At 45.2% G+C, this 119,497-nt stretch overlaps 3 protein-coding genes across 7 annotated transcripts; all 3 read left to right on the top strand.

Moving 5' to 3' along the window:
• The first annotated feature begins 8,506 nt into the window (after nt 1-8,506).
• LOC128343978 (kyphoscoliosis peptidase-like) lies at nt 8,507-44,338 on the top strand. Its single transcript, XM_053293415.1, has 14 exons — nt 8,507-8,592; nt 19,713-19,867; nt 23,041-23,094; nt 25,834-25,896; nt 28,288-28,350; nt 29,294-29,371; nt 29,641-29,682; nt 30,352-30,414; nt 31,514-31,596; nt 33,683-33,791; nt 36,392-36,509; nt 38,286-38,474; nt 39,496-39,686; nt 41,104-44,338. The coding sequence occupies exons 1-14, from the start codon at nt 8,507-8,509 to the stop codon at nt 42,006-42,008; spliced, it is 2,199 nt and encodes a 732-aa protein (XP_053149390.1). The 3' UTR covers nt 42,009-44,338.
• A 1,454-nt stretch (nt 44,339-45,792) lies between these two features.
• Nucleotides 45,793-70,881, top strand: LOC128347910 (kyphoscoliosis peptidase-like; the record flags this gene model as incomplete). The annotated part of the gene is made up of 7 exons (XM_053303231.1): nt 45,793-45,859; nt 55,032-55,114; nt 55,972-56,080; nt 60,912-61,029; nt 63,621-63,806; nt 64,590-64,780; nt 69,842-70,881. Coding segments are annotated over 7 exons (1,668 nt in total), but the record flags the coding sequence as incomplete, so codon positions are not given.
• Nucleotides 70,882-73,623: 2,742 nt separating this feature from the next.
• LOC128347903 (kyphoscoliosis peptidase-like) lies at nt 73,624-107,691 on the top strand. Of its 5 annotated transcripts, XM_053303210.1 has the most exons (10): nt 79,583-81,681; nt 81,814-81,921; nt 82,413-82,492; nt 88,436-88,489; nt 88,851-88,933; nt 93,370-93,478; nt 94,723-94,822; nt 100,522-100,707; nt 103,103-103,293; nt 106,473-107,691. In XM_053303210.1, the coding sequence occupies exons 3-10, from the start codon at nt 82,429-82,431 to the stop codon at nt 107,378-107,380; spliced, it is 1,695 nt and encodes a 564-aa protein (XP_053159185.1). In that variant the 5' UTR covers nt 79,583-81,681; nt 81,814-81,921; nt 82,413-82,428; the 3' UTR covers nt 107,381-107,691. The 5 variants fall into 5 exon arrangements, with proteins under 5 accessions (XP_053159186.1, XP_053159185.1, XP_053159182.1 ...); XM_053303211.1 differs by lacking the exons at nt 79,583-81,681; nt 81,814-81,921 and adding an exon at nt 73,624-74,341; XM_053303207.1 differs by having other exon boundaries at nt 79,583-81,921; nt 82,413-82,499.
• Nucleotides 107,692-119,497: the final 11,806 nt, after the last annotated feature.

Here is a 119,497-nt window from a genome sequence, read left to right as displayed (position 1 = left end):
CGCTGGGAGCGGGAGGACTCCCCCCCATCCCCACTCCCGTTTCCCAGGGTGCCCTACGGCACTAGCAAGGCTGCTCCTTCCCTGGTGGGGGCTATTTCATCTGGTGGTGATGGTGATGCCCAGAGAACGGCCAGCCGGGGTTAAGCAAACAGCTTGAAAGTGGAGCTTGGCGCGGGTGCAGCGCCAGCACCTGGGAGCGACCTGGCTGTCGGCGCTTCCCACCCGCAGCCTAACCCAGGCTGCTCTGCCCTCCGTTTGAAGCTGAGTCTGCAAAGAAAGCATCAAGCATGGATACCAATACCATTGACCCAGTACATGTCCACATTACAACTTCTGTGCCAATAAATCTGTGACCAGTAGTGGCCGCGGGTGGGGCAGAGCGGAAGGTACACCTTTAACAATAGAGAAGCGCTTCCCCGCCCTGCAGCTTGGGAAGGGGGATCCCAGAGAATGTTGCCGAGGAAGCTGAACTTCCCTATTTAGAAGATGCTTGAGGGCGGGGGAGATGTTTGGAGTGACAAATCAAGCTGGCCATTAGCAATTGATTATGTCGATGGTTTGAATCTGTTGCTTTCCATTCAGCGTGCTGGTGGAAAGGAACATACATTCCTTTATTATCCGTGCTCAGCTGCTGTTCTCCACACTTGCTAGTATTCTGTGTGGTGAGTGCTCAAAGAGATTCTATAAGAGAGAGAAAGGGTTTTTTGCTTCTCTCTTCCTTTTGTTTATGCTTAGTAGTTAAGAGTCTGTAATGTTTTGCCATTAAGCAATTATGCTGCTTTTCAAAACTTTTAAAAAAACACACACACACACACAGTACTAATCTTCAGACTTCACACACATGGCTATTCATTCATTCATTCATTCGATTTCTATACCGCCCTTCCAAAAATGGCTCAGTAAACGGCTCACTAAAATGGCTGTGTAAACCAAAAATGGTTTACACAGAGTAATAATAAATAAATATTGCCATGTGCTACCATGGTGATACTGTGTGGAAATGTTGTAATATATCCAGCTAACAGGTGGCACTACCATTTGCTAGTAGTGATCCTAATTGGAGGCTTCCTACTCCCTTCTTACTTCCTGCCTGTACTTCTTGTTGAACTTGTCTCTTCTTGTAACACAGTAAAGAAGTCTTACCTTCTAATGGCTGCCTTCCTCTGAACTCCCATGACAGATGCCAGCACAATATCCCTCCAGGGTTCTTGGTAAAAGCCGGAACAGGAGGGGCAGTGGCTATTGCTGGTGTCTACCTTTTTAGACTGTGAGTTCTTTGGGGACTGAGAACCATTTTCTTAGGAACATAGGAAGCTGGACTATTGATCCATCTAGCTAAGTATTGTCTCCCTAGCTTGGCAGTGGCTTCTCCGAAGTTACAGGCAGGAGTCTTTCTCAGCCCTATCTGGAGATGGACAGATATCTCCCTATCTGCAAGGATTCTCGGTCTCTATTCCTCCGCCCCGCAAGATCTTCCCGGGAGGGAGGAGGAGGGAGAGTGATGGGATAGCCGAACCACCTGTCCACTCAGAACCGCATTCTGAGTTTAGGGTAAAATGCCGATGATGTTACATTACTGTTATTGAATGAAAATGAAATCTCTGTAATACTAGACCTCTTCTGGGAATATGGCAAGATCTTGGGCTCAGAATTAAATGCTGACAAAAGTGTATTTGTTAAAATGGACCCCGGACGCCAGCAACTCTTGTGCCTACCCATCTCTGAATGTAAAAGCGAAGGGGCCCCAGAGTCCAAACTGAAGTGGGTAGATACAGTAAATATTTTGGGGATTAAATATGGGATTAAGGAAAAAGTCTGGGGGGGGGGGAAATTGGACAGATTGGGAAGAAAAAGTAATGCTTAAAATCACCATGTGGAAAAAATGGAGCCTTGCCATGTACCAGAAAGCGGTTTACATCCGGACTTACCTGATACCCCTGGTGCATAACCTGGCGGTAGTCTATCCTCCCCCGCTCGATCTCCTTCGGAGAGTTGAAAGCCAGATCTTCCGTCTAGTATGGCACACAGTGTCCTTCCCTTTGGCCTGTGCAGTAGCATTTAAGGAGGTTGAGCAGGGAGGCCTAGCCCTAAGTGCCCTGCAACCCTATTTTGTAACTGAATTCATGTCCTACAGTTTTGGAAACTGGATTTTCCTGAATGTCCATAATATGTCCAACCTCCTGCAAAAAACCTGGATCTCGCTTTTCACTCTGCGTTGGCGCAAGTCAGCATGGGGCATAGCATGGTGGGGGAAAGGATCTTTCAATGGTAATATCACACAAGTATTAAAAAGCTGATCACCCTATCGCTCTCTTTAAGGAGAAAAAAGTCCCTTTCCATTTATGGGAAACAAGGTGGTGCTTATACCACCAAGTACTACCACTTAATGCGGCTAAGCCATGGCTCCCAGAGGACCAGCAAGAGTGTCCTAAAATCACTTGCAAACAGAAAGCTAGTGAGCTAGGCAAAACATTCAGGGAAACCTACTCACATTTCTTAAAAGAGTGTATCGTAGCCAAAAGAGCGTGGCAGGGAGTAAGCAAGCTGTTAAGAGTGGCCTGATTTGGAAAAACAGACTTGGGAAGAACTAACCTCGGGTTTGAGCGATAGAACCTCTTCGAGGTCCCAGAAAGAAACCTTCAAGGAAACGGGATGGAATGGGTGCCCTCATACTAGGGAACTGGAACGTTCCCCTTCTCGTAATCAGGTTAGTAAACCTATATGTCATTTATGCAATGCTCCTGCATAGGACTAGGGAGGGAAGATGCGACCAAGAGGTTCACACAGATGAGACAGTAAATCTCTTCTGGAAAAGTTTGTATGGTTATGTGCAAAAAGACAAGAGTATCTCTTCTAAACAGCAATGGGACAAATTGTGGAAATGGACGTCGGATGTAACCCCCCGATTACCTGATGTGCCTTGTAATCCCCCATCCCCGAGTTACAGTACTACCTGCATATACTTCATAACCTTGTGGGTTTCCAAATCCTTGTGTGTAAATCTTTGTAGATATATGATGTACAAACAACCACTTTGTATATAATTGTGCTTTGGCAATGTACTGTATGCTTTGGTAGTTTGTTGGTTCAATAAAAAAATCTTGTCCTATTAAAAAAAAAATAAAATCTTGTCCTATCTGGAGATGCTAGGGAGGGAACTTGGAGCCGGCTTCTGCATGCATGTAAACATGCAGTTGCTCTTCTCAGAGCAGCCCCATCCCCTAAGGGGAATATCTTACAGTGCTCACACATTAAGTCTCTCATTCATATGCAACCAGGGTGGACCCTGCTTAGCACAGGAGACAATTCATGCTTGCAACTACAAGACCAGCTCTTCTCTTACTATTTTTTCTCTGTAAACTACTTTGGGAACTTTTTGTTGTTGTTGAAAAGCAGTATACAGATAGTGATGATAATAATACAATAATACCACCATGAAAACTTTCTGCTTATTCATTCCAGAACTATAACATAGGGCACTAAGGAGGAGGGGGGTTCATATGAAGGAAGGGGCAATTTCTCCCAAACTGAGTGTATGTAACAGAGTGGAGTCTTACATTCCTACATGCTGACTTGAAATGCTGTTTAACTACAGTGGTTTGACTGAGATTGCCTGGAAATTCCAGGTTCTCACATCATGCTCTGTGATCATGATTAACTCGTTCGTTTAACACATTCCCCATCATCATGACAACATGGCCTTAGCCAATATATATCTAAAGACTGCAAAAATTATTTCCCCTGCCTTCCACAGCTTCCTGCACCACCCAAAAATATGTCCCAGAGGGACATATTTTCAGATATAACAGGCAGCTGTGGAAGGAAAGGGAGATATTTTTTCCTTAATCTGGAATGCAACACGGTTGCACCAGTGCTTTGTTAGGATGTCAGCCAGTATTTCCTCGAAACTGCACTACAAGTTCCTATGCACTCTTCCTGATGATGCTGGCAGGGCTAGGCCATGCATTAAGGCAAACTAGGTGTTTTCCTGGGGCATCAAATTTTAGGGTGTTACCCCTAAAATTCAATGCTGAGACTATCCTGTCTGGTGGCATGTGAGCACTGCTACAGCATTCTCCATTCCACACCTCTAACCTGGGCTCACATGAGCTCTTATAATTCATTGATTGGTTTCACGTATTCTTCTCACAACTCACATGCTGCTGCTGTTGGAAGAACCCATCTCTGCTCCTGGAGGAGCAGGAAGCAGTAGATAAGCCCAGTGGCTGCCTGCTGGGGTGTGTGTAGAGACATGTCTGCTGCGGAAGGAGTAATCTTTATCATCAGGAGCAGCAGCTGCTGGTACTTGTGTCTCTGCTGGAAATGGACCCAAAGAGAGAGATCGAGATCGATCTTTGCCCCAGAACCAGCAGCTAAACATGGTAGTCGCAAACTAGGTGGCCAGATTTGGCTTTTAAAAAAGCCAAATTCTGGCTTACGGCCCATTTTACCCACAAGTATACCCCTTAGGTTCTGGCAACCAAAACAAGGTTGGTACTACCAGGAAAAAAAAATGCAGCCTGTTCCGATGAGAGATTTTATCAACATTTAGGTGCAATGTGTATGTACAGAACAACATTCCCCATGGTTTTGGTGGTGGAGTTAATCCCATGACAAAGTAACTTTAGGTGGATCTGAAACTGTAATGTAAGTTGAACACTTAGAGAAGAAATTATGATGCCAGTGTGTCAATGAATGCTCAGTTCAGTTAGTAACTAAAATTATAGAAAACAAGGATACAAGTACTATATTACAATTCCTGTGCCTTCAGAAATTATTCCCCTTTCCTTTCCCCATTATTTTGTTAAATATTTCCCAGGAACCTACAGATAGAACAATAAATAATAAGGTTTGCTCCCCTAGCCTCTAGTGATTTCTGTACTCTTGCATCTTTTACTTTCAACAGCATTTCAGCAACTAGCTACTGCAGAAGTGGTTAGAAAGTTGGACCAGTACTGGGGAGACCAAAGTTGAAATCCTCACTCAGCCATGAAACCCACTGGGTGATTCTAAGCCAGTCAGTTATCTATCATGCTCGCCTACCTCAGAGGGTTGTGAAGAAAAACACAACCATGTACACCACTCTGGACTGCATAAAATTCTATTCATACACCAGGTACAGAGAAGTTCACAGACCATCCATAGTTGCTTTGATTATGAAGATCTGTCCCCAGTACTATACCAAACCTGGGTTGCATCAAAGCCTCTGTCATTCAAAGGTTTGTACCTCACTTCTGGGTCTTTGCTTTCCTATTTGTAAGCTTTAATTTCAGTTTGACTTAGATAGTAACAAGCAAGGTTTAGCTTAAGTTCAGCTTTAAAACAAATAAAACACCAGAATGTAAGTGTAGGCAAAAGGCACATTGCAATAGGCTGTGGCACGGATAGGCAACCTATGGCACAGGTGCCAAAAGTGGCATGTTAAATTGAGTGGCACTCACATTTGACTCCTGGGGAGGAGGCTGCACCACTGAATTTAGCAGGAGGCAGTTCTTTTGTGCTAGATCATTTCCCCTCTCATGTCCAGAATTCCAGACACAGAATTTCTCCACAGCTATATCCAAGGATGGACATCATTAGTGGGAGCATCTCAGAAGTTCTACTTGTCCAGGAACAAAGCTTAGACTGGGCATTACTTTTATTTCATTTTAAAATTATAAACTTCCACTAGATACAAGACAGAGACACAATTGAAACATACCAGTGAATTATACTGGTTCACACTAAGCTGGTAAGATTTGCATTTTAAATTAAGTTTATTAAGCATTTTAAAGACATTCTTTACTCTATATGCAACAATAGAACAATTGTCACCATCCCATTATCTACTTACTGATAAACCTCTCCATTCCTGTTTAAGGTGAAATTGAGCTACATTCCCCTTTAAAATCCTCACTCAACTTGTAAACAAGCCCCATCTGATCCTAATTGGCTACTCCAGGAGTTGAGAGAAGGCAGCCAGAGCTATATAAACAGGGTTGCTATGCTCACAATCACCTGGGATTTCCAGCTGATGAAACATTTCTGCTGTAGTGACAAAATGTCAGTTAATAAGACCTGTGAATTAATTAAGCATCTGTGTGTGTTTAGCAGCAGGGCAGTCTGAATTTCTAACTAACTTAGCTCTACAGCTAAAAGAAACCCTACAAAAGTAAACAGTTTACTTAAAATAAAAATGATTATGCAGATAGATGAGGGTCACAAGTATGGCTGTTGGTCTGGTACTGGACTGATGTTACGGGTGTGTGCTTGTTGCAAGGGTTTCCTGGTTCTCAGGGAGTGAGTTTGTTTGTTTCCTCCAACATAGTTGACCTGAAGAGGTTAGGAGAAGCAGAGGGGTTTGTTGATAAGGCTTTTAGGGATGTAGTAGAGGAATCCCACTTTAATTAATTAATTAACATATTTTTATATCGCCCAAAACTTACGTCTCTGGGTGGTTTACAATAAAAACAAAAAGTTTGAGGGTGATGGCCTCTCTGTCATGGCAAATGAGGGACTTGGGGAAAGAGGGTTCCTTCACTCTGAAGAAGAGATAAATCATTCTCTAAAAGAGACCCATTCCTTGGTGGGTGTGCTGGTAGCCTCTTTTATTGAGATGATGCCTCTAGGGCAGGCCTGCTCAACTTTGGCCCCTACAACTGTTTTTGGACTACAGCTCCCGTAATCCCCAGCCATAGTGGCCAATAGCCAGGGATTATGTGAGTTGTAGGCCAACATCAGCAGGATGGCAAAAGTTGAGTAGCCCTGCTAAATTAGGCCTGCTCAACCTTGCCCCACCAGCTGTGTTTGGACTACAGCTCCCATAATCCCAGCCACAGTGGCTGATAGCCAGGGATGATGGGAGTTGTAGGCCAACATCTGCAGGAGGGCCCAAGTTGAACAGCCATGTGCTAGAGGCAGAGAGCACTGGTGGAATGGAGAGAACCAGTGGAACACAGTTATTCCTGAATACAAGCTTTGATTGAAAGGCAGGAAAAGGCATATTGTGGGTGCTGCTGCTCTGTATATTAAAGGGGGCAAACTAGAAATCTCAAATGGGATATTCTTATTAAGCATGTTTTTTAACTTGTTACCTGAGGTGCATTATGAGGCTTGTTACCTGAGGTGCATTATGACACACCTTTTCACTTGTGCTTGAAGTACAATAAAGCACTGTGAATCACTTGCATTTGCTCATTCTTGTGTTGCATATTTTGCACCTGCATGTGACCTTCAGTTCTTCTTTGCAGCACATAAATGGCTGCAAAACACTGTTCACTTCTTCCTAGCTGTAAACCAGTGAATTCAGCATAGTGTAGTCATGACCCAAGAGTGAGAATGACTCTCTAGAAAAGACTGCCCTCTGGATGTGTCCTATGATGGAGCTGGAGGTGGGTGGCAGATCAGCAAAAGATGTGCCCAAGTGGCTGTGAGTGTAGCAACGCGCAGCTCATCAAAGACGTTCACTTTTGCTGATACTGTCTGCGCACTGACCAGATACCTTTTAGCCGTGTCTTTTTTATGACATGACATCTGTCTGTCTCTATTGGACCCAGAGGCGTAACTAGCGGAAACAGCGCCCAGGGCAAGCACTGAAATTGTGCCCCCCGCCCCCCACCCTGCAGTAGGAGGCAGCCGCCTGCTGCCATGTGTCCTCGGAGGTGAGGGGATGGCCGTGGGCGGGGGGGGGATTCTTCTGCCATTCCTTCCCTCTCTTGATCTCTCCCTTCTCCAAACCTCTCCCTGTGACAGAGCAGTGGAGGTTTGTTTGGGTCTGGCATGCAGGGGGGATGGATCCCGTGACCACTGCAGCCACCACCAGCCAAGCCGCCCCCCCCCCCACGCAGCAACACAGGACACACACACCCCATTCCCATACTGGCAGGAGCCAAGCAAAGTGCCGCCCAGCTGGCAGCGTGCACACCTGTGCCCTGCGGAACAATAAAGTCATTGTTGTCTTCCAGATAAAAAGGTTTGGGGCAGATCTCGGGGGAAAGGGAGGCTTCGTGATGCGCTGCTTGCCTTTCCCATCAGGCATGCCCCACCTCCCGAGAGCAGCTCCCGGAATCACCTTCCAGCTTAGCCCTTAGGAGGTTGGGGCGAGCACGAAGAGGGATCTCTTGGATGGCCACATGGCAGGCAGGGGGATGGAAGCAAGATGGGGGAACGGGGAGCAGCTCTGCGAAGAAACCTTTACCTGGAGCCGCCTCCGGCGGATGATCCCGGGGTCGTCCATCACTTCCCAGCACCGAGAACTCGCCCCATCGACTCGCTAGCCTCCTGCGAGCGAAGCCCAAGCCCAGTGTGGCTGCTGCCTCCCGCGGCGTCCGCAAGGCCCTGGCTGGCTGCTGGGCCGGCCGCAGAGGCAGGAGTGCAGGGTGGATGGGTCGCCGCCGCCTCGCCTCCTGTGCTCCTGCTGCTGAAGCTCGTGGAGGGGGGGCGCTGTGTCAGCACGGCAATTTGGCGGGGGGTGAGCAAGCAATGTCCTTCACTTGCTTCACCCCGGCAGTGGACGACAGCGCGGCGGATGTGTAACACGGAGCGACGCCGAGGCCTGCCGTTTGGCCTGGCGTCACTTCTCAACTGCGAGGCGCGCCTGCACAGTTTCAAGCTGTGCGGGCGTGCCTCGCAGTTGAGAAGCGACGCCGGGCCGAACGGCAGGCCTCAGCGTCGCTCCGTGTTACACATCCGCCGGGCTGTCACCCACTGGGTGAAGCTCGCGGGGGGGGCACCATGTCAGTGCGGCAATTTGGCGGGGGGCGAGCAAGCAACGTCCTTCACTTGCTTCACCCCGGCAGTGGATGACAGCGGATGTGTAACACGGAGCGACGCCGAGGCCTGCTGTTCGGCCCGGCGTTGCTTCTCAACTGCGAGGCGCGCCTGCGCAGTTTCAAGCTGCGCAGGCGTGCCTCACAGTTGAGAAGCAACACCAGGCCGAACGGCAGGCCTCGGCGTCGCTCCGTGTTACACATCTGCTGTCACCCACTGCTGGGGTGAAGCTCGTGGAGGGGGCGCCGTGTCAGCGCGGCAATTTGGCGGGGGCGGGGGGGTCATGGCAGCGCTTTGGCACCCCTCCCAAGTGGCGCCCAGGGCATGTGCCCTGCCTGCCCCCACACAGTTACGCCCCTGATTGGACCTGTAAGTTTCTGGCTGTACAATCAGTTCTGTGCATTTGGTTCCAATCTTGCTCATGGCATCATTTCCAGTTAAAATGATAATGTTTACCAAAACACAGCGCAATTAAAGTCCAAGCTTAATCCGAAGGTGAAGCAGAGGGACAAAGCAGCATTTTATCCCAATTCCAAACTTAATGCACATCTCTGTTAGGTCCTTGATGTTCACAATAAGGAGCATGTGCTCTATAGGAACAATGGATGCCACAACCATGCTGTATCAGCATCCAAACCACTCTCGTTGAGGTGCCTCCAAGGACTGTTGTCCTGTGGTCCCTCTGCAATTGGTCTCACACGGACGAAGGACTCCACTGTGTGAGCTGTGTGCTTCTCCTTGGCTCTCTGCCCTAATATGCCCTAGCAGTCCAAGAGACCACACACAAATACTGATGTAATAAGTTATATTTGGCTATCTAGATATCTTACAAAAGTTGTGGCATCTCCCAAACTGCCATCTTATGAGCAACTGCTGGGGCATTTTGGGGTGGTGGGGTGTTGTTGCTTCCCCAAACTCCATTCTGCAACCATATGTCATAAGGAGGATGAAACAAGCAGTATATGCTGCAGAAAAATGTACAGAGCTTCAGACTGTCTAATCTGACCAATTACACTGGGGCTTTCCATCAATCTGACCCCTCTGAAAAGGGGTCATAATTATGTCATAAGGTCAATTTCTGAAACAGGTACCAGTTGGTAGAGAGCTCCTTCTTGCATCTTACAATATTAAGGCTTACGCTATACATGGGACCACTCCAAAAGCAGGCCATTCAATATGGCCAGAGTCATAATTTTTTTAAAAAATCTTTTATAAAGTCATTGAAAACAGTGGTGTAGCTATAACTGAACAAGGGGACAGAATTGAACACATGTTCCTGGCTCATGAGGGTGGGGTAGAGTGGCACTGGCTGGGAAGCAGCCTGCTCTTTGCTCTCCCCTCCTGCCTGACTCGGTGGCAACCTGCTGGCTCCAGAACCAACTGAGTATCTGTGCCACTAGACTTGTTCACATGATCGTTATTTGGGTAGAACAAGTATCTCATCTAAGTTTGAGAGCTGTGCGTGCTTCTGTTATGTGATTGTGTACAAGTAAATAAGATAGGAGGCGTGGGAAGTGATCATCTGCAAGGCTTCTGCTGGGTAGGAGGAGGGCTCTGTCCTACCCAGCAGTTGTACGCTGCTGTTTAATGAGGTAGGAGGTAAGCCCTTCTACCCAGTGGGAGCCTTGAAGACTATCACTTCTTGAACCTTCTACCTTGTTTTTTACTATCACAAAATGGGAGTGCGTACAGCTCCTGAGCTTGGGTAGGATGCTTGTCCTACCTTATCACTGATTGTGAGAACCAGCCTATTATTTGCATAGTGAGGCAAAGAAAATGCTGAGAATTTGTTCATATAATTATTCCTCAGCAAAGCCATGGGGGTGGGAGAGAAGGCAGTGCCAGAGGGTTCATCTTGACTTCTTGTTCCAGGCCAGGGCCCACTGTAACCTTTCCATGTCCTTGAAAGCAGTTAACATACAATCCCCAGAAAAACGCCAACACAAACTTCCAATTGGTACTTCTGCTCTTTTCCTTGCTCTTTCTAGACTGTATGTGGAATTTGTTCTAATAGAAGCAAAGGACAACAAGAGGGTTCTTCCTTCAGTCTTTAAAAAACAGGAGAGGATGCTATCATAGCCTGCTAATAGCTCCCTAAATCCTTTTTATACAGGAGTTTATTTATAATTCATTATTTAAAATATACATATTCCAACTTATTTATAATTTATTTATAACTTAAATTATGTATAATTTACGTATTCCAACTTTCTGTCTTGAAATTCAAGACAGAAAAGTGGACTTACAAAACATCAATCTAAAATAATAGGAATTAAAACAGTAAGAAGCACACACCACCAGACAAAACAACAACAAACTGCTTCCAAATGACACATGGAAATGCCTGGCAGAACTCACAAGTCTTTGGCAGCTGCTGAAATGCCTCCAGAGAGGAAGCCAGACAGATTTCTTGGGGACAGAATGGGGACAGCCATGAAGCAAGCTTCCATAGGAGACAGAACATACCAAAACCCCTCTCTAATTATTCCCACAGGATGTGGGAAATTCATGTGAGAAAGCAGTCCTTCAAATAACTTGGCCCCAAACTTTTTAGGACATCACAAACAGTTTGATCAAACTAGCCAAGTGCACAAAATTATAAAGCAACTCCATCTAGGTATGCCATGGTGACACACCTGGCTATATCAACACCTTTTCCCTCTGCAGCCTCTGTAAATGCTACCACTGGTTATGTATGCAATGACATAGAGACAAAGTTCAGACTAGGCACATAGATGCAGTAACTATTTCCCCAACAAGGAAGTAAAGTACTTGTCTGTTCCAAGTGCCTCAAGAAAGAAATACTCTCTCTAGCACTCCTTTTTTCTTCGAGGGAAATAATCAACCAAGCTCCTGAGCAAAAAGGGTAACCAGAGGAAAAGGTAAACTAAGTTGTTTACTAGTTTCTTCAAACAGCATCTGCTAAATGAAGGAAGTGATTGGGCTCATGAAGTATCCAATTAGTGGCTGATGAGCTCGGCAGAAGGGAAAGCCCAGAGAGTTGGCAGGCAGATGCTTTCTTGAAGCTAAGGGGGAACTGTTCAGGAGGTCAGTGTGATAGTCTTGCTTCCTGTTGAGAACAGGTGCTTTGAGAGCAAGAAACCACTTTGGGGAGAGATTTTTTCGAAGGGAAAAACAGTGCCAGGTTAAGCCTTAAGTCCCCTTCCCATGTATTGCAATCCCAATACAGGTTGCATCTCACTCCCACCCACCCCGCTCTGTGTGTGGTTTTTTTTTAAAAAGAGAGAGACAGAGAGAGACTCTTCCACTCACTCACAGTTTTAAGCCTGTGTCTTAAAGATGGGCTTAATGTCAAATGTTCTCTGGCCCTGGAACTAAGCTTAAGTTTATGAAACTGAACTGAATGCATATTCTTCCCCGTTTACTGTCCCCTCAACCTCCCTTTCTTCCCTCTGTTGCCAACTTTGGGTAGAATTTTAGATTGAAATCATTTGGGGGGCAAAGAATATAACTTCAATTGGTTATTCCATAACATACCACAAATACTGATGGTGTAAACACACATACAATTTTAAAATGTGTGCAATATCAGGATGCAAACTGTTGTTGATTACTGTTACTCCTTTCAGCCAAACATCCAGGGCAGGAATGGCCTTTCACGACAGTTTGTCTCGCACTCAGCAGATCCTGCTGGTGATCTTCTGCTTCCCGCTGGTGCCCTTTTACCTCTGCTACTTATGTGAGTTGCAAGTGTACCTGTTCACAAATAACCTGCATTCATAGCACATACTTTAGCACAAACTGACTTGGGTCTATGTAATTAGTGGTTGGCATCTTCAGTTTTGCTTATGCTGCAGACTGTCCTCATACATAGGAACTTATGATGCTGTCTGCTATTGAGTCAGATACTCAGTCCATCTAGGAGGTCAATATTGTCCACAATGACTAGCAACAGTTCTCTGGGGATCTTTCCCAGTCCTGCATGGAGATGTTAGGGATTGAACCTGGGACCTACTGCATCGAAAGCATGTGCTGTGCCACTGATTTATGCTCCCTTCCTAAATGCTGAATGACAAATCTGTATAGGGCATATCAATGCTACAGAACTAAACAGATTTAATATTCTCTTTTCTCAGGGAACTTTGGGAACTGTACTTCTGTGATGAGGGGTAGGGTTGTTGACTAGGTAATTCTAATCACATAAAGTACAATTCTCAAGATCCTTTGGGGAGAAAGGATCATAGTTACATTGTTATAAGTTTATAGCAAATCCCTAAAACTCACATCTGGGAGACTGCAAGGTTTGTGTTTATATGTACACACATACACCTTTGATCGAACCCTACTTTTAATGTAAAACCTCCATTGGCTGGGATTCACAGCTGATTTTTCTTTTGAAACTTCTCCCACATTCTTATGTGACACAGAAAGGAATATAGAGGCTCATATGCACTTCTGAGTGTCATGTATGAAAACACTAGTTAGGAGTCTGTGAACTGGGAGGGGGTGGGTGATGAAAGATCTTTCTTTTAGGAGTGATCCTGAACCAGCAGTTGGGCATTTCTTCTGGCCACTGGTTCTATGGGGATCATTAAACAGATAGTTCTCAGCCACATCCCCCCTGCTACCTAACACCCCCCCGCCCCCATACACACACTGTTGCTCCTGACCATTTCTGTAGGGGTATAATGTAGGGAGGGGAAAATGGATAAAGTGGTAGACAGAGGCAGTACATTGACTGGCAGTGGCTCTCTGAGTTTACAGGCAGGAGTCTCACTCTCTCTCTAAGAACATAAGAACAGCCCTGCTGGATCAGGCCCAAGGCCCATCTAGTCCAGCACCCTGTTTCACACAGTGGCCCACCAGATGCCACTGGAAGCCACAGGCAGGAGTTGAGGGCATGCCCTCTCTCCTGCTGTTACTCCCCTGCAACTGGTACTCAGAGGCATCCTGCCTTTGAGGCTGGAGGTGGCTCACAGCCCTCCAACTGGTAGCCATTGATAGACCTCTCCTCCATGAAGTCATCCAACCCCTTTTAAAGCCATCCAGGTTGTTGGCTGTCACCACATCTTGGGACAGCCTTACCTCTGCCCTATCTCTCTCAGCCCTACCTTGAGATGTTGCCAGGGATTGAAGCTGGGAGCTTCTGCATACAAACCTGCATCCCTCCTTCCACTGAGCTGTGGCATCATTTGGCATCACCATAAGGGATGATGCCATCACTTTGTTCTTTTAGATGCCAGGTAGAGACCTTTTTGTTTACTCAGGCCTCTTAAATTTTTTAATTTTTAATTTAATTTTTTAATTATTTTGATCTGATTGTAACTGACTTAAAAAAAATGTTTTTAAAATATGTTTTTGTATTGTATTTTGTATTTTCCCCCAGCCCCCTTTCTTTGGTCTGTTGTGATTTAATGTGTGTTTTTATCTCATGTTTTAATGTTGTGTTGTAAGCCACCCAGAGAACAATTTGTTATGGGGCGGCTAACAAATAAAGTTTGTGTATTATTATTATTATTATTATTAATAATAATAATGATAATTGTTATTATTGGGAATATCTTACATTGCTCACATGGAGTCTCCCATCCAAGACCTTGCTTAGCAAAAGGCACAAATTCATGCTTGCTACCACGAGACCAGCTCTCCTCCCCATAAATCAATTAACAACATTAATTTCCTTACCTCTATAAGGATGTAATGTATACCAAAATCCTTAATGTATAGCAAAATTAAACATTAATTTCCTCATCCCTACAACAATTTAATGTATAGCAAACGCCTTCCTTTCCTAAGAGCATTCTTTGTCCTTTGCTCCCCCAAACTAGTTGTTCTAGAGTTATCCTTGTCTGCAATGAACACAGATGATGATGGAACTAGCTTTCTCCTGTTTCCCCCCAAAGTGCTCCCACAGCTTCCATTTCCTTCCAAGAACCTTGCAGGGTAACTCTCTTCCTGAAGTCCACAGCTGGCACTGTGCTGTGGAGGAAAAAATTACCTTTTGGGGGAGATTTACTTGCTGGACCCTTTCCTCAGGAACACACGTGTCTTGAATTCACAGCCAATGGATTTATAGGCACGTACTCTGTCCCACTACGATATCCAAGCAGTGCCATGAAATACTTTGGAACTAATTATTCAGGTGACCAAATCAGATCAGGGAGGTGAATGCCCTCCCTGACATCACAAACATCTCCTCCATGTTCCTGTGCTGACTCCCCCAACAGGACCATACTGCTACTATGCCTCCACTCAACCCTACGCCCCTCACCACCATGGAAGGGAAGCCAAGCCAAGCTGCTAGTTTAGGGCTTCATTTCAATGGATTGTCATCCCTCCCTGCCCTTCCTCCAAGGAGCTGAGTGGCATCCCTCCCGTTCCCACTCTCATGCTCCTTTCATCTTCACAACAACCCTGTTGTATTGTGAGAATGAGGCATAGGGACTTCTCAAGTGTACCCGGTCAGTTTCATGCCTGAATGGCGATTTGTTGTATTCCATCCAGTAATCTTTTGCCATTTGTTTGTTGGGACATTTGTCCCAGTGGGGATCCTGTAGAGAGCGTGGGAGAGAAGCCAGAAAGGAAAAGGGAAGCTAGGAAAGGAGAAAGAGAAAATGGAGTTGTTGCTGAATAAACATTTAGTTAAATCTACATAAGATTTCCTTGTGGGTATAAGAGAAGCAGCTATAAAACAGGATTCAGAGCCATTTAAGCCTTCCCACAGCCCTGTAGGGGTGTGCACAAAACTGGTTTTCCCAGCCCGGTTTGAATCCGAACTGGATTTGGACCAGACTGGTTTGGGCCCCCTCCGAGCCAGCCCGTGGTTCAGATCGAATTCAAACCAGTTGGAAATGGCTTGAAGCCATAACAGCAAAGGGGAATCTGGTGAGGATTCCCTTTACTGGTAAAGGGCTGGGGTGGGGGTTTCCCTAACTGCCGAGGGGACTCAGGGGAGTAAACAGAAGTACTTACAAGTCATGGCGGTGGCTGCGGCAGTTGTGTGGGGGCGGGGGGAGCTGTGGCTCTTCTGACCCCCGCCAGCCTCCTCCCAAGTCTCCTAGTGGCCCATTTTGGGCCTGTTTTAGGTCTTCTCTGGCCTGTTGCAGGACTCTGTGCAGGCGTGAAGGCCATTTTTTGGACCTCTGCGCATGCGTGCATGCCACTTGCGTGATTTTGAGCTGGTTCGCACATCCCCACAGCCTTGTGGGTCAGGTGAGGCTGAAAGAAAGAGGCTGTCTTCAAGACAGTGGAGGCCCCTCAGTTAGGGCAGGGTGGGCAACCCCATGCCTGCCAATTCTTGCCAGCGCTCAGTTCTTATAGAGCAAGGCTGCTCAACTTTGGCCCTCCTCCAGATATTGGCCTACAACTCCCATAATCCCTGGCCACTGTAGCTGGGGATGATGGGAATTGTAGTCCAAAAGTCAGTGGGGGGGGCAAAGTTGAGTAGGCCTGTTACAGAGGGAGTTTCCTCCAGCTTCTTGCTTTTAAAAGCTCCTTGCCCTAAGTATTTCCCTCTCAGGCAGAGCGCTGGACTCCAGTGCCCAAGTCATTTGCATCATTTGTCAGCACCCACAATGCTTATTTAGCCCCTCAGCATCAATCCAAATGTGCCTCTCTCCTTTTATTTGTTTTCCTGTTGGGGGCTCTGACACAGAACGCTCTGTGAGGCAATCAGAAATTAGAATAGCTTGAGGGGCAGCTAGTCTGCCAGTCACCACCCAACTGGGCTGAGAGACCCAGTCATCTGATCTCCCAGGAGCCCTCAGTGGCTGGAGCTGCAGGATCCATCAGGACAGGAGTGGAGGTCTGCAGCCATTCCTGACATTACCGAGCAGCGAGCCCGGAGAATGGCATGGGCTGTTTTGCTTACATTTCTAGTGGGAGGCAGCAGTTTTCTAAAAAGGATCTCGGAGCAAAACGTGACGGTGCAATTGCCAGCTGGGAGAAGAGAGCACTCACAAAGAGCAGTTGCTGAAGAATAGCAAGGTGTGAGATAGATAACCTGCAGCGGGCTTTGTGTTGTTGTCTGGGGTCTTTGTTCCCCTGCAGTCTACACCATCTGCCTTCATGGCCTTCTTAAGGACAAGATGACTAGGGAAGGCTGAGGGAGCGGGGAAGCGGGGAAGAGAAAGCAGCCCCCTGCTGGGTTGACTTGGGAGGGGGGGTAATGGGGTTGCTATTTTTTTGCGCGGGGGGGGGGACAGGACAAGATATTGGCGGGCACCTCCTCTCACATGTGCAAGAGAATATTTTGCTCTCACTCCAGCGCACTTGCTCTCCCCAGCAGGACCCCGCCACAACCCCTGGCCGGCTGCTCCTCTGCAAATACGGTCTTTGCCTTTTAATGTAATACTTCTTCCCTTTCGCCAGCGTGCATCATTCGGCTGGGGTTTAAAATTGGTGTCAGCAGCAGCAGCCGCAGCAGCAAGCTAATGTAGTCTGCCGCCAGCCAGGGCAGTTGCAGAGGGAGGAGGGGGATGCAGTGGCTGTAAAGTTGAATGTGACTAGGAACGTATGATTTCCGCGGAGGAAAGATCAGCACAGCTCTTCCTCCAATTGAACTGGGTTTGGGGATTAGGATGAACCAAATATTCAAACAGGAGGAGCCTCCAGCAGGACTCTGTCCACTCCTGGGCAAAGAGAAAGTGCTCCATTCCTTCTCCCTGTTCCCTCCTCCCTTCTATTCCTGGAAGCTAGTAAAGGTGAGAGCGCTTCCTGCTAATTAAAGTTGTCCAGACCTTATCACTGGCCTGGCCAATGTGCTGCTGCTCTGGTCGGAGTTGAGGAACTGCGGGAGAGGAGGGTTGCTGCTGTGTTTTTCTGATCGTTGCTGGGCAAGCCCACGAGCAGAGTTAAGCTGTTTTGACAGTATTTGAAGCTGGGCGGGGAGAGACACCCCCCCCAACTCTTGCATTAATATAACCTAGTAGCAGTTTTTATTCATTCTGTACTGGCATCAGTGCAATTCCTTAGCTTGTCTTCTTGCCACACCAAGCTTATTGCTGTGTCCCTGAGCAAAGGAATCTTTGTGGTTTGCATCTGGGCTGCTGCATGCATGCACCTTGGGATGCTTAGGCAAACACTTCTCACACAAATTTGTTTAAGAATAGGATCCTGTCTTGCACCAAACACAGGAGTTGCGGAGGCAATTCTTCCAATTCTTGATAAAGTTGCATTTTTGTAATGCCTGAAATTTGTGATATTTGTGATAAGGCCAAGAAAATGTCTGGTCTACTGGGAGCAAGGGTGTAGCTATAATTGAGCAGATAGGTTCAAAGAACCCGGCCCCCAATCTCCTGAGGCCCCCCCCAGCTCCACCCTCCCTGTTTTATTCATTATCTCCCTCACTCCATGGGGCGTCCAGAGAGAGGGGTGAACATGGCCCCCTCTCCCCTAGCTATGCACCTCCTGGGGAGAGAAACTGTATCCTAATCTTCAGGGCTGCTTTGGAAAATTTGCAGCACATTTGCTCAACAGTGCATATCCCTTCTTAAGCATCTGAGAAGTCCCCTCCCCACCAAGCCTATTGACCCACATCTCTCCCCAAAGGTGCCTTTCCTCCTCCCTCAAAAACACTTAGGTAAGGAGTTGCTCTCTCTCTGTCTGCACCTCTGCATTTGCCCCATCTGCCAAAAACCTAAAGCAAGAGTAAATTGAAAATAAATGTGCTTGTTAACAATGTTTGCATAAATCCAAACTGCTCTGCCATCCTCATTTCATTCACAGTCCTAGGACGAGGGCAAACTGGACTGAGAGGGGCAGAAACTTTTGTAGACCAGTGCACTCTCCATCAGATGTAAGGTGTGTTATTAAATGATGTGACATCAGCTGGGGACAATATTTGGGGGAAGAGCTTTTGTCTTCAGTTGATTGACTATTATGGGGTGTTTTTGACAACTTGTGTGGTATAGGGGATAGCGTGAGAGACCTGAGTTCAAGTTTCTATGCACTTGTAGTGGCTGGCCCAAGGTCACCATCTCTCAGCCAGACCTACTTCACAGGGTTGTTGCAAGAATAGCGTTCAATATTTGTCTCGTATGGTGCACTGCCTTGAACTGTTTGGAACAAAGGTGGGACATAAATGTGATAAATATGTTTTAAAACATAAATGGCAGCCTCTAGTCACCAAGGGGCAGAGTTAGCACTAAATAGCCAGATGCCAAGAACATGGAGATTCTGGCTGGGACAAGTAAACAACTTTATAGTGGCCAAATTTAGAAATATTATGGATGAGATTTTATTGTAGTACATTTTTATGATGCTGTAATGTTTAATTGTGTTGCTCTCAGACTGCAAATAGATTCAATTCAATTCAGCTTTATAGATTAGGAAAACCACAGACTGGTGATTCTCTCCCCACCCCCACTTCGTTTAAAATTATCTCAAGGTTGGACCTGTGTACTGATAACTCAGCCTGTTGTTACCCTTGGCTCTACTGCCCCCCACCCCCAGCTACAACAGTCACCAGCCTCCACTGGGCAATAATGTGGATTCGACTGGAGGAACAGAAGGTGAGAGTGGTGAGAGAGGGCAGGTTTCTCTGATATTATGGAGCATACTGACTGCAGCACATAGAAGCCTCATTTTTTGGTGTGGCTAATGTCATCCCAAAGCCACCTAATGGCACAGTGGGGAAATGACTTGACTCGCAAGCCAGAGGTTGTCGGTTCGAATCCCCACTAGTATGTTTCCCAGACTATGGGAGACACCTATATCGGGCAGCAGCGATATAGGAAGATACTGAAAAGCATCATCTCATACTGCACGGGAGATGGCAATGGTAAACCTCTCCTGTATTCTACCAAAGACAACCACAGGGCTCTGTGGTCGCCAGGAATCGACACTGACTCGACGGCACATTTTTATGTTTGCTTTAATGCTATCCCATCACAGGAAGCTTCTGCACATCTTCAGCATAAACCAATTTGAAGGAGCCTTCTGAACTTGAAGCAGGATCTGTCAGATAGATTCTTATACAGATGAGTTGTAACAAGGCTGTAAAGCAGCTTGGAGGGAAGGGCAAGGAGGGAGGTGGAGACTTGGGGAGGGGTCTTGTTCAGAGTCAGACCCCTTCTATACCTGTTGGTTTGTAACAGCTGTGATGTCTCTGTAGGTTTTGCAAACAGTGAGGAAGATGAAGAGAAGCCTGACACCCAAGGTAAGTAAACTCTGAAAGTATGTATGTTTCCACTTCTACCATACATTGATCACTACAAGCAACAGTGCTGGAGGAATAACTTTCCCAGTCCTATCCATGGATTCTTTTGACCATTGGTAGGGAGATTTTTGTTGGTGCCACCTATAGAGCATTGGAGCTTTCTGTACATGTCCAGTAGTTCTCAGAGGAAAGCTGTGTTCTTCAACCCTAAGTGCAGCCCTCTGACTGTTTATTGGGCCTGTGTGAAGCTTTGACTGAAGGTCCCCCTGGCACCATGAAATTTTTCACACTCGTCTTTTAGCCTGTATCTCCTCAGGAATGGAGGGTGTGTGTTCACATATTGGCCAAATTTACTCCAAAGTCCCTGCGAGCTTTCGGGGAGCACTTCACACTATTCTAGTTTTTCAGTGTGCATTAGAATATAGCCTGATTTATATCTGGGATAAAAAAAAAATCCACTTTTTGTGTTGGTTTTTTGGGGCAACTTCAAACTCGCAGTAAACCTGTGGTAAAGCCTGCTGTCTGGGAAAGCTCCATGTGAAGATGACTATTCTCTAGGGATGTGCACGAACCAGTGCTTGGCCAGTTTGGCGGCCGGGGTGTGTGTTACCTTTTAAGGAGCAGGGAGGTGGCTCAGCCTCCCCTCCGCCCCCCACTGTGTTTCCCCTGCCAGCACTGTCTCCAAAACCGTTGGTGCAGGGTGGCCTGAATCCCACAAAAGTGGTTGATTGAACACATTCCTACTAACTTAAGCTGAGATGTGGGATATAATACAATACATGTTGTGCTTTGACCAATTTTTAACCCCCCAAATGTATATCATTTCCCTTTCCCTCTGTAGATGATACTATCTGGTGAAAGTCATCTTTTGCATCTCACTTTGAGTGTATGTCCTTTGTATTCCTTGTAGAATATTAAGATACCTAATTGGATTACATTATTGAGATGCAGAAATGGCAATCTATCTCTCCTGTTTATTCTGTATTGATAAGATAAACTAGAGAGGAAGATGTGAATCACTTAGCTAAAGACTATGGCAGAGGGAAACACATCTAAGAATCTTTTTGGGATGTATTTGCCTTGCCTACAGCATTTAGGGTCAAGCTCCATGTTATTTTTATTTATTTATTTATTTTATTCGATTTCTATACCGCCCTTCCAAAAATGGCTTGGGGCAGTTTACACAGAGAAATAATAAATAAAACTAGCTGACCCCGCACAGAGCATCTGTGCAGTTGTGTACTGAGCCTGTGACATCCCCCCGCCGCTTGCCCGCCCTCCCCCCGCCACTCGCCCGCCTGCCCTCCCCCCACCGCTCGCCCGCCTGCCCTCCCCCCACTGCTCGCTCGCCCTCCCCCCCGCCGCCCGCCCTCCCCCCCGCCGCCCGCCCCCCCTCACCCTGCAGCTCTCCCCATTGGGCCGGCCAGGGCCAGGCCATCCCACCACCGACTCCCACCTTCCCCTCCCGGCTGGTAGGGCTTTGCCCGCCGTCTGCCCACCTCCTCACCACCACCATCATTTCTCCAAACTACCGCCTCCTCTTCCTGGCCGGCGGGGCTTCGCCCGCCATCCACCCACCTCTTTTGGCAGGAGGGGCTTCGCCTGCCAGCCCTCCACCTCTGCATCCTGACCGCAGCCATTCTTTCTCTCTGCTTCAATGCTGGAACTCTTGCACACTCTAGAGCATCTGCGTGTTAGTACTTGATTGCTCCCTTCACCTCAGAGATCTCCCCACCCTCACCTGGTCTGAACTCCTGCTCCTCCTCCATCCCGTTGCTTCCATCCTCCTCACCCTTCTTGGTCATGGCTGCAGCATTGCTGCTGCCTATTGGCCAAGTTGCAGCCCCCTATCCCGAGACCACCCCACCCTCACCTGCTCCCCGCTCCTGCTCCTCCCTTAAGGAGCAGCAGCAGTGGTTGACCGGGTAGTTCCTCGCTGCTGCCACCACCATGGCCGCTTGTTCCCCTCAGGCCGCTGACAGGCCCAGGCCAATCCCTTGCCTGACTGCCTCCCTCTTACAATGGCCTCAGTAGCCCTAAACAGCAGCAGTGGTTGCCTGGACCCTTCCTTGCTGCCAGTGCCGCCATGGCCACTCATTCCCCTTAAGCTGCTGACAGGCTCAGGCCTGTCCCTTGCCCTTCCTTCTGTCTCTCTTCCCCCTCCCTTCTCTCTCTCCTCCACTCACTCTTCTCCACTCTTTCTTCCCCCGCCCTTCATGTTTTTTCTCCCTCCCTCCCTGAGTTAAAAGATTTTGTTCCTTTACACAGCGGCATCCTCCTTCTCCTGAAGGGGCTCTTTCCTCCCTCACGACCTGTCTTTTTGCAGACCCCTGCCTGCTATCCTTTTATATCCAGAACATCTTCTGACCAGTAACAGCTGCATTCCAACTGACCTTAACCATCACAGGCCCCTCCTCCTTATCTGCATAGGGAATCCCCACTGCCCAATCACCATGGTGTTTCTGCTTTCACATACGCCTTCTCCCTATCTGTATATGGAATCCCCACTGCCCAATCAGGTGCTTCTGCTTGCAAACTCTGCATATGGAATCCCCACTGCACGCATGTGCATGTCCCGTCTTGCTCCTTCTCCCTATCTGCATATGGAATCCCCACTGCCCAATCAGGTGCATATGGAATCCCCACTGCCCAGTCAGGTGCTTCTGCTTGCAAACTCAGCCAATCGCCTCCTTTCTACCACGTCGCCAGGCATGGCCCATCTTGGAGAAATAATAATATAGATAAGATGGTCCCCAAAGGGCTCACAATCTAAAAAGAAACATAAGACAGACACCAGCAATAGTCACTGGAGGTACTGTGTGTGCTGGGGGTGAATAGGGCCAGTTACTCTCCCCCTGCCTAATTAAAGAGAATCACCATGTTAAAAGGTGCCTCTTTGCCAAGTTAGCAGGGGTTACACAGGAGATTGGTGATAGGCTTGCTCATTTTTTATTTATTTTTTAGATGTAAAAGCAGTCATGCTATTGGCAGGCCCCACAACTGAACTGGGGCTGTGGTGCTGGGAAGACAAAGTTAACTGTCTCCCTGGTGTTTCTTCAATTTAAACTGCTCTTTTCTTGAATCTGCTGTTGTCTGCAAGGGGGCAAAAAGACATACACTAAAGATGGGTCAGAACAAGTCAAAGTAGTAATGGTAGATCATGTTTCCAACAGCTCAAGCAGAAGAAGGAAAAGTGGAAGTAATAAACAGACAGCCCAGATTCACAGGTGAGAAATTTGTTTCCTGAACTGTAAAGCCTCCCACAGCAATATAATTATTTATTTTGGTCAATTGTTCACACTGATGCAGTATTTGAAAGCTTAATCCAATCTGTTTGTAAATCAGACTACTCATTTCATTTGCACAGTACTTTATAAACAAGTTTGTGTTTTCCTTCACAGCAACTTTATCAAGTAGGCTCACTTTACAAATGAACTATAGGGGAATAGAGATTTGCCTGTCCACACACCGAGGCTGTTGGAGTGGTGTTAGTTTTCTACCTGGTCTGACCAAGAGTGGGAGCCCACAAAGGAGCACAGGTGGCAAAGAGAGGCGGGTAGGCTAGGCAGATAGGCAGGAAGGGCTAGAGCTGCAGGACTTTGGGAAGCTCCAGGCTGACAATACTGTGACAGTAGCCCTGTTCAGGCATTACTGAATTTGGGGATGCTGTGCTCGCATACAGTGTCCCTGAAGGTGCACTTGGATGCCACACTCCTGCACTGATGTTCTGAAACTCTGTCCCCGCTCTCCATGCTTACAGCATTTGTCTGCTTTATGCAAGAACAATAACATCAGTTGGATTCCTGGCTGCTTCCTGAGGCCTGGTCATGACACAACCCAGATTTCCCAAATCTAGCTCTCTGTTGACCTCTGGGCCTTCAGATGTGCTGGATGTTTTATTCTGTCTCAGAGAGTACAGTGAGGTTGCAAGGCGCTATAAACAGGGAGCAGGCTAATGCACATGACTTTGTTCTGTCCAATAGGTGGGACCCAAAGGATGGAATTTTCTAGTGGTGGTGGGGAGACAGTTCAACATGTTTTGCTTCTGAAGGCTTAGACTCTGTGTGTGTGTGTGTGTGTGTGTGTAAATTATTTGTTTTGGGGAGCATTTGTGAGAGTTTGGAGAGGCATGCTCCAAAATGTTAACCCCCGCGTCCGGGGTGGATCCCAATCCTCCTTCTTAGAACCGAAACCCAGCCCTGAAGAAGAAGTGAGCACGTATGCTTTGTTGCCATGGAATACTGTCAATCAATGGGGTGCAGCCAATAACATCTGAAATTTGTGGGGAAGAAGCTGAGAGAAGGAATTGGGACAAGGGGGTGAGGGAGAGAGTGCGCAAAGAAATTTCAAATCTGACATGACAGCAAATCTGAATAAGATTTCAAATCTGATGTGAAATGTTTTGTCATGGGTTCCACTTGTCTATTAATATATTGTATTGCTGACTGTTAATAGAGCATGTGGATAGGCACAGTGCTTCTGCAAGCACCGTTAAAGATGGGGATGTGTTTTGGGGGTGCTGGGAGGAACCACAAGGCATACTCAAGAATGTTAATTTTGGAGAGAATGCCTGTACTGCTCACCATGAACAAAACAACATCTCCAAAGAAATATACTTACACTTTGCAGCCACAGAACGCTCAAATGAAAGGTTCTGAAATGAAGCTGCTCTCCTCCAGCACTGATACCACCATGCCCCCTCATTGGCTCCATTCCTGCTTAAGTGGCCCCATTCCCAGTCTAGAAGCCAGTATTGATGACACCCCACTTCCCCCTTGCTAGCCTCACTTTTTGTCCTTTGGCCTCAATTCAAACCTTATGCTGTATGAGTTTACAGGTCTGTACACTTATACAGTACATGTGTTTGTATGAATGACGTTCTGTACCTGCATTCAGCATGACACGTGGATGACTGTAGACTGTGTGCTCATCGTATGAATGTTGAACATAACATGTGAATGGGCCTATAGTAGATGTTGCAAGGTTTTAGCCCAGGTCTTTGAAATCCAGTTTTCTACCTAATTGGCCGCATCAGCTTGAGTTCTGTCTGAGATCAGAGGAATTGATGAGATAGTTGGCCCATTGACTGCTTTCTGACTCATGCTTTTTTTAAAAATCCAACTGCTTTCAAGTTTCTGATATGTTTCCTTCTTTGCTCAAACAAGTCAGAGAGTTGAGACACACCGTGATGAGTGGTATGTATGTATTTATCATACCGCCTGATACGTACATCTCTAGGATACCAATATCTGGTATCCAGATATTGCCATCGAGCCTGATCAAAGTTTATTGGTATCTATATATCTAATTCTCTTAGCCAGCATGCGTGCCCAGGATCTGGCGGCGGAACTCTAGCAACACGCTACGAGAGTTCAGGACTGAGGGAAACATCGGTTGGGGGTTGGAGGAGCCCAGAGGGGGAGGACGAGGGGGTGCCGCTCTGGCGTCTGGGGGCAGCTAGCGAGGGTGGCGAGAGAGGAGAGGAGGCAGCGGGAAGCTGAGCTGTGCCTCTGAGAGGAGCCTGGCTGGGTGGGTGGCAGCGGCGGTGGCAGTGGGCTCCCAAAAATGGCAGGGGGGAGGCTGGTGCAGCAACTGGGCCTGTTGTGGCGGGCATGGGAACTGGGAGGGGGGAGAGTGGTTCAGGAGGAGGCGGGCGGTGGGTGAGGAGGAGGTAGCGGGCCCTGGCAGAGGAGGTGGCCATTGGGTGAAAATGACGGGGAGTTGACTGGGGTGGAAGGGAGGGGGGAAGCGGTGAGGAGAGACTAGTGGCGCAGTTCAGCTAGTTGGTATTATTACAACAAAGCCATAGTGGAGGCTGTATGGTTTTAGCCCAGGCCACACCAGCTTGGGTTCTGTCTGAGGACAGAAGGTTTGATGAGATAGCCCACTGGCTCCTTTTTGACCATACACTTTTTGATCCATTTGTTTTCCATCCTCTGACATGCTTTTTTTCTTTGCTGAAACAGGCCGGACAACTGAGCCACACAATGATGGATGTCACCCAGATGTTACCTTTAAGCCTGATCAAGGTTATTATTATTATTTCTTGTTTACACAGTCAGACAGGTGTTATTGACTGGTTTGTTTTTATTTAATAATAATAATAATAATAATAATAATAATAATAATAATAATAATAATAAACAACAACAACAACAACAACAACAACACATTCAACAAAGCCACAGTGGAAGTGTCATGGACGGCCTGGAGTCCAGCTGGCCTCACTGTGCCCCCAGGGTCTGTTTTAACTCTATCAGTAGTGAGAGAAATTCTTCCCTGTTCAGCCCAAAACGAGTGAATTCAAAATTATATCCAAAATGTCTGAAAACCACTTAAAGTAGTGTGTGACTTAGCAGGCATGGGGAAGGATGAACTGAGTAATTCCAGTGCAGACAAGGTAAGATTTTAAAGCAAATAAATATCTAGTTTATTTTAGTAAATATAAAAGGAACAATTTACAGGCAGTTAAAAACTGTAAAAGCAGATGCTCTCATATATATATATATATATATATATATATATATATATATATATATATATATATGCATATTACCTTTCTTCCTGACTTGTGCTCTTGTTAAGTCAGGAGGCTAAGAGTCTTGGTTACAAAAAATACATCTTTAAAAATTAGAAGCTATCTGCATGATGATCTGCCTTTGTCCCATGGGGAACAAAGAACTCTTCACAGTTGCAGGAACTCTGGAGTCTGAGAGCTGGACTCCCTCCTTCTCAAGAGTCCCTACCCAGGAACAACAACAGCAACAACCATAGACAAAAAATCCTGCTTAGCTTTTATACAGAAGGGTTTTGTGCTTTTCCAGGTCTGGTAAGTAGAACTCAGAAGGGTATGTGTTGACCCATCTGGCTTGGGGAAATGGCTCAGGTCTTTGAAAGTCTCAGACTCTGCCATTATACATTGACAGGCAAGCTGGCCCAAACTATAGAAAGCTATTTACTTGATGACTTACAGGTCCTGTCGAGCAATGGGGAGCCATTTTATATAATGTTGTAGTGACCAGTCTCCCCACGCTCTTGTTAACAGGAAGTGAACCCTTGTCTTGACTGACAGGTTGGTGAACTCCAGGGCTCAACCAATCAGTCCACCAGGTGGGTGGGACCTGAAAGTTGCAGAGGGAATTCTGGGAAGGAGCAAAGAAGTCTGTGCTGGCAGGAGCATGGAGGAGGCCATGTGGCAAGGGAGTTTCACTGCAGAAGGATGACTATAGATCCTTGTAAGACAGGATTGCAGGAGGCTTGATTCTCATCAGGAGTTTGGTGAATTCAAGGACAAGAAGCCAGGACTTCGCATCAGGAATTTATATTTCTTTGTGTGTGTGTTTTGCATTTTCCTAAATATTTGTTCTTTGCAACTGAGTAACTAAGATTTCAAAGTGTGCCGCCTCAGAATAATCTGGACACTTTTGAAGTATTCCTGTAACCAATTAAGTATTTTTAAGTGTATCTAAAAAGCTAAAAAGCTTCAGATGGAACCAGTTTGTTGTAATTGAATAAAAGTTTTCCCCCTCTGTTCTTTTTACAAGCCTCAGAGGGTTGGTTATTAACCCAGCAGGAGGAGGGGGATTTTCTCTGGTGTGCATCTCAAAGTGTCTCAAAGAGAGCTTGGCCAAATTAACAATTAACTCCATGGGCAGGCAGATGCCTGGGAGAGCAATTGGTTTTATTCTTGCTATTAGCAAGGGGGAGCATTTTTTATTTGTATTTGCCCAGTGCCTAGTTACAGAGAGACTCTGGACTAAAGCGCTCTAGTCTAACAGTCGGATTCTCTGAAAGCCTTAGAGTGCTTGGTGGCAGTAGTAATCTACCAGAACTTCTAGGTTTACCAGAACCTTTCCCCTAGCTTTCTGGGTTTTGAAAGTTAAGGATTTGTAATGGTTCATAGGCAGCTTCTCTGAGCTGGCTGTGGAAATGACTCATCGCTGATAGGAGTCATTTCTGAGCTAATTGACTGAGAAGGCTGCTAAGAGCTGGTTAAAACCAGTTCAGCCAGTTTATTCGTTGACTGGCCTGAGTAAGGAAAGGAAATTTCCACACACCAGTTCACCACAAATGTCTTTATCAGGCGGTACAGAAATAGGATAAATAAATAAATAAAATAATATCTTGCCCATTCTCCCCTTCTGGCTGTTTCTGACAATCAGGAAATTACACAGGATAGCCAGCATGCTGTTGCATGAGGCAGAGAAGGCTCAAAATGGAATTTAGAATAAAGGAAAGCTCTGGTCTGATTTAAAGGAGCCCTTTCTTCACAGGAAGGTTTTAGCTCAGGACACATCAGCTTGGGTTCTGCCTGAGGTCAGAAGGTTTGATGAGATAGCCCACCAGTTCCTTTCTGACTGTGTGATTTTTAATCTAATCGCTTTCTAGATTCTGAGATGCTTTTTTCTTTGCTCAAACAGGCCGGACAGTTGAGACACACTATGATGAGGGGCATTCAAATGCTACCTTTGAGCCCGATCAAGGTATATTGCTGCTACTGCCATTATTAATATTGATATAGTACTTTTCAACAAAAAAATGTATTGAAGCAGTTGACATGGCAAAAAGATAGGTAATGCTTTCCCAAAATAATTCACAATCTAATGGTGTGAGCCAGTGAAAATACAAATGTTGTGTTTTGGTGAATCTTAATCCAGAGCAGCTCAAAATTGAAAGCTTGTCCTGAAAGTGTCCAGAAGTCATACAGTCAATATATTAAAGAGTTAAGGTTGCACGGAATATTTTTGACTTTCAATTCCCAGACCTGTCTGGCACCATCATTGATTCGTGTCTGTTGCTTCTATAATGCTATTTTTTTGTTCTTGCTTATTTTTCTTCTCTCTTCCTGGATTAATGTCACATGTGATCCCATCCAGGGATCATGCAGTCAGTGGAATAATATTTCTACGCTAGCTAGCCAATCAGAGTTATCTGATAATGTGAGAGCAAGTGACTGCAGTTTAAATAAATATGCAAACTTTTTTTCAAGGAGTGTAAAACATAAGTCATAAAGCTTTATCAAATAATGTTAACGGTGCCAATAATATTTGCATAAAACAGTGAGTCATTTTAGCTCAGCCTTATGCAGAATGTTCAATAAGCATGATCACTGATAAAATTAAAACAATGCATTTATTTTACTTACATTGCCCGTGATGTGCGAACAAGGGTTTCCACATTGCATATTCAGTGGTTCAACTACTATATTTGAATTTTACCTTGCTAAGCTGAATATTACATTATTTTAAAAGCTACACTGAGGAATGAAACATTTGCCTTTGCAGAAAGCAGACTTTATTTTCAAAAGTGACATGGGAATAACACTTTGAAGTCTAATGTTTTCTATTGCCTTTCTATGTTTTTACTAGTTGGCTCAGCTTCTTGCCTCTGAGTTCTGCTGGTTTTTTCTTTCCTTCTCCATTCCAGGATATCATCAAGTCACTGTAGAAATTCATCCTAGACACAACACACCAAAGTTAGAAAATAAGGTTTCCTTCAGAAAAGGTTGGTTCCTGCCTTAAAAAAGAAAAGAAAAAGTGCCAGTTATCTTTCTTTGTACAGCATCTTTGCAGGATCAGTGGAGTCATGACACCATTCTATTAGCTGATATATTGTATGTGAAGGCTGTGTTTTCATCTGCATTAATATGAATACTGGTTATCAACCAATATATACAGCGCAGAATTCCAGTTTGCATTTATGAGATTAATGATGCATATAGATGCTTCAGTAAATCTTGACCAATTCTTTGCTGTTTTCTGGGGTTGTTGCAGGAATTCGAGTACTTCCCATTGTGACAGGGCAAGAAAACAAAGGTAAGGCCTCTATGAGGCTGTAGATTTGGGCAAGAGAAAGCTGTTGTAGTTTTATCTCATAGATAAGACCAGGACATAATTTCTGGTGAAAAATCTTAGAGCAGTAGAGAAGCCAGCCAGGTGTCACCAGCGTGTTGGCTGAAGTCTAACTATACATGATGCTAAATCTTATGTATTTTAAAAAATGTTTTGCACCTAAAGCAGCCATGGAGGCTGTAACTTGGAAGGGAAGACCATATGCTCTTTCAGACATGGCTGTTTGTTCAGGGAAAGGTTAAAAACAATTCTAAGTATTTTTAGAAGAAATTCTGAATAAGATACTTCCCACTGACCTGCACATACCACATTTTGCATGGATAGTCCTGCTACTCTCACTTAGGAACATAGGAAGCTGCCATGTACTGAGTCAGACCACTGGTCTATCTAGCTCAGTATTGTCTTCACAGACTGGCAGCAGCTTCTGCAAGGTTGCAGGCAGGAATCTCTCAGCCCTATCTTGGAGATGCCAGAGAGGGAACTTGGAACCTTCTGTCCTTCCCAGAGTGGCTCCATCCCCTGAGGGGAATATCTTTCAGTGCTCACACTCATTTTGTCATAAACAGGATTTAATTCTGCAGCTCTATTTTCTCCTTATTGCTGGTCTCATCCCAACTATGACTTTTCATGTAGGCTTTCAAGATGACAGAGAAGAAAGACCAAAGGAAAGACCAACTGTGAGACGAGATCTGTATGGTAAATATCAGTTTCTCATTCTGGCCACATATGCATAGCTGTATGCCATCCTCTGTGTCTTAGTAGAGACTCCTCAAATGAGCCTTAAGATTTTTGGAGGGTAAGGATGATAAGGTAAATAGCTGCACTGACCTTTGATGTCATGTTACCTTGTAATCCTCAAAAAGAGCTTCCAGATTAACTCCCATTGAAGTGAATGGATATTTTATCGGGCCAACAGGGATTGAGTGGTACTTTGACATGGCCGGGTGTAGAGATGGCAGGTACCTATTATTTTAAAACCAGCTGGTTCAATGTGCTTTCCTAAGGAGGATCCCACAGTTGCTTCAAGAGATGCAACCGCCTCTTCATCCTCACCACCAGATTGTCTGCTTTGATTAGTCCAAGAAGCAAAATGTTCTGTGGAATGGTTCTGCTAGATAAGAGGGAAGGTCCATCTAGTCCAGCACTCTGCCTCCGACAGTAGCCATTTAAACCATTGTAATCCAAGTAACAGTGGCAACTATTTACATGATGTGCCTTTGCTCCCTGCTGCTTTTATTTATTATATTTTGCATTTCTGTATGGCCCCATATGCAAATCTTTGGACAGTTCACAATTTAAAACACAATTAAAACAAATATAGATAAAAATTCTAAAACTAAAAACTTTAAAACAAAAATAAATAAATAAACAAGCAAACAAACAAATAAGAGGGGACAGTAGGACAACCCCCCATTTTACAGTCTTTTTAGTTCTCTACAGTTGATCTGAGCCACCTAATGGTGCAGTGGGGAAGTAACATGCCTAGGGAGCAAGAGGTTGCTGTTTCGAATCCCCACTGGTATGTTTCCCAGACTATGGGAAACTCTGAAAGGCATCATCTCATACTCAGATGGCAATAGTAAGCACCTCCTGTATTCTACTAAAGAAAACCACATGGCTCTGTGGTCCCCAGGTGTCAACACTGACCTGACGGCATAATTTTACTTTACTTTACAGTCCATCACTCAGATACTTAAAATCACATCATGGTCTTTTCTCTTACAATATACTTGGAAATATTGAGTTGACAGTATAGCTCTGTTTATAAAACAGTGATTTTTGTGTTTGCTTGCAGCTTACCCTTGGGACAAATTCAGCCTGAAGTCAATGCCAATAGACTTGCAACAGTTTAAAAGACTGGATGCTTATGCATCTAAGGTAAGCCATATCTTATTGTGGCACACAGTCCTGTTAGGCACTCCATATAGATCCATTGAGGCACTCCATATAGATCTGGAATTCGATTTGGGAGTCTCACGTCTGTTTCGTAATAATACCTAAATCATTCACATATATATATATATATATATATATATATATATATATATATATATATATACACACACACACACACACACACATATAAAAATTTACATTTATATTCCGCTCTTCCTCCAAGGAGCTCAAAGCGCATACTTGAGTTTCTCCTCACAACAACCCGGTGAAGTAGGATAGGTTGAGAGAGAAGTGACTGGCCCAGAGTCAGTCACCCAGCTAGTTTCATGGCTGAATGGGGATTTGAACTCATGTCTCCCCGGTCCTAGCCTAGCACTCTAACCACTACACCATGCTGGCTCAGACTTAAGCTGATTTTACTGTGGGTCAGACTACACATTAGGTTAAGCATGTGTGCGGCTCTCCAGGGCTCCGGACTGGGGTCTTTCCCAGCCCTACCTGGAGATGCTGCCGGGGGCTGAACCTAGGGAAGAGAGCTGGTCTTGTGGTAGGAAGCATGACTTGTCCCCTTAGCTAAGCAGGGTCTGCCCCGGTTATATATGAATGGGAGACTAGAAGTGTGAGCACTTTAAGATATTTCCCTCAGGGGATAGAGCTGCTCTTGGAAGAGCAGAAAGTTTCTCTTGTATTTCTTTTTAAAATGTGAGCCCTTTGGGGTGAGGGAATCATCTTTTGAGATTCATTACAGCACAGCACCTCTTCCAGTGGCTGTTACTAGAATTTCCCCACTCCACTTTGTTTATTTATTTAAAAAATTGTTAGCCCCTTTGGGACAGGGAACCCATTTCCTCTGCTATGTAAACTGCTTTGTGCCTTTTTTGTTATTGAAAACCAATATCTAAATATTCTGAACTAAACTTCTTTCATAAAGGAGCAAGGCATTAGCCTCCGCACAAAGGCACAGATCCAGACTGGGATTCCTGATTGCTATTGGCCATAGGAACATAGGAAGCTGCCTTCTACTGAGTTAGACCATTGGTCCATCTAGGTCAGTATTGTCTACACAGACTGGCAGCAGATTCTTCAAGGTTACAGCCCTATCTTGGGAGATGCAATGGAAGGAACTTGGAACCTTCTGCTCTTCCCAGAGTGGCCCCATCCCCTAAGGGGAATATCTTACTTTGCTCACATGCAGTCTCCCATTCAAATCCAAACCAGGGTGGGCCTTGCTTAGCAAAGGGGACAATCCATGCCTGCTTTTTGCAATTTGATTTGACCTCAAACCAAATTACAAAAAACCAAACCAATTATTTGAACTGGCTGGCCATATGAAAGCAACTCTGACAATAATAATAATGGCTGCCTTCCATTGATGTCAGGGCCACTGTGTGAAACAGGATGCTGGACTAGATGGGCCTTGGGTCTGATCACAGCAGGGCTGTTCTTATGACAGGCAACCCTCCATGGATGGTAGGAACCCGCTGGGGCTGCAGTGTAACTTCCAAGGCAGCTCTGATAGTGTAGCGATGTGGAATGACTTAAAACCCCCTCTGGGCAGCAGTATAGTGCTCCTTTCCATTGGAAGCAACGGAAGGAGTGCTGTGTGTGCTGCTCCCTGGGAGCTGTTCAAAGGCCCACAGCAGCCCTGTCACCACACTGTTGGGGCTGCCTTTGAAGTTGGGCCATCGATGGAAGGCTGCCCATCAAGTCAACCATAAATAATTGCTAGAATAATAATAATGCTGCTATCTAGATCTATTCACCTTGCAGCAGTGGGGTCATTTTAGTTCATCTTTATTGTGGCTTTATTTATTTTCACTGTGAAGGCAAGAACACCTTTTCACTATTTCAGTGGTGAAAATGGCACAGGCATGCACTGTCTAAAAGCAAAGAAAGTATGCTTCTAACTTCAAAAGCAGTATTTTTCCTCAGAGGTAAATGTTATGCAATGCTGATGAATTGGCTGCAGTTCATGCAACAAATCAACCAGGATTCCCTTAATCAGGTCGCAGGCCTAGAGTAGTTAGCCATCCTCCATGTTAATTTCTCTTCACTCTTTACAAAATAGGTGAGTGTTAGGAACAGTGTGGAAAACCTGGTAAGCGTCCTGCTCCAGGAAGCCCGCAGTGACCTGGAGAAAGTCCGAGCCATCTGGATGTGGATTTGCCATCATATAGGTAGGAAAGATTGCCTGCCTTTCCTGTGACAGACACTCCATGCCTCTGACAGCCACATAAGACAGGCACTCAACAACCAACACTTCTTATCATTGTGGCTCCATGCTTGGGTGGTGAACTGCTGTTGAACATCTGTCTGTCATGCGCCTGTCAGAGGAACAGGGATCCTTCCGGGGAGGGGGGGGGGGGAACCTTGTTTTTAATGCTGGAAATAAATCTTCACAACATCAGGAGCTAAGCCTGGGCTGCTGGCTACTGTTGTGTATGCTCTGCCATTCCAAGCCTCTAGGGGGCTTCTGTTGTTTCGCTTTAAGAAGCTGCTGGCTGCCTATAGGAGCTCTCTGTTAATAAAGAACCTGTTACTGAGGATTTTGTCCAGTTTTTGTATGACCCACAGACTTAACAGCTAAATGTTTTCTGTAGAACAGTAATGCATATTTTCAGAGTTGGACCCCATGAAATTGCATCAGAATTATCTGGCAACAAGGGTTAAGATGCTTCAAATGTTGATTTGAACCAGGCAGTATTTTTGACTGATCTGCTTAGGCAAGAGAATTGATTGGCATCCCCTTCTAAATATGAGGTGTCCAGTAGAGGCTGGAGTCCTGTTGCCAGCTATGGAAGATGCACAAATAGGCTACTTGCCTTGAAGAGCCAACCTTGGGAGCTCCATTTGCACACAGTACCCTGGGCTAGAGCTTGTGTGGATGGTTAGGGCATGTTTGGCTATGAGAGAATGGAATTCAGTTCAGATTTAGATTGCACTTTAAAAATTGCATTCTGTAAATTTGTAATTCTCCTTGCATGTCCTGACCTGATCATTAATACCAAGAAAACTAAAGTCATGGTCATTACAAAGGAGTAGCCTGATAGGCTAGATATTCTAGAGGAAAATAATGTATTTGATATAGTAACATTACTATAGAAGTATTTCGGTTGCAGGTTAAATAATAAATGGGATAATATACAAGAAATACAATTAAGAATAGAGCAAGTAAGGGGTACTTTTGCTAAAATGAAAAAATTATTATGTAACCATGGATTTAATTTGAATTTAAGGATCAGAATGACTAAGTGTTATGTTTTCCCAATCTTGCTTTATGGAATGGAAAGTTGGATGCTCACCAAAGATATGTGTAAGAGGCTTGAGGCTTTTGAAACCTGGATATATAGAAGAACGTTGTAAATATCCTAGGTAGATAGAGTCACCAGTTTAGAAATTCTGCGAAGAATGAATAACAACATGGAAATTTTAAGAACAATAAAAGAAAGGAAACTGGAAAATTTGGGGCATATAATGAAGCATCAGAGATATCATCTTCTGCAATTAATACTTCAAGGAAAGATCGAGGGCAGGAGAAAGGCAGGAAGAAGGAAAACATTATGGTTGAAAAACCTTTGAGACTGGTATGGTAGAAGCACTGGGTCACTATTTAGAGATGCAGTGTCAAAAGATCAAGTAGCCTTAATGATCGCTAACCTCCAATAGGAGAAACAACTAAAGAAGAAGTCCTGATTGGTGTGGTGGATGTAAATACTGGTAAATAACAGATTAAGCTATTAAACATGAGGATTGTAATGCAGATGATGCTTTCAGGAAATTCAGTAGAAATAATCACTAAACAACATCGTTGCATAGAAAATTACCTTCAAAGGTACTTCAGGAGAACCTCATTAATCGCCGGTTAACTATCCGCAATTTTGCATATCCGAGGTCGGGTAATAGACACCCTACCTCGGTATACACGGAGGCAAAAAAAAAGGTTAGATCCGGCCTCTATTTTGACATAGGGAGCCATTTTATGGCTCATTCTTTTTAAAGGGGGCAAAAATGGCGATTTTCAGCTGATTTTCAACTGTTGGGGGCATTGCTTGACTGCTGGGGATCCTTGGAGCATGGTAGGCTCCCCTCATATTTCTAGGGCCTCTTAGCCCTGTTTTAAAAAATGGGCAAGAAATTGGGATTTTTGGCTGATTTTTTACTCCTGGGGGCCATTCCTGGATTGCTGGGGGCCAATGGAGCACATTAGGCCACCCCCTTGCATTTCTAGGGATTTTTAGCCCTGTCTAAAAGAGAAAAACCTCTTTAAAATGGTGATTTTCCTCTTCTGGAATCTAACCCTCATGATCTCATTGCAACAATAACCCAGTATTCACGAGCTCCGTATCCGCGGTAGTAGCAGAGAATGGAACCCTTGCAAATACTGAGGTTCTCCTGTATCTTAATTAAACAGTGGAAAAAGATGCTTCCAACTAGTCACCATCAGAATGATACATAGGGAACAGTTTTGAGGAAGAAAAACTCAGTGCCCCCCCATCATCATCAGTGATTAGTGAACTAATTAATCTGTAGATTTGGTTGGCATTTCCTAGTAATTGCAGGACATTTAACCTCTCAAATGTTAAGTCCCATCATGAGGTAGTAGAAAATCTATGACTATTTTAAAAATTGTTCTCGGGTAGCGAATAGCAGTATTTTCCAAAGCGCAAAAAATCATAAGCAGCTGTGCTAGTCTAGCTGGGGGAGGAAAAAAAGATCCACAACTTAGCAGCGCAGTAGTTTTATTATGATCAGCCAAATATTGTGCTTAATTCTCCAGAATATGATGTGGAAGGCTTCCATAATAAAGCAAAGAGATCTTGTAAACCAGAAGATGTCCTTCGATCTGGAAAGAGTGTTTGTGCCGGATATGCTGGGCTTTTTGAACAAATGTGCAGGTAATTTGCACTGTTTCTGATGGAACAGGTCTAATAGAACCAACTGGATCACCAGATCAATAATGATCTGCCAGCCCAGCCCACCCCACCCCGCCCCCACCACACCACACCATTTGCCCTGATTCTGGTCTCTATTCTAACTTGGGTGTATTCAAACAGGATTCTCCTGTGATGTTTGTGAACTCCTTAAGCACATTTGTATATATTTACTTCTTTCAAGATGTAAGCTGAGATTCTTAGACTGCCCAGTGCTACTCCTAATAACAATTTCTGTACCTGTGGTATAGTTGCAACATATCCTGAGCCCTGCCTAGATAAAAATAAATGAGAGAGGTTCCTTCAATATCAGCGATCCCTTTAGCACTGCTGAGACATTGCTTTTCTGATTTGCTGGAAGGAGAATTAAAAACAGTGGTTCCACATGACAAAATACAACACTATTCCCCCTGCCCCCAGATCTGGCAATATTATGTGTAATATGTTTCTCAGAAGAAAGTCCTGTTTACCAAAAGGCTTTCATCTTCCTGCAGCTATTCCTTTAATTTGTAGCTACCTTTTGGCTCTTTTAATTTCAAGCAATTAGGTAGCAGCTTTCTGTTAAGCTGCTTTGACAGTTGCATTGCTGAATTGTTGCAATTAGTCAGTAGGGATGTGAGAATCAATTCGGGTACAAATTGATTGGTACAAATCAATTTGTACAAATCAATTAGCCCCTGTGGTCCATTGGCTAGAACAAATAGCCCCTGTGGTCCATTGGCTAGATTTGGGTCCAAATTGAATCGTACCATCTTCGATTCGAATAGCTTCAAGATTTGGATTCCTCCTATCATTTCCCCCAGATTCCCAGCTTTCATTAAAAAAACCAAAAAACTAAAAACTAAGCTCTAGCCCTTGTAGAAGTTGAGTTATGGAGCAAAATGTGTGGTCACTATTTTTCAAGTGTTTGGATTCTTTGGTGTATAATAGCCTTTCCTCAGTGAATCCCTATGAAGATTCATTACACATCTTCATTTCTTCTGTTCATTTTGACTGTCTTTGGACAGTACCAATTGTCAACCGCCATGTGCCAACTACATCCCATTCCCACCTGCAAGGCAGTGGGGTGCTACTCAGTTTATGTCCTAGGAATTTTTTCAAGTGTTTTGACTGTTTGGTGTCTAATAACCTTTCATCATAATGAATCCCTCTGAGGATTCATTACACACTAAAGAATCTAAACAGCTCAACAATTCCTAAATATAAACTGAGTACCCAGTGGTTTGTGGGTTGGGGGGTAGGGATGTGCATGGAACCGGGTGGGGGTGCTTCAAAGGGGTGGGGGGGTAGGACTTTAAGGGTGGCGGAGGGTTCACTTACCCCTCTCCCCGCCGGCACTGGAGTTTTGCACAATCCCTCGGGGGGGGGGCAGCATACCTCCCTGCCACCCCTTCTTCTTCGGCCAGAAGTGGCTGGAAGTATTGGGCGCATGTGCGCACATGTCGTGTGCACCAGCTACTTCCGGCTGAAGAGCAAACAGGGCGGCAGGGAAGTACGCTGCTGCCTGGTCGGACTTGGAAAACACCAATTGCTGGTTTCCTATTTGCATCCAAAACAACTGCAAATGCAAAAAGAAGGGAGGACAGCATGGTATACACTGGGATGCCACAGACTGGCAAAATGTCCTCTGTAAAACCTGAGTGTATAAAAGTTGTCCATTCTAGACTAAACAGTCTGTGCGGGAGCAACTATAGTCTTCTTTACTTCAGTGGCATTTCTCAATACACTTCTTTCCCTCAGTATTGCAGGGATACAATGCAAGACACTGTCAGGCTTCTCCAAAGGATATAGCTACAGTCTAGGCCAGGCCATGACGGGGGATAGTGATCATGCTTGGAATGCAGTTTATCTTGATGGAAGGTGGCACCTGTTGGACAGCACCTGGGGAAGTGGCAGTGTGGATGACTCTTGTCGGCAGTTCACTTTCAGGTATGTTGGTGGGCAGTCAAAAGACTAGTCACAAGATATGAGACAATGTCTGACATGATGAAGAAAATTACTCAAAGTAGTCCCATTGAAATTGAAAGGCGAACTTAGCCTAGCTTGTCTTTTTAATTTGGGACTACTTTGAGTAAAACATCCTCATGTCAGGCAGTGAAGGCAAAGCTTACTTTTGTTGTATGTATGTTCATTTTTTTGCAAAGACCAGTTGCTAGAAGTTGTGACTCAGTGGCCACAGGGTAGACCATTTATAAGTAGATGCAGATGAAATTAAGCCATCAGCATGGAGTGGGAGCGGGGCTGGGGAGGTGTCGGCAGCCTTTGACAATCCTCCATTAATTATTAGTTCTGGGGTTTAAAATGCATATGCAAGAGGGCTGGACCCTCCGTCTGTACATCTGCAATATCGGCACAGATTCGGGAATCTTGGAGGCGGTTCCTGTGAATCACATTGGCACACCACACTGGGCTGCACAACTTTGACCCTCCAGCTGCTTTTGGACTACGGTTCCCACAATCCCCAGCTGGCCAGCAGTCAGGGATTATAGGAGTTGCAGGAGGGCCAAAGTTGGGCATCCCTACCATACACCTTGCATGATGTTGTCGTATTTTTGACTAAGTTGACCGTTGGGGATATTCAGAAAAAGTTAGTACTATATTTGGTGCAATATTGCCACCTAATTTCAGTGCAAAAAGATAAGGGGATTGTAAACTTTCCTCACATAATATTTTGGAAATGAGGAGGGCCCAAACCACCAGGAAGTTCTCCTGCATGTGCCCCATCGACATAAATGGGAACTGTGTTACTGTACAAGAGGACAAATGTTCTCGAGTGGTTCCAGTTCATTTTAATGAGGCTTGCACAAGAGAGCTTCCCAGTGGAGTGTGCCCAGACCATAGGTTTTAACACGCTTCCTCAGATGGCTTTGCCTTTTTATCTCTGCTGCTGATTTAAAGGTGTTCTGAAATGCTACACTATTCCATTTCTACTACTTCTTCTTCATTATAGATATAATGAGTTTTACTTCCTTACCCACCCTGCTCTGTTTGTTAACGATCACTTCCCTGAAGACCACAAGTGGCAGCTTCTGGAACCACCTCTGACGCTGCAACAGTTTGGAGACAATGTGCGGTGCAGGTCTGACTTCTATTCTGTGGGGCTAGTTGCAGCATCCCCAGGAACATCAGTTTTTGAAACAGGTAATGCCAACAAGTTTTCAGTGTCTCTTCCTTTTTATTAGCACGATTGCATTGATAATGAGCTTACATTTTTTTCAAGGGGTTGCCAATTTCCTCAGGAGGCACAGACGAATCTGAGAGAAGAAAAAACTGCCCACAAACTTAACCCCCCCTTTTTTTGAGGGAGTAAGAAGTGAAAGTAGCCACCTTAAGTGGCACAGCGGGGAAATGCATGACTAACAAGCAGAAGGCTGCCGGTTCGAATCCCTGCGGGTATGTTTCTCAGACTATGGGAGACACCCATATCAGGCAGCAGCGATATAGGAAGATTCTGAAAGGCATCACCTCATACTGCGTGGGAGGAGGCAATGGTAAACCCCTCCTGTATTCTACCAAAGATAACCACAGGGCTCTGTGGGGTGCCAGGAGTCGAAATCGACCCGACAGCATCACACACTTTAAGAAGTGAAAACATACTTGTGCCACTCTAAAAACTTGTTTCTTCCAAGCACTATGTCTTCATAATGGTGGGAATGAGGAACAGCCTACTGGCATTTTGTGTTCACCGATACATAGGGCAGGAGAAGCTGGTGATCCAGAATGCAGTGTTTAGGTAGCTGTGCCACTGTATCAGAGTTGCCTGGAGAGAGAGGAGAAGACTCAGGGGCTTGCAGGAGCAATGGTGGAAGCAATAAGTGGGCTCTGAGGCTAGACCTCACCTCTCCCTCTCAAGAGAGAGGGAATGACTGTTTCCTGTATTTTTGTACCAAGAACCTACAGGTTATCTGATTTTATTTTTTTGCAAACAAAAGGCGGGGTGCAAAGACCTAAAAGGGTGCAGGCTTTCTATTAAATCATTAATACAGACTCTTAACACAGCATGGGACTCTGCCCTGTCCTGTCCTGTCCTGTCCTATCCCACCACTCTTGCTGGATTGGCTCCCTTCGCTTAGGAAGCTCTGGGTGCGGGGCCAAGGCAGAGGCAGCTCACCACATCATCCAGGCTTGGGTGACTCCTGGCAAGCAGCCCAGTCTCAGCATTCCCTGCTTGGGAGCTGCTGGGAGTTGTAGTCTGAATGTCTCCCAGCAGCAACCTGCAGGACTGATAGCAGGACTATGTTTCCCAACAACCTTTGAGTTCTTCAATCTGCTGTTCTCAAAGAAGAGGAAGGGGTAAAATTTATTTTACAGCTTCTCTCCATATTACCTTTCTCTCCCGCTGCTTCTCCCTGCCACCCCTTTTCTCTCCCCACTAGATGTTTGTCTGAAATGGTAGGCAGAGTCAAGGTTAAGGCAGCAGAACTGCCCCTGGCCTGCTTTGACAATCCCTGCTGCACATTAGATCACGTTAAGGCATCTGAGAATTGTTCAAGAAAGTAATTTCATGGGATGGCTTTTATAGCGATTAACTGAAGCAGATTTTTTTTTTCCCCCACAGAAAATGGCAAAGCAACTGTTTTCATTGAGAACCGTTCTCCAGCACTCTTCCTGTCCAAACTTAATGGGGTAAATGACCATTGTTTAATGACACTACAGAGGAATGGGATGAAGCTGGAAGTCTATCCTCAAAGGACAGGGACTCATAAATTGGATATCTATGCCAAATCTTCCACTGATAAGAGAGAAAACTACAGTCATGTGTTAGAATATTCCCTGAAGTGCAGCTCTGTCAACAAAAGCATCCACTTGCCCAAAGCACTCATCCAGCCTGTGGGGCCCAGCTGGCACAGCGAAGAGAAAGGGATTCTGAGGGCCTCGCCCCTTGACCCAGTCATCCATACTGATGATGGGCGCTGTGTTGTCACTTTCACTCAGAGTGAAGATCTGGGTGTTTTTGCCACACTGGACTCTGATACCAGCAGCGTGCCAGATGCTACAAGGAGGCGACACATCTGGAAAACCTGCCGAGGAAACCAGGTGGAGTTAATGATTCACCTCCCCCATGCTGGTGACTTTGCTCTTCACATCTGGGCAAAGCAAGCATCTGATCAGAGTGGCAATCACTGTGCCCTCAGCTACCTCCTCTCCTGTCCAAACAGGAGTGCGAGATGGCCAGTCTTTCCGCAGAGTTATACAAACTGGGAGGATGGCTATGAGCTGGTAGCACCTCTTGCTGGTATACTGCCAGCCAACCGCAAGGTGCAGTTCAAGCTCAGACTTCCTGGTATAGCCAAGGTCTCTGTGGAATGTGGAAAGACGTACCCACTGAGTCTCAGTCAGGAGGGATTTTGGGAGGGAGCTTGTCACACCTCAGCTGGCTCACAAGTGACAGTCAGGGTGTTCAAAACTGCCAACAGTAATACCTCTTGGTCTCTGTTGGAGTACAAAGTGGAAGCTCACTAGGTGAGAGAGAAGCAATTAGGTAAATAGGCTGTGGAGTTATAGAATCTATATAACACACAGCCCCTGTAACTTGGGGAATTAGCAGAATGACCATAATTTCTGCACCACTGGTGCAGCCCTGGCACAGAATTTTAGGTGCTCTATCAATAAAACAAGTATGAAATCTCTTTCAGATATATGTATAATGATAAAAAACAAGCCACAAGGAGCCTGATCCAGCCTGGGTGTGCAGTGCATGGCAAGTTTTTTGTTTTTTAAAAAATATATCCCTGTACCGAAAATCACACTGCAAAACCTCCTTAAAAAATAAGTGTGTGTGTGTGTGTGTGTATATATACATACATACATACACACACATACACACACACACACACACACACACACATATATATATATATATATATACACACACACACACACACACACACACACACACACACACACACACACACACCAAAAAATGGCAGTTTTTTAAAAAAAGAATACCCTCATGAGTTTGAGACTCTTATTTTAAAAACCACATAACAGTACTTAGCAACTGTTCTGGAGATTACTGAATCTTCCTCCATTTGTGCCTAAAGCTGCCTTTTGCTGCAAATAGCTGCTTCAGGGGGCAATTTTCAGCATGGAATCACTTGCCATGCAACAGTCTGGGTCGGACTTGTCGATAACTTATTTTTAATGATATAAAAGGAATGCTCCCAGTTTACTTTTGGATTATGGCTGCTTGTCAATGACTGGCTTAATATCACATGTAGTTGGTCTTAATTAGGAGGATGAAAACCTTTTTGGTTCTCAGAGACTGCTTGGGGATGAACATTATGCCCTGCCTCCTTCTGAAAATCCCAACTGCATTGGAAGCAATAACTATACGGAAAGCAAAGTTCAGCAATAATAACAGGAAAGTGTTGCAGAGGCTCTGTGTATGTGAGATTATTTAATTCCACACCATATTCAGACACGTGTGCACAAATCTTGCAAAAAATAGATGGTAGGAGGTCTTTACCATTAAATAAAATGTTATTTGTATATAACTTTATTTAATGGCAAAGACTTCCTACCTTCCATTCTCCAACAAATCCATATTAGCTTTCTTTAAATTTAAAATAATTTTATATTATGGCATTTTATGCATTAGCATCCTATACCAAACTTCCTTTCTCTAGTGATCAATTACTGGAGGGAGTTATTTAAAGGTTCCTGCTATCAAGATACAATTATGTGGCTGGATATGATGGGAGTTGTAGTTCAATAACAGCTAGAGGGCCAAGGTTGCCTACGATTCTTATGGTCAAACTGGACATGCACTTATCAATAAGAGGCATGCTTAAAATTGAAAGTGCCTTGCATTTGACTAAAAGCAGCTGTGGGGCCTCAATTCTGATTGGGATTGTGGCACATGGGAAGGGAGAAAATTAGCTCTTTCTCATTGTTTGGTTTCCCTGCTGAAAACCCACCCGCTCTGCTGAAGCAGCTATCTGCCCCCAAAGCAACTATTTACATCAAATATGGTGTGATGGAAAAGTACTACGTTCCCCCTTCCTATGTGCCATGGTCCTAGTCAGAATCAGCCTCCCCCAACATGGCTGCAATTTCTGGGGGTGAGGGCAATACAAGCGAACAGGTTCAGAGAATATTGGCTCCTGGAGGAGAGGGCTATTGCCCTGCTTTCCGGAGGCATCTGGTTGGCTTGTGGGAAACAGGATGATGGTCTAGATGGGCCTGTGATCTGATCTAATGGGGCTCTAATTATGTTAAATTTTCTGATCTGATCTGAAATCCAATATTTCCTCATCATTATACTCATCACTGTGCACCCTTTCTGATGATATATATTATATATATATTAATTCGATTTCTATACCACCCTTCCAAAAATGTGTCAGGGCGGTTTACACAAAGAAATAAATAATAAATAATAAGATGGTTCCCTGTCCCCAAAGGGCTCACATTCTAAAAAGAAACACAAGACAGACACCAGCAACAGTCACTGGAAGTACTGTGCTGGGGATAAGTGAAGCAACCACTTGGCATTTTGGTTTCTTGTATGATGGGCCTGGGCCATTCACCATCTCTTACTTTAAACTACCTCACATAGGGTTTTTCAAAGAAATGAAATGGGTGGGAGAGATGTAAGCTGCTCTAAGCTCTTTGCAGGAAGAATGATATTTTTTTGTATAACAATCAGAAACAGCAATCAAATCTCACATTTCTGACTGATCATTGCAAGTACTTTTTTTAAAAACTTGAACTTGTTACTTGAGATGCATTATTTATTACACATCTTTTCGCTTGTCCATAAAGTACAATAAAGCATTGTGAATCTCTTGCATTTGCTCATTCTTGTGTTTTACATTTTGCACCAACATATGGCAATTAATTCTGCTGTGATGCTTTTAATGGGTACTTTGTGGACAAAATCTCCTGTATTTGGGCTGACTAGGACTCCACTATTTCTGCAGAGTCTTATGACGGAGGTGTCCAGCAATCCCTCTTGGAGTGTTAGGTTGAATCAGTTTCAAACTGTGACTCCTGAGGATGTGGACAAGCTGCTTGGGGTGGTACGGCCTACCACTTGTTCTCTGGATCCTTGCCCGACTTGGCTGCTTCTATTTAGCAGGGAGATTGTTAGAGGTGGCCTAGTTAATATCGTCAATGCATCGCTGAGAGAGGGTAGGGTGCCTCCATCTTTGATGGTGGCAATGGTTAGACTGCTTCTTAAGAAGCCTTCCCTGGACCCCTTAGCGATGGATATTATAGGCCAATCTCCAATCTCCCTTGGTTGGGCAAGGTGATTGAGAGGATGGTGGCCAACCAGCTCCAGGTGGTCTTAGAGGAAACTGATTATCTAGACCCATTTCAAACTGGCTTTAGAGCTGGCTATGGGGTTGAGACAGCCTTGGTCAGTCTGATGGACAACCTCTACTGGGGAATTGACAGAGGGAGTGTGACTCTGTTGGTTCTTTGGGGTCTATTGGCGGCATTTGATACCATCGACCATGGTATCCTTACGGATCGCCTCGGGGAGTTGGGGATAGGGGGCACTGCCTTGCAGTGGTTCCGTTCCTATCTCTCGGGTAGATTCCAGATGGTGGAGCTTGGTGCCAGTTGCTCCTCAAAATGGGAGCTGTTATATGGAGTCCCTCAGGGCTCCATTCTGTCACCAATTCTTTTTAATATCTACATGAAGCTGCTGGGTGAGGTCATCAGGAGGGTTTGGTGCTGGGTGTTATCAGTATGCTGATGACACCCAAATCTACTTCTCCTTTTCATTTGCATCATCAGGAAATAGCGTTCATTCCCTAAATGCCTGCCTACATGCAGTAATGGACTGGATGAGGGATAACAAATTGAAACTGAATCCAAGCAAGACGGAGGTGCACATTGTAGGGGCTCAGAATCTGAGGGATGATTTAGATCTTCCTGTGCTGGATGGGGTTACACTCCCCCAGAAGGAGCAGGTACGGAGCTTGGGAGGACTCCTGAACTCAGGCCTCACCACAGGTGGAACGGGGGGGGGGGGCAGGGCAGGTGCCCTAGGTGCCACTGAGGTGGGGGCACCATGCCAGTTCCTGCCACCCCACCCCATTTCCCACCTGCCCAGCCCCAGGGCCCCTCAGCCACTTGCCTCCAGCTCCGGCCTAGGATCCACGAGGCCTAGATCTGAGCAGCCTGCAAACTGCAGAGCTCTTCTCTCCCCACCTCTCAGCTGATCGGCGGGTGGGCGGGGCTCCAGAGAGGCCTCCGAGTAGGCCTCCCTGAAGCCTGAACTCGGCAGGCCCCAGCAAGCCTGGAAGGAGGCTGGCAGAGCTCCCTGCAGCAGACCAGACCATCCAGCACAGCTTTTGCAGGTAGGCTGTGAATTCCTTTTTGTGGTTACCCCCATATATAGGGATCTGCTTGCCATAGGGCTTTGATGTGGGTGGTGGGGCGAGACTGAGAAGTCTCTGAATATTTAATTTAAAACAGACTGAAAAATGTGCTGGCTTTAAAAACAAAAACTATCTAAGGCCTATAAGTGGCTTGTTTCATGTCAGAAAATTACAAAAACTTCTGGAACAGATATTTATTGACAAGTAAATTTTAGCCCGTTGAATAACGGGTGCTAGGAAGGGAAGGGGCCCAAATTCGCCCTTCCGCCCTCCCAGCTGCCCGACTTCCCCTTCCCCACGCCCCCCCAAAGGAATAAGGGCCTCTGTGGCTGCCGCCGCCGCAGCCAAAAACTGCCCTCCCGCCCTCCCAGCTGCCCAAGCCCTCCTCACCCGAGTCAGCCCACAACAGCCGGGAGAAGGGAAAGCATGTTTTTCAAAGGTAAAGAGAGGAGCTCGTGAACAGAGCTCCTCTCTGTGCTAAGCCTCTTCCCGAACTGGTGCTTGGGCGGCGAAGGACATTGCGTTCTTCACCGCCCAAGCACCAGTTCGGGAAGACATTGCGTCCTTCGCCGCCCAAGCACCAGTTCGGGAAGAGGCTTAGCACAGAGAGGAGCTCTGTTCGCGAACTCCTCTCTTTACCTTTGAAAAACATGCTTTCCCTTCTCCCGGCTGTTGTGGGTTGACTCGGGTGAGGAGGGCTCGGGCAGCTGGGAGGGCGGTTTTTGGCTGCGGCGGCCGCAGAGGCCCTTATTCCTTTGGGGGGGTGCGGGGAAGGGGAAGTCGGGCAGCTGGGAGGGCGGTTATCGGCTGTGGCAAGTGGCCCAAGGTCTCCCAGACGCCCGTCCGTGTTGGCGCCCCCAGGCCTCGGCGGCGGCTTCGCCGCCACCTCGGCCGGGCTTCACTGGCTTCTTCGGGGCGGCTGCTTCTGGCCACCCAACATGGCCGCCTGTTCCCTGCCTTCGTTTCTGCCGCGGCCTGTTCTGGGCATGCGCTCCGCACATGCCCAGAACCGGCAAGGGAGGCACGAACACACGCTTGGTGTCCGTCCACGGACGGACACCAAGCGTTTTATTAGAGAGGATTCATTCTTTCATTCATTCATTTATAAATGCACTTATGTTCAAGTTGTTTTGCAACCCAGAAGGTCTGAGTGAGAACTGTGAAGCATGTGTTGTGCTTTTATTTTATTTTATTTTTCTTGTGTGTGAACTGCTCTCCAATAACTTGCAGGGACTTCAGGATAAATCTGGCCAACATGTGAATGCAGCACCTCCATTCCAGAGGAGATGTGTGTTAAAGCGCTTTAAAAGCCTCGTGTGAAAAATCTCCTGGAATCAAACTTTACTGAATTTGTTCAGAATTCAGAGAAAACATACATAGGCTCACCCTGCATGGTTGAAAGTCTCCTTTGCTAATCTGCAGCGAGGGGGCCATTTTAATAATTAGCGTTGCTAGTGTGTTCTAGGCATTAAAAGTAGCACAAATATATAGTACTCAATGTATATCACTATATACTGTGAAGTGTGCATGTGTGTATTCAGTGAAATGTATTTCCAGGCAGCATACCTATTTTGAAATATCAGACTTAAATCCTTGGGGGCCTGGGATGTGTGGAGGCCCTGGACTTTGAGGGGCTGGGGGCCCATTTTAAAATCTCATCTTGGTCCATTCCAACCTTGCTATGCCCCTGGCGGTCACTACACATGGGTTTCTGCACAACACCTGCACAGAAGAAACTTCCATGTAGAAAATGTGTCTCTTGTAAATTGACCCTGAATTTTCCATCCATGACTGGGATATTTGAGAGTTAGAGTCAATAATAAAAGAACAGCACACTGCTTTTGACAGGAAGGGGCAAATTACAATGATTTCTTAGTCTGGCAGGGGCTGGTTTTGGCCCTGGCAGAACTTGGCTGTCTGCTCCTGTTGCAAATTCCTCTGTCTAGTGTGGCAAACTAATGTATCCTCCTCCCTCTTGGTGTCAAAGTAAGCACTGGTGTGGTGAATGCACATATACCCCATCATGAGCCAACATTCATCATAAGACAAAGGCTGGCAGGAATCATTCACTGGTTTATAGACACCACCACCACCACCACCACCACCACCACCACCACCACCTTCTTCTTCCCCTATTTTGCTAGTGGCTATTTGGGCAGGTGATCCTCTCTAGGACAAAGTCATGTTTTTTAAAAAGAATGAGATGAGACAGAGAAAATGACACTTGGAATCCTCGCATAACTCCTGACTGTTGTTCTAAATCTTTTACAGAGATGGCTCATGTTTTCAGGTTCTGATCAACAACCATGTCTAGATGGTACAGTGTTCCTTTTAACAGGGATTTCCAGATATTGTTGACTACAAGTCCCATCATTCCTGTCTGGACAGGGGCGCAATTTCAGTGCTTGCCCTAGGTGCTATTTTCCCTAGTTACGCCTCTGGGCCTCACCCTGGTAGCTCAGGTAGAGGCTATGGCCAGGAGTGCTTGCTATCAGCTTTGGCAGCTGATAGCAAGCTGCGACTATTCCTTGAAGAAGACAACCTCAAAACAGTGGTGCATCAGCTGGTAACCTCCAGGCTTGACTATTGCAATGCACTCTACATGGGGCTGCCTTTGTACATAGTTTGGAAACTTCATTTAGTTCAAAATGCAGCAGCCAGATTGGTCTCTGGGGCAACCCGGAGAGACCATATTATGCCTGTTTTGAAACAGTTGCACAGGCTGCCAATATGTTTCTGGGCAAAATACAAAATGCTGGTCATTACCTTTAAACCCTGAATGGCTTAGGTCCAGGTTACCTTAGAGAGTGCCTTCTTCTGCATGATCCTCACCACATGTAAAGGTCATCTGAGGAGGTCTGTCTCCAGCTACCACCGGTGCGTCTGGTGGCGACTGAGAGGCGGGCCTTCTCTGTAGTTTCTCCTGCGCTGTGGAATGCAATCCCTGCAGAAATCCATAATTTGAATTAATTATTGGCCTTCACGTTTGTCCTGGCCTTCCAGGGTTTTTAAATTGTTGTAAATGTTTTTAATCTGTTGTAAGCTAGTTTTCCAGGGTTTTTAAACTGTTTTGAATGTTTTAATTGTTAATTGTTTTATGGTGTTTATGGTGTTTTATAATCTCTGTTTTTAACTGTTAATTGTTTTTAATTGTGTTGTTTTAATGTAAACCGCCTTTTTTGATGTAAATGTAATGTAAATCCTGAGCCATTTTTGGAAGGGCAGTATAGAAATTGAACAAATAAATAATAAATTCTTCTAGCAAAGGCTTAAGGCATCTGGATGGTTGAAAAAAAATGTTCACTTATTTATTATTTAAAATAAGTACATTACTGCTTGGGGCGGCTCACAACATTAATAAAATAGATACAAAGTGAAATAAAAGATTAATAAAATTAAACAAGTTAAGTTAAATAAGTTAAAAGACCAGGCTAAAATGACATTTAAAATTACATTTTTTAAAAAAGTTTCAAATTAAAAGTTATTTAAAAAGCGAAAAATTAAGAACCATAAAAACTAAAAAACCTACCTGTATAAGCAGCAGATAAAACATTTAATAGTCTCTTTTAAAAGACATATTTTTAATTGTTTTTTAAAAACATGGAGGAAGCATGGCAAAGCTCTTCAGTGAGGGCGTTTGAAAGCAGAGCGGCCATAACCAGAAAGGTCCTGTCTCTAGTCCCTGCTACCCAGATCTCTGTTAGTGGTGGGGCCATGAGCACTTCCTCCCAATTGTACTCCAGTACATTCAGCATAGCCATGATCCAAGTGGGTGAGTAACTGTCTGACAGCAGAAATGCCCTTTGGGTATATTTCATTTATTGTTTTATTTTTATTTATTGTTAAATTTAGATACCGCCTTTCATTAAAAACAATCCCAAGGCAGATGATGGAGCTGAGAGATCAGTAAGACATGTCACATGTGCTCATATTTCCATATACAGCCACCCTCATCCACAGCTCATCAAAAGTGTTCGCTTTTGCAGATTCTGGCAAACATCCTAACAAGGAGCCAGTGCTACAGGAGAAGTGCTGGTGCTTCTGAAGAGTTCCACTAACACAGCATCATAACTTGTGTGCATGTGTGTGTTGAATTTCAAAAACCTCACCTTCCCCCAGAAGCACTCTGTGCCACATGAAAATATGTCCCTGAGGGCTGTGCAAGCAAGCCCCACCTTACCTGTGAAGATCTTCTAGGGACAAGCCTTATATACTGTGTATCAGCTGCTCTGCACCTTTATATCACTGCTATACTACAAGTATAATCCTCAAAATAAGTTCTCAGTTTATGTCCCACTAAGGTGCCTGGATATTGTGCTCTCTGGCCAACAGACATGAGAAGAATGGAATGGTAGAGAGGCCAGGCATGAAAGCTCTTATTTTAAAGCAAAGGTCTTCAAGATGAAGGGATATCCTGTTCCAGGCTGATCCCTGAGAAAGATACTGGCTGAACTCAGCAGTAGTCCAGGTCAGTTAACAAGAGATCAATGTCACAAATCAGCTCACTGTGGAGGTGGTTTGCAGAGCCAGTCAACTAGATAACCCGTGCTAACTTGGCAAAGAGGCACCTTTTAATGTGGCGATTCTCTTTATTTAGCAGGGGGAGAGTAACTGGCCCTATCCACCCCTAGCACAGTACCTCCAGGGACTGTTGCTGGTGTCTATCATGTTTCTTTTTAGAATGTGAGCCCTTTTGGGACAGGGATCCATCTTATATATGTATTATTTCTCTGTGTAAACTGCCCTATTTTTGGAAGGGTGGTACAGAAATTGAATCCATCATCATCATCATCATCATCATCATCATCATCATCATCATCACCGCAGTGATGTAGATAGGCTATACCTCCCTCGCAGCTCAGGTGGAAGAGGAATGCTGCAAGTCCATCAAAACAGCAGAGGAGGAGAAAAGAGGCCTTGAAGAATATATCAAGGACAGTGAAGAAGATGCACTTAAAATGGTCAATAATGAGAAACTATTCAACACCAATGAAGCAAAGCAGGCCTACAAGAAAGAACAAGTCAGGAACCGAGCAGAAAAATGGAAAAATAAGCCACTGCATGGTCAATATTTGCACAATATAAGTGGAAAATGACATCACCAAGACCTGGCAATGGCTTAAGAATGGCAACTTGAAGAAAGAAACAGAGGGTTTAATACTGGCTGCACAAGAACAGGCACTAAGAACAAATGCAATAAGAGCAAAAGTCGAAAAGTCAACAACAAACAGAAAGTGCCGCCTTTGTAAAGAAGCAGATGAAACAGTGGACCACCTGATCAGCTGTTGTCAAAAGATCACACAGACTGACTACAAACAAAGGCATGACAAGGTAGCAGGGATGATACACTGGAACATCTGCAAAAAATATAAGCTACCTGTAGCTAAAAATTGGTGGGACCATAAAATTAAAAAAGTTGAAGAAAATGAAGATGCAAAAATATTATGGGACTTCTGACTACAAACAAACATCTGCCACACAATACACCAGATATAACTGTAGTCGAGAAGAAAGAAAAACAAGTCAAAATAATCAACATAGCAATACCAGGGGATAGCAGAATAGAAGAAAAAGAAATAGAGAAAATCACCAAATACAAAGATCTACAAATTGAAATTGAAAGGCTGTGGCAGAAAAAGACCCAAATAATCCCAGTGGTAATTGGTGCCCTAGGAGCAATTCCAAAAGACCTTGAAGAGCACCTCAACACCATAGGGGCCACAGAAATCACCACCAGCCAATTACAAAAAGCAACTTTCCTGGGAATAGCTTATATTCTGCGACAATATCTATAACAGCAGCAACAACATTGACAATAAAATTCAGCCATCCCAGGTCCTTGGGAAGGACTCGATATCTGGATAAACCAGTCAATAACACCTGTCTGACTGTGTGTATGTAAATAAATAAATAAATAAATAAATAAATAATAGGCTACCAAAAGCAGCAGGCTTGGAACATCGACCAGGGAAAGGTCTGGACTCAAAGCGGAACTAGTTCTGCAGTCAGATTGGTGCCTCAGGCTCCGCCCTCTCTGAGAAAGACTGTTGAGACTTAAAGGGGCTGCGGCCTGTTCTTCGGGTGCTGGCTTGGGTGGATCTGGGGACCCTCCTCCTGCCCCTGAATGTGGTGTGTGGTAGCAGAGGGATGTTCTCCTGCACTGCCGAGGAGTTCTCCAAGTCAGAGGAGGGAGACCAGGGTACCTCCTCAGGCAGAGTAGGTAAAGGCACCGCTGGTTTCTGAGGTTCCTCCTCTCGGTCCCATGGGAACTTCTGCCAAGGAGGCAACTTCTGCAGCTCTCTCCAGGGATGATTCCTGATCCCAATCCTCCCCCATCCTCTTTGTAATCTGATAGCAGAGGGATCATGGCAGTGGCGTAGCAAGGTTGGAGTGGGCCCAGAGACAAGATTTTAAAATGGGTGCCCCCTCACTGAAGTTCAGCTCATGAAGTAAAGAAATCTTATATGAGGCTGAATAGTGGTAACAAAAAGCATAGTAAAATTTATATATACACAACCTATGTGCCACAATAGAACATCATCCTAAATAATTTTTTTAAGGTTTTGTAAATTGTGGACGATGCAAGTCATTTAATGGTACTAGAGAAAGACCTGCTGTTCTGGTAGCTCCAGGTCTTAACACTCACATCAGTTTCGGAGGAGAAATACAACTGAAGGAAGCCCGAGCGGGTGTGCAGCTGGGGGAATCAGTGATGTGACTTGCCTCGGGGGGGGGGCCATGTCAGTGGGCCCCCAGATAACTTCTCCCCTTCCCCTATTATAGTTACACCCCTGGATCATGGCCCAAACCCTGGGCCATGACAAGGGGCTTCTCTGCTGGTTCTAAACTTCACCAGATTGGTTCAGCTCATGCAATGCTTTGTGGAATTGTTAGCTGCATGAAATCAAAGGTCCATCTAGCCTAGCACTCTGTCTCCAGCCCTGGGTAGAAAAAGCCAGAGTGGCAGTGGTGAAAATGACATATCCCTGCTTCTTGGGGGCCTTTTTATGGGCTTTGGGTTTGAATTGTGTGGGTTCTTCACATCAGATACTTTAAATCACAATGTGGGCCCTTCTCCTTCCCCAGTAGTTCTGGAATGGGGCAGTCTTTACTTCTGAGAAGTACCTTCTCTTGGCTGACAGGCAAGATCCACCAGCAAGAAGACCACCAAGGGGAAGCATTTCCCTCAGCTCCCAGACCGGCCTTGCCTGGTTGGCAGGTATCACTTGTGTCTGCGCAATTGCAACACAATTTGAATTTTACTTCAGCAACTTATTTCTTTTTCAGGGGGAAAAAAATTTCAGTCAGGAACTTGGGCCATGAACTTATTGTCTACCACCCTCAAAGTCTGAGGAACAGAGTATGAGAAGAAGACTTGTCCTCCTCTATCTGGGTTCCTGAACTTGGTTTCTTACCCTTCTAGCTGACACTGAAGCAAAGTTGGCTGTTGAGTGCCACTATTTGCTCTGATTCTCCCCGTAGCCCCAGTGCCATGAACAAGGTAAAGCAGTTGTTTGGTCACATCAATTCATTTGTTGCATTCATCAGTGCCTCACAACAGGTGAACACTATTTTGAATGTCAAAGAGGAGATAAATAAGAATTGCCCTTCAGAACCACAGCACTCCACTACTGGTTCACCAGTTTCCATATCTCTTCAGCAGTGAGGATAATGTGTTTTAAGTAATATCCCAAAAGGGTTCCATGAGGGATCTCTCTCTCTCTCCCGTTTCCTGTCCCCACTTTTTTTTTTTACCTCAGCACTGTTACCAGCACGATTGTTGCTCTCTCTTATTTTCTCCCTCATGACTTCACAGAAGCAGAGCAGAAGCATTGGGGAAATGTGGCAGCTTTCTTTCAGTTTCCCATCTCTCCTGAACCAGCTGCTACCTCTTGTTCTCCTGATGTGTCATAGGGGGGAGTGTGGCAAGGCCAAGAAAGCAGTACTGAGGCCTATTAATTCAGGTAAAAACAAAAAGGAAAAGGGTAGCAGTTCCCTGACTCTCTCTTTTCCTGAGCAAGCTGCTTCGCTTTCCCTTAAGAGGCAAAGAGCTGGAGTGTGGAGAGAACCAAGCAACCATCCTGAGGCCCAGCCTCTGACACAGACACATGGAGAGAATGTCAGCTTCTTTTCTCTTTCTCTTCTAGGCAAACAGTCCCCCTTCTCCTTATTAGGCAGCAGGTTGGAGTGTGACAGGAGGTAAAATGGCAGCACTGAGGCCCAGTAGTTCAGTGCAGACAAAATGGAGAGGATTGGTAGCTCTCAGTCTCTTTCTTCTCTCCAAGCTGCCCGCCCTCCCCACCCTGAGGGACAAGTGTAACTACTGCTGTCCAAGAGCAGAGGCATATGGCATATCTTGGAAACACAACTAGCAACTTTTGGCTCGTGACTTAAACAATTCATGTGCCAGGGCTTCCCACTGGGCTCAAGAGTCTTCCCTCTCTACCTCTGGTGTTTTTGAATGAACTCAAAAGAGAAGGTCTGTAGCTCAATAGTAGAGCACATGCTTTATATGGATAAGGTCATATATTCATCATAGTAGCCAAGAAAGCATCAACTTCACCTGGCATCAGTGGAAACCATACTTGTTGACAAGGCTCTTGTCAAGTCACATTTTTAAAAAAAAAATTTCCAGTAGGAAACCAGCAAGGTCATTGTCTTCTCCGAATGAAACATACTTGTTCCCTCAACCATTTTTCATAGGACTTCCCCCCCTCCCCCATCTCTGACCATCTTTGTTACCCTCCTCTGAATCTGTTTCAGTTTCTCTTCATCCTTCTTAAAGTGCACTTCCTAGAACTAGACACAGTGGCACATGTGTGCAATGGCTACAGTGCTTGAGTGTGTATTTTCACCAGTCTCTCCTTTCCCTGGAAACACTCTGTGCAACATACAAATATGTCCCTGAGGAGCTCCAACCCATCTTAGGCTCCTTTCCCATTAATTTACCTAGACTTGGACTCCTACCTAGCTTATTAAAAATGGGCTTTCCTGAAAATTAAAATAAAAGTAATGAAGTAAAGACTGTTCCATTCCAGAACGTCTGAAAATGGAAGCTTATAGTCATTTCAAAGTTTCCATTTTCTCCACTGATGAGTTGGTTTCCCTGGATTTGCAGTTTCTGGAATAACTGTTCTACATTTGTTTCCAGTTTATCCATGGGATAGGTCCAGCCTGAAATCAGTGTCAATAGACTTGCAACACTTTAAGAAACTGGATGCCTATGCACTGAAGATAAGTAATATCTTATTGTGATATACAGTCCTGTGTGGAATCCACTGAGATGTTCCACGTAGATCTGGAATTTGATGACGACCTCCAAGTTTGCTCTAGTGACATGAGGCAACTTATTTTGTCCACATCAAGCACAATAGAAATATTATGAACCAAGGGACCATGGTTATATTTATATATGTGTTTTTTTTTAAAAAAAAACACCACACATTGATATCTCTACTTGGTGGCTAAGGTGTCTTGCAAGAAAAGTTAGCACACCATTAAAACAATCAAAAACAGCATCAGGTGTCAGCAGCAATAATTAATACAGAATTGCAGCATAGTATATTAAATACTGTATATTTATTATTCTAAGGAAGGAAAAGCCTGAGGTACTAAAATCATCTGATGCATGAAAGAAAATAACGCAGAGGACAGTCAGACCTCTCTGGAGAAACTGTCCCTGCCACTGAAAAAAGACCCTGTCCCAAGTCATCACCTTCCTAATCTCTGAAGGAGGAGGCACTCTGCTGGGAGTGCCTCTAAATAAATAAACATCATGGAAGGACTGGTTACATACCCCTTCTGGGACAACATGACTTCAATTGCTGCTTTGTTTATACAGTACATTCAAAAGTAAAATCAAAAGTCAAAGTGGACTGAGTTAACACAACCATGGCAATAGCAGGGGTTTCTGCCTTCTTTCCTTCCTTCATATTCACACTACAGATTTACACTGACTTAAACCATCATTCCCTCTCTCATATGCCAAGAGAATTGTAGGATTTCTTTAATCAGATCAGGTCGCAGCCCTAGAGTGGATAGCTCTCCTCCATATGTAAGTCTACTAAATCTATTTACTTTTTTCAAAACAGGTGAGTGTTTGGAACAGCGTGGAAAACCTGGTAAGCGTCCTGCTCCAAGAAACCCAGAGTGACCTGGAGAAGGTCCGAGCCATTTGGATGTGGACTTGCCATAATATGGGTAAGTAGAGCGTCCACCTTTTTTCATGGCAGACACTCCAAACTTTTGACAGACAGCCATTCACTTTGTGAAGCTTTTCCATTGCTGCACCTCCATGCTGGAGCAGGAGCTTCACTATTGAACTACTGCTGTTGTGCAGTTGTCAAAGGCACAAGGGTCCTTCCAGAAGTGGACAATCCTGAAAACAAGGCTGAAAATGAAACCCCACACACCAGGAGGAACCCCTGTACTGGTCGTGGTTCTTGGTGCTGTTCTTCTGTAGAGCAAATACCATAAAATATTTCGTATTTGGGCCGACTTAGATTCAAACTCCACAATTTTTATAGTGTCTGATGCCGAGGTGTCAAGCAGCTCCTATTATGTATGGCCCTGAATCAGTTTCAGTTCGTGACTCCTAAGGATGTGGACAAGCTGCTTGGAATGGTGTGGCCTACCACCTGCCCTCTTGATCCTTGCCTGACATGGCTAATGCTATCTGGCAGGGAGGCTGTTGTAGGGCCTGGTAGAGATTATAAATGCTTCTCTGAGGGAGGGCAGCATGCCTCCTTGTCTTAAGGAGGCAATCATTTATTCTAGACCCATTTAAAACTGGCTTTTGGGAAGGATATGGGCTGGAGAGTGCCTTGGTCAACCTGATGGATGATCTCCAATTGCGAACTGACAGTGGGAGTGTGACTTGGTTGGTCCTTTTGGATCTCTCGGTGGCCTTTGATACTATTGATCCTTCTGGAATGTCTGAGGGGGTTGGGGGTGGAAGGCACTGCTTTGCAGTGGTTCAGCTCCTACATTATGGGCAGATTCCAGATGGTGTCTCTTGGAGACAGTTGTTCCTTAAAATCTGAATTTCGTATGGTGTCTCTCAGGGCTCCATTTTGTCTCCAATGTTGTTTAATATCTACATGAAACTGCTGGGGAGAGATCATCAGGAGATTTGGTGCAGGGTGTTATCAATATGCTGATGACACCCAAAGCTATTTCTCCATGTCAACATCATCAGGAGAAGGCATAACCTCCCTAAATGCCTGCCAGGAGTCTGTGATGGGCTAGATAAGGGATAACAACTGAGGCTGAATCCAGATAAGACAGAGGTAATTATTGTGTGTGTTTGGAACTCAGGTGATGATTTTGATCTGCTGGTTCTGGATGGGGTCTTGCTCCTCTGGAAGGAACAGGTATGCAGTGTGGGGGTGCTTCTGGATCCGAACCTCTCCCTAGTGCCCCAGGTTGAGGTGGTGGCCAGAGGTGCTTTCTATCAGCTTTGGCTGATACTCCAGCTGCGTCTGTTTCTTGAGATGAACAACCTCAGAACGGTGGTACATATGCTGGTAACGTCCAGACTGAACTTCTGCAATGCGCTCTATGTGGGGCTGCCCTTTGTACGTAGTCTGGAAACTGCCGTTGGTACAGAATGCGGTGGCCAGGTTGTTCTCTGGGTCATCTAGGAGAGACCATATTACTCCTGTGTTGAAAGAACTACACTGGCTGCTGATACATTTCCAAAAAATACAAGGTGCAAAATACAAGGTGCTGGTTATTACCTATAAAACCCTAAACAGAGTAGGCCCTGGGTATTTTAGAGAATGTCTTCTTCCCCATGAGCCCCACTACCTGTTAAGATCATCTGGAGAGGTTCATCTATGGTTGCCACCAACCCATCTGGCGGCTACTCAGGAATGGGCCTTCTCTGTTGCTGCCCCTGGGCTTTGGAATGAGCTCCTTGCTGAAATAAGAGCCTCCCCATCTCTGTCAGCTTTTAAGAAGGCACTGAAGTCATATTTATTCACCTAGGCTTTTAATTAGACTTATAGGTTAATTTTTTAATTGGGTTTTAACTGATTTTAATGTTAGTGATTTTATGTTTAAATGATTTTAATTGTAAACCACACAGATATGTTTTGGGCCATATATAAATATGTTTAACAAACAAATAAAATAAGTTCAAAATATCTCCCTAACTAGATGATGCTACTGTTGTGGGCTTCAGCTGTTGATTTGAACCAGATAGTATTTTTGATTGCCCTACTAAGGCAGGATAATTTGAGAGGCATTCCCATCTCAAACATGAGGTTTCTGACAGAGGTAGGGCTCCTATCACCAACTATGGAAGGTGCACACATCAGCTTGTTCCTTCCATAGCAAGCCCTGGGAGCTTCTCTTGCACATAATTAGGGGCACCATTAGGCATGGACTAGGGGACCCAGGTCCCCATGCCCACTCTCCTAGAGGGCCTCATGACTTTCCCGAAGAGAAAAGATGGTCCCTTTTATATTTTTGGAATGGCTTGGCCTAGAGTTCTGAAATTTGGCACAGATATTGGACAGAGTGACTGGACTCTGTGTATTGATTTTCAAGCAGATCAGTTGATTCATTTATTTTCAATGATTTTTTGAATTAAAAAAACACTTCAAAAAGGTCAGTGGTTTGTTTCATAGCAGAAAATTACAAAAAACTTCTAGAACTGAAGGACTCCACCCCCCACACCAGGGCCATCATTCCACCCCTACGTGGAGGAATCTGCCCATTACCTTCATAAATAAGGGTACATTTCACCCCTTTTTACTCCCTTTTATATTCCTGGAATGGCTTGTCCTAGAGTTCTGGAATTGGGTTCAGATGTAGGACAGGTTAGCAGGACTCTATGTGTATTGATTTTGAATTATATTGGTCAATCCATTGGTTTTTAATGATTTTTTGAATTTGAAAAAAAAACTTCAAAAAAGTCAGTCTTATACTGGTTTTTTCTTGGTAGAAAATTACAAAAACTTCTGGAACTGAAGCCTTCCCTTGGACCATTATTCTACCCTCATGTGATGGAATCCACCCTTTGCCTTCATAAAAAAGTGCAACATCCTAGGGATGTGCATGAACCAAGGTTTGTTCACAGGTTCGGAGCTGAACTGGGTTAGACAAGGTCCAAACTGATTTGGCGCTGTTGAGGGGGGAGTGGCAAGTGGGATCTTTAAAAAGGAGAGCCGGTTCTTACCTACTCTCCGCCACCGCATTCAACTTCCTGCTGCAACGGTGCTCTTCCCAAGAACCCGACTGTGCGTGGTGCTAGGATGCAGATGGCATCCACACATGCATAGGTGCAATTTGCGTGGTCATCATGGTGTTGCTGACCACACATATGGTGCCTGCGCATGTGTGGATACCATGTGCATCCCTGCGCAGGAAGCTGCATGCAGTGACAGAGAGCAGATAAAGACCTGGTCTCCCCCTTTTAAAAGATCCTGCTCCCCCCGCACCCTGGTGCCACTGAACTGGTTTAGACCAAGTCTGAACTGGGTTCAGCTCGATCTGTGCACGACCCTTGGTTTGTGCACATCTCAACAACATGCCTCCCACTTTGCCCAGCCCTTTACATATGCAGAATGGCTGGGCTTAAGAGTTCTGAGACTGGGCACACATGTAGTCCAAGATGGCAGGACTCTGTGTATTTTTATTTCAAGGAAATTGGCCAATCCTGTCATTTTAAATGAATTTTTCCTTACTGTAGTAAAGCTTCGAGAAAGAGTTATCTATCTCTGTCCATAGAGTACTTCACACCCTAGGAAAAGTGCAAGTAACACTTAGATCTGAATAAGCAAACAACTTTAAAAAACCACAAATGCACTGTGCTCAAGTTAGTTTTTGATTCAAAAGGTCTGCACATAAGGCAGATACCAGCAACAGCCACTGGAGGGATGCTGTGCTGGGGTTGGATAGAGCCGGAAAGGATGCTTATTTTTCAGGGGAGGTGGACAGCAAACCTATTAGGTCCAGGTTCCAAAATTACCTGCACCTAAATTACTTGGACTTGCCTGGTCCAAAATTACATAGCTGCACCTCTGCACACATTACCCTGGATAGGAGCCACTGTGGACCAGTGATACTGATGCTAGGTTTGCTACATGATATTATTTAGAGGACAAAAACAATAATTTTCATTGAGCTTATCCAAGGATGTTTCCAAGAAACACTCCATTTTAAAATGGAGTTCCTACTGCTTTTCTACTTGATATCCTGATGACATTCTTGGCTGCCGTGCAATTTCACAGCGCCATCTGCTGGCCACTTGCTGCAAATTGATTTTGAGAATCATGTTTTTTGAGACTGTCTCAAAAATCTCAATTCTTTCAGATATGGAAATATGTGTGCTTTTCCATAAAGTACTGAGATTTGTTTGGGTTAATGTTTTGGATTGGTAACATCTTTAATAATAATTGAGAACTGATCTCTAGGAAGCTAATGTGTAAGAGGGTTTTTTTTAAAAAAAAAATGTATTCTATGATCTGTGATATACTATGTATTGCTCTACCTTTAATAAATAGAATTTAATTTAAAAAAAAACAAAACCTCAATTCTCATCACAGATTAGCTGCAAATGGCCAGCAGATGGGAGTACAAAATTGCATGATGGCCAAGGAAGTTATCTGGATGGCGAGTAGAAAAAACAGTAAGAACTTCCTTTTTAAAAGAGAGTGTTTCTTCGTCTGGAAACACTCTTGGAAGAAATTCAATGAAAATTATTATTTTTGATCTCTAAATAATACAAATAATATATTAAGTAGCAAATTACTTTCAGAAGCACTGCCTTAATGAAGAGGAAGACAAAGACACTTTCCAGTAAAACACCATCATTATGGACCACCCTTTCATAAAAGGCAGCTTTGAGAGGGGGGGGGGAAACCCCTCTACTTTCCCTTCTCCAACTGTGTTTAATAAATAAATGGATTAATCAGTCAGATTCAGTAGTAAATTTTTTCAACCCAAGTGTGTTGTTGCAGGACCTTAATGATTGTGTAAATCAGGCTTCAGGGCTGACGTCTCACAAACCTCTTTATCTCTTCAGAATATGATGTAGAAGGCTACCATAATAAAGCCACAGTATCTTGCAAGCCTGCCGATGTCCTTCAGTCACGAAAGAGTGTTTGTTCTGGATATGCTTCACTCTTTGAAAAAATGTGCAGGTAATTGGCAGTGTGTCTGATGGAGTAATCCTAGAATTGCCCAGTCAAATCTTCAGATCAATCACATTAATCATTTCCCTACATTTGCACCATTTTTTCAGAAGTACCCAGGATTTACCTGTAACTTATGAAGAAGGTTATGGGGGGAAATGCTGTTCTCTCTCTCTCTCTCTCTCTCTCTCTCTCTCTCTCTCAGCTTTAAAGCTGCAGACAGAACTCCATACACTTGATGCCAAAAGGCTGCTGTTAATAAAAAAAGAATAGTATAAATTTAGTGCTTATTAACTCAACAGTAATATAATATATAATATATAATATGCATCAAAGTATCTAAATTCTAAAGCCACCTAATGGCGCAGTGGGAAAATGACTTGATTAGCAAGTCAGAGGTTGCCGGTTGGAATCCCCACTGGTATGTTCCCCAGACTATGGGAAACACCTATATCGGGCAGCAGCGATATGGGAAGATGCCGAAAGGCAACATCTCATACTGCACGGGAAGAGGCAATGGTAAACCCCTCCTGTATTCTACCAAAGACAACCACAGGGCTCTGTGGGCACCAGGAGTCGACACCGACTCGACAGCACACTTTACCTTTACTTTATCTAAATTCTAAGGCCAAAAAAAGCTAAATTCTATGCTCTATATGCATTTGGTAAAATTACAGATTTTAATCGGTTGATAAGATGTTCAAGAGAATGTGTGCTAAAGAAGCACACATCTATTTCTCCTTGTCATCAATATTAGGAAATGGTGTTAGCCCCTTAAATGTCTGCCTACAGGCAGTAATGGGCTGGATGAGCGATAATAAACTGAAGCTGAAGCCAAGCAAGACAGAGATGCTGATTGTTGGGGGTTGTTATCTTCAAGACGGGATAGAACTTCTTGTTCTGGACAAGGTTACACTCCCCCAAAAATAATAGGTCCGTAGTCTTGGAGTGCTCTTGAACCCGGGTCTCACCAGTGCCTCCGGTTGAGGCTGTGGCCTGGAGCACTTTTTACAGGCTGCAGCTGATTTGACAACTCTGCCTGTTCCATGAGGAGAATGAGCTGAAAACAGTGGTTCACCAAATGGTAACCTCCAGGTTGGACTCCTGCCATGCATTCTATGTAGAGAATACATGTACATAGTCTGGAAACTTCAGTTAGTTCAAAATGTGGCAGCCAGATTGGTCTCTCAGGTATCCTGGAGAGACCACATTATGCCTGTTCTTAAACAGTTGTACTGGCTGCCGATATGTGTTTCTGGGCAAAGTACTAAGTGCTGGTTATTACCTTTAAAGCCCTGGATGGCTTAGGTCCAGATTATCTGAGAGAGTGCCTTTCTCTACAGGATCCCCATTGCTCATCAAGATCATCGGGAAGGGTCTGTCTTTGGGTGCCACTGGTTCATCTGGTGGTGACCTGGGATCAGGTCTTCTCTGTTGTTGCCCCTGGTTTGTGGAAGGGATATGAGAGGACGAAAGGCCTCCAAGACCTATCAGAGCCTTAAAGACCCATCTTTTTAGCCTGGATTATAGTGATGTCTAGTTTTAAATTTTTAATCTGGTTTAAATGTTTTTTTAATTTAATTGTTTTATTATGTGCTTTTGATTTTAATGTAAACCACCCTGAGCCACTATAGGAAGGATGGTATATGAAAGAAAGAAAGAAAGAAAGAAAGAAAGAAAGAAAGAAAGAAAGAAAGAAAGAAAGAGAGTTGTGCCTCACCAAGCTCGAGGGTTCCTTTCCTGGAAACCCTTGTGGTTGGCAAATTCGCGGTTGGTGAGGCATAGGATTACATTATAAACAGGGGGTAAGGGGAATTGCGAGTGCCGAAGTGCCTACACAAAAAAGGTACAAGATCCCCCCTAACCCCTGGAAAATGTCCCCTGACTCCTGAAATGCCCCCCTGAACCCCGCAAATCAACCCAAACAACCCAAATCACTCCAAACATCCTGAAATACCCCCCTGACCCCTGTAAAGGTCCTCTGACTCTTGGATTGACCCTGTGACCCTAGAAATTGGCCCAAAACAGGCTGAAAATTAAAACGAATGGCACCAACCGCAAATATTCAAGTTGTGGTTGGCTGGGGTGTGTGTGACAGTTTGCCTGTCGCGGATACTCAAATCCGCGATTGGCAAACCTGCATTTGGCAAGGGACAACTGTATACAAACTCAAACTCAGTGACAATGCATGGGGATTTAATTAAGCAAGTCTGCATATTTTTAAATTTTATTTTACACTATTTAGTCTGACTCTTCTAGTCATGGGGATAAGCAAAAAAAGAATGCACAGCACTGAAGCCCTCCCACAACCATTGGAAACCAGCCTCACCCTCATCCCAATTCCATTCTTTCTTTACCAGAGACTGCCAATACCATTTTAAAGACTCTCTTTCCTGTCTTAAGAATGGAACTTCCTTATGAATGAAACTTGCTTTTTTCAAATGTAAGATAAGATTCTCAGGCTGCCTCATTCTGCTCCCAATAACCATTTCTGCACTTGTGTGATGTAATCATGCCAAACACACAGCCCTGCCTATATACAAATTAACAAGTCAGCCCTTGACTGCAATGGTGTTTCTGAATCCCCTTCTTCCCCTCAGTGTTGCAGGGATAGAATGTAAGCAATTGTCAGGCTATGCCAAAGGGTATTCCTACAAAGCAGGAAAAGGCTTTAAGGATACTAATCATGCCTGGAATGCTGTTTATCTTGATGGAAGGTGGCACCTCTTGGACAGCACCTGGGGAAGTGGCAGTGTGGATGACTCTTGTCAGCAGTTCACTTTCAGGTATTAATTAACTTATTATTTCTCTATCTAATCCACTTGGGAAACTTTTGTTGAAAAGCTGTATATAAATATTTCTTGTAGTAGTAGTATGGGCCTGGAATATTGTTAGGCTGTACAAAGAAGACTAGTCCTAGGATGGGATGGAAAGGGGCAGACAGATTCTACTTCCATCATTTGTTGGTTTGCTGGGGCCACTTGCCAGAGCCAACCACCATAAGCAGGAGCTTATGAAATTAAGTCTGACTGAGAGCAGAGTTGATCACGGATTTTAAATGCCAACATAGAAGGCTGGAGACTCAATCTAGACATGTTACATCTTTAATATCAGTGCCGATCTGGAGATCTTGGAGACTGCAGCAAGACATTGCTTGTGCATTGCATGAGTGCAGTCAGATTGGATATTCAGGAGATGGTATGATGTGATGGAATCTCACTGGTCAATTTACGTGCCAAAGACAAGAATGACTGAAAGTTTGCCCCACACAAACACTTCATATTTTGGAAAGGTTGGACACAATGCACCGGGAAGGTCTCCTGCATAAGCTCCATTGAAATGGGGCAGCACATGCATACTGCAATACTCTTGTGCTGTTCCCAATCATTTTTGTGGAGCTTGGGCAGGACTGCTTGATGGAGGTCTGGTCTGTGCCTTAGAGACTTAGGCAAGTATTCCATGCCTAACTGCAGGTATTTCTGCCTGTTTATTTCCAGTGGTCATTTAAGAGATGATGTGAACTATTGCAGAATTTTGCTTAGATTGAGATAGCTTTCTCCTTGTTCCAGATACAATGAGTTTTACTTCCTTACCCACCCTGCTCTTTTTATTAATGATCACTTCCCAGAAGACCACAAGTGGCAGCTTCTGAAACAGACTATGACACTACAGCAGTTTGAACATAATGTGTGGTATAAATCTGCATTTTATTCAGTGGGACTGATTGCAGCATCCCCAGAAACATCACACATTGAAACAGGTAAAGGCAACATGAAGCATTTAGCATCGCCTCTTCCTTTTTATTAGCTTAGAGATTGCATTGACAGTGTTTGTACTTTGCAAGGGGGAGTGGAGATTTCCTCAGCAGCTTTTCTAAATGGTGATATAACACAGCTTCACTGCACTTAGACTGAGGGGGTTTCATACGAGAGAACCATTTACAGCAATGTCAGGACGGCAACAGAAGGTGCTGTTCATACAGTCAATTCAGCTTTTTTCTTGACTATTCGCAGTTACTGCAAAATTTATTTGTCTTAAAAAGTAGCACTTGGTGCAGTGCTCAAAACAGCTTAACTCTAGGTACTTCCTGCCACAGTAAAGCTGCCTGGGCGCTTTCCAGATTACACGCTGCAACGTACTTGCAGCGTGTCCACTAAATGCCCGTCCATATTGCCCATGTCTCCATACTGCGGTCACTGTGTTGTCAGAAGGATGTCGTTCACATTTCCCATGCTTGGATTCGAATTATAATGATGCAATTTTGCCCTACATGATTGTAAATTCGTTGCAGAAAAGTAGCTGCATTTTTCCGTAGTAGGGAGGCTTGATATGGGCTTTGTTTGTTTGTTTGTTTGACACATTTTATACCACCCAAAATGCAAGTTCTTGGGGTGGTTTCCAAGACAATAAAAACAACCAATAAAAAGATTAACACATTTCAACAATTAAAATTTAAAACGTTTATGCGCTGCAGCGTGTGACAGTATGTACATTTTTTTCCTACTTCTTTAAAAATGACTTTTCCTGATTCTTCTTGCCTCTTCAAATGCTTAGTTCTCATGACGGGGGCGGGGGGAGGAGTCGGCAGGCACTGCATACAGTGGGGAGGGCGATAGTCTCCCTTTCCTTCCACCCCCGCTGGAGGCAGGGGAGGCTGTGGGCGCTGCTTACGGTGACGTGGGGGAATAGTCTCTTTGCTGCCCCTCTCCTCACCCTCCCTGACCCCGTCCTGCCTCTTCAAATGTTTAGCTCTCATGACAGGGGGTAGTCGGTGGGTGCTGCATACGGCAGGGAGGACAATAGTCTCCCTTCCCTTCCACCACTGCTGGAGGTAGCAGTGGGCGTTGCTTATGGTGGTGAGGGGGAATCATCTCCCTTCCACCTCCTGGTTTTTTGCTCTTGCTGCCCCTCTCCTAATCCTCTCTGACCCCTTCCTTAATTTTTTTTAAAAATTGTATACACGGGTTTTTGTGTAAAGGTGCAAGCCCATTCATCGATGTTTCGGCGGCTGATCCTGAAAGCATCTGCTGTTATTTAGTAGAGGAATGGGATTTGTAGAAAAGGGACTGTATCCCTCTTTTAGAACTTTTAAATGAGCAGAATTCCAAATGGCAGCTCTCGCCTACTTTAATCTTTTCTGTTGGCCTGCCCCTTAATATCAGTGCAGTTTCTCCTCTGTGCACCGCTCCCCACACTGCATCTTCAAATTTCTCCCCCTCACTGGAGAAGCACTCAGCTCACCTTCGCCTCCTCCCTCCTTCTCCACCATTGGATTTTATTTTATTTTAAAATCTGTGCTTGTCTTGCAATGACAAAAGGCATTGTTTGGGAACGGCACTTCGCTCTGCTGACAGATTTGTGCAGGTGCACCGAGAATATTAATTTTTAAAAGTTCTGTCATGTCAGCGATCCCCCTCTCCCTCCGCAACCCCATTGACCCACAATTGAGGAGGAGGAGGGGCCAGCAGATGCATTCCAGAGGTGGAATGTGGAAGCTCCCTGCCTGGAAAAACCGCTGCAGTGACGGGCAACATGGACAGGCAAGACCTTGTCACGATGCATATAATACTGCCTGAGAATCGCTGCACTCAGCCTGAGAATAGCTGCACTCACGGTTTCAAACCACTGCCTCATTCCGTAACAGTTTGCAGCACTTTAAGCGTTGCAAATCTCGTAGTCTGGAAAATGCCCTGGAGCTTTCCCACACAGTTTGGAGTGTCTGATGAGGGAAGCCACTTCTAATGAAACTTGCAGCATTAGGGAAGCAGCCCCTCCCCTCTCTACTGCGAGTTTTCTTTTGTGTAGGTTCACACACAGCTTGCTTCTGTGTTTTCCTTGTGGACAATGGCTTCCTAGAGGAAGCACGCCTCCCTTTCCCCCAAGGGTTTAGTAATTAAAGCACCCTCTGTGATCTGACTCTGTTGAAGTCTACACACACACACACACACACACACTTCTGCTTAATTGGTTTTTGGCTCAGACTGCCTGTTAGCCACCAGCCTTGGTTTTCTACCCCACTCCCACTCTGCCATGACCCCAACATACACACAGAATTCCCCAGTATGTGTCAGCCCTCCTGACCCTGCAGCATCTCCTCTGCTTTTGCAGTCCCATCCTAGCTTGGATGGCATGGAAGGAAATGCTCATTTCCCTCCAATTTCAAACTGTCAAATGGTTCTCTCTCATGACTGAAACTACAGGACATCATCCATGAACTTTTGACACTGTCAACTTTCTTAATACAGAGACTAGCAAGGCAATTTACAACATAGAATCTTATTTACAAAAAGAAGAGGTTTAGGCCTTGTTCTTTCACAGCCCCTAAGTGGGGCTGTGTGACAACTTGCCCTTTGATCTCCCCCTCCTCATGCCTCTCTGAAGAACGAGGTGGAGCAAAGGCAGGGACCCACCTTAACTATTTGGCTCAGTGCCCACTCCAGCCTATGTGCCTGGTAGATCAGTGTTTCTCAACTTTTTTGGAGTCATGGACTGGTACATTCTTTGTGCACAGTTTCCGGGACCAGGAGTTAGTCAAGGGGTTTCCCCTCTCACCCCCACCCATCCAGGCACTCCCCCAAACAATTTTGAGCTGGTGGGGGCCACTGCTGCCGCCGGGAGCTCTCCGGAGCTCATTTCTAGGCAGACTGCCCTCACTGCTGGGATAATGTTCATTTTGCTTCCTCGAAATGAACGTAATCCCAGCAGTGAGGGCTCCTTGCCTAGAAATGAGCTCCGGGGAGTTTTCCCAGACTCTGTGGATCCTGGATCCCGCCCCCTTTGTGTGTGACATCCGGAGAGCTCCCAGCAGCTGCGGCCCCCACTGGCTTGAAATTGGTTTTTTTTGTGGGGTGGTGGTGGTAATTTCTCATGGACCAGCATGGACTGGCACTCAACTCTTCACAGACTGGCGGTTGAGAAACACTGTGGCAGATAACTCATAATGAAGAAAATAGGGAAGAGTGGAGCTGGGTTCTTTGAACCCATCTGCTCAATTATAGAAACATGCAGTGGCGCACCTAGGTAATTTTGGAGCCTGGACCTGAAGGGCTTCAGAGCAGTGTTCCCTCTAGCAGGGTCTCCCAGACATTGTTGATTACAACTCCCAGAACCCCCAGCTGCAGTGGCTTTTGTTTGGGGATTCTGGGAGTTGTAGTCAACAACATCTGGAAATCCCTGTTAGAGGGAACACTGCTTCAGATCCCCCCCCCCCCGTGCCATGAGCCCCGCCCCCATGTTTTAAGAATGAAAATTCTCTTTCCCCCAGCTCTGGCTGGCCTGTTTTCAGTGCTTCTTCTTGGCCTTCTGCCCATTTGTTGGGTGTGAGGGTGAGGAGGGAAGAGTTCCCTTTCACCAAACTTTTACCTTTACCCAGGGAGGGAGGGAGGGAGGGGGTGCGGCAGCGGTGACAGCAGGTAGGGTAGGGGTGAGGAGGGGAGAGTTCCCCCTTTTACCTGGATGGAGGGCGGTGAGCCCCTTCCAGCTCTCCTACCTCCTCCCAAGTGACTGCTCTACTCTTTCTGCTTCCTCTACATGGAGAAAGGCTGGAAACGGGCTGCTTAGCAGAGAGGTGAGGGGCCTGTGTAGTCACTTGGTATGAGGGAGGGGAGCTGGAAGGAGCTTGCTGTCCTCCATCTCTGTAAAAGGGGGAACTCTCCCCTCCTCACACCACCATGCCCCATCCCACCCTCCCTCCCTGGGTAAAGGTAAAAGTTTTGGTGAAGGGGAACTCTTCCCTCCTTGCTCCCCTCACCTTTCCTGCAGCTACTACTGCTGCCGCATAGTGGTGGGTTTTTTTAAATGCAAGGGGAGGGGCTTTCTCCTTGCTCTCCCTTCCCACAGCCTACTGCCGCTGCTGCACAGTGACTTTTTTTTTAAGGTAAAAGGGCAGCAAAACCCTTTCTGCCTATGGGCAGCAAAAAGGCTAATCTGTCCCTGTCTATCTAGTCGTCTGTCCCTGTCCATCTAGTCGCCGACAGGATGCTGGGAGAGGAGATGAGGGCAGGTGTGCTGGGGCTGGGTAGGTGATTTGGAGCCCACCCACCCCCCACCCCGAGACAGGATTTGGAAGCCCCCCAAGACAGAGGTAATAGACTAGCGCCCCCCAGTCCGGGGTTAAGAGTGCCTCTGGCTACACTCCTGAACTCAGGTTTGTGTGAGAGTGGGTTAACCCCCTAAACTGTAACTGATACCCCAGTAGGTCCTACTCTATTCTTTCATACTGGGTGCCAGTGTTCACTATAGCAAGAGTGACTGCTTCCTTTCAGTAAAGTAGAATGGAGGAGAACTCTGTGGTATTCACTGAACATAGTCCTTGTGGAGGAAAAAATGGGTGGTATCCCCCTGTACACAAAGAGTGCCTGGGCAGTGTAGAAGTAAAACACCCCCTCTTGAGTACAGGAGCACCTCACATTGCTTACCATGGTTCATGTACCTGTCAACTATAGGCAGTGGAGTGGTCCACTGGTTTTTGTACCATGGGAAGAATGCCGCCCCCCCACAATTCCTTGAATAGTCTGGAAGTAGCAGTGGGTGGGCCAGCTGAGCTCTCACATCCCCAGGAACATAGTTCTTTCTTCATGGAACAAGCTCTGAATTCAATGGGTCTTTCAAGAACGCTCAGGGGATTTTAACGAGGCAGCTTTTCTGAAATGTTAGGTATGGACCAGTACAAGGGAGAAGTGCTATCCCTGGCCTGCTTTGACAGTCCCTTCACTTCAGACAAACTCCCTCATGGCAAGGTGACTGAAAGGTTATTAAGAAAGTCATTCATGTCATGTGTTTTACAGCATCTAACTGCAGGAACCTCTTTATTGTTTCACAGAAAATGGCAAAGCAACTGTTTTGATTGAGAGCCGTTCTCCAGTGCTCTTCTTGTCTAAATGTAATGGGGTAAAAGAAAACTGTTTAATTATGCTGCAGAGGAATGGAATGAAGCTGGAAGTCTATCCCCAGCAGACGGGGACTCATAGTTTGAGTATCTTTGCCAAGTCTTCCAAAGACAAGGAGGCGAGTTACAGTCATGTGTTAGAATATGCTCTGAAGTGCTGCTCTGTGGATGAAAGCATCTGCTTGCCCAAAACACTCTTTTATCCTGTGGGTCCCAGCTGGTACACAGAGGAGAATGGGATCCTCAAGGTCTTGCCTCAAGGCCCAATTATTCACACTGATGATGGGTGCTGTTTTGTTACATTCACCCAAAGTAAAGATCTGGACTTCTTTGTCAGTCTGGACACAGATAACAGCAGCATGCCAGAAGAACTGAGGAGGCGTCACATCTGGAAAACATGCCAAGGAAACCAGGTGGAATTAAAGATTCACCTCCCCCATGCAGGGGACTTTGCCTTTTGCATCTGGGCAAAGAAAATGTCTGAGCCAGGTGGTTATGACTGTGCTCTCAGCTACCTCCTCTCCTGTTCAAACAAGAGTGTGGAGTGGCCAGTTTTCCCACAGTATTTTACAAATTGGGAGGATGGTTTTGAGCTGGTAGCACCTCTTGCGGGTATACTGCCAAGCAACTGCATGGTACAGTTCAAGCTCAAGCTTCCTGGTGTAGCTGAGGCATCTGTTCAGTGTGGAGAGATTCACCCATTGAGTCTCAGTCAAGAGGGTTTCTGGGAAGGAGCTTGCCATACTTCTGGTGTCTCAAAGGTGATTGTCAGAGTGTCCAAAAATGATGACAATATTTTCTGGTCCTTGTTGGAGTACAAAGTGGAGCACCAACAGTTGTTCAGTTAATGGAACCAGCTTCTGATCCTGGATTTCCTTACCATGTTTTACATGCGATCTATCTAGCCTTGATGCAGAGGGCAACTTTAGGTGCTCTGTAAAGAAAATAAATAAACCATCTATTTCTTTCTCTCATACATTGTTATCTCATTCCTCTGATGTAATTTTGGGTGATCTCATGCCTATCAGTTGGAAAGCAAAACGGGCCCACCTAAAAGTAAGGTTGTGGTTTTTGCATAATTAAGGGACTCCCCAAGTATAAAGAAGCATGTTAATCTGTAAATTAAAATTAAAAAGGAATTTTTAAGCACTCCAAATATAGGCCAAAAAAGATCTGTGTGCTCTGTTGTCCAGGATTTGCAGCACATTGAGGGCAATTACGCCATGGAATGTTGATGGTGTCTGCTGGAAATGAGAAAGAAAAGAGAGGGAACTGGCTTGTTTGAACTCCTAGCAGCCTATACTATATAAGTGAGGAATAGGTTCGGTGGGTTCCATGGTATGAGGTTAAAAAGCTCTCCTTGTGCTGTTCAGGCAGGTTTCAGGAGGGCAAAAGGAAAATAGGCTTTCCCATTTTCCTCTTTTCTAAAAATTCAACCCCTTAAGGAGTCTAGATAAGTTCTACAATGTTTCTGTACCAGACTGGATGGAGCCCTCGAAAAAGAGTACTATTAGCGGTTAAGTAACAACTTATGTTGTTACACTGATTACATAGGAAAATGCCTTATAGAGATGTGCTCAGAATGATATTTGTAATCTGTTCCGATCCTGAGATGGAATGCAAATGCCCTGAATGTTCTGTTGGAACAACTGGTTGAGCCAGTTGTTCCAATGGAATGAGCTTGGAACACTCAAAATGTTCTGACCACTCAAATGGCTGCTGCACATGTGCAGAGGCCAGAAGAGCACCATTTTGGAGTCCAAAATGGCGCTCGGAACACTCAAAACATTCTGACAGAAAGGGGTCATTCTGTTCTGAGCTTGGAACGGGTCCTTCATTTGAAAAGTGTTCTTTTCCAAGCTCAGAACACTTGAAATGGCCTATATTAAGTCAGAATGTTCTGAGCTCAGAACATTCTACGCATCCCTACTGCCTTATACCAAGTCAGACCACTGGTCCATCTTGGCCAATATTGCCTATAGTGGTACCCATAAGGATGAAGCTCGGGGGGGCGGAGAACAGGCTGCAGGTGCGGCTTGTTCCCATTCTTCTCACTCCATCCCAGCTGCCTCTCTCTCTCTCTCTCTCTCTCTCTCTCTCTCTCTCTCTCTCTCTCGCTCTCTTGCTCTCTCACCCTGCCCTGCTGTGGTGTTAACCCCAGGCATGTGGGCTGATCATTGGTAGCTAGTGGCTACCAATCAGTGCTAGCTTTTGGCAGTGGCTCTCTAGGATATCAGATGGGGTGGTGGTGGTCTTTCCCATCCCTATCTGGAGATATCAGGAATTGAACCTGGCATGCAAAGCAGATGATATTTCACTGAGCTCCAGTGTGCCAAAGTTGTGCCCCCCTTTTCACAGTACATAGGCTTGCCTGGGAGTTGAAACTACGACCTCTCATGCCCAAAGTAAGAATCATGCCTGTAGACCAAGGCTGCACAACTTTGGTCCTCTTGCAGATGCTAGCTTACAACTCCCATCATCCCTGATTATTGGCCACCATGGCTAAAGATGATGGGAGTTGTATTCCAAAACCAGCTCAAGGGCCAACGTTGTGCAAATCTGTCCTAGACTAACAAGTTGAATGGAATTATTAATTATTCTTTCTTTCTTTCTTTCTTTCTTTCTTTCTTTCTTTCTTTCTTTCTTTCTTTCTTTCTTTCACTTCTATACTGCCCAAACTTTCATCTCTGGGGGGGTTAACATAAAACAATTAAAACACATATAAAAAGTTAAAACAATACAACAATTTAAAAACAGTCATAAAATTAAGAGAGACAATTTTTAAAAACTGGGAAAGCTTGAGTGAAAAGATGGGTTTTCAGATGTTTTTTTTTTAATTGCCAGAGATGGGGAGGATCGTATCTCAGCAGGGAGTGCATTCCACAATCTCGGGGCAGCAACCAAGAAGGCCCATCTCTGTGTAGCCACCAGATAAATCAGTGGTAACTGGAGATGGACCTCCTCAGACTACCTCAATGAGCGGTGTGGCTCATAGTGGAGAAGACACTCTCTTAAATACCCACGACCTAAGCCGTTTAGGGCTTTATAAGTTATAACAAGCACTTTGTCTTTTTCTCAGAAACCTATTGGCACCAGTGAAGCTCCATCAGCAGAGCAGTAATGTGGTCTCTCCGAGATGACCCAGAGACCAGCCTGGCTCACCCTTCTCTCCCCGCCCCCCCCGACCGCCACTGCTCTTACATTTGTACATGGTTTTATCTCTTCCCCTTTATTTTATCCTCATAACAACTCTATAGATTAAGCTGGGAGACGGTGTCTGGCCCAATATCACCCAATAATCTTCACAGACAAATGGGGATTTGAACACAGGTCTTTACCATCCTAGTCCAACATTCTAACAAGCTGGTTTTGTGGTAGCAAGTATGAATTGTCCCCTTTGCCAAGCAGGGTCATCCTGGTTTGCATTTGAATGGGAGACTACATGTGAGCACTGTAAGATATTCCTGGGGCCGCTCTGGGAAGAGCATTTGCATGATTGCATGCAAAGTTCCCAAGTTCCCTCCTTGGCATCTCCAAGATGGGGCTGAGAGAGACTCCTGCTTGCAACCTTGGAGAAGCTGCTGCCAGTCTGTGGACACAGTACTGAGCTAGACCAATGGTCTGACTCAGTATAAGGCAGCTTCCTATGTTCTGATATCATACTCACATGTGTTCCTTCTTGTACTGAATGTTGTAGTCCCCTGCTTATCATCAGTGGCCAGTGAAACAGGATCACTCAAAGATAAGGTAGTGCTTTCTGTATAGTCAGGAGATTCTCCAGTTACACAGAAAAATATTAGGTTGGAAATTTAGAAAAACAGAAAACTCCCAATATATCCTGGTGAGGACTGAACAATGCTCAGTGGCATCCAGAAGCCATGGAAAGTTGAAGGGCAGTTGAGTATCACTTTTAAAAAAGAAAAGGAAAAGCAAATGGCCTGGGAGAAGGACTTGGCCTGCTTGAGCTCCCAACAGCTTATTGTACCCTCATGGGGAGATTAGTGGTGAGGGGTTGCATGCCATGAGGTTATATGGTGTTACATGGAGGCTTTTCAGACAGCAGGCTTTACCGTGGGTTTACGCAGCTTACGTGGATATGCAAAAAGAGGATTTTTTTAAAACCCCAGACATAAATTGGGCTAGGTTCCAACGCAGAGGGAAAAATCCAAATCATGTGTGAAGTGCTCTCTGAAATATTGCACGGATTTCAGGATAAATCTGGCCGATATGTGAACACACACACACCCTCCCATAGTAAAGTTGCAGTAAAGCCACCACCTGAAAAAGCTCATGGGGAGGTTTCTGGAGAGACTCCCACTCTAAACTTCCTCATTCCTGCTGTATGATATAGGGCTAAAGGACTCAGATTCAAGGTTGGTTGCCGGATCCAAACCTGAGCGCTTTATTGCTATATAGCAGAGAGAAAGGTTTAAGGTGGGTGATATTCGTATTTGTCATATTCATGTCTTTGCCTTTAGCATAAGCCCAAGGGCAGCCCCCTGCACACTCTCCAAAACTCTGTTTGGAGCAAGTGTAGAGAGCCAATTCATATTCATTCATTCATTCATTTATCAAATTTATACCCCACCCAAACTTACGTCTCTGGGTTTTTTGTGAGAGGGGCATATAAATGCCCCTCTCACAAAATTAAGGGACACCCCGGATACTGTGGTGTCAGGATGTCTGCCAGTGATGTCAGGGTGGGCACACTCTCAGTGTGTACCTATTTATTTGTTTGTTTATATTTCTATACCACCCAAAACATGTGCCTGTGTGTGGTTTACAATTAAAATAATTTAAAACATCAAATCAATTAACAATTAAAATCATTTAATACATTAAAACATTTAAAACCCCAATATTAAAAATATAAAAACTATAAATCTAATTAAAAGCCTGGGTGAATAAATGTGTCTTCAGTGCCTTTTAAAAAGTTGCCAGAGATGGGGAGACTCTTATTTCAATAGGGAGTGCATTCCAAAGTCCAGGGGCAGCAATGGAGAAGGCCCGTTCCCGAGTAGCCGCCAAACGAGTTGGCGGCAACCGCAGACGAAACTTAACAGGCAGTGAGGCTCATGGCGAAGAAGATGTTCTCTTAAATACCCAGGGCCTAAGCTGTTTAGGGCTTTATAGGTAATAACCAGCACCTTGTATTTTGTCTGGATATGTATTGGCAGCCAGTGGAGTTCCTTCAACACAGGAGTAATATGTTGTCTCCTAAATGACCCAGAGATCAACCTGGCTGCCGCATTCTGAACCAACTGCAGTTTCTGTACAAAGGCAGACCCACATAGAGCGCATTGTAGTAATCCAGCCTAGAGGTTACCAGCATATGTACCACCGTTTTGAGGTCATTCATCTCAAGAAATGGAAGCAGCTGGCATATCAGCCGAAGCTGATTAAAAGCACCTCTGGCCACCGCCTCAACCTGGGACACCAGGGAGAGGTTCGAATCCAGAAGCACTCCCAGACTGTGTACCTGTTCCTTCTGGGGGAGCATGACCCCATCCAGAACTGGCAGATCAAAATTGTCCCCCAAGTTCTGACCCCACACAATAAGTACCTCTGACTTATCTGGATTCAGCCTCAGTTTGTTATCCCTCATCCAGCCCATTACTGCCTCCAGGCAGGCATTTAGGCATTGATTTTTACATTTATATCCCACTCTTCTACCAAGGAGCCCAGAGCAGTGTACATGGTTATGTTTATCCTCACATCAGTGTTACAGCATGTGCTGGACTTTGTTCCTACTGACAACTGATTCTCACACTGTAGCCTCCATTAAAAATATCACTGAAAATACACTGGCAGCAAATTTGGGTGCACGCGTGCTGCAATATTTGAAAGCAGCTCACCCATCCCTGTAGTCAGCCTTCCTTGTTAGGTGGGGCAGGCACATTTCTAGATGGGGTGTAATTTTTTTTTCTTTGTCAGTGCAGCATGTTGCCTGAATCTTTTTCCTCAGATGAAGGACTGATGAAGGAGAATATGTGAAGAAAGAGAGAGGCTGTGATCGTCCCCTCACTCTTCTTCCACACAGAAAGAGCATTAACTTACACAATGGGCTATGTAAAAAATGTAGATTTTTCTGCCTAGAAACTCTGGAGATATTTTATTTTAGGTGTAATGGGTGCTTTAACAGAGAAATTGGCAACTTAGGGTAGATATTTTCCCAGACCATTTAAAGTTACCTCTTTATTACACCCTTTAAGGGTCTCTCTCTACCCACTACCATAATGATTTCACAAGAAACAAACTCTTACGAAGGCTTTATTGCAGGCAAGTAAGCATGGTTCTTTATTTCTTGATAAAGAACACAACTAAAACAGAAAGTGAAAAATGGAGTGAGGAGAAGTCCACGGGGCAGAGTCTAACTCTAACCCATAAAAGAAAATTTTAATTATTCAAAGGTCATTTTACTATGCAGAGTAATTTTTCCAGGATGACTTAAGTAATCATAAAGTGACTGTGATAACAAGAAATCCACCCTGAGTCAAGGGAAATCTTGAGTGAACAGACTTTTGGAGGGAGCAGATTTTACATGGCTATCCACATGTCTTCTGCCTAGCCAGTGGTGTAGTGAGGTCAGAGGGGGCTCATTTTCGATAAATGAAATTGTCCCTGATCCCCTAATCATCATGGTTGCCCTCTTCTGCACTTTCCCCAGTTCTATAATATCCTGATGGTGACCAGCACTGTACACAGTACTTCAAATGTGGCTGCACCATAGATTTTGTATAACAGCATTGCAATATTAGCAGTTTTATTTTCAGTCCCCTTCCTAATGACCCTAGGATGGAATTTGCTATTAGGGTTTGTGATTATTTAGCAGAGCGCCAACAAGAGGAGCTAACTACTACAGTTACAGAGGAGAGTGCAGAGTTTAGTCGTTGCAACTACTTTTAAAGAACACACAGGGAGATTGTTGTACAATCTAAATACTAAGTTGATTTATTAGTGAAGTACATGGCACAGCAGGGAAGCAACTTGCCTAGGGAGCAAGAGGCTGTCCATTTGAATCCCTGCTGGTATGTCTCCCAGACTACGGGAAACACCTATGTCCGGCAGCAGCTATATAGGAAGGTGTTGAAAGGCATTATCTCACATTGTGCCGGAGGAGGCAATGGTAAACCCCTCCTGTATTCTACCAAGAAAACTACACTGCTCCTTGGTCACCAGGAGTTGACACCGACTCGAATGGGACAATTTTTCCTTTCTACATTTGAGACAGGAAAGACCTATCTATCAGCTACATAATGAATAGGTAGAGAGAGAGAGAGAGAGAGAGAGAGAGAGAGATGTTTCCATCTTCTCTCTAGGAAGAAAGGAAGAGGACTGACTCACTACCGGAAGTACCTGAAGAGTCATAGCAGGAGTCATAGAGTAGAGGCAAGCAGGGACAGATAAGGAGACCCTCACTCACTGCCTCTACTCCCAATGCCCCTAGTGGTCATTAGGATATTCTGTGCAAAAGATCGATGCACTCTCCATCTCCAATATTTACTTCCCCCAATCCCTCCACAACTATTGTGCACTGAATAACATTTTCAGTGAGCTGTCCACAACGACCCCAAGATTCCTCTCTCCTGGGCGTTTTTCACACAGCAGGTTTTATCATGAGTATTGCGAAGCTTTACTACAAGTTCGAAATTGCCTCAAAAACCGATGCAAAAAGTGGATTTTTTTACCCTGGATATAAATCAGGCTAATGAGCAATGAAAACCCTGAATCGTGTATGAAGTGCTCCTCAATAGCTCTCAGGGACTTTGGGGTAAATCTGGCCGATACGTGAATGCACACCTTCCAGTCTGGAGGAGATGCGAGCTAAAAGCCCCATGTGAAAAACGCCCTGGTCAGTCACAGACAGCTCAGATCCCATCAGTCTATTATTGTTGGAAATTCTCTGTGGTGAGAGAATTCCTTTCTCAATATAGCAGAGTGCACAGAGGCACGACACAGCAGATTTAGTTAAGCATGCGTGTTTGCTGAGAGTAAAGTAACTTGGAGCCAGTTCACAGTTTCAAATCAATATAAAAGGCATTTATTAAGGAACTCCATTCTAGATAGGAAAGTGAGGATTTAGGATCTCTAATCTATCTATCTAGGTGGATGCAGATGGATTCTGCATCCTCTCTGCACAAATGGTGCAGGGAGAGAAACTTGCCATGTTGCAAGGTAGGTGGGCAGGTAGCGAGAGAGAGAAGGAGGAAGGAAGTTGAATCCCTGAGATCAGCAAACTACATTTCAAAGGGATAGAATCAGAGCAGTGGAGAAGGGATGACAAATATCTTGACCCTCTAGCCCTCTGACTCACTAGTCTGTCCTCCACTGTCTGAGGCAAGAGACAGCGCAAAGTCCTTTAACTTTCCAACAATTATTATTATTTATTATCATTATTAATAATAATAGAGATGATTTTGATCTGCCTGTTCTGGATGGGGTCACACTTCCCCAGAAGGAACAGGTACGCAGTCTAGGAGTGCTTCTGGATCCGAGCCTCTCCCTGGTTTTCCAGGTTGAGGCGGTGGCCAGAAGTGTCTTCTATCAGCTTCGGCTGATACACCAGCTGCGTCCGTTTCTTGAGGTGAACTACCTCAAAACAGTGGTACATCTGCTGGTAACCTCCAGACTGGATTACTGTGATGTGCTCTATGTGGGGCTGCCCTTGTACGTAGTCCGGAAACTACAGTTGGTTCAGAATGCGGCAGCCAGGCTGGTCTCTGGGTCATTTCTGAGAGACCATATAACTCCTGTATTGAAGGAGCTACACTGGCTGCCGATAAGTTTCCGGGCAAAATACAAGGTGCTGGTTATCCTCTCTAATAAAAGCCTTGGTGTCCGTCCGTGGACGGACACCAAGGCGTGTGTTTGTGCCTCCCTGGCCTGTTCTGCGCCTGCGCAAAGCGCAGGCGCAGAACAGGGCAAGGGAGACACGACGGCCGGCACCCGGTGGCCATCTTGGGCGGCCAGAAGCGGCCGCCCCGAAAAAGCAGGGTGAGCGGCGCCGGCGAACACTGGCCGCCGCCGCCTTGCCCAGAGGACACCCGCGGCGACAAGGGAGAGGCCCCAGGGAGCGGAGGACCTGGCCAGAGCTGCGGGCGGCGGCGGGTGGCGGGCCCGCTGGAGCCGCGGGCCGCCGCGGCGGTGGGTGGCGGGCCCGCCGGAGCCCTGGGTGGCCGCCCCGGCCGGAGACACAGGCCGCGGTGGGTGGCGGGAGGGGGAATGGCGGCGGAGGCCCAGACCGCCGCAGGGAGACGGAGGCCGGGACCGGGGGCCGAGTGAAGGCCGAAGTAAACAGAAAAGCAAAAATACAGCCTCCGCCGCTGCCTCCGAAATCCCACCCTCCCAGCTTCCAAAACCACCTTACCCTGTCCCATTACAGTTGAACAAAGAAAGTCCTAAATTTAGGAGGGAGAGGGGAGCTCTCAAGCAGTGCTCCTCCCTCTTCAAAGGCTCTGCCCGAACTGGCGCTTGGGGCCGAAAGGACGCAAGAGGCGTCCTTTCAGTCCCAAGCGCCAGTTCGGGCAGAGCCTTTGCAGAGGGAGGAGCACTGCTTGAGAGCTCCTTTCTCCCTCCTCAATTTTGGACTTTCTTTGCTCAACTGTAACGGGACAGGGTAAGGTGGTTTTGGAAGCTGGGAGGGAGGGAGGGAGGGTGGGACTTCAGAGGCAGCGGCGGAGGCTGCATTCAAAAAAAAAAAAAAAAACAGTAAAGGGGAGAGGAAAAGGCTAGCGCCCGTTATTATAACGGGCTTCAGAACACTAGTGACCTATAAAGCCCTAAACAGTTTGGGCCCTGGGTATTTAAGAGAACGCCTTCTTCGTCATGAACCCCACCGCCCACTGAGATCTGCTGGAGAGGTCCGCATGCAGCTGCAACTGGCTCGTCTGGTGGCCACTCAGGGAAGGGCCTTCTTCGCTGCTGCCCCGAGGCTTTGGAATGTGCTTCCTAGTGAAATAAGAGCCTCCCCATCTCTGATAGCTTTTAAAAAGTCTTTAAAAAACACATCTCTCCACCCAGGCTTTTAATTAATGATGTTTTAATGGGTTTAATGCTGTTTTAAAATATTATTTAAAATTTTTAAAAATTGTTGTCATGTCCTCCCCCCCCATTTTTTCCTTAACGAATGTTTTACTTTGTTTTTACTCTGTTGTAAACCGCCCAGAGACGTAAGTTTTGGGCGGTATAAAAATGTTTTAATAAATAAAATAATAATAATAAAACAATTCAATTTCTATACCGCCCTTCCAAAAATGACTCAGGGCAGTTTACACAGAGAAATAATAAATAAATAAGGTGGACCCCTGTCCCCAAAGGGCTTGCAATCTAAAGAAACATAAGATAGACACCAGCTACAGTCACTGGAGGCACTGTGCTGGGGGTGGATAGGGCCAGTTACTCTCCCCCTGCTAAATAAAGAGAATCACCACATTAAAAGGTGCCTCTTTGCCAAGTTAGCAGGGGTCATGAAGCTCATATTTTATATGAACTTATATGAAGTTCAGATTTTTTTTGCCCAAATGTGCAAAATATCCCTGAGTCATGCATGATCCTCAGCAGAGGTGTTGCGAGGCAGCCGGGGGACAAGGTTGACCCGGGGGCCTCATGTGCACCCCCAGCACCCCAAGCCTCACATCCCTTCTGTCTGATGTAAGGGGGTGGGGCAACCTAGACTGCCCAAGCCTTTCCCTCCCCGTTTCCTTCAACTCACCGACACCATTTGGTGAAGAGTGGGATGGTGGCTGCCACCACCGTGGACAACAGCGGCACCGGCTCATTGGCACGGAGCTGGGCCAGGTGCGGGGCTGCAGGAGGTCACCGTCCTCTGCTGGGGGCGTGGCGGTGGAGGATCAGGGCCGGGAAGCCCCTCTGGTGGCTCCTGCATGGCAGCCAGGGGGCGGAGCAGCGGGAAGAAGGAGGAGGAGGAGAAAGCGCTGCATGCCCCAGCTACAGGGCACCAGCGCCCGGTGCAGTAAGGGCAGCGGCGGCAGGGCGCATGCACCCCGAACCTTGTGGGCCACTTGTTGACCCTGTGACCCTCCAGGCGAGGGGACATTTGTTCCCCCTTGTCCAATGGATGCTACGCTCATGATCCCTCAGGGATATAGTTTTGAGTGGCACAGAGCACTTCCAGGGGAAGAAGAGGTCATTGAAATTTGCCCCCATCACTGAGCTAGCAGTGGAACTGAGATAGTTAAACCTTTCAGGCACAGGCACTTCTCCCATTGCACTAGTGCTTTGTTAGGATGTCAGCTGTCCCTTTTAAACAGCAGTTTAAACCTAGGCATGTATTCATTAAAAAAAATGTATATCCCACCTTTCGGTCCTGAAATTCAAAACGGCTTACAAAACATCAGTTTAAAACAACATAAATGAAAAACAATATGAAAAACATACCACCGGGCAAAAAAAAAAAAAAAAAAAACCAAACCCAATATCAAATGATGTGAAAATGCCTGGCAAAACAGGTTAAGTCTTTGCTAGCTGTTGACACACCGCCAGAGAGGAAGTCAGACAGATCTCTTGTGGTGGGGGAGAAAGGGACTTTCACAGGGTGGTGACAGCTATTAAGTGAACTTCCACAGGAGGGAACAAATGCTAGAAGGGGGCTTCGCTAGTCATTCCCAGGGGGTGGGATCATGGGCAGATTCATGTGGGAGAAAGCAGCCCTTCAGGTCCCTGGTTCCAAGCTGTTCAGGGCTTTAAAAGTCATCACCAGCACCTTGATCAAGCTAGTCAAACTACTCACCATACTACAAAATAATTTCATCCAGGTATGCTGTGATGACGCACCTGGCTTTTTCAACAACTACAGTCTCAGTAAATGTTCCCATTGTATTACATTTTACGTAATGTTATAGAGACAAAGTTCAGATTTGGCATAAGTGTAGTGTTTCCCCAACAAGGAAACAAAGCATTTGTTGGCTCCAGTGCCTCGAGGAAGAAATATTCTCTCTACACTCCTTTTTTCTTTGAGGGAAATAATCAAGCAAGCAGGCTTCTGAGCAAAAAAGGTAAGCAGAGCATCCTAACTCCTCCCCCCCTTTTCTTCAGACAGGATTTGCTAAATGAAAGAAGTCGTTGGGTTCATGACATATTTGCTTATCAGCTTTGCAGAAGGATCTGAATGCATATTCTTTCCGCTGTTTACTACTCCCCCCTCCGTTCTTACTTAATTTTCTTTGTTGTCATCCCCGCATTATATTTTAGATTGAAATAATCTTGGGTGGAGAACTTGTCTTCTTGTTGTTACTCCATAATATGCAACACACATTGATCTATACACAGGGCTGCACAACTTCGGCCCTCCTGCAGATGTTGGACTACAACAACTCCTGACTATTGTCCATTGTGGCTGGGGATGCTGGGAACTGTAGTCCAAAACTAGCTGGAGGGCCTAAGTTGTGGAGCCCTGATCTATAGCAATAAATGAAATAAAATAAAAAAAAACAAGCAAGCAATATCAGGGCGTGAACTTCTGTTTGATTACTGCTACTTCTTCCAGCTCACATCTGTGGAGGATGGTGTTTACTGAGTCCTTGTGTCAGCCGATCCAGCAGGCATTCTCCTTCCTCTGCTTCTGGTGTGAGTAGTAAGTGTATCTGATTACAAATAACCTGCATACGCTTTTATATCGTATGCACTAATACAAACTCAGCATGGGTCTATGTAATAGGTGGCTGTGGTGGGAGTAGCGTTAATAGTTATTCTTATGCTGCTGCAGACTGCCCAAAGCTGCCTTATACACAGCCATGTAGCCATTCCTTCTAAGGCGGGACAACCACATTTCTAGTTGGAGCTTCCTTTTGTGGGGGGAGGCAGTATGCAAGCACTGGGCGAATTTTTCCTCCTCTCTGTTGAGGGCGGAAATTTCAGAGAAAACCAGAACTCATAAGCAAAAGTGGTTTTTATTTTATTTTAAAAAGTAGGACAGTTGGTGTGTAACTCTGGAGTTCCTGCAGCCCTGAGTTTATCCTAGGTGGCCAGCCAGCACAGCAGTCTTTCTATTCCTCTAGGGCTCTGTTTTCTGCCATCATAAGTGCAAGAGAGGAAGGGAGGGGTAGAGAGAGAGAGAGAGAGAGAAGGTTTGTGTTCAGCAGGTTTGCGTTCAGCAGAGTTGTCCTGGGTTGTGAGGAGTTTGATTCAGGCTCCTTCCAGTTCAAACCAGTTCCCGGAGACTATGTTCTTCTGTAATGCTTTTAATGGGTTATTTGTGGACAAAATCTCTTGTAATCAGGTGAACTTGGACTCCACTGTTTTTGCAGAGTCTACAGGTGAAACTCGAAAAATTAGAATATCGTGCAAAAGTCCATTAATTTCAGTAATGCAAATTAAAAGGTGAAACTGATATATGAGACAGACACATTACATGCAAAGTGAGATAAGTCAAGTCTTAATTTGTTATAATTGTGATGATCATGGCGTACAGCTCATGAAAACCCCAAATCCACAATCCCAGAAAATTAGAATATTACATGGAACCAAGAAGACAAGGATTGTAGAATAGAACAATATCGGACCTTTGAAAAGTATACAGTGTACTGTGCTTGATTGGCCAGCAAACTCGCCTGACCTGACCCCATAAAGAATCTATGGGGCATTGCCGAGAGAAGGATGAGAGACATGAGACCAAACAATGCAGAATTGCTGAAGGCCGCTAATGAAGCATCCTGGTCTTCCATAATACCTCATCAGTGCCACAGGCTGATAGCATCCATGCCACGCCGCATTGAGGCAGTAATTGCTGCAAAGGGGGCCCAAACCAAGTACTGAATACATATGCATGCTTATACTTTTCAGAGGTTCGATATTGTTCTTTTCTTCAATCCTTGTCTTCTTGGTTCCATGTAATATTCTAATTTTCTGGGATTGTGGATTTGGGGTTTTCATGAGCTGTACGCCATGACCATCACAATTATAACAAATTAAGGCTTGACTTATCTCGCCTTGCATGTAATGCGTCTGTCTCATATATCAGTTTCACCTTTTAATTTGCATTACTGAAATTAATGGACTTTTGCATGATATTCTAATTTTCCGAGTTTCACCTGTATTAAGGTGGTGTCCAGCAATCCCTCTTGCAATATTAGATTGGATCAGTTTCAATCTGTGATTCCTGAGGATGTGGACAAGCTGCTGGGAGTGGTGCGGCCTACCACTTGTTCTCTGGATCCTTGCCCAACTTGGCTGCTTCTGTCTAGCAGGGAAATTGTTGGAGACGGCCTAGTTAATATCATTAACTCATTGCTGAGGGAGGGTAGGATGCCTCCTAGTTTGAAGGAAGCCCTTCTTAAGAAGTCTTCTGTAGTGATCAGCCACCCCTCCCCTAAAGAGTTAATTGGAAGTGAACACTGCCCTGACTGACAGGCTGGTGAATTCTAGGGCTCTGCCAATCAGCACACCAGGTGGGTGGGACCTTGAGAGCTGTTGGGAGGAAGAAGGAGTTCTTTGTTAGAAGAAGCGGGCTGGGTGTAGAGAAGAAGTTGCCTGGGGGTGCAGAGAGGAACACATGTGGCCAGGGAGGATGGCTGCTGGAGGACGACTGCAGCTCTTCGAAGATAGAACTTCAGGGGCTTTTTCACACTGCTCATAATTAATCTATGGAATTATCTGCCATGGGATGTGGTGCTGGCCACTGACTTAGATGGCTTTAAAAGGGGCTTAGATAAATTCATGGAGGATAAGTCTATCAATAGCTATTAGTCTGGTGGCGGCTATAGGCCACCTCCAGCCTCAGAGGCAAGATGCCTCCAAATACCAGATGGAGGGGAGAAAAAGCAGGAGAGAGGGCATGCCCTCACCTCTTGCCTGTGGGGTGCTCAGTGGCATCTAGTGGGTCACTGTGAGAATCAGGATGCTGGACTACATAGGCTTTGAGCTTGATCCAGCAGGGCTGTTCTCATGTTCTTAACTGGGTGGAGGCCCACTTGGCTGGTTGTATAGGTCTAAAACTGAAACAGAGTGTGGTCCAAACTCAACCACAAGTAAAGGGATTTCCCTGGAAAACAGGTAGTTGTAAATTCTACACAGGGAATTGGCCATCTGTTTGTTGGAAAGAGTTCCATGACAAGTTCCATGAAAATCACATGCTTCAAATGTGGAGACTAAAATGATGAGTTGTTCAGAAGGACAAATCAGAAATGTAGAGTAAGGGTCTAAATGAACTTATCAGAATACAAGGAAGAACTACTTGGTTGGCATAAGCCAATCATAAAGGGGAATAAAACACATTACCGAATGTGACATTTGATTCCTGTAGGGAGGGGTTAGCAAAAGTGTGGCTTGATTAAGAATCAGGGTCTGCCTTCTGGGTTGACCCATGCTATTTTAGCATGTTGTTTGTCACAAGGGTTGCCATCTTCCAGTCCTAATTAGGGTTGTGAACTTGGCTACCCGCTTGTGTTGCTTGCTGCCACTCAAACTTGCTGTTGCCATTTGCTGAGGCTGTTCTCATAAGCAGCCCAGCCCAGGATTAAGAAGGCTGCCCATGAGAACATGGATCCCAGCAATGCTGTGGTGCTAAATCCTGTGCTGCAGCCCAGCTCCTAGCCAAGGTTAAGGGCACAAACATGCCTTTAACCGTGACACACAATCCTTAACTGGGATCGTGTGTCAGTGTGAGCTGGCAGAAATGGGAGCCTAGTGCACCTGTCCCCTAGTGCACTGTGCTCAGCATGTGGTGCCCTTTGGGATTCTCAGAGGCTGGGACAAGTCCTGGCCTCAGATCGATCTGCCCTGCTACTATGCTTCTACCAGGCTAACAAGGATAGTCTGCGGGGAAGGCACAGTTTGGGAAGCCTTCCCCTCCACCTGCCCAGTAGGTTGCTGTTTTGCTGTTCTACTCTTTGCTGGAGTTGTTGAGTTGTTAATAAGGCTCTTATTCTGTGTGAGTGAGTTTCAGTCAATCAGTACTTTATTACAGACCAGCACAGTTTACAAACAGAAGCCCAGCAAAATAAACTGACAAGGTTATGATACGGTGGTTAAACACAAAGATCAGCTGGAAATGATTCTTAATGAACTCCTGGCGAATTTTATTGGCTAGAACAGAACTTAGCCACATTATAAGATCTTGAGTCATTCTGGTTAGTAAAAGATAATTGAGATAAAAAGAATCTGTGCAGCCTGGATGGCAGCTAATAAAAGGAGTTATATATTTATGCCGTATATCTCGGTAAAATGGGCAACAAAAGAGCACATGTGCCATTGATATCTCCCGATATCATTATCTTTCAATATCTCCTTAGTTGCAGGGACAAGTATGTTCTTTGTAGGGGATTTTTTGATATCTCCCTTCCAGGACTGCTGTTTGCAAGGCATTGCATCATGCCTGTGGCAAAGCTCTGCGATATTTTGGTACAGTTACCAAGTTTAGATATCTAGCAGGTTTGAAACTCACAACTTGCTTGCCCAAATGGACACAGGCAGGAATACAGCCCTGGTCAATTTGACGCTCCATATCATATATTCTTTGTCTGAGTTTGACCCTGGCATTTTCATATCCCAGAGTTATCAAAGCAAAAGGGCAGAAACCATAATGATGCAGCCGTTCCTCCACTTCTCTTTTCCACCTGGAGTGGAAGGTATACACTAGCACAAGTGGAAGTAAACCTGTGGGATGGAAAACTAGCTTTAGCCAGAATTCAAAGATAGTAATCTATGTTCTGGCCTCTACTTTAAGCAGTCCTGCTTTCAGACGAAGGACAGCATTAGGCACACACCGGGGTACTAGGGATGTGCATGGAACTGGCTGGCATGGTTCTGTTTGAGTCTGGACTGGCCTTGAACCTGACCGGGCCAGTTCAGTCTGGCACTCGAACTGCCCCCAGTCTGGACCGGGGGGAGTACACAAACATTTTTTTGTTAAATTGCACAGGGGTGCAGCCTCCAAAATTGCTGCCAGGCTGCCGGGGGAAGGTCGAAAAGCCAGCTGAAGCCAGCTGGAGGGGGGCATAAGGAAGGCAGGCAAGGGGAAGGGGAACCTCCGCAGACACCCCCCCCCGCTGCCTCCAGGAACTCCCCTGAAGGGAGTAAGGTCATTTTTTTTCTGTACTTAAAAAAAGAAAGAAAAGTGTTCGAACATTCACGAACCCCCCGAACAGTCAGGGAGTATTCAGTCTGGGGTCGGATCGAACAGAGGATGGTTCAGTTCAACCCCAAACTTTTGAACCGAACAGGTTCGACGTCGAACTTCTCGAATGTCGAACCCTTTTGCAAATCCCTACGGGTTACTTGAAAAATGGTCCTCAGGAACTTGGATTGCACAGATTCCACCTTGAGGAGGTTAGAGTACATGCCAAGTTGAGCTTCATATAAGAGCTGTACTCGAATTTCAGCCAAAAAAAGTTTTATTGCAGAGGGGATGAATTGGGTACCTCTAGAGTGGTAGAAGGATTGAACTGAATCCCACTCTTGTGGCATTCTGCCTTACAAATTCTCTAGGTGCACCTCTTCTGCCTGAAGCAGGAGTGTAGCTATAATTGAGCTAATGGGTTCGAAGAACCCGGGCCCCCAGCTCCTGAGGGCTGCCCAGCTCCACCCCGCCCTATTTTCTTCATTATCTCCCTTACTCTGAGGGTCCGCTGGAGAAAGGGTGAACATGGGCCCCCCTCTCCCCTAGCTATGCCCCTGGCTTGAAGCCTGGAATATTACACCAAGGTATTTGAAATATTTAACTTGTTCTAACCTATGCCAATTCAGTGACCAGTTCTAAATCTTTGGTCTCTTTGCAACCACCAAGATCTTAGTTTTGTTATCATTTATTTCTAAAGATTGTTCATCGCTATAGGTAGCAAGAGAGCGCAAAGCTCTTCTTAGGCCTTTTGGAATCTGCGAGAGAATGACCGCATCTTCTGCATATAAAAGTATGGCAAGATGTTTGTCTGCTAATTTTTGTGGATGGTGTGAATGAGTTTTGTCCCCTTGGCAAAGGGTACTCAAGTGGAGAAGATCCAAAATAGGGTCTTGTGACTGGGCTCTGGCCAGGCTGGGCAGCAGACCTAATTATTATTAGGTCAGGTTCTTAAAAGCTCCTATAGATGTCTGGATAAAATTTGGACCAAAAAGGGGGTCAAAATGTCAATTTCCAGCATTTTTTCACTTGCTATAGCTGCGGTTTTGATCAGAACTCCTTTAAATTAAGCGATTTTGATCAGAACTCCTTGAAATTAACTCCTTGAAATTTGTAGACCTCATCAAATAGACCACACACACCAAGTTCCAAGTTACCAGCTCAACAGTTGTTATATTTATAAGCAATAGAATTTTGAGGCTTATATTGGTGAAACCTTTATTTGCTACATGCCTTAACTAAAGGGGCACTTCTGTGCCCCTTTAATATATTCACCACATGGTGGAACAAAGACTGAATGACTGATAATTCCTGGCTGGACCTGGCCAGTCCCTGTATGAAGATTTTTAAAAAGTACACAACTTATCTCTACTATTGCCATATGCTTTCATTCTTTGATTCTGCAAACTTGTGTTCCCCTTTCTGCTGGTTTCATCCCAACTATGATCATTCCGTAGGCTTTCAAAATGCTGGCAGACTGGCACCACCTCCTGGGGAACAAGACAGCTTTGGTAAGTATCAGCTGCCCTTACATTTGCTATAATTGGAGTCTTCAAAATGAGCTTTCCGGAAACAATGGAAGGACTGGAGAGCTGTGTGACTGCCTAGGAAGTGGTTTTAAATTGTTCTGTAGCACCCAGTTGCACTATACTACCGGGGCTGCCTTTCAAGTTGTGCCCTGGTCGGTCCCTAGCATTGATGGAGGGCTGCTCATCATGTTGGCCTTTATTTTTATCATTGTCATTGTCATCATCATCACCAGGTGGGATGCTACACTGAGGCTGAATAGGGACAATTGCTCTCTCCCTGCTAACGATAAAGAAAATGATCAGTTTGAGTGGTTTGCCACTTGACTTCCATATGTATTTCCAGATTATCCATGGGATAAATCCAGCCTAAAGTCTATGCCAATAGACTTGAAACAGCTGAAGAAACTGGATGCCTATGCATCTAAGGTAAGCCTTACCTTTCATGGTCTTCTATGGAATCTGCTAAGAGGCTGAGGCCTTCCCTGTAAATCTGGAATTGGATTATCCAGATTTCTAAGCATGGTCTGCTCTACTGATAGGAGGCAACTTCTTCTCACCACATCAACAGGTACAATGCAAAAATTATAAGCCCCCCCAAATACCACATTTGTCCATTTACACACAATTTACATAGCAGAGAGCCTGTTTACACCCTCTGGGATAACAGCCCTTCAGCTGCTGCTTTGTTCAAAGTTTACACATTCAAGAGGTAAATTAAAACTTAAGCGAGTTAAGGGTCAATACCGTAATCTCTGGCAGATATGAGAGTTTAGAACTCACTTCTCTTTCATAACAGTACTACTTATATCTCTACATGTTAGACCAGGGGTGGGCAGAAGGTAGATGAGGGTCTACTACTGGTAGATTTCTGGCTGATCTACCTCTTGCAGTAGATCCGCAATGGTTTCTGACTCCCCAGTTGTTTAGAGTTTAATTTCCTAAATTAAGCTGCTGAAGAGAAGAAAACTTGGGAGGGCAAATGACTTTTGAGTGAATGATTTGTGAGCTCAGCTCTTTCTGGCAATGAAGGCGGGTGGGTCGGTGGGTTAATTCCTGGGCAGAGCATGTGCTTAGAGGGACTCTGTTCGTTCATTGTAAGTGTATGGCTGCCCCCTTAAACCACTATTTTGCACCCAGGTCTGGTTTTGTGTCTAGGTCTGGGGTCTTGTAAAAAACAAAAGTATTTCTTCTCTGTGGCCTTCTGTTCTATTCACATCCGTCGGGAGCCTTTAAGGGCCCGGCCCACCTAACATGATCCTCTAGTAACACAATCCATAGGAACATAGGAAACTGCCATATACTGAGTCAGACCATTGGTCTATCTAGCTCAGTATTGTCTTCACAGACTGGCAGCGGCTTCTCCAAGGTTGCAGGCAGGAATCTCTCTCAGCCCTATCTTGGGAGATGCCAGGGTGGGAACTTGGAACCTTCTGATGCTCTTCCCAGAGTGGCTCCATCCCCTAAGGGGAATATCTTATGGTACTCACACTTCTAGTCTCCCATTCATATGCAACCAGGGCAACCCTACTTAGCTATGGGGACAAGTCATGCTTGCTACCACAAGACCAGCTCTCCTCTCCCACCATGTTTCTCCATCCATCCATGTTTCTCCTTAGTTCTTTGTTGACTCACTATCCAAGCTTTCAGCATTTACATTTACAGATATTACAGTAGCACCATTGCTGCTGTTAGCATCATGGTTAGATTAAGCATAAACTTAATCTAATGATTAGGTTAAGCATATGCTTAAACTCTTCTCAGTTTTATCTGAACCCTGTCTGCTTCTGCCCTGCAGTCCTTGAAGGTGATAGGCAGTGTGAGGAGCTCAAGACCCAGAAGTTGAAATATCCCTAAATGTCGCCAAGTTCGGCTTGATTGCCAGTAAAATTCAGCATGTATTCTGCATAGGGGGTTAGGATACAGTATTCTTTTTGTGTTACTGTACTATGCCTAATTGTTCCCCCTTTCTCTGATCTGTACTGTTATTTGCTGGTCTGTGACTGTACCAATAAATATTGATTGATTGACTGATTGATTGATCAACATAGGCAGCAGGGTATTGTGACCATTGAGCAAGAGGGGACAATTGTCCCTGGGCCCCAAGGGTCTGGGGAGCCCACAAGACTCCCCCTCACCTTTGGCCAGGGTGCTCCCTTGCCCCCCTCCTGCACCCAGCCAGTGAGCAAAGCACTCACCGGCTGGGAGCACGAGACACACCCCTCTCCTCTCCAGCCAGCATTTCACTTTACCAATAAAGTGAATCTTTATGGATTCTCTCCTCTCCCCCAGCATTGGCCCTTCCCCTGCATCTGACATCAGACATAAGTGGGGCGGAGCCATTGCTGAGAATGGAGCTGTGGCAGCCCCAGCAGAGTTTCATTTCCCCTCTCAGTTGTTGCTGGAATAGCTGAAAGGGAGCTCCTTCTCCTGGAAAGGAACTCCCTTTCAGTGATTCCACTAACCACTGACAGGGAAATAAAACTTTGCTGGGGTTGACACAGCCCCATTCTCGACACTGGCCCTGCCCCTTGTGTCTGACATCAGATGCAGGGGGTGTGGCTTGGAGCAAGCGTGCTTTGCACTTGTGAAAGAACTCTCCACCAGTCAGACTTTGTCCCCCGGCCTCTGCCAAGCTCCCTATGTCCCTGATTGGCAGTAATCGTGCACTATGGGGAAAGCTGGTATAGCTAACCAATATCTGTAAAATACTGTCCAACAAGGAAGTTTTTGTTCCTCCTTTTAAAGAGGAGAAAAGGTACGTACCCACCCTACCCATGATATACATGGACATTAATAGAAATCACTTTCTGAAGATAAAGTGGAACATAGGAACACAGGAAGCTGCCATATAACGAATTAAACAATTGGTCCATCTAGCAGATTGAACTTAACATTACGAACATAAGAACAGCCCTGCTAGATCAGGCCCAAGGCCCACCCAGTCCAGCATCCTGTTTCACACAGTGGCCCAACAGATGCCTCTGAGAAGCCCACAGACAAGAGGTGAGGGCATGCCCTTTCTCTTTCTGTTGCTCCCTTATCTACGCAGACTGGCAGTAGCTTCTCCAAGGTTGCAGGCAGAAGTCTCTCTCAGCCCTATCTTGCAGATGCCAGGGAGGGAACCTGGAACCTAGATGCTCTTCCCAGAGTGGCTCCATCCCCTAAGGGAAATGTCTTACAGTGCTCAGTCATGTAGTCTCCCATTCACATGCAAATCACGGTGGACCCTGCTTAGCAAAGGGGACAAGTTATGCTTGCTCCCACAAGGCCAACATTTCACCCCAGTGCTATTTGTCACTGTGATAAGTATATATTCCCTCAAAATTAAGGGGCAACTAGAAACTTCCCATACATAATTGCAAGCACAGTTGCCATCTGGACTCTGCTCTGTGTTGTCCATAACTTGGGCAAGCCAATATTTAACAGGCACATCTTCAGTAAGGAATATGAGAGCTGTGGCAGCAGTCTACCTTCCATGGTTGCTGTAGGTAGCAAGGGAAATGCTCAAGCAATTTCAACAGTGAACAATTTAAATGCCAGAGAGAGAAAAGGGCAATATTTTCAACAACTTCTCTCCTCTTAATCAATCTGACAAAATGTCTTAAGGTGATTCTGCTGTAGGTTATGCTCAGCTGTGGAGAGTTTGTACTCTGAAGGCGCATGGAACACCAGAACACAAAGTCCGAAGTAAAATTTACACCTTTCTAGAACACAAAGTCCGAAGTAAAATTTATACCTTTCCAGAAGCACTATGTGTTGTGTTTTTGCAGAGTGGGACTATGCACCACTTATAATTTGTTCTGTGTTGTTTTATTGTAGTAGACTTATCACCAGAATCTTCACTCCATTATGTATGAGTAATGCCAACCAACACAGTTGCTAGAAAGGGCTGAATGACACTAAATAACAACAAAGATATTTAGTTTATAGTAATACCTTATTAAGGTCTGTCTGATATATCCTTTGAGCCCTGAATGAAGCACCACAAGGTTAGGATTCCACCCCACACATCCACAACAGGAAGAGACCTGCCCCAGAATTTACTACTAGGTGGAGCCCAAGAATAACTAACCATGAATATACAAATACTAAGAGCATATCAACGCTATAAATCTAGATTGGTTTTTATGGCAGTTAGGGGTAGGCGAACTGGTTCGGTTCTAACCCTGGGTTGACTCGAACTGGGGCGGTTCAAGTGATCCGGGTTCGAACTGAACTGACCCCCCCAAAGTGGGGTGCCAATCTGAGTTTGAACTGGACGGGTTCGGGGGTCTACTTGTAAAGGGGCAGAGGGGCTTCCTAGAACTAGAGGGTGTGGGAGGGGAGTCAGGGCTACTTACGTGAATGGTCGGGGGTGGCGGTGGCTCCCCCCACCCTCCTTCAGAGTAGCCTGGGCCGGCTGCAGCCTGGTTTGGGCCTTCTCTGGCCTGGTTCAGGCCTCCACACATGCGCGGAGGCCTGCACATGCGTGGAAACCATTTTAGTGACCATTTTATTTAATCAGTTCTGTGCACATCCGTAATGGCAGTATAACTCCTTTGGGTTTTTAAGTGGTTGCAACATTATCGCTCAAGCCATATTTTGAATCTCCAACTTTAATATGTGCGGAAGAAATCAGAGTTCACACCAGACAGGTTACCAGGAGCCTCACCCCAAATCAATCATATGATAGTTCAAATGTGCTAATGATTGTATCAAGCTCTAGAAAATATGTTGGCAAATGTGGGCAAAGGTCAACAGTTTCTGAACAGCAAGTGCTTCACATCCAATTAACTGGACAAGACAGTTGCTACAAAGGTAGAACCTTGGTAGTCCTCCACTTTATTAACTTTTACAGGATCTATTTTCCCTTTCTGAAACAGGTGGATGTCAAGGACAGTATAGAAACTCTGGTGAATACCCTGCTCCAAAAAGCTCATGGTGACCTGGAGAAGGTCCGAGCCATTTGGATATGGATTTGCCATCATATAGGTAAGTCGAATTGCCAGCTTTTTTTCATGACAGAGCCTTCAATGACCACACAAGAGACAGGCCTTCAACAGGTGAAGCTTTTTTCTGTCACTGTAACTCCATGCAAGGGAGACGCGTCATCTGTTGATCTTTTGCCAGAAAATATCTCTGCATTGCATGAAGCTACTTCTAACTGTTAATTTGAACTAGTCAATTTTTTTTAAACTGATCTACTAAAGCAACAAAATTTCCTGTCCCGAGCACCCGATCTCTGGCTAAGATCTACAGCCCCAGGAAGCCATGGGATGCCTGTTGTAACTTGTTCTCCTTTTATAGCCACTATGGGAACTGCTTTAATTCAAAGATGCTTTTCAATAAAGCACTACAGAGCCAGTTCTAGTTTCAATGGCGCCCCAGGTGAGATACATCCTCAGGCACTCCTTCTCCGTCACTTCCCCCTGAAGCTGACACCGGCATCGGGGTGGCACCAGTGCGGCTGTGGGTGTGCGCGCCCATGGCTGTGTCTTGCCTGAGCAGCTGCCTGTCTTCCCCCATGCAGCTTCAGCTTTCCAGCTGCTGCTGCTGCTGCTTGATTCTGTAGACTGACAGCAGTGGTGGCAACAGCCACAAAGTTATTTTTTGAGACACCACTCCAGAGCTGTTGGGCAAGAGCCAAGTGTCCTTTCTCTCTGACAATCAAGGACTGACTGTATACAGGAGCCTCCATACCTGATTTCGTAGTAGTCCCTGGAATTTTTAGAATGGACCTTAGTGGCTGGAAAGCTGTGGGTGGCTCTACATGAAGGAGGACAGGTAGCACAGCTCCTGAAGCTGATGTCGGCATCGGAGGCAGTGCTGCCTCTCTTCCTCTTTGCATAGATGGCCCCACATTTCCAGCTACTGCCACAGCAGCTTGGTTTTGTAAATCGGTTTCTGGCAGTGTCCAGAAAGCGGAGGCCGGCTTTGTGAAGGGGAAGGGGGCAGTGCCAGGGCTGTGTGCAACTGGAGCCTGGTGCCCTCACAAGCCTGGCACCCCAGGCAGCTGCCTGGAATGCCTTGCCCTGAGACCAGCCTTTAAACATGGATATTGAACACCCTTTCACAGAGGATAGACTGACTCAAGATAATCCACTTTCTCTTCACCATCTGTGAACTGATTCATTTATCAGATTGACTGGAAAATGTTTTTAATTGAAGTGTGGCTGCTGAAGCCCCTTGTTGACCCTGTATCTCCATCCATTTCACCATTGTTTTTATTCTTCTAGAATACAGTAAAGCTGAGAAGTCATATGAGCCAGCTGATGTATTTCGGTTACGAAAGAGCATTTGTGCTGGATATGCTGCCCTCTTTCAAAAAATGTGCAGGTATTCACAGTGTGCCTGATGGAGCAGACTTAGAAATGCTCAGTCAAGTCTCCAGATCCACATTTTATTTCCACATTTTTTATTTTTATTTCCACATTTGACTCAGGGTTTTTGTTTTTTTTGGTCACTGATATTTGGTCCCCACTGTTATAAATTGGGGCAGCCCTGTAGCCAGGGTGGGTCAGTGGGTGGCCTGCCTCACCTAGAGCACTGCTTCTCCCCACCTAGGGGGTTTCCTTTTTAACTTGTGACATAATGACAGCTTGTTTTAAGAACAAGAATAATTGTAGGTGGGTTGTTTGTTTTTTTTAAGGGCAGGTGGTACTGGTGCTCCCTGCAAAGGTCCAAAAGTCTGCTCACTCAAGATTTCATTTGTCTTGGTGGATTTTTCATGATCACAATGACCCTGTTATTAGTTAAGTGATCCTGAGAAAATTCCTTGTGTAGTAACATGACCCTTGAAGTGTTAAATATTAGAACTTTCTATTGTGGTCTAGATAAAGTCCCCCTCTTGGACTTCACTTTGCTCTTATTTCAAGACCTCACTTGAAATATCATGTCCAGTTCCGAGTCTCATATTTCAAGAAGCTGAATTGGTGGGCCACTGTGTGAAACAGAATGCCTGACTAGATGGACCTTGGGCCTGATCCAGCAGGGCTGTTCTTATGTTCTCAAGAAGGATGTTGATAAATGGAAATAGGTTCAGAGTGTTGCAGAGAAATTACTTATCCTCTATAAGTAATTTAACAGGAAGCCAGTTTAACTGAGAAACAAGAGTTTGATATTTATTACTAACTAAGTGTAGGCTAAGAAAACAATAAACAAATTAACAATCTCTTATGGAGAGAGAGCGAGAGAGCGCGCCTCTCTGTTTCAATTCAAGGCAACAAGTGAACAGCAGGCAAACAAAAACCGTCACTCTACCCCCAAGCCAGTGCATGGATACATTCAAGCCAGAGGCGTAACTAGGGAAAACGGCGCCCGGGGCAAGCACTGAAATTGCCCCCCCGCCCCCCCCCCCCAGCATACATCTGACTGATGTATTCATGTTTCAGAAAACTTTTATTTTAAAAAATTTTAAAATTACAAAAATTACCAAAAATTTCAAAATGTGATAAATAACCAAAAATGCGATAAATAACCAAAAGAGGCTTACTAGCAGCACAAGGCAATGTAATTGGCATTTTAGAGCTGCTGCAGCAGCAACAGATACTAATCTTAGTACAGTTTTCAGCTGTTGCTTTTTTCTGTTAATTTGCAATTTAAAGTTACTATTACTTAAGGAGCCTACAGTTCTTTAAGATCAAGGGCATACCACACATAAGCAAAACCCCAAAGTATTCCATACAACTCAAAATAAGAGAAGTAAATCCCTTTTCCTCTATCATTTTAACTACTCATCCATCCCAAGATAAGAAGGCTAATGCAGAAGTTGCCTAAAAGATACTCTCTCCAGTGAAGCAAGTCAAGAAAACCAAGAGTTTATAACCCTCAAGAAACAACTTCTGCTAAACTTATCAAAGCTTCAACAACTTCTAAATAAATTCCACTTTAAAATAATAAAGCAAACAACTTCTCCTAGCTGCATTAAGGAATATATTTTAAGTTCTCCCTTGAGCTCTTGCTAAAACATCTGCTTAATTCCCACCAACCCCCCTTCCAGATCTGGAAGGGGATCTAGTTATCAGAAACTCCTCTTCTTGTTTAAACCCAGAACTTCACACTTGTTTTTAAAGCTCAAAAATTGCAGTTCAAGCAGGATTGGGCCCTATGAAAGTGATTCTAAAAGACATTTACAAACTAAGCCACTAAGAAGCAGCCAGCCCTCTCTAAATCCAGCTGAAGTTCAGTAAATCTCTTGGGGGGCGGGTGGAGATAAGAGCTACAAGGATTTGGGCTAGAAGCCAATGCATGATTGAATAAAGGACACGCGATGACAGAGAAGACTAGAACACAAGAACAACACACACACAGACACACACCTTGTCTTGGCTTCTCTCTAGTTGTCTGTGATGGACTTTTACTCTGATCCACAGCCCTTTTGTTCCTAAGCAGTCCAACAGCAGTTAACTTAATGGTTTGGGCCTATGGCCAGGTGACTATGCCTAGAGAATCCAGTTACATTCTACATTTTGTCCATAAGTTTTACTAATACAGACAGGAAGAAAATGATTCAGATCAAAGTCATTCCATGTGCTGAGCTTATATGTGCTTTCTGGGCAGATCAAAGTTAGAATGATATTACTATGGGATCAATCAAACAATCAGTTCAAAGTAAAACAGGCAAAGCCATATCTTACCCCACAAATTATTATACATTTTAACCAACAACTGACCACAAGAAATCTAATTTGCTACTAGCCCTTTCCAAGATTACCGTATTCTTTTAGCAAACCCTGCCTGTGGATGTGCCAGTTTTTGAATCTAAAAGACAGGCCAAACATATAAATTGTTCAGAATCAGCATGCTTACAGCAATGTTTTCCAAGGAACTGATAAATTTTTATATTATTTAATCAGTAAGTGGATAATGCTAACAAATATAGCAATACTGCTGTTTGACTGAATACCCCTGGACAGGTGTTAATGAAAAGTGGGATAAGAAAAATATATGCATACCTAATAATTTTTATCATAAATGAAGTGCTACCAACTTTCATAGTGATGTAAAAGAGAGAAAGTTAGAGACAGGTCGCCACTCTGAAGAAGGTTTCACTTAAAGCTGGCTAAGAGAGAGAAATAATGTATGTAGCACATGGTGCAATGACCACTGCCTCTAATCATCACAGTGGTGATAGCAAAAACGGACATTACAAATCCATTCCACTTTGGGGGGGAAATCTGTAACACTCACCATGCAAGAGCAGGGCTAGGAACAGGTATGTAACCAAGCAGCCGTCCCTCTTTGCCTGGCTCTTTCTCCTCCACGTCTGCCCCTGCTGCGGCTTCTGCCGGGTGTGCCGGTGCCGGTGCGGTGCCGTCCTCGTAGTCCTGCCTGCGCGCGCGCCTGCAGCCCCAACGCTCTCTCCTCCGCCGCGGCAGCACGTGCAGCAGGCGAGCCGAGCTGGGAGGAGGACGGAGGACGCACGCACGCACGCATGCGCAGTGCGACTCGGCACGCTGGCCGAGTCGCGCATGCATGCTGCGAGACCCTCCCATAAGTTCCTCTTCCTTGCGAGTAGTGCAACTGTGCAGCATGAAAATAGGCAGCCGCTGCGCCGCCGCCAAGCCAGTTAGCCAGGCTGAGGCCAGCAAAGCAATGGGGGGGGGAGGGACCGCTCGTGGGGGAAGGGGTGCCGACGCGCTCCCTTAACTGCTCTGCTGAGAGCTTGAAATTTTTTTATTAAAAAGGATATTTTTTTAAAACAAAAAAATTGGGGGGGATCGGCGGGGGTCATGGCGGCGCCCCCCATGTGACCCACGAGGATGGCGCCGGGGGCACATGCCCCCCTGCTCCCCATGATTCAAACAGAGAAGCATGCCCCATACTAATAACTGAGACAATGTCTATAAGAAAATCCCAACACAGAGGAGGGCAACAAAAGATGGTGCGGGGTCTGGAAACCAGGGCCTATGAGGAACCGTTGAAGGAGCTGGGTGTATTAAGGCTGGAGAAGAGAAGACAAAGGGGAGATACAAGAGCCTCTTCACGTATCTGAAGGGCCATCACATAGAAGAAGGAGTAGACTTGCTCTCTGTTGCAACTGAGGGCCGGACTAGAACCAATGGGCTGAAATTACAAGGAAGCAAATTTAGGATAGACGTTAGGAAGAACTTCTTTATTGTGCTTGCTATTCGACAGTGGAACAATCTGCCACATGCAGTGACAGCCTCTCCTTTGCTGGAGTTTTTCAAACAGAGGCTAGTCAGAGGCTACTTTTTATTTTTATTTTTACTAAGCCCATTATCTCAGTTAATGCTCTCTGTGCATGAAGGAGGAGCGAGGGGAAAAATCACGGCCTTTCTTTTCCACCTCACATCCAACTCCGGCAGTGAAAAGGGAAAAAACAAAACAAAACACCAGCTCACCAGTGGGCTGGGGGTGGGGAGGTGTGTGTGTGGGGAAATAAAAGAAAATAAAGGAGTAAGTCCTACCTAGAAATGTTGCTACCCCATTGAACAAGGAAGACTAGCTTCAGGCCTGTGGGGCATATTCAGATGTGCGCCTTCTGTAACCCAGAGAGACAAACTGAAAGTACTATGTGCTTAAAAAAATAAATCCAAACTCTGTACCACCATGGTCCAAATCCTGTGCAAAAAAATATGCTAAGAAGTCTTCAGTGCTTTTGTTTGCTTCTTGTTCTCTTAAAGATTAGAAGTTGTTTGTCACTACCTGCTGTAACTGACCATCCTTGCATTCACCCTGCAACTGAGGAGGATCATAACTCACAACAGGGGCATAGTAAGGTTGGAGTGGGCTCAGAGACAAGATTTTAAAATGCCACCCCCACCCCCCGCACTGAAGCTGAGCTCATGAAGTAAAGAAATCTTAAATGAGGCTGAAAATTGTGGACGATGCAAGTCATTTAATGGTACTAGAGAAAGACCTGCTGTTCTGGTAGCTCCAGGTCTTAACACTCACATCAGTCTCGGAGGATGAATACAACTGAAGGAAGCCGGGCGGGTGCGCAGCTGAAGGAGTCAGTCATGTGACTTGCCTCTGGGGGGGCCCTTAAGGCAGTGGGCCCCCAGACAACTGTCTCCCCTTGCCCTATTATAGTTACGCCCCTGACTCACAAAAGCTCATGCATTAAAATATTAGTTAGTCTAAAAGGTGCTGCCTTGTTCTTTTTTATTTTTAAAAATTGAATTGTCCTGCTAAAAATGAAATAGTTTCATAAAACTAAATCCTATTACCTGCATGCATATCAAGCAAAGGTGTGAATATTTCCTTATTCTGAATCTTGATCCTTGTAGTCATGGGATAAACAAGGAACAACACATAGGACTGAGACCATCCCACAGCCTATAGAGATCCTGCTCAGCCTGCCCTCTCCCTCCCCCCGCTTCTATCTCCAAACACTGCTTACATAATTTTCAAACCTCTCTCACATCTTAAGAGCTAGAAATGTACTTTGACCAAAATGTATCGGGCTGCCCAATTCTGCTCTCAGTAAGAATTGCTGCACTGACATGAGGTTTGTTATTTTGTATTGTTGTTGTTCATTGGTTTATTCTGCTTTCCAATGAAAAAGTTCTCATAGCAGTTTACACAGGCAAAACGAAGATGAAGAAAATAGGGGATGAGGCCATAGATCAGGAGTGGAGCATCTGTTTCAAATGCAGAATGTCCCAGTTCAATCCTTGACATTTCCAGATAGGGCTGGAAAAGACTGCTGTCTGAAACCTTCCCGCCCCCACCAAATATGCTGCCAGTCAGAGTAGACGATACTCAGCTAGATGGAGCAATGTTCTGTCTGACACAGTATAAGGCAGCTTCCTATATTCCTAAGATGGTCCCCTGTTCACAAATGGTTCACAGTCTTTACAAAAAATTTAAGCCACTGGAGAGATGCTCTGCTGGGGTTCAGTCGGGTCAGTTGCTCTCTCCCTGCTAGCCATAATGAAACTCACCACTTTGAAAGGTGTCCTTGACCCAGTTAGCAGGGATGACATATGTACGGCCATGCCTGTATACAATATAGATGAAACAGCCCCCTTGACTACAATGGTGTTGCTGAATCCCCTTCTTCCCCTCAGTATTGCAGGGATAGAATGTAAGAGATTGTTAGGATATTCCAAAGGGTCTTCCTACAAAGTAGGAAAAGACTTTAAGGACACTTATCATGCCTGGAATGCAGTTTATCTTGATGGAAGATGGCACCTGTTGGACAGCACCTGGGGAAGTGGCAGTGTGGATGACACCTGCAGCAAGTTTACTTTCAGGTACGTTGTTCAGCAGTAGGAAGTCCAGTCACAGGGTGGGATGAGTTGCATTGGGGGCACCATTTGCTTCTTGTGTTTGTTTTTGCTGAAGCTGCTTGCCAGGACTGATCACTATTAGTGGTGTACATGGAACCGCCGCTGTGCGGTCCGGCACTGAGGGGGGGTCTACCTTTAAGGGTGGGGGGTAGTAGTACTTACCCCTCCCGCCGCTCTTCCCCCTCCGGCGCTGCATTTAAGAACGAAGTTTTGGGGGCGGCAGCGTTCTTCCCTGCCGCCCCTGCACCCGTCGTTGCCCAGAGGTCTGGTAAACACAAGCAGCATGCATGTGACGTATGTGGCGCGCGTGCGCACAGCGGCAACAGTCGCGCGCGTGCCGCGACGAGCGCATGAGTGCTTGTGTTTACCAGACTTCCAGTAAGTACTACCCCCCCGCCCTTAAAGGTAGACCCCCCCCCAGTGCTGGACCGCCGGACCGGTCCGGTTCGTGCACATCCCTAATCACTATAAGCAAAACAAATTAAGCCATGGGGTGGGAGGGCAAGGAAGAATAGGCAGACTCTGACACTCATACATTTAATTTCCTTCAGTGGTTGTGTGCGATTGTCAATACTTACACCAACACAAAGGTCTGGACCCTTAATCTACACAGATTCTGTGTGCAGCATTGGTACAGATCTGGGGATCCTGGAAGTTAGATCATTATAACAGGGGATTTCTTAAACAAAGACTAACACATTTATCATTGCACAACCTTTGTGAGCTTCAAGATACATGAAGAGTTATCTTCAGGATATACATTCACTCACTCATTCACTCTATATGGAAAAATATATACATCAGTATAGAGAAAAGCATTGCAAACAGTGCAAATGGCCAGTAATAAAAGAGACACAGAACATTATTTATTTAACATATTTATATCCCACCCAAAACATGTCTCTGGGAGCTTTTATTCAGACATTACATTGTGTTGTACATGTATACAGATGTTTGCATACATGCACATGTGTACAGACTGTACATCCATTCAATTAAAAAGTGAACCTGGGTACACGCCCCTGAAACGCAGGCTATAAATAGGAAGTGTATTGCTGTGTGTGTGTTGAATATGTGTGAATAACTGTACATGCACACAGATCTGTAAGTTTGTAGACTGTATACAGATTGTACATGTTTTGAACATAACATGTGACTAGCTTCCTGCTCTGTGGCAATTCTATGTCAAGCTTCCAAGCAGGCGTGTAGCTAGGGGAGAGGGGGCCTGTGTTCACCCCTCTCCCTGGGGGCCTCTCAGACTGAGGGAGATAATGAAGAAAATAGGGAGGAGTGGAGTTGGGTCCCCCGGGTTCTCTGAACCCACCTGCTCAGTTATAGCTACACCCCTGCTTCCAAGCATATAAAATAAGCATGGTGATAATTCACACAGGAATTGATCTTCTATAATAAACAGAACCTCTGTGTTCTATTGGAATAAAACTCTGAACAACAGGGAGGGTGGCTATTGCCTTCATATCCTGATCTGGATGTATCTTTAGTCGTCCTATCCAGCAGGGCTCTTTTGCTTTCAAAGCAGCTGAGGAAGGGGGGAAAGTCAAGAAGAAAGGGATTGTACTCTGAGGATTGTACTTTTAGGATAGCAAACCACTTTATTTCTTTTTAATATTTATTTATTTATCATATTTATATACCACCTAATATGTGTATCTCTAGGCGGTGTACCTAATCCAAAATACAACAAATATAAAACAGAATAAAAACAAAATGATTTCACAGAATAAAAACAATTAAACAGTTTAAAAATTATTGTAATTAAAAGCTGGAGAAAACCGGTGTATCTAGAAGGTCTTTTAAAAAGCAATCAGAGATGGAGAAGCTCTTATTTTGACAGGCAGCATTTTCCAAATCCCTGGGGCAGCCACAGAGAAGGCCTGGTCCTGTCAAAGTAATAAGGTACTTAATGAAATGTGTAGTTTGCTTCACATAAACATATCATATATTGGAAACAATTTAGGCACAGTCCACTGGGCATTTCAGTGGGGCTTGAGCAGGAGAAATTGGTAGTGGCTTGCCCCTTTAGAAACTTCTGTATCTTATGCCTATCTCAAGCTTTTTTCTTAAATTCCAAATAATATAATACAATTAAAAGCAGGAAATTGGAAATAAACACTTCAAAAAGTTAAGCAAACTATCTGCAGATAGCTTTTCCTGTTTATTCCTTACCCTTATCCCCTGCCTGTGGGCTTCTCGGAGGCACCTGATGGGCCAATGTTCAGGTGAAACAGGATGTTGGACTAGATAGGCCTTGGGCCTGATCCAGCAGGCTGTTCTTAAGTTCTTATGTTGTGAATCACTGCTTTGTTGTGCTCCAGTTGATATCACTTCCTCCTTGTTCCAGATACAAAGAGTTTTACTTCCTTACCCACCCTGCTCTTTTTATTAACAATCACTTCCCCGATGACCACAAGTGGCAGCTTCTGAACCCAACTCTGACCCTGCAGCAGTTTGGAGACAATATGCAGTATAGAACTAAGTTTTACTCATTGGGGCTGCTTGCAGCATCCCCAGGAACCTCAGTCTTTGAAACAGGTAAAGTCAACAAGAAGTATTCAGAAGTATTCTTTTCTTCTTTGTTATTAGCAATTTGCCCTGTGAGAAGTTCAAGTTTTTCTACAGGGAACCAAGAGTTCCTTAGGATATTTCTTAGGAAAGAAAGCATAGGGCTGCATGAGCTCCTAAAAATCTCCTCTATTTTGTGAGCAGGAGGAGGGCATATAAGCATACACATTCAGAGACAATGAGTTATAGAATACCAGTTGGTGGGGGCAAAACAAGCAGGATAGGTTTGTGAGCATCCTGGAAACATCTGGTTGGCTACAGCACAGAACCAAAGAGGACGCTGGACTAGAAGGACTTCTGGCTAATGCAGTAGGGTAGTCTTATGTTCTTTTGCTTGTGCCACCCCGAAAACCAGTCCTTCCCAAGTGCTACTCCGGAAGTCCCTCTTTTCTCTTTCTTGATGTTGGCGATGAGTAAAACACCAGAATGCAATGGCTGACAGCCAGACTAAATGACTCATGAGTAGTCCAATTTAGATTACTATTAATATTCAGTAACTTAGTCGATGTCAGCCAGTGTTTCTGTTGGCTGGGCCATTCAATCAATGATACCTGGCAAGAGATGGGGGAAACAAGAGGCTTGCAGGGGCAACTGTGAACTACAACCCTATGATTCAGCTGCCAGCTGCACTGAACAATCAACAAGGAAATGTACAGCTGCATTAGTTATAGTAAGGATATAGCTACAGTATAAGCTTATATTAGCGTTATAAAACTTTAACTGTCATGGCTGCCCTCAAAGAATCCTGGGAACTGTGGGTTGATTAATATTCTGATAGACATCCCTAAACTCCTTATGGAATGATTTCCCCCATGATTTCTTGTGGAAGCTGGAATGATTGTTAAATAAGTGTAACTCTGAAGTATATAATTATGTTAAGGATGAGACAGATATGGCACATTCCACCATTATAACCAGAAATAATTGGGGAGAGGAGAGCTGGTCTTGTGGTAGCAAGCATGACTTGTCCCCATAGCTAAGTAGGGTCTGCCCTGGTTGCATATGAATGGGAGACTTGATGTGTGAGCACTGCAAGATATTCCCCTCAGGGGATGAAGCTGCTCTGGGAAGAGCAGAAGGTTTCAAGTTCCCTCCCTGGCTTCTCCAAGATAGGGCTGAGAGAGATTCCTGCCTGCAACGCCAGTCTGTGAAGACAATACTGAGCTAGATAGACCAATGGTCTGACTCAGTATATGGCAGTTTCCTATGTTCCTAAATTGGGAGGGCACTCGGTACCTTGGTTTATAGTTAGAAAACGGCTCAGTGAGTTGAGATTATCATTAAATACTTCTAGAGGTAAAGTAATTAATGTTGTTAGTTTATTGATCTTATTGACGAAGCTTGCTTACCATTTTCAAACATTTAGAAATGGGCCAGATTCCTTTTAGAAAAGAAAAGTTCTTGGAGGAAGAGAGCTGGTCTTGTAGTAGCAAGTGTTGGAGATGAGGTTCCAGTGCATCAACATTTTGCACCAATTATCCTAATGACCACTAGGGGCATTGGGAGCAAAGGTAGCTAATGAGGGTCTCCTTACCTCTCCCTGCTTTCCTCTGCTCTATGAGCCCTGCTTTGACTCCTCAAGTACTTCCCATAGTGAGTCCGTCGTCCTCTTCCTTTCCTCCTAGAGAGAAGATGGAATCATCTCTCTCTCTCTCCCTCCCTATTCATTATGTAGCTGATAGATAGGATAGGTCTTTCCTATCCCTGGTATATTTCACTAATAAACCTATTTCATTTAGAATCTACAGTGATCTCCATGTGTGTTACTTAAATAGCTGCAACAACTATACTCTGCACTCTATAGCTGGAGTGGTAGCTTCCTTGGTGCTTTGCTAAATAATCGCAAACCCCAACAGGAAGCACAAATTACCCTCTTTGCTAAGCAGGGTCCACCCTGGTTTGCATTTGAATGAGATACTACATGTGAGCCTTATAAGATATTCCCTGAGGAAATGGGGATGCTCTGGGAAGAGCATCTGCATGCAGAAGGCTCCAAGTTCCCTCCCTGGCATATTCAGATAAGGCAGACAGATGTAATGCCTGTAATGTTGGAGAAGCCACTGCCAGGGTGTGTAGATAATACTGAGCTAGGTGGACCAATGCTTTGACTCAGTATATGGCAGCTTCCTGTGTTCCTAAAATATTATTTTTTGGGATTAGGCCAAACCTTCCAATCTGCTTCCCTGCCTAGTTTTCTCTCCAGGTGGCAGGAAAAACAGGGCTGGAGAGAGAGATTAGTACTGGAGCAGGTGAAATCTGTAGGGGATATGCCACTGCACCCCACTGCACACAGGATCTCACCCAGCCCAGTTCCTGGCAGGAGGTAGCTAAGGGGTTGGCCTGGCTCCTGGGAGCCTGGAAGAGTTTCCTACCTAGATGGCTGCTCGGGCTTCTCCTGCTTGTTCTTGGGTAGAGGAGTGAGTGCATTTAGTTTTTTAACCAGCAGAGGCCTTTAAAAACAATTAATTCAAGTTGTAGGACCATAATATACTATAACTGTACTGTATGACATGATGCTGTAAAGTTCCAGTTTGGTGGGTGTGGGGAATGAAGGCAGAGCGGGCAATAAATATTTGTGGGGGAGGGCGCCTTCTACTTCTTGCTACTCCTTGGAGTCATCCTTGTATCCTAGTTACCATGGAGGGCAATCAAACTGTTTTAGCCCCCTTTCAACTGTGATCTTTACCACAGGAGACTCCACTCTTTCACAGGGCACCTCTATAGCGAGAGTGTGTGGCCCTCTATAGAAAGCAGAGCACAGGAGAACTCTGGAAAATTCACTGAACATGATCTTCTGTGTGAAGAGAAAAAGAAAAGTTCACACACTAAGGGTGTGTGAAGAAGCACCCCACAGAAGGTGTGGGGGGGTCAATTATCACATCCTAGGAAGATAATTCTTTGTGCAACAGGCCTAGAATTCAATGGGAGTTTTGATATGTGAAGGAGGCTCAGCGGATATTCCCCTGGCATCTTCATCTGAAGTGTTAGGTACAGATGAGTTGAAGGTAGCAGGGTTGTTCCTCGCATACCTTGACATGCACATTAGATAATGTCCTTCAAGTCAAGGTGGCCGAGAATTCCTTGAGAAAGTAATTCATGGGATGGATTTTATGGCCATTAACTAAAGTCAACTTTGTCTTGTTTCACAGATAATGGCAAAGCAACTGTTTTCATTGAGAGCTGCTCTCCAACCTTCTTCCAGTCCACACTTAATGGGGTAAATGACTGCTGTTTAACGACACTGCAGAGGAATGGAATGAAGCTGGAAGTCTATCCCCAGAAGAGAGGGACCCATTGTTTGAATATTTATGCCAAAGCTTCAAGAAGAGAGAACTATAGCCATGTTTTAGAATACTCCCTGAAGTGCGGTTCTGTTCACAAAAGAATCTGCTTGCCCACAGTACTCATCCAGCCTGTGGGGCCCAGCTGGCACAGTGAAAAGAAAGGGATTCTGAGGGCCTTGCCTTGCCACCCAATAATCCATACTGATGATGGGCGTTGTGTTGTCACTTTCACCCAGAGTAAAAATCTGGACTTCTTTGTCACACTGGACTCTGATACCAGCAGTGTGCTAGATGCTACAAGGAGGCGCCATATCTGGAAAACCTGTCGAGGAAACCAGGTGGAATTAAAGATTCACCTCCCCCATGCAGGGGACTTTGCCCTTTCTATCTGGGCAAAGAAAATATCTGATCCAGTTAGCTATGACTGTGCTCTCAGCTACCTCGTCTCCTGCTCAAACACATTTGTGAGATGGCCAGTTTTCCCAAAGAATTTTACAAATTGGGAGGATGGTTTTGAGCTAGTAGCACCTCTTGTGGGTATACTGCCAAGCAGCTGCATGGCACAGTTCAAGCTCAAGCTTCCTGGTGTAGCTGAGGCATCTGTTCAGTGTGGAGAGATTCACCCATTGAGTCTCAGTCAAGAGGGTTTCTGGGAAGGAGCTTGCCATACTTCTGGTGTCTCAAAGGTGATTGTCAGAGTGTCCAAAAATGATGACAATATTTTCTGGCCCTTGTTGGAGTACAAAGTAGAGAGCCAACAAATGAGCAATTAATGGCAGTGGCTTTTGTTCCTAGATGTACTCACCCTGTTTGAGGGGCCACAAACAGGATGCCTCAAACAGGATGCCTTTGAGTACAGGGGAGTAATCAGCAGGAGAAAGGGCATGCTCTCATCTCCTGCCTGTAGGCTTCCAGTGCCATCTGGTGGGCCATTGTGTGAAACAGGATGCTGGACTAGATGGGTCTTGGGTCTGATCTGGCAGGGCTGTTCTTATGTTCTTATGGGCCATCTCTATCTAGCCTTGATACAGAGGGCAATTTTAGGTACTTTGTAAATAAAATAAACAAACCATCTCTCTCTCTCTTTCTCTCTCTCTGTCTCATTTATCATCATCTCATCCCCATAATATGAATATGGGTAATCCTACACCTATCAGTTTGAAAGCAAAATGGGCCCACTCAAAAGTAAAGTCGTGATTTTTGCATTATTAGAAGATTCCCCAAGGATTCAGAATTACATTAGTTTTTTTAAAAGGGCATTTTAAGAATCAAGAATAGAGGCCTACAAAGACTTGTGCACTCTAGCCTTATTCACACGTAATGTTCAACACTCGTACAGTGTGCACTGGTACAGTTCTGTACACAGGTACAGTGTTTACACATCATGGTGAACACAGATATAGCAGTTTGCTTCCTATCTGTACTATGCTTATGAGTGACCTGTACTATGCTTCACTTTGGAAATGAACTCAGGTACAGTCATTCACACAAACACACACATTAGTGTACAGACCACATCTGTGCTCTCGTAGAACATAATATCTGAATAGGGCTTCTGATTTCCAAAACTTGCAAAGTGTGGAGGGCAGCTGAGTCACAGAATACTGAGGCTGTCCATTGGAAAGAAGGATGAAAGAAAAGGAACTGGCCAGCTTGAATCGCATGGGACGTGTGGTGTGGAATTAAATTGTGCTTCTTAAACTACACAGGGAGATTTTGTAACAGACCAGGCCTGATCTATATACTAAATATGCTCATTAGCTAGTATATAAAATAGGTCTGGACCAAGTTCTTTTATATTGGTGACCACGTTTGATAGGGACGCAAGGAAGAAAGGAGACCAAACTACTCAAAAGAATTCAATGGGCTTTATTGAGTATAAAGACTAACAACATAATCTAGCAAAGCAGAAAGCAGAACCTTCTATCCATATTAGCAACAGTATTTAAACAGAGCATCCTAACCCCTACCAATATTCACCTGTGTGCCTAACTAACATATGTGTGTGCATTAAATCTTCCTAAAGGCCAAAACAATTCAGATACAGGCAGAAAGGGGGTTGAGAGAGGCTGAGGACTAGCATGGTATTTTGAGGAGATTAGTAGAGGGAAAGAAGGGGGGGAAGGAGAAGGGATCAGGGAAAGGATGTAGGGAATTCCAAGGAGCAGCATATTTACCCAGGATCAGAGGCTTGAAGGTGGAGGATCACTTCAGTTGAAGGAGTGAGGCGCTCGCTGAGACAGGAGCTGTGCAGTTGCTCAGATCAGGCAGCTTGGGCAGCAAAACTCAGGCATTGCTGTAGTTTCTGTTCATGAACAGAATTCCTGCTTTGCCCCGCGGCTTAGCAGCAAATTCTTACCTCCCCACAGACAAGCAGGTTCCTTCCTTTGGGTGAGCAGATTGCCCGCCCAGATGATCACTGGCTACTGTCAGTAGCTCTGAGGGTTGGGGTGCCGGGACACGTCACCCTGCCCCTCCCTCGGAGCTACAATAATGCACCATGCAAGTGCGTGGTGCATTAGGGGAACCCCCCTCTGTCGAGCTGACTGGGATCCCCACCATCTTGTGGCTGCAAGCAGTCACGGCTGACAAACCATCACAGAAATGTGGTTAGGAGAGTGCTCACTCTCCTAAACTTGTTTTAGAGGGTGGCTGCCTAGGCAGGTTTGCCGCTGAGGTGCCGCCGGGATCAGGTCCAATCCAGGTGGTACACACACACACACACACACGTGCAAAACCGAGCTGGGCTTCCTTAGCCCAGTTTTGCATGTGCGTGTGAATAGCTTCGCTATGTCACTGACCTACAGTCCTTCCCCGAAGGGACATATCCTGCAGAGCCCTTATTTCAGACTCCACCCCTGTGTAGAATCTGAGAGGGAAGGCTCCACCCTGAGGTGCCGCTGAGGTGCCGCCGGGATCAGGTCCGATCCAGGTGGTACACACACACACACACACGTGCAAAACCGAGCTGGGCTTCCTTAGCCCAGTTTTGCATGTGCGTGTGAATAGCTTCGCTATGTCACTGACCTACAGTCCTTCCCCGAAGGGACATATCCTGCAGAGCCCTTATTTCAGACTCCACCCCTGTGTAGAATCCGAGAGGGAAGGGTTGTAGCACACAAGGATCAGGCAGCAGAGTATAATTAACAGCATTATCTAGACCCATTTCCAACTGGCTTTAGAGCTGGCTATGGGGTTGAGACAGCCTTGGTCAGCTAGATGGATGACCTTTTACCGGGGAATCGACAGAGGGATTGTGACTCTGCTGGTTCTTCTGGATCTCTCGGCGGCTTTCGATACCATCAATCATGGTATCCTTCTGGATTGCCTGGGGGAGTTGGGGATGGGGGCACTGCCTTGCAGTGGTTCCGTTCCTATCTCTTGGGTAGACTCCAGATGGTGGAGCTTGGTGACAGTTGCTCCTCAAAATGGGAGCTGTCATATGGAGTCCCTCAGGGCTCCATTCTGTCACCAATGCTTTTTAACATCTACATGAAACCGCTGGGTGAGGTCGTCAGGAGGTTTGGTGCTGGATGTTATCAGTATGCTGATGACACCCAAATCTACTTCTCCTTTTCATCTTCAGGAAATGTCACTCATTCTCTAAATGCCTGCCTACAGGCAGTAATGGGCTGGATGAGGGAGAACAAATTGAAGCTGTATCCAAGCAAGACGGAGGTGCTCCTTGTGGGGGCTCGGAATCTGAGGGGTGTGTTAGATCCTCCTGTGCTGGATGGGGTTACCCTCCCCCAGAAGGAGCAGGTGCACAACTTGGAAAAGTACTCCTGGACCCAGGCCTCACCCTGGTATCTGAGGTGGAGGCCATGGCCAGGAGTGCTTTCTATAAGCTTTGGCTGATTCGACAGCTGCGCCCATTCCTTGAAGAGGATGACCTCAAAACAGTGGTACATCAGCTGGTAACCTCCTGGCTTGACTATTGCAATACGCTCTATATGGGGCTGCCTTTGTACATAGTCCAGAAACTTCAGTTAGTTCAGAATTTGGCACCCAGACTGGTCTCTTGGGCAACCCGGAGAGACCATATTTTTCCTGTTTTGAAACAGTTACACTGGCTGCCGATATGTTTCCGGGCAAAATACAAAGTGCTGGTTATTACCTTAAAGCCTTGAACGGCTTGGGTCCGAGATATCTTAGAGAGTGTCTTCTTCTACATGATCCCCACCGCACATTAAGGTCATCTGAGGAGGTCCTTCTCCAGTTACCACTGGTTCGTTTGGTGGCGACTCAGAGGGGGGCCTTCTCTGTAGCTGCTCCCGGGCTATGGAATGCACTCCCAGCAGAAATTCGCAATCTTAATTCGTTACTGACCTTCAAGAGAGCCCTTAAACCTATCTGTTTGGCCTGGCCTTTCGGGGTTTTTAATTAGTTTTAATTTTTTTAAAGCTAACCTTGTTTTCAGGCTTTTAATTGTTCTGATAGTTTAATTGTTTTTTAAGATGTTTTAATTGTTAATTGGTGTTTATAGTTATATTTCTGTTTTAATTGTTGTTGGTTTTAATGGTTTCTGTTTTAATTGTAAACTGCCCTGAGCCATTTCGGAAGGGCGGTATAAAAATTGAATAAATAAAAAAATTAAATTAAATTAAATTAATGGAGAAAAATCTTTAGTACAGCAAGGCAAATGCAGACTGCTTTCCTGCTCCTGCTTGTGTTCTATCTATCCCACCTCTAGTGGGACAGACTACTTACAGACTAGACTGTAACTAGAGTTTTATTTTAGAGCTGGGCTGGATCGATGTAATAATTGGAAATACAACACGCTACAAATGAGGGATCCATGCAAGAATATCATCCACAGGTATTAAGAAACATTCATGTTATTTTGTCAGGTCCTGGAACCACTCAGTCAGTGATGAAGCTGCCCAAACTCACAATAATATCAATTCAGCTGGTACTTCCTTCATGCTGCACCTGGCTATATAAACATCTCTTCTCTTGGCAGCCTTCAAAATAATCCTGTTGCTTAAGTATTTATTGTTATAGAGACAGAAGTCAACTTGGGTATGATCCACTGATGAATATGGATCATGGCAACAGTAATTGCAAACCAAACAGAATAGAACGGATTAAGAAGTATTAAGAGTTTCCCTCAACAAGGAAACGAGGCACTTCCAAGAAACGTCAAGATAGAAAGATTCTCTCTCACTTCCCTTTTCCGGCAAAATATAGAAACAACGGAGTGTCTGTTCAGCATCTATCCTGAAAAGGTAACTGAATATGCTGATTTGTTTGGGTGTTTAAAAAAAACAGCATTTTCTAAATGAAAAAAATGATTGGCTCATTAAGTGTTTGATTGGTTAGCAGCTGGTAAGCTTTGCAAAGAGGATGTTGAGGGGTGTTAGAAGAAACGTATCCCATGCATATCCAACCCTAGGGGGAACTGTGAAGGAGGTCACAGAACTACTACCGTTACTTTCAACAAAAGTGCTCCAAATGGTTTAAATAAATAATAAATAATAATAACCCCAAAGGACTCGCAGTCTAAAAGGAAACATGAGGTAGACGCCAGCCTCAAGCACTGCAGGGATGCTGTGCTGGGGTTGGATAGGGCCAGTTGCTCTCCCCCCTGCTCAATAAAAAAAATCACTCACCACTTTAAAAAGATGCCCCTTTGCTCAGTTAGCAGAACACAAATTCATTGCTCTTTGCTGAACAATGACAGAGGACTGGGCCTCTTTAGTTTCTTTCTTTAACAATGAAATACATGGTGCTCATCTTTTGTGTGTGTTCTTATTTTACGCATTCAGCTGCATTTTTATCAATAACAATATATAAACTCTTGGGGTTTGTAATTATTTTTCAAAGTGCCCACAAGGAAGCTACCCATTCCAGTTACAGAGTAGAGTGCAGAGTTTTGTTGCTGCAGTTATTATCTAAAGAACATGCATGTAGAGCGCTTTCCAGACTAGCTGCTCATCAGCAGCAAAATGCTTCCATTTGGGCAAGTCGCATTCGAAACATAAACAGTCTCGCAGCAACTAACAACCCGAAAAAACAGCAACTTTTTCATGCCGGTCATTGGTTGCAATGACCAAACCCACCAACCTTGGCAGATCCTAACCTATATGCTTCAAAAAACCCAAGCCCTGAAATTCACTTGAATGTAAGGATATGCCAAGGTTGGTGATTTTGGACGTCATGACTCATCTTACTCAGCATATCCTAACCTAGAAAGGAAGTAGGCATTTGACAGACATGGGAGTGAGGGAGGTCACACAGGGCTCGGCTGAATCTGGGGTTCCACATGACATCTGAAGCCACCCAGTGGCTAGTCAAATTATTCTGGGCAGCCCACACCAAGGCAAGGAGGCAGCAGCCTCCCCCTGCTGTCCTCCCCATCCCTTCAGCAATTGATGACATGCAGAGCAGACATCTAAGGATGCAGCAGAGCTGTGTCCCCAGCCATAGAGGCTGCTATTAGTAGTGTGCATGGTTTGGTTCGGCACACTATTACAGACCTCTGGACCGGTTCGGCAGTCCGGAGGTCCGGATGGGCGGGGGCATGTCGCTTTAAGCAGGGGGTGGTACTTACCCCCCCCGCTGCTCTTCCCCCTCCGGCGCTGGTCGTTTCAAACATCTTCTTGGGGCAGCAGAGTTCCTCCCTGCCGCCCCTGCCCCCGTCGTTGTTCGTTAAGGCTTAAAAGAGACTAGCGCTAGCGGCGCGCATGCACCCTGTGTGCGTGCTCATCTCTGATGCTGGCGCGCGCGCCGTGATTTATGTAGCACGCGCCAGCGTCAAAGAAAAGCCCGTGCGCCGCGCAGGGTGCATGTGCGCCGCACAGGGTGCATGCGCGCCACGAGCGCTAGTCTCTTTTAAGCCTTAACGAACAACAACGGGGGCAGAGGCAGCAGGGAGGAACTCTGCTGCCCCAAGAAGATGTTTGAAATGACCAGCGCAGGAGGGGGAAGAGCGGTGGGGGGGGAGTACTACTACCACCCCACTTAAAGCGACAGTCCCCCCCGTGCCGGACCGGGGGGAAAGTCCGGACCATGCACACCCCTAGCTGCTTTTATTAGCTCAGTCTGAGCACTGCCCAGCAGCAGAGCTTGTGCACAGGGGCAGGAGGAATGATTTTCACTGCTCTCTCCTGTCCCTTAAATGATTCTTGCACATTGCTCCTCTGCAACTTTCAGGGACATATTTATGGACAGCAAAGAGCACTGATGGAGGCAGGGGAGGGCAGTGAAAATGGCTCTGCCCTCTCTCTGTGTGTGTTCTGCTGCTTGGCAACCCTCTGGTTGAGCTTGAAGGAGCCTCTGCTAAATGGCTGCTCTACATGTCAGCCACTTAACCATATTGCCACTAAACCTGGAGGCTCCACTTAGTTAATACATTTGTCTATCTCAGCCAGTGACCATCACCCCATCTTGTGGCAACAAATTCCATAAGTTAGTTATGCACAGTGTGAAGAAGCCCTTTGTCTTGAATGCACTGCCAATGGATTTCACCAGGTGACCTCAAGTTCTGCCATTAGGAGTGAGTGACATTTCTCTCTCTCCACTCCATGCATACATTTATATACTTCTCCTCATATCCCTTCTCAGTCATCTTTTTTTCTAAACGAGATAGCTCAAACGTTTTAGCCTTAAGGAATATGTTCCAACCTCTTGATCATTTTGGTTAATCTTTTCCACACCTTTCCCCGATCTATTGCATTCTTTTTGAGAAGGGGAAACCAGAAATGAACATGGTATTGCAGCTGCACAAAGCATTTATACAGTACAGGGGCATGATTATACTTATTGCTATGTTTTCAGTCCCCTTTCTAATAGCCCTCAGCATGGGATTTGCCTTCTTTACCCGAGTGACATTTCCACTGAGCTATCCACCATGACTGCAGGATTACTTTGGCCTGATTACATCACTAATTCTCCAGATCCCATCAATGTGTGTGTGTAGGGTGGGGGTGGGTGCCCACACATTGTTTGGAGCAAAAAATCCTGACTTCACACAGACACGACATTATTCATTGCCGTATTTTTATATTTTTGTTGTCCATTCCCCCAGGATGAGAGGTCCTTGTGGGGCTCTTCACAATCTGCTTGAATTTCCCCATACAGAAATAATCTGGTGTCACCCACAAACCTGGCCACCTCAGTGCTCACTTCTGTTTCCAGATCATTTATTAATAGCCCTGGTCTTAGTACAAATGCAGTCCTTGTAGGACCCTAATGTTCATTTCTCTCCATTGTGAGAACTGTCCGTTTATTCCTGCACTCTGCTTCCCTGTGTTTTAACCCTGTGGTGAAGTGATTGTGTGGAAGTGTGGAAGCAAGGTAGGAGGAAAACCTGGGTAGCTTTTCATCTTACCTTGCTTCCACACAACAGGCTTGTGCATTTCAATTCGACAACAAAACATTTTGTCCAAAAATGGCATTTCCAGACATTTTGTATACAAATTGAAATGAAAAAAATTAAAAACAATTTGGTATACAAATAAAAATGACCCTATGTCGGAGCAGAAAGTTTTGTTCTTCGGAAAACGTTTCGGATTTCTGTTTCAGCATTGCATGAAATTTAATTGTCCTTTTGTCTCCTGACTGCACCAAGCAGGGAGGCACTGAGTGTTTGTCAAAAAGTTTAGCACAAGATAAGAAGATAAGATATGCAAAAAGCAGGCACAGCATCCCTGAGGAAGCTCATTTCCTTGGAATGTGTTGTATTGTAATGCAATTGTGAGCTAAGAATGATTAACCTGAAGAGTATAGCCAAGTTACTGCCAGCTCTAGCAAACAATACCCTTAATATATCCACTCTGTCTGGGCTAATTGCTTTGAGAATGTTGAAGTGGCAAGGGGGGGGGAGTTTGGTGCAGTCAACAATTTAGTTACTCAGTCGCTTCTGCTTTTCTGCCTCATTAGAGAGAAAGAACTAGTTTTGCATTGCATGTCTAAACTCAAGTTTCCATGATGCCATGCTTGCCTTGCTGCCAGTCTGAGCCCAGCATGCAAGCCTGCTATGGCTACTGCATGCCAGCCTGGGAATAGATTAATCTGCTGCTGCATTGCTTCCTTTTTTTGTTCCAGAAGAATTTTTTCCCCACCCCCTTGTGCAAATCACTGCCTGATTGTGCCTGTCTGTGCCAGCAGCCAGCAGTGCCCTGAGTGAGTGGGGAGGCAAGTTGGAGGGAGGTTTGGGGTTCTAATTTAAAAGGTTGTGTGTTGTGGTTTAGTTATGGGTATCCTGCTGGTTTGTTCTCTCTCTCTCTCCTTCTCCCTCTCTCTCTCCTTCCTCTTTGCAATGAAGATTGGGTCATATTGTGAATTCTGTTCTAGCATCATCATCATTCTTATTCAAACTAGGTTGCTTGCATCAAATTGGTTGTGGTGACACAGGCTCCAATCTGTTGCAGAAAAGTCAAAAAATGTGCCAGGTCTGCTATCTCTGTGTGATCTTGCCTGGTCTGTCTGACTCTGCCGCATCTGTGTGATCTTGCTTTGGAAACCTGGTTCTTTGTAAAGCTCTGCTGTTGTTGAAGTGTTGAAAAAAATGTCTGTGGATGAGAACTGCTTGCTTGGTGGAGAAGGGAGGGCAGGGCACACTTGATGCTGCTGTTGGCCATAGTTTGCTGCATCTGATGCTTAATTTGGAAACCTGGTTCTTTAAGAAGTTCTGCTACTCTGCTGTTCTCTGTTGTTGTGTGTGCTGCCTGGCAATGATTTTCTATGAATTGTTGAAATTTGTGTCTTTGTGGCAAATTTGGGGCAGAAATGGGCCTGCAGGGGGGGCAGAACAATGGGTTGGGTGGCAGTACCCCAAGGGGTTGCCTGCCAACCACCCAGATTCCAAAGGGATTGGCCAAAGGCCTGATTTTTTTTAATGAATTGTTGAAGTTTGTGTTTCTTTGTGGCAGATTTGGGGCAGAAAGGGGGTAGAACAGTGCATTGGGCATTAGCATCCCAAGGGGTGCCTGCCCACCACGCATATTGCAAAGGAGTTAGCCAGAGGCCCGACTTTAAATTGGTTTCTGAAGTTTACGCGTCTTTAAGGTTTTATCCCATAGGGGACAATGGAGTTTTCAGCAGCCCCATAATTGCACTGGGGGGGGGGGGGCTGAGGTGGCTCAGAGTGAGTGGTGGTGTATTGCACAGAGAGTGCCAACCACCCCCATGGGTTGCTAACCCATGGGGTACTGGGTTTTGTTGTGTCTGAGAGGTTCTGAGTATAAATTCTCTGGTAGCATATGAGATTTTCAGTCACAAACCATGAATGCACTCTCATATGCTACCATAGACTCTACATTCAAAACTCCTCAGAAACAACCAAACCCACGAGGTACAGCATAGCTACCCTACGCTCCTGGACCAAGCCAAGGTCATTGGCAGTTCTTCATTTTTGCCAGGCAGGCAATAAGGGCTAGATTATTAAATGCTGAGGCCCGAAGCTGTGTTAATCTTAAAAAGCCCAATAGTATCATGAGATCTTGTAAGAAAAGTGTGCCAAAACATCATACGAACCTAGGAAGCTGCCATATACTGAGTCAGACCATAGGTCCATCTCGCTCAGTATTGTCTACACAGACTGGCAGCAGCTTCTGAATGAGAGACTACATGTGAGCCTTATAAGATATTCCCTGAGGAAATGGGGATGCTCTGGGAAGAGCATCTGCATGCAGAAGGCTCCAAGTTCCCTCCCTGGCATCTTCAGATAAGGCAGACAGATGTAATGCCTGTAATGGTGGAGAAGCCACTGCCAGGGTGTGTAGATAATACTGAGCTAGGTGGACCAATGCTTTGACTCAGTATATGGCAGCTTCCCGTGTTCCTAAAATATTATTTTTGGGGTATAGGCCAAACCTTCCAATCTGCTTCCCTGCCTAGTTTTCTCTCCAGGTGGCAGGAAAAACAGGGCTGGAGAGAGAGATTAGTACTGGAGCAGGTGAAATCTGTAGGGGATATGCCACTGCACCCCACTGCACACAGGATCTCACCCAGCCCAGTTCCTGGCAGGAGGTAGCTAAGGGGTTGGCCTGGCTCCTGGGAGCCTGGAAGAGTTTCCTACCTAGATGGCTGCTCGGGCTTCTCCTGCTTGTTCTTGGGTAGAGGAGTGAGTGCATTTAGTTTTTTAACCAGCAGAGGCCTTTAAAAACAATTAATTCAAGTTGTAGGACCATAATATACTATAACTGTACTGTATGACATGATGCTGTAAAGTTCCAGTTTGGTGGGTGTGGGGAATGAAGGCAGAGCGGGCAATAAATATTTGTGGGGGAGGGCGCCTTCTACTTCTTGCTACTCCTTGGAGTCATCCTTGTATCCTAGTTACCATGGAGGGCAATCAAACTGTTTTAGCCCCCTTTCAACTGTGATCTTTACCACAGGAGACTCCACTCTTTCACAGGGCACCTCTATAGCGAGAGTGTGTGGCCCTCTATAGAAAGCAGAGCACAGGAGAACTCTGGAAAATTCACTGAACATGATCTTCTGTGTGAAGAGAAAAAGAAAAGTTCACACACTAAGGGTGTGTGAAGAAGCACCCCACAGAAGGTGTGGGGGGGTCAATTATCACATCCTAGGAAGATAATTCTTTGTGCAACAGGCCTAGAATTCAATGGGAGTTTTGATATGTGAAGGAGGCTCAGCGGATATTCCCCTGGCATCTTCATCTGAAGTGTTAGGTACAGATGAGTTGAAGGTAGCAGGGTTGTTCCTCGCATACCTTGACATGCACATTAGATAATGTCCTTCAAGTCAAGGTGGCCGAGAATTCCTTGAGAAAGTAATTCATGGGATGGATTTTATGGCCATTAACTAAAGTCAACTTTGTCTTGTTTCACAGATAATGGCAAAGCAACTGTTTTCATTGAGAGCTGCTCTCCAACCTTCTTCCAGTCCACACTTAATGGGGTAAATGACTGCTGTTTAACGACACTGCAGAGGAATGGAATGAAGCTGGAAGTCTATCCCCAGAAGAGAGGGACCCATTGTTTGAATATTTATGCCAAAGCTTCAAGAAGAGAGAACTATAGCCATGTTTTAGAATACTCCCTGAAGTGCGGTTCTGTTCACAAAAGAATCTGCTTGCCCACAGTACTCATCCAGCCTGTGGGGCCCAGCTGGCACAGTGAAAAGAAAGGGATTCTGAGGGCCTTGCCTTGCCACCCAATAATCCATACTGATGATGGGCGTTGTGTTGTCACTTTCACCCAGAGTAAAAATCTGGACTTCTTTGTCACACTGGACTCTGATACCAGCAGTGTGCTAGATGCTACAAGGAGGCGCCATATCTGGAAAACCTGTCGAGGAAACCAGGTGGAATTAAAGATTCACCTCCCCCATGCAGGGGACTTTGCCCTTTCTATCTGGGCAAAGAAAATATCTGATCCAGTTAGCGATGACTGTGCTCTCAGCTACCTCGTCTCCTGCTCAAACACATTTGTGAGATGGCCAGTTTTCCCAAAGAATTTTACAAATTGGGAGGATGGTTTTGAGCTGGTAGCACCTCTTGCGGGTATACTGCCAAGCAGCTGCATGGCACAGTTCAAGCTCAAGCTTCCTGGTGTAGCTGAGGCATCTGTTCAGTGTGGAGAGATTCACCCATTGAGTCTCAGTCAAGAGGGTTTCTGGGAAGGAGCCTGCCATACTTCTGGTGTCTCAAAGGTGATTGTCAGAGTGTCCAAAAATGATGACAATATTTTCTGGCCCTTGTTGGAGTACAAAGTAGAGAGCCAACAAATGAGCAATTAATGGCAGTGGCTTTTGTTCCTAGATGTACTCACCCTGTTTGAGGGGCCACAAACAGGATGCCTCAAACAGGATGCCTTTGAGTACAGGGGAGTAATCAGCAGGAGAAAGGGCATGCTCTCATCTCCTGCCTGCAGGCTTCCAGTGGCATCTGGTGGGCCATTGTGTGAAACAGGATGCTGGAC

Source organism: Hemicordylus capensis, chromosome 2, assembly GCF_027244095.1.
Source record: "Hemicordylus capensis ecotype Gifberg chromosome 2, rHemCap1.1.pri, whole genome shotgun sequence".
Taxonomy (NCBI): domain Eukaryota; kingdom Metazoa; phylum Chordata; class Lepidosauria; order Squamata; family Cordylidae; genus Hemicordylus; species Hemicordylus capensis.
This window is presented reverse-complemented; position numbering and strand designations above follow the sequence as displayed.

What these genes read in the sequence shown, in the direction of transcription:
- LOC128343978 (XM_053293415.1), top strand. Translation starts at nt 8,507, where the DNA reads ATGTGTAACACGGAGCGACGCCGAGGCCTGCCGTTTGGCCTGGCGTCA. An exon ending in TACCTTTAAGCCTGATCAAG is followed by an intron (nt 25,897 to 28,287) that starts GTTATTATTATT and finishes TTGCTCAAACAG; the next exon opens with GCCGGACAGTTGAGACACAC. An exon ending in TAAGGTTTCCTTCAGAAAAG is followed by an intron (nt 29,372 to 29,640) that starts GTTGGTTCCTGC and finishes GGGTTGTTGCAG; the next exon opens with GAATTCGAGTACTTCCCATT.
- LOC128347903 (XM_053303207.1), top strand. Translation starts at nt 81,732, where the DNA reads ATGTTCCCATTGTATTACATTTTACGTAATGTTATAGAGACAAAGTTC. An exon ending in TGGGGAACAAGACAGCTTTG is followed by an intron (nt 88,490 to 88,850) that starts GTAAGTATCAGC and finishes ATGTATTTCCAG; the next exon opens with ATTATCCATGGGATAAATCC. An exon ending in CTCTTTCAAAAAATGTGCAG is followed by an intron (nt 94,823 to 100,521) that starts GTATTCACAGTG and finishes TCTTCCCCTCAG; the next exon opens with TATTGCAGGGATAGAATGTA.